This window comes from Saimiri boliviensis, chromosome 2 (assembly GCF_048565385.1).
Source record: "Saimiri boliviensis isolate mSaiBol1 chromosome 2, mSaiBol1.pri, whole genome shotgun sequence".
Lineage (NCBI taxonomy): Eukaryota > Metazoa > Chordata > Mammalia > Primates > Cebidae > Saimiri > Saimiri boliviensis.
This window is the reverse complement of record NC_133450.1, coordinates 86,428,584-86,558,656: the sequence shown is the minus strand read 5'-3', so window position 1 is coordinate 86,558,656 and position 130,073 is coordinate 86,428,584. Positions and strand designations below refer to the sequence as shown.

General features: G+C 41.5%; 1 protein-coding gene and 1 long non-coding RNA gene across 8 annotated transcripts; one reads left to right on the top strand and one right to left on the bottom strand.

Moving 5' to 3' along the window:
- Positions 1–34,329: 34,329 nt before the first annotated feature.
- LOC141583609 (uncharacterized) lies at positions 34,330–52,784 on the bottom strand. Its single transcript, XR_012516285.1, has 2 exons — positions 52,106–52,784; positions 34,330–35,340 (listed from the first exon to the last, which is right to left on the bottom strand). It is a non-coding gene; the product is annotated as an uncharacterized LOC141583609 (long non-coding RNA).
- Positions 52,785–52,882: 98 nt separating this feature from the next.
- SLTM (SAFB like transcription modulator) lies at positions 52,883–109,858 on the top strand. Of its 7 annotated transcripts, none has more exons than XM_003928982.4 (21): positions 52,884–53,170; positions 54,157–54,244; positions 72,263–72,327; positions 75,626–75,823; positions 76,723–76,770; positions 87,907–87,934; positions 89,313–89,727; positions 90,331–90,380; positions 92,195–92,313; positions 95,047–95,196; positions 95,424–95,527; positions 95,628–95,794; positions 96,245–96,330; positions 96,715–96,878; positions 99,322–99,502; positions 100,227–100,351; positions 101,399–101,569; positions 102,406–102,720; positions 102,825–102,969; positions 105,122–105,282; positions 108,807–109,858. In XM_003928982.4, exons 1-21 carry the CDS (start codon positions 53,009–53,011, stop codon positions 108,913–108,915), a joined length of 3,051 nt encoding a protein of 1,016 aa, XP_003929031.1. In that variant the 5' UTR covers positions 52,884–53,008; the 3' UTR covers positions 108,916–109,858. The 7 variants fall into 7 exon arrangements, with proteins under 7 accessions (XP_010337912.1, XP_074249936.1, XP_074249938.1 ...); XM_003928981.4 differs by having other exon boundaries at positions 89,259–89,727; XM_010339610.3 differs by lacking the exon at positions 75,626–75,823 and having other exon boundaries at positions 52,883–53,170; positions 89,259–89,727.
- Positions 109,859–130,073: the final 20,215 nt, after the last annotated feature.

Sequence of the window (130,073 nt, the reverse complement as noted above, 5' to 3'; positions counted from 1 at the left end):
CTGAGGCAGGAGAATTGCCTGAACCCAGGAGGCGGAGGTTGCGGTGAGCCGAGATCGTGCCATTGCACTCCAGCCTGGGTAACAAGAGCGAAACTCCGTCTCAAAAAAAAAAACAAAAACAAAACAAAAAAAAAAAAAAAAAAGAATTAAGAAGATATTAGGAAATTCTTGAAAGTATTTCATAAACTTTTTCTTTAGATATAAAGCTTTGGAAAGAATTGAAAGTAACTCAGAGATGAACTAGTCAGAATACTCAGTGATTCACAATATTTTACTTTCTTGTTGGCATATGAAGATACCAGTGGAACTTGACACTGAAAGAAAAATGCTACAGCCAGGTGCAATGGCTCACACCTGTAATCCCAGTAATTTGGGAGGCCAAGTTGGGCAGTTTACCCAGGAGTTTGAGACTAGCCTGGCCAACATGGTGAAACCCTGTCTCTACTATAAATACAAAATTAGCCAAGCATGGTGGCGAATACCTGTCATCCCAGCTACTCAGGTGGTTGAGGCAGGAGAACCGCTTGAACACGGGAGGCAGAGGTTGTAGCGAGCCAAGATCGCCACTGCACTCCAGCCTGGGCAACAAGAGCGAAACTCCGTCTCAAAAAAAAAAGAAAAGAAAAAGAAAAGAAAAATGCTTTAGACCACATAACTGCTGATTTAGTTAACGTAGTACAGCTCCTCATTAAAATTTTCTATATAGACTGGGTGTGGTGGCTTATGCCTGTGATCCCACCACTTTGGGAGGCTGAAAAGGGCAAATCACCTGAGAACAAGAGTTTGAGACCAGAATCGCCAACATAGTGAAACCCTGTCTTTAATAAAAATACAAAAATTAGCTGGGCATGGTGGTGAGCACCTGTAATCTCAGCTACTGAGAGTCTGAGGCTGAGGCAGACAAATCGCCTGAGCCCAGGAGATGGACTTTGCAGTGAGCTGAGATCGTGCCACTGCACTCCAGCCTGGGCAACAGAACAAGACTCCATTTAAAAAAATAGATATTTACATAAAAAATGTGAGTTCACGCTGCCCTGCAACCTGGCCGGGAGCCCCGCGCCCAGCTCCGCCCCCGCCGGCTTGTAGGGCGCTCGTCCAGCCCACTCTGACAGCCAGGATGCTTCTGCCGTTCAGGGGTGTGGTGACGACCGACGGGGAGCCCGGGCCCCTTCCAGGGAGGGGCAAACCCTGAAGACGCCCCTGCCCGCTCCAGAGAGCGAGCAGGGGGCCTGAGATTGGACCTGGGGCTGCCTGACTTCAGAAGTGGCCCTCAGGACGGGTGACAGGGGCTTGTATCTGTAAATAGCCATAATACTAACTTTCTTTTTTTGTTTGTTTTTTTTTTTTTGAGACGGAGTTTCGCTCTTGTTACCCAGGCTGGAGTGCAATAGCGCGATCTCGGCTCACCACAACCTCCGGCTCCTGGGTTCAAGCAATTCTCCTGCCTCAGCCTCCTGAGTAGCTGGGATTACAGGCACGCGCGACCATGCCCAGCTAATTTTTTGTATTTTCAGTAGAGACGGGGTTTCACCATGTTGACCAGGATGGTCTCGATCTCTCGACCTCGTGATCCACCCGCCTCGGCCTCCCAAAGTGCTGGGATTACAGGCGTGAGCCACCGCGCCCGGCAATACTAACTTTCTCCCCATCTGTGCAGCGGGGGCCCCCGGGGGCAGCTAGGAGGTCCTCCCCTGTCTTCAGCACCCCCCTGCTGCCCCCTCCCAGGGTGGGGTTTGGGGGTGGAGTGGGCTTCTGAGAGCTGGCCCAGGGAAGGCACCCCCTGCCCTGTACCTGCAGGTTGGGATGAAGTGTGCAGACAGCCATAGAGAAGCCCGGGGTTGACACGGCCCTTGCCTCTCCCCACCCCACCGCAAGCTACGGGAGTAGTTCAGGGAAACGGGTGCCGCCCGGCCGCCCCCGACTCGGGTACTCTATCTCAGGTGTCCACAAGTTCTCCCCACGGTAGGGGCTGCCCGGCCCCCCAGATCTCGAGGGTAGAGCTAGGATCGGGAAGCGTTAGGATGCCCGGAGGGGCTCCAGGTCTCGCTTCTGAGACCTGGGATGGGGAGGGGGCAACTCTGGATTCTTCCAAAGAACATTTGACTCACTGCGGTAGGGAGCGGGAGGTGGACATCGGGGCCCGAAGGGAATGCCAGCTTATTTTTTTCTCGCTCTCCTCGGGGGTGGGGCCCCAGCTCCCTCTGTCTGGGTGGGTGGGTGGGTGTTAGAGAGGCTGCAGGGGAGGCTGGCACCGGGCCTGGCCCTCCTGTGGCTGCCGCCGACCTTGGCCTTTGCGGCATCATGTGACAATCAACTATCCTTTTCCGAAGCCTGCAGCCGTTGGGCCGCACTGCCCTTCCTGGCCTGCAGGTGGGGCCGTAGAGCCCATACCCGCCGGGGTTGCCTGCTCTGGGCCTGTGCTGCAGCCGGCCGGCCCCGCTCCCGCGACGTCCCCTCCTTCTCCTGGGTGCCTGGAAGAGGTGGGCTCTGGTCGATGGTCGAGGTTTGCCTCGTGGACTGCAAGCAAAGGGCTGGCTATGCAGCCCCCTGGAGTAGCTGGGTTTTTTTTTGTTTTTTTTTGTTTTTTTTTTTGCACCAGGTAGAATATTTTTTCAGGCACGGATTTCTTTCTTCTGGGCCCCCGTGGGTGAGTGTTCCGGCATCCTCAGAGGGTGTGTGTGTGGGGGGGGGTCTCTGAGATGAACTTGGGTGTAGTGGGGACTTGTCTCTTGGGGGCCACCTTCATGTCCTTGCCAGGGGTTGTCCTGCTGTGGCCTGGGTTGTATTTCCTCTTGGCGGGTATTGAGGACTCCAGCCTGGAATCAGAAGGGTCCCAAGTTCCATGTGAGACCCAGAAAGGCGGATTCCCCCGCCACTGTTGGCTGCAGGAGGTTTTTGGTTCCCCACTTTGTTCCAGAACCTTCCTGCCTCTCGCTTGGGAGCAGGGGGCCTTCGGGTGGCATTGGTGTGCACCGGGACCCAGCTCCAGCCTGGCAAGATCCAGAGATGGGGGCCTGAGGGCGTGGGGGAGGGAGGCAGGGACTCTCTTCTGGAGCTCTCTATGTTCTCTGTCCCTGGCCTCAAACCCTCCTCCGGCAGCGTTAGTGAGACGCCTTAGTCTGTGGGGGTGGGTGGGGACCTGGGGCCCCATTTTCCTTTGTGTATCTTGGTTGGCCCAGCCCTGGCTGGGGCCTGTCTGCAGCAGGGGCGGGTAGGGCTGTGGGTTCCAAAACTCTGTTCCCGGGGCTCTCTCCAGTGTCCAGGGGCCTGGAGAGACCTGCGTCCACTCCTCCACTGGCCCAGGAGCCGCTGGTCACTGGGACCTGATTCCAGCATTTGCAGGGGAGGTGGCTCCAAGAGATGGGTGTTTTCTGTGGGTGGTGCTCCTCCTTTGCCCTGCCTAGGATTATCCTGGTATTTAATTAAACAAGCCCTTTTTTTCTTTTTTTATTTTTTTCTTTTTTTTCCTTTTTTTTTTTTTGAGACGGAGTTTCGCTCTAAACAAGCCCTTTAAAAAAAAAAAAATGTGAGTTCAGGTTATGTGATTGGAAATAAGAGACTTTTTTTGTTTGTTTGTTTGAGATGGAGTCTCGCTCTGCCGCCCAGGCTGGAGTGCAGTGGTGCCACCTCGGCTCCCTGCAACCTCTGCCTCCCAGGTTCAAGCGATTCTTTTGCCTCAGCCTCCTGAGTAACTGGGACTACAGGTGCGTGTCACCACACCCGGCTACTTTTTTGTATTTTTAATAGAGACAGGGTTTCACCATGTTGGCCAAGATAGTCTGAATCTCCTGACCTCATGATCCACCCACCTCAGCCTTGCAAAGTACTGGGATTACCAGCATGAACCACCGTGCCTGGCTTATTTTTAAAGATTATGTATGTAAGGATGGGAGGTGGTGGCTCACCCCTGTAATCCCAGTGCTTTGGGAGGGTGAGGTGGGCAGATTACCCAAGGTCAGGAGTTTGAGACCAGCCTGGCCAACATGGTGAAACCCCGTCTCTACTAAAAATACAAAAAATTAGCCCGGCGTGGTGGCAGACACCTGTAGTCCCAGCTACTTGGGAGTCTGAGGCAGGCTTAATTGCTTGAACCCAGAAGGTGAAGGTTGCAGTGAGCAGAGATCATGTCACTGCACTCCAGCCTAGGCAACAAGAGTGAGACTCTCTCTAAAAAAAAAAAAAAAAAAAAAAAAAAAAAAAATTACATTTGTAGCAGATACAACATATAGTAATATATACTATTTATTACACATACATAGAAACAGAGATAGAAAAGAGTATTTAGACACAGCCCTTTATCCGACTAAACTGTTTTGCAATAAATGCAATCATAAGATTCTGAAAAATTGAGGAGCTATTTAGTAGAATAACATCAAAAGACAATACACCTGTGACGAGTACTTAATTTCCAATTGTCTTTAGAATCCACCTTTCAAGATATAGTAGAAATATCAAGAGGCTGGATGCGGTGGCTCATGCCTGTAATCCCAGCACTTTGGGAGGCCAAGGTGGATGGATCACTTGAGACCAGGAGTTTGAGACCAGGCTGGCCAACATAGTGAAACCCTGTCTTTACTAATGATACAAAAAACTAGCTGGGCCTGGTGGCACATGTCTGTAATCCCAGCAATTTGAGAGGCTGAGGGAGGAGAATGGCTTGAACCTGAGAGGTTGCAGTCAGCCGAGATCAGGCCAAACAGAGCAGGGCTGTGTCAAACAAATAAACCAAGAAAATATCAACAATTAATACTGTCTCTGTGATTCTGTTTCTAAAAAACTGAGGTAACAAATAATGGACTAACAAGGGGACAGAGAATGCCTGGAATTTTGCAGGTGAGCAAAACTTCCAATATCCTAGTAGGTTTCTGGTTATCAGGCCAAATTCTGGGCATGTCTGAGGCTATCCCATTCTGTAAAAGTACACACACACACACACACACACACACACACACACACACACACACATTTTTTTTTTGTTTTTTGAGACAGAGTTTCGCTGTTGTTACACAGGCTGGAGTGCAATGGCACGATCTCGGCTCACCACAACCTCCGCCTCCCGAGTTCAGGCAATTCTCCTGCCTCAGCCTCTCGATTAGCTGGGATTACAGGCACGTGCCACCATGACCAGCTAATTTTTGTATTTTTAGTAGAGACGGGGTTCACTTTGTTGACCAGGATGGGCTCGATCTCTTGACCTCGTGATCCACCCTCCTCAGCCTCCCAAAGTGCTGGGATTATAGGCGTGAGCCACCATGCCCGGCCCTGTAAAAGTATATTTTTAAGATAAAAGTGTAGAAAAATTAAAGTGAAAGCTACCATCCACCATTGGCGATGTAAGCCTAGAATCACAAGTGAGGAGTTCCAACTGACTGATAATCATTCTCAGAAATAGTTTAGTTAGTCTGATAATTACCAGTTTTTTTTTTTTTTTTTTTTTTTTGAGACAGAGTTTCGCTCTTGTTACCCAGGCTGTAGTGCAATGGCGCGATCTCGGCTCACTGCAACCTCCGCCTCCTGGGTTCAGGCAATTCTGCCTCAGCCTCCTGAGTAGCTGGGATTATAGGCACGCGCCACCATGCCCAGCTAATTTTTTGTGTTTTTAGTAGAGACAGGGTTTCACCATGTTGACCAGGATGGTCTCGATCTCTTGACCTCGTGATCCAGCCGCCTCAGCCTCCCAAAGTGCTGGGATTACAGGCTTGAGTCACCACACCTGGCCTCACAATTTTCTGATCTTTGAAAAGTTAGACTGGATAACCTCCAAAGTCCCTTAAAGTTCTAACATTTCATGTTTTGCTCCAGACCCAATTAGATTTATGTGAACTCTATATTATAATTTCAAGTGTGAGCTACATACTCTTAGTCGAAAATTCAGAACAGGAAATAAAGACATTTTGATTTATTTACTTGTTATTATTTACAGATCATGCAAAGTTTTCCAAAAGCATGTAAGTTTCTCTAAAGTACATTAGTATTAATTTTAATTGCCCAAACTAATACTTGACTATGATTTTAAGTTACAGGATTGCAGAGACTGTGCTTTAATTAAAAGAGTATATAGTACATTGTTCTCAGGAGGCTGAGGCAGGAGGATCACTTGAGCCCAGGTGCTCAAGGCTGCAATGTGCTATGAACATGCCTTCGAATAGCCACTACACTCCAGCCAGGGCAACTCAGTGAGACGATGTTTCAAAAAAAAGAAACAAAGAAAACATTATAAAGTACATTTAAAACACTGATATATTGGGGGACTATTCCCAAATAAAGATATAAAAGAAGAAAGACAATAAAACGAAAGTGCTCATGTGCTAAAAAGGAATTTTTCAAATTTATTCAACAACTTGAATTCAAACATCTTAGTAGTCAGGGCTTCTGGTAAGATTTTAATTATTTTTGACTTTTGACAGCATACGTCACTATTATACAACGAAAATTTGTAAAGATTAGAGATTTTAGTTTAATATCTTAATTAAAAATTTGCTTAAGTATTTTTAAATTTTGAAAACATCAAGTGATTAAGGTTGACGATCACAAAACTCTGAAACCCAATCTATTTAAAGTATACAGATAAGTAAAATATTTCCATTTTGAACCCTTCAAACACTAGTTTAGAATTGAGTTAAACTAGGAAAGAGTGCCACCTACTGAATCAAAGTTGGTTAAGTTCATTTTATAAAACCTGTAAAGCTTTAGCATTTTTCTCAAATTTAAGAGAATCTTCATACAGCAAATACTATTTAATTAATTTTTTTGAGACATAGTCTCACTCTGTCACCAGGCTGGAGTGCAGCAGTGCAATCTTGGCTCACTCTAACCTTTGTCTCCCGGGGTTCAAGCGATTCTCCTGCCCCAGCCTCCTGAGTAGCTGGGACTACAGGTGTGTGCCACCACACCCAGCTAATTTTTATATTTTTAGTAGAGACGGTGTTTCGCCGTGTTGGCCAGGATGGACTCGTTTTCTTGATCTCACGGTCTTCCCACCTCGGCCTCCCAAAATGCTGGGATTACAGATGTAAGCCACCACATCCAGCCAGCAAATAGTATTTTATTTAATGAAATTTTCTTTTTCAGTAAAGGATAATGGCTAGGCTGGCCACAGGTGTTTATCATCCCAACATCACCCTGACAAATGAGAAAGGAATTAAAAAGGTACAAAACACAAATAAGAAAATGAAAGCAGGTCATCAACAACCAAGTTATTCCACCAAATATGTGGAGGTTAAATATCAGAGAACTAGTGATTGTTACAGCAAAGCAAAAAAGCTACACCTAGCTGAGTGCAGTGGCTCACGTCTGTAATCCCAGCACTTTGGGAGGCTGAGGTGGGTGGATCACCTGAGGTCAGGAGTTTGAGATCAGCCTGACCAACATGGAGAAACCTCATCTCTACTAAAAACACAAAATTAGTCGTGCGTGGTGGCGCATACCAGCTACTCGGGAGGCTGAGGCAGGAGAATTGCTTGAACCTGGGAGGTGGAGGTTGTGGTGAGCCGAGATTATGCCATCGCACTCCAGCCTAGTTAACAAGAACGAGACTCTATCTCAAAAAAAGGAAGGAAGGAAGGAGGGAGGGACGGAAGGAGAGAAGGGAAGGAAAGAAAGCTGTACCGTTAACTAGTGTCAAAGAAGGCTGCACAACAAGCAAGCTGCTATGATTTGCAGAATACAAGAAAGGCTAGGGACTCAAGCCAAAGGCAAGGGAGGCCACAAGTAAAACACAGAAATGAAACAGGAAGAGATTAATCGTAAGTTTCTCTGAGCACAGCCCAATCAAACCTTTTCACTTCTCTCTCATCACATAACGAAAATACGGCATCTAGGCCTTTAAGTCCTAGGCTAAAGACAGGGACAGGGAGTTCTGTAAAGAAACAGATTGAACTAGTTGAGGAGAACCAGAACAGCTGGTGAGACAAGCAGCGATAAATACTTCACATTCTATGATGTATAGGTTCCACCTGTCCATACTTGCCTGGCAGTAGGCAGCACTCCTCCACACAATCACACTTAGGGTTTTTTTGGTTTAGTTGTTTTTTTTTTTTTTTTTTTTTTTTCTTGAGACAAGGTCTTGCTCTGTCACCCAGGCTGGAGTACAGTGGCACCATCTCGGCTCACTGCAACCTCCATCCTCTGGCTTCAAGCAATTATCCTGCCTCAGCCTCTGGAGTAGCTGGGACTAGGGACATGAGCCGCCATGCCCAGTTAATTTTTGGTATTTTTAGTAGAGAAGAGGTTTTACCATTTTGGCCAGGATGGTCTCAATCTCTTGACCTCGTGATCCCCCCGCCTGAGCCTCTCAAAGTGCTGGGATTACAGGTGTGAACCACCTCAACCAGCCCATTTAGTTTTCATTTATATACTACATTTAAAAAAATATTTATTGACAACCAAGAAATGCCAGATAGGGCTGGGCACGGTGGCTCATACCTGTAATCCCAACACTGTGAGATCAAGGTGGGAGGATCCCTGGAGCCCAGGAGTTTAAGACTGTAAGACTGGCCTGGGTAACATAGTGAGACCCCATTTCTTTTTTTTTTTTTTTTTTGAGACAGAGTTTCGCTCTCGTTACCCAGGCTGGAGTGCAATGGCGTGATCTCGGCTTACCACAACCTCCGCCTCCTGGGTTCAGGCGATTCTCCTGCCTCAGCCTCCTGAGTAGCTGGGATTACAGGAACGCGCTACCATGCCCAGCTAATTTTTTGTATTTTTAGTAGAGACGGGGTTTCACTATGTTGAACAGAATGGTCTCGATCTCTTGACCTCATGATCCACCCGCCTCGGCCTCCCAAAGTGCTGGGATTACAGGCGTGAGCCACCACGCCCGGCTTGTGAGACCCTATTTCTAAAAAAATAATAACAATGATGATTTAAGAAATGCCAGTCTGCGTGCTGTGGCTCATGCCGGTAATACCAGCACTTTGAGACGGTGAGGTGGGCAAATCACTCAGGAGTTCTAGACCAGCCTGATAAACAGGGTAAAACCCCATCTCTACCAAAAATACAAAAAATTAGCCAGCGGTGGTGGTGTGTGCCTGTGGTCCCAGCTACTCAGGAAGCTGAGGCTCCAGATTGTTTGAGCCTGGGAGGTCGAGGTGTGGTGAGGTGAGATCATGCCACTGTACTCTAGCCTGGGGAACACAGTGGGACTCCATGTCAAACAGAAACAAACCAACCCAGAAATGCCAGATATTTGAAGAAAACCTATAACATGAAAGAGTCCAAGATAAACGTTTTTTGTTTTTGAGACAGCGTCTCACTCTGTCGCCCAGGCTGGAGTGCAGGGGCACCATCTGGACTCACTGCAGCTTCTGCCTCCGGGGTTCAAGCAGTTCTACTGCCTCAGCCTCCCGAATAGCTGGGACTACTGGCACGCCACCACCCCCAATTAATTTTTGTATTTTTACTAGAGACCAGGTTTCGCCATGTTGGCCCAGGCTGGTCTTGAACTCCTCACCTTAGATGATCCGCCCATCTTAGCCTCCCAAAGTGCTGGGATTATAGGCATGAGCCACCACCCCCAGCTGATGTTTTTAAATGACAATAGAGAATGGAGATAATTCAACATAAGAGGGAAACTATTTTAAACTCTAATATCCTCAGAAATTAAAAATGATACTGCCGGGGGTGGGGAGGGGGGCGCAGGGAAAAAAAAAATGATACTGCCTTCTTACCATAGGAAAAGGATGTTGTTTTTTAAAAGCAAGAAAGAATGTTTAGAAATTAAAATACAATTCCTGAAATTAAAATTCAAGAGAAGGGTTGAAAGATAAAAGAAAGAAAATATTCCAGTATGTAAGATCAAAAGAAAAATAAATATGAAGGAAAAGAGAAAAGATATAGAAGACCAATCCTAGAATTAAAATGTCTAATAGAAGCAAGGTATAGTGGCACACACCTAATAATCCCAGCTACTTGGAAGGCTAAGAAAGAAGGATTCCTTGAGCCCAGGAGTTTGAGGCCAGCCTGGGCAACAAAGAGAGAGAGCCTCATCTCATTTAAAAAAAAAAAAAAAAAAAAAAAAAAAATCTAATAAAAGTTCTTCAAAAGGAGAACAACAAAAAAAAAAAAATGGAGAAAAGTAATTATAAAAGAAATAAAAATTTCCCAAAACTGAAAAGAAATTCTAAAATTCTAAATTTATTTATTCATTCACCCATTGATGGACACTCAGGCTTCCATTTTTTATGATTATAAATAATGCTGCTACAATAATTTCTATAAGGAAGGTGATATTGGCCAGGTGCGGTGGCTCACGCCTGTAATCCCAACACTTTGGGAGGCTGAGGCGGGCGGATCATGAGGTCAGGAGATCAAGACCATTCTTGCTAACATGGCAAAACCCCGTCTCTACTAAAAATACAAAAAAATTACCTGGGTGTGGTGGCATATGCCTGTAGTCCCAGCTACCCAGGAGGCTGAAGTAGGAGAATTGCTTGAACCTGGGAGGCAGAGGTTGCAGTGAGCCAAGATTGTGCCACTGCACTCCAGCCTGGGTAACACAGAAAGACTCTGTCTCAAAAAGAAAAGAAAGGAAAAATTAGCTGGGCCTGATAGTGCACACCTGTAGTCCCAGCTATTTGGGAGGCTGAGGTGAAAGGAGCACTTGAGCCCGGGAGGTGAAGGTTGCAGTGATCAATGATCATGCCACTGCACTCCAGAGTAAGACCACTGTCTCATAAACAAAAACAAAAACAAAAATCTATATATACTCTCCCTCCACACACACACATACCATTTGTGATATTTTTGCCTTTTACTGAAATTCTATAACTTTTTTTTTTTTTTTTTTTGAGATGGAGTCTGCAACCTCTGCCTCCTGGGTTCAAGCGATTCTTCCACCTCAGTCTCCGGAGTAGCTGGGACCACAGGCACGTGCCACCACACCTGGCTAATTTTTGTATTTTTAGTAGAGACGGAGTTTCACCACGTTGACCAGGATGGTCTCGATATCTTGACCTCGTGATCCTCCTGCCTCGGCATCCCAAAGTGCTGGGATTACAGGCGTGAGCTACCTCCCCCAGCAATTTTTTATTTTTAATAGAGACAGGGTTTCACCATGTTGGCCAGGATGGTCTTGAACTCCTGACCTCATGATCTGCCCCCCTCGGCCTCCCAAAGTGCTGGGATTACAATTGTGAGCCACCGTGCCTGGCAGGACATTGTTACTGTTTTTCCCATCCCCTGTTTTTGCAGTAAATATTATTTAGATTTATCCTTATAATAATTTTTTTCTTTGGTCCTCATTGATTTCTGCCTCTCTGATTTTTCATGCAAGATTATTTTCTTTTTACATGAGGAATAATCTATAGAATATCCCTTAGTGCTTATCTGCTATTGACAATATCTGTTTTTCTTGGAAATGTATGAATTCACCTTCCTTAATGAAGTATTTCTGGAGAGATAGTTAATTCCTCACTGTACCCTGAAGATATCATTTCCCTGTCTTCTGAAGCCCTTGTGTAGCTTCTAAATTGACGTCTTTTTTTTTTTCTAGCTACTTTAAGATTTTCTGTATTTCTTGATTATTAAAGTTTCATATTGATGTATTTCATTGAGCATTTATTACTATTTTTATTCTGCTTGGGCTTTGTAGGGCTTTTTGACAATGGATTATCGGCCATCATTTCTTTAAAATATAACCTGTGATCCATTCTTTTTTCTTCTGAAACTTCAATTGCATATGTTAGATCTTCTCACTGTATTTAGTAAACTTTTACACTTCATAATGTATTGTTTAATTACTCCTTGCTTCATTCTGGATAGCTTCTTCCAAGCTTTATTCCAGTCACCTAATTTTCTCTTCCGTTATAACTAATCTACTAATTCAATTTTTAAGAATTTCTCATACTCTTTTGCTTCTGGAATTTTCCCCCCCAAATCTGCTATGTCAGTTTTTTATAGTTCACAGTTTCCTGCTGAAATTTTCTATCTTGATTTTGTCCCTTCAACATAGTAATCATAGTTGTTTACTAGTCCATGTCTATAATTTTCTGGAGTCCCTGTGATTCTTTTTCTGTTATTTGTTTTTCCTGCTGGTTGTGACTCATGGCTTCTTGTGTCTTTGTGTTCCTTTTTAATCTTTCAATGTGGTCGGGAAACTGTGCTTGAAATATTATTTATAGAAATTATCTGAGATTTGTTATGATGTTAACTTCCTCCACAAAGATCTTGGTTTGTATCTGTATCTACCAGGTGTTCAAGGTGGTCAGCAGTGCAGGACCAAAGTGTGTGGTTTGCTGCACTACCACATGGTGTGAAGGAAGGCTATAATTCTATCTGTCTATCTATCTATCCATCTATTTATCTATCTATATATAGTCATAGTCTTGCTCTATCGCCCAGGCTGGAGTGCAATGGCACAATCTAGGCTCACTGCTACCTCTGCCTACTGGGTTCAAGCCATCCACCTGCCTCAGCCTCCCGAGTAGCTTGGACTAACAGACGTGTGCCACCACACCTGTCTAATTTTTCTGTATTTTTAGTAGAGACAGGGTTTCACCATGTTGGCCAGGCTGGTCTGAAACTCCTGACCTCAGGTGATCCACTTGCCTCGGACTCCCAAAGTGCTGGGATTACAGGTGTGAACCACCGCACCTGGCCCATAATCCATATTCTTTCTCCTAGAGGATACACATTCCTGGCCCTGCCCAAAGATGCGATTGAGTCACCATCCTTGATGGGAACCATATATCTACCCTCATTCCTTCGATCCAGCATGACTTCTAAAACTATAGTTTAGTTTCTCATTTTCCTCCTCAGAGTGTCATATTCCAAGGATGACCATGCTCTCCCAGTCCCTTATCTTGCCTTGTAATTCCTCACTAAATGATTGTTTCATAATTTTTAGAAGACATATTTATAGGTAGTCTATATTTTTTAGTTATGTTCAATGGGAAGGTAGGTGCAAATGATCTCCCCCACTATAATTTAATTTTGGATGTCCTGCCCTCAAGGTTTAGTCTTAGGCTCTCCTTTATTTCTTTGCCCAGATCTTTCTTCTGAGCATGAGATATGTATATTCTACTGCCTATTCTACACCTCCACTTGAATGTCTAATAGGAATCCCAAACTGCCGGGCGCAGTGGCTCACGCCTGTAATCCTAGCACTTTGGGAGGCCGAGGCGGGTGGATCACCTGAGGTCAGGAGTTCAAAACCTAGTGAGATTGAATACTTTTCATTTGTTATCCAGATTTATGGAAAGAGAACCAGAGAGTATAAGCAATTTTCCCAAAGTCAAAATTTGTGTTTTAAAAATCCAGGTTTTGGTGAGGAACTGTGGCTCACACCTGTAATACCAGCACATTTGGAAGTCGAGGTGGGCGGATCATCTGAGGTCAGGAGTTCCAGAACATCCTGGCCAACATGGTGAAACCCCGTCTCTACTAAAAATACAAAACTTAGCTGGGCGTATTGGTACACGCCTGTAATCCCAGCTACTTGGGGAGCTTAGGCAGGAGAATTGCTTGAACCTGGGAGGTGGAGGTTGTAGTGAGCCGATATGGCGCCACTGCACTCCAGCCTGAGAGACGGAGCGAGACTCCGTCTAAAAAAAAAAAAAAAAAAAAAATTAAAATTAAATAAAAACTCAAGTCTCAATTTTTCTGCTTTCTGCCGTGATGGAATAATAGGAAATTATTGTTTTACCTTAAACAATGAGAAAATCAGACAAAATATTCTGAAACAATAGTTTTCAGAAACTAGACAACAGACAGGACAACGGGACAAATCAGTGATCCTGAGAGAATGGAAACAAACAGGAGGAGCTCTTTGACTGCCCAGAGTGAGCTTCTAGACTGTACCATAGAGAAGGAGAATCCAAACAGACCTCAAAGATTTAGTGAGTTGATAAGACAGAGATACAAAGATGCCCAGGCAGCTAGAATTTGTAAGGCAAGCAATCAGAAAAGAAGCAGCTGCACAGAGAAAGAGGGAAAGCTCGCAAGAACTAGAGAGGGGCTGCTTCAGGATTTGAATGGGGACTGATCTATACATACGTATGACTATGCTACTGAGGATGGGGAAAGAAATATCAGAAAACAGTAGGCAAAACATCTCCAGAACTCAAACAATGCTGTAAATAGTTAGTCCTCATCAGCTAGGAAGGAAACACCTCCAAACATGGGGCATGGAGTCAGGCTGTCAAAAAGGTATTGCCTCAGTAGTGAGGCCAAATTAGGTCCAAAATAAAGGCTTTCTGGACCCAGCTGCACAAAGCATAAAAGCAAGATTGTAAAAGATGACATTTATTCCAAGTACCTTAATGAGGTCTCAGAATAAAGTCCAAACAAAGCAATAAAAATAATCCGGCACCCAAGCATGTAACATTCACAATGCCTGGGGTCCAAGCAAGATTACCAGGCATGCAAAGAAGTAGGAAAAGAGAACACATAATCTGGCAGAGGGAAAATTAATCAAGAGAAACACTTCCAGAAATAAAACAGATGTTAGAATTTGTTGATGAGCACATTAAAACAGTTAGTATAAATGTACCCCTTTTGATCAAGAAGATGGAGAAAATCATGAGCATGATAGATAACAAAATGAAAGGGCAGGGCATGGTGGCTCATGCCCGTACTCCCAGCATTTTGGGAGATGTGGGTGGGCAGATTACTTGAGCCCAGGAGTTTAAGATCAGCCTGGGCAACATGATAGAACCCTGTCTCTACAAAAAAAAATACAAAAATTAGCCAGGCATGGTGGTGCATGTCTATAGTCCCAGCTATTCAGGAGGCTGACCCAGGAGGACCGATTGAGCCCAGGAGGTCAAGGCTGCAGTGAGCTGTGATCATGCCACAGTACCCCAGCCTGGACAACAAAACAAGATCTTGTCTTAAAATAAATAAAATAAAATAAAATAAAAGGCTAAAAGATCCACTCAAATTTCTGTAGATAAAAATATAATATCTGAAATTCAAGGTACCCTACATGGGATTATCAGCAGATTAGACACCACCAAATAAAAGATCAGGAAACTTGAAGACAAAACAGCCACAACTATCCAAAATAAGCACAGAGAAAAAAGAAATAAAAACAAAAACAGAACAGTCTATCAATGAGCAATGAGAAAATTTCACACAGCCTAGCAGACATACAATTGGAGTCCCAGATGAAGATAGGGGGAGGACGAAGTTGAAGAAATTAATGGCCCAGAGATTTTTCAAATTTGATGAAAAATAAAAACTCATAGGTCCAACAAGTTCAATGAACCCTCAGCGAAGAATATATGAAGAAAACCACACAAAGGCACATAATAATCAAATTGCTAAAAACCAATGAACAAATCTTTTTTTTATTTTTATTTTTTTGAGACGTAGTCTCACTCTGTTGTCGACTGAAGTGCTATGGCGTGATCTCGGCTTATTGCAACCTCTGTCTTCTGGGTTCAAGAGATTCTTCTACCTCAGCCTCCCAAATAGCTAGGACTACAGGCGCATGCCACCATTCTGGCTAACTTTCGTATTTTTAGTAGCGACAGGGTTTCTCCATATTGGCCAGGATAGTCTCAAACTTCTTGCCTCAAGGGATCCACCCACCTTAGCCTCCCTGAGTGCTAGGATTACAGGCCTGAGTCACTATACCTGGTCAAAAACAATGAAGAAATTTTTTTTTTTCTTTTTTGAGACAGAGTTTTGCTTTTGTTGCCCAGGGTGGAGTGCAATGGTGCAATTGGCTCACTGCAACCTCCACCTCCCAGGTTTAAGTGATTCTCTTGCCTCAGGCTTCCCAGAGTAGCTGGGATTACATGTGCCTGCCACCATGCCCAGCTAATTTTTTTGAATTTTTAATAGAGATGGGGTTTCATCATGTTGGCCAGGTTGATCTCGAACTCCTCACCTCAGATGATCCTCCCGCCTCGGACTCCCAAAGTGCTGGGATTACAGGCATGAGCCACTGTGCCTGGTCAACAGTGAACAAATCTTTAAAGCAGGAAGAGGGTTAAAAAAATGACATACAGAAGAAAAATATGTGAAAGGCAGCCCACAACTCATTAGAAACAATTTAAGGGCAGACACAGTGGCTCATGCCTATAATTCCAGCACTCTGGAAGGCTGAAGTGAGCAGAATGCTTCAGTTCAGGAGTTTGAGGCCAGCCTGAACAACATGGCAGAACCCCATCTCTACAAAAAATTTAAAATTAGCCAGGCTTGGTGGCTCATGTCTGTAGTCCCAGTGATTTGGGAAGCTGAGGTAGGACTATCACCTGAGCACGGGGAGGTTGCAGTGAGTTGCACTCCAGCCTGGGTCACAGGGTGAGACCACATCTCAAACAGAAAAAGAAAAAAAAGAAACAATTTAAGCAAGTAATAGTGGGGTGACAAAGTGCTGAAAGAAAAAAGGCTGTCAACCAATATTTCTATACCCAGCAGAAATGTCTCTCCAAAAATGAAGGAAATTTTTTTTTAAAAACTGACATGTGAAAGATGAGATAAGTCATCCCCTGTAAAGTGTCTGTATTAGAAACATTCAAATAATCTTTCAAGGAGAAAGAAAATGGTACTAGAAGGGAATCTGAGGGTACATAAACAGACGAATTACATCGTAAGTGGTAAACAGGATGATAAAAGATTGTTTTAATTTTCTTCTCTTTAAGAGATAATTTACTGGCCAAAGTAATGGTACGAAACATATTGTGTAATTAATTACATATTCAAGTTCAATGTATGAGAAAAAGGGTAGAGAGAAAGTAGTGGTATGCTGTTATATATAATTGTTAAACAGTATATACAATGTTTCAGTATTATTTAACTTAGTTAAATATTTGTACTGTAACCTCTACATCAATCAGTAAAAACACAAAAATAAGAATAGCTACTAAGCTAATAAAGAAGAGAAAATACAATCATTTAAAATTTCTCAATTAATCCAAAAACTCAGGAAAATAGGGAAAAAAGAACAAAAGATAGGTGCCCCAACTAGAAGATGGGAAAAACAGAAAACAAAACGATGGATTCAAACTCAATCATATAATACATCCAGTTAAAATGTTTTTATGTTTTGTTTCGTTTTGTTTTGTTTTTGAGATGGATTCTCCCTCTGTCACCAGGCTGTAGTGCAGTGCTATGATCCCAGCTCACTGCAACTTCTACCTCCCAGGGTCAATTGACTCTCCTGCCTCAGCCTCCTGAGTAGCTGGGACTACAGGTGCGCACCACCACACCCAGCTAATATTTGTATTGTTAGTAGAGATGGAGTTTTCACCATGTTGGCCAGGATAGTTTCAATCTCTTGACCTCGTGATCTGCTTCCCTTGGCCTCCCAAAGTGCTGGAATTACAGACATGAGCCATGGTGCCTGATCCAGTTAAAATGTTTACAGTCTACAGACTCTAATTAAAAGGCAGAAATTGTCACAATGGATAAAAAACAAGACTCAACCACACAGTGCCTATGAAAAACCTACTCTAAATTTAAAGATACGGATAAAAGTAAAGGGGGACCTGGTACAGTGGCTCATGCCTGTGATCCCAGCATTTTAATAAGCTGAGGTAGGACAATTGCTCAAGTTCACAAGTTCAAGACCAGCCTAGGCAACATGGCAAAACCCCATCTCTACAAATAATACAAAAATTAGCCTGGTGTTGTGGTGTGCGCCTATAGTCCCAGTTACTCAGGAGGCTAAGGAAGGAGGATGACTTGAGCCAAGGAAGTGGGGAAAAAAATGATAAAAGTAAAGGGATTGAAGATGATATACTATGCTAATACTAAAGAAAGAAAAGTTAAAACAGCTATATAAGATAAAGTACATTTCAGAGAAATGAATGTTACCATATAAAAAGGAGTTCATTTTATGATAAAGGAGTTAAATTCATCAACAGATAACAATCCTAAATGTGTATGCACCTAATAAGATACTTGAAGTAAGTTACCAAAAAAAAGATAGGACTTAAATGAAAAATGCACAAATAATTAGTGTTAGAAATTTTATTATTATTATTATTATTACTTTTGAGATAGAGTCTTACTCTGTCACCCAGGCTGGAGTGTAGTGGTGCAATCTTGGCTTACTACAACCTCTGCCTCCAAAGTTCAAGCAATTCTCCTGCCTCAGCCTCCTAAATAGCTGGGATTACAGGCATGCGCCACCATACCCGGCTAATTTTTGTCTTTTTAGTAGACACAGGGAGTCGCCATATTGGCCAGGCTGGTCTTAAACCCCTGACCTCAGGTGGTCTGCTCCCCACCTCAGCCTCTCAAAGTGCTAGGATTACAGGTGTGAGCCACTGCATGCCCAGCCTAAGAAATTTTTTAAATGACTGAGGACAGGAAAACCTGAAGCACAGTATCAACCAACTTGACCTTTCTCCAAGAACAACATAATACACGTTCTTTTTTTTTTTTTTTTTTGAGGCGGAATTTCGCTCGTTACCCAGGCTGGAGTGCAATGGCGCGACCTTGGCTCACCGCAGCCTCCGCCTCCTGGGTTCAAGCAATTCTCCTGCCTCAGCCTCCTGAGTAGCTGGGATTACAGGCACGCGCTGCCATGCCCAGCTAATTTTTAGTATTTTTAGTAGAGACGGGGTTTCACCATGTTGACCAGGATAGTCTCGATCTCTTGACCTCGTGATCCATCCGCCTCGGCCTCCCAAAGTGCTGGGATTACAGGCTTGAGCCACCGCACCCAGCCAATACACGTTCTTATAAAGTTTAGATGGTGCATTTACCAAGTTACGTGTTCTATATTCTGAGCCATAAAACAAGTCTTAATAAATTTAGAAGGATTGAATTAATACACAGTATTTTCTCACTATAAAATCATTAAAATTCCATGACAGAGATTTGGAAAAATCTCCCCTGAATAATTGGAAATTAAATATAACACTTATAGATAACTGATGGGTCAATGAAGAAGACCACAAAAGAAATTTAAATTACTATTATTTTCTTGTTTTTGAAAAGGAGTCTCGCTCTGTCATCCAGGCTGAAGTGTGGTAGTGCAATTTCAGCTCCCTGCAACCTCCGCCTCCCGAGTTCAAGTGATTCTCCCATCTCAGCCTCCTGAGTAGGTGGGATTACAGGTGCGTGCTACCACGCACAGCTAATTTTTGCATTTAGGTAGAGACTGGATTTCATCATGTTGGCCAGGCTGGTCTAGAACTCCTGACCTCAAGTGATCTGCCTGCCTCAGCCTCCCAAAGTGCTGGGATTATAGGCATGAGCCACCACGCCCAGCCAAAAAATATTCTTTTTTTTTTTTTTTTTTTTGAGACAGAGTGTCGCTCTTGTTACCCAGACTGGAGTGCAATGGCACGATCTCGGCTCACCGCAACCTCCGCCTCCTGGGTTCAAGCAATTCTCCTGCCTCAGCCTCCTGAGTAGCTGGGACTACAGGCACGCACCACCATGCCCAGCTAATTTTTTGTATTTTTAGTAGAGACGGGGTTTCACCACGTTGACCAGGATGGTCTCGATCTCTCGACCTCATGATCCACCCACCTCGGCCTCCCAAAGTGCTGGGATTACAGGCTTGAGCCACCAGCGCCCGGCCCCAAAAAATATTCTTAAGTGAATGAAAATAAAATCACAATTACTAAAAATTTGCGGAATACCACTAAAGTCGTGTTTTCAGGGAAACTTAAAGCATAAAATACTTATATTAGAAAAGGAGAAAGCTTTAAAATCAATCACCCAAGCTTCCATGTTAAGAAGTCAGAAGGGCCGGGCGCGGTGGCTCAAGCCTGTAATCCCAGCACTTTGGGAGGCCGAGGCGGGTGGATCACAAGGTCAAGAGATCGAGACCATCTTGGTCAACATGGTGAAACCCCGTCTCTACTAAAAATACAAAAAAAATAGCTGGGCATGGTGGTGTGTGCCTGTAATCCCAGCTACTCAGGAGGCTGAGGCAGGAGAATTGCCTGAACCCAGGAGGCGGAGGTTGCGGTGAGCCGAGATCGCGCCATTGCACTCCAGCCTGGGTAACAAGAGCGAAACTCCGTCTCAAAAAAAAAAAAAAAAAAAAAGAAGTCAGAAGACCAAATTAAACTGAAAGCAAGTAGAAGGAAGAAAATAACAAAAATAAGTCACCAACGGAGAGGCAGGGGGACTCCAACTGGTTCCTAGACAACTGCTCAGCAGCTAAGCCAGATGCCTCTCTGGCCATTCTGTTTCCTGTGGTAACAAGAACTTGCTCAAGAAGTTTGCCAAAAACCAAAATCCCATCCAAGATACTACATTATATTTCATTGTCATGAGACATTGTCTTGTCTCATTATAGACTCCTCATGACAGTAGTTTCTCAAACCTTCCTTGTTTTTAATGACCTTGACAGTTTGAGGAGTAGCAGTCAGAATAATGTTTTGGTATGAAGTTCTTTCTCTAGGATCTCACTTTACTAACCAACCATCTAAATTGGAACTCCTGATGAAGAATACCTTAAAGAATATTAAGGAGGACCACATATGTTTACGCTTAAGGACTCTGGATGGCCTTCTCTATAAAGCATTGACAGATTGCAGTGCACCTCTGGTGTGAAGCAAGATATGTATAATCTGAATATGCAGCTTTCCAAGGCATCTCTGACTTTAGATCTCTCAGCCTATATTGGAAGACAACTCTTTTTGCTGAGCAGAATGAACACATAGAAGCCATCTTACAGAAGAGCACTGTACAAATGAAGCATCTTTTCTGTCTCAGCAGACCTTGAGGAATGTGCTGCCAATACAGTTTATTCAAGACAAACAAAATGTAGGTCTAGCTGAGATTGATCAGTTACTGGCAATGGTTGAGTGTGGACCATCAGATGAAAAAGACTTTATGCAAAATGATTTCAGGGAACTTATGACTCTAATCAGTGCATTGTCATCTGATGCCATGGAATCTGCTGTGCACTCAGGGTCTATGTGGAATCAATCACGAGGCGCTCAACAAGCAAATCATGGGATACAACAGGAAGAGAAAGGATTTAGAAATATGAACCCAGTGTGGGCAAAACAAGAGCAAGAACAGTTGGCTGAGATGACAACGCAAATGAAAAAGAGAAAAAGGAAAGCAAAGCCCCTTGTGGTTGATGACAACTGTCCCAAGAATTACCCCAAGATGTAGAATGAGTGGTGATGATCTGGATGATGAGTACCTTCTTTGAGAAGCACACACTGAAATATGGATATGGATTACCAGAGAAGAGGAATTGGAGACCGGGAGAGAAGGTGATAGGAAGGAATAATGTTAACTTGTTACTTGTTAGTAGGTTAACCCCTCTCTTACAGAGAAAGTAAGTTTGTGAGGCATCAACCCTGCTGATGGATAAACTTGTTTTGAGTGGTTAAACTGACACAGACCAACAGCTGCTAAGTCTGTACTATATGTTTATGTCCTCTACATTATGTTTACACATAATATAAACTCTACTTTTGGAAACAAATATAACATTTTCATGTTTCAGATAGAAAAAAACAAGTAGCAATCAATGGAACAGAAAACAAGAACAGGCCACATGATGGCTCACCCCTGTAATCACAGCATTTTAGGAGGCTAAAATGGGAGAGTTGCTTGAGGTCAGGAGTTTAAGACGAGCCTTAGCAACATTGTGAGACCCCATCTCTACAAAAATAAATAAATAAATAAATTTCTGAGACTAGGTCTGGCACTGTCCCCCAGGCTAGGGTACAGGGGTGCAATCTTGGCTCACTGCAACCTCTGTCTCCCCTGGCTCAAGTGATCCTCCCACCTCAGCTCCACAAGTAGCTAGGACCACAGGTGCATCCCACTATGACTAGCTAATTTTTGTATTTTTGGCAGAGACATCGTTTCCTCATGTTGCCCAGGCTGGTCTCAAACTCCTGAGTTCAAGTGATCCGCCTGTCTCAGCCTCTCAAAATGCTGGATTGCAAGCGTGAGTCACCATGCCTAGTTTTATTTGTTTGTTTGTTTTAACCTTTAAGCTTTGCTGAACTTGTTGATACAGTATCTTAAGGTTCATCTAGGTCAATCATCCTATTTTCTACTAGAGAAAAGTAAGCCCCAGAAAGGTCTAGTAACTAATCCAATATCCCACAGCAAGTTAGTAGGCAATAATAATCAACCATACCTTTTCATCAAAGAGGTACTGTCTCGTTGAACTGACCATTAAATGAAATAGGCTTTATTCCCATTATAAATGAGAAAATTATATTTGAGACAGGTTAAATTACTTGAAAGATCAACATTAAGTGTTAAAGTGAGGGGCACACAAAGACAAAAAGGTTTACATTAAAAATATTTTCTCTGTGGAATGTTTAGGAGCATCCATGGTCTCTACCCACTAGTTACCAAGTGGCAGCCCCTTTTCTCTACTGACAATCAAAAATGGCTACGGACATTACCAAATGTGCTGTAGGGTGGGGGTGGGGAAAGATTGTCCCTGTCTGAATTTTTTTTTTTCAAAATATAAAAATAAAAATAATAAAAATAATAAAAAAATATATTTTCTCGAGACTCCATGTTTGGGAGTCTTTCTCTCTCCTGGATTTCCCCTCTGGAGTCCCCTTCCACACTCTGTGGTTGGCAGCCTGTCTTCCCCTCCTAAACTCCCATCTCTTTCTCTATTCCCTTCCACTCAGTGTGGTAGCTGCCTTCCTCTCCTGGATTCCATTTATCTGGATTCTCTCACTCAGTGTGAGTTCGCTGTTTCTTTCTCTCTTCTCCTCCTATTTCTCTCTCTCTAAATAAATAAATCACTTACAACAACAACAAAAATAAATAAATAATATATTTCTCTCATTTTGGGCCACAGTCTTTTTTTTTTTTTTTTTTTTTTTTTTTTTTTTTTAGAAAATAAAAAGATAATGTTTTCAGACTGGATGAAGTGGCTCACGCCTGTAATCCAAGCACTTTGGGAGGCTGAGTCTGGCAGACGACTTGAGCTCAGGAGTTGAAGACCAGCATCAGCAACATGGCAAAACCTCGTTTCTACAAAAATACAAAAATTAGCAGAGCATGGTGGTGTGTGCTTCTAGTTCCAGCTCATAGGGAGGCTGAAGTGGGAGAATCACCTGAATCCAGGGAGGTCGAGGCTGCAGTGAGCTGCGATGGCACCATTGCACTCCAGCCTGGGTGATAAAATGAGACTCTATCTCACACACACACACACACACACACATTTATTTATTGTATTTATATATTATATACATATTTACATATCATATATATTTATTTATTATATCTTATATACATACTTATATACCATATACATTTATATATGGTATATATGTATGTATGTATATATCTTTGCACAGTGTTTTGTTTTGCCTTGTGTTTTGTTTGTTCTTTCTTTTTTTTCTTTTTTTTTAGAGAGTTAACAGTCTTACTCTGTTGCCTGGGCTGGACTGCAGTGGCACCATCAGCTTCAGTCTCCTGGGCTCAACTGATCCTCCTGCTTCAGCCTCCCAAGCAGCTGGGTCTACAGCCGTGCACCATGACACATGGCTAATTTTATTTTATTTAAAAAAATTTTTTTTTGAGACAGAGTCTGGCTCTGTCACCCATGTTGGAGAGCAGTGGTGCAATCTCAGCTCACTGCAACCTCTGCATCCCAGGTTCAAGGGATTCTCCTGCCTCAGCCTCCCAGGTAGCTAGGACTACAGGCCCACACAACCATGCCCTGCTAATATTTGTATTTTAACACATTGTAAATTTACACGTGTTTTACCACATTGGCCAGGCTGGTCTCTAACTCCTGACCTTAAATGATCCAGCTGCCTTGGCCTACCAAAGTGCTGGTATTACAGGTGAATGAGCCACCATGCCTGGCCCTGGCTAATTTTTTCAAAGGATTTTTGGAAGAGGATGGGGGTCTCACTATGTTGCCCAGGCTTGTCTTGAACTTGTGAGCTCAAACAATCTTCCCACCCTAGCCTCCTAAAGTGTTGGAATCACAGGCATGAGCCACCTCACCTAGCCCTTTTCCCAGTGCTTTAAGTGGCCGAGGCAAGAAGATTGCTTGAGGCCAGGAGTTTGAGACCAGCCTGCACAACATAGACCCCATCTCTATAAAACAACAAACAAAAGAATCTTTCATCTTTGTACCAAGAATATTTTTCACAAATTCACTTCTGGTTTGTGCAACAAAAACCAAAGTTTTAAAAATGAAAAAATGAGTCAGGCACAGCGGCTCACACCTGTAACCCCAGCACTTTGTGAGGCTGAGGTGGTTGGATCACTTGAGGTCACAGCCAGGCCAACATGGTGAAACCCTGTCTCTACCAAAAAAAAAAAAACAACAAAAAAAACAACAAAAAAAATTAGCCTAGCTTGGTGGTGCGAGCCTGTAATCTCAGCTATTTGGGAGGGTGAGGCAAGAGAATCACTTGAACCCAGGAGGCAGAGGTTGCAGTGAGCCAAGATTGTGCCACTGCACTCCAGCCTGGGTGATGGAGTGAGACTCTGTCTCAAAAAAAAATTAAAATTGAAAATAAATAAAAATAAATTGTATTGAACAGGGTGAGTCGGTAAATTAAATAAATACATAAAAATAAATTGGCCGGGCATGGTGTCTCACACCTGCAATCCCAGCACTTTGGGAAGCCCAGGTGGGCAGATCACCTGAGGTCAGGAGTTTCAGAACAGCCTGGCCAACATGGCAAAACCCCATCTCTACTAAAAATACAAAAATTAGCTGGGTGTGATAGCTCATGCCTGTAATCCCAGCACTTTGGGAGGCTGAGGCAGGTGGATCACCTGAGGTCAGGAGTTCAAGACCGGCTTGACCAAAATGGAGAAATCCTGTCTGTACTAAAAATACAAAACTAAAAATACAAAAACTAGCCAGTTGTGGTAGTGGGCCACGTAATCCCAGCTACTCAGGCTGAGGCAGGAGAACTGCTTGAACCTGGGAGGCGGAGGTTGTGGTGAGAATGCACCACTGTTTCCCAGCCTGGGCAACAAGAGTGAAACTACGTCTCAAAAACAAAACAAAACAAAACAAAAATTAGCCAAGCATAGTGGTGCACATCTGTAATCCCAGCTACTCAGGAGGCTGACGCAGAAGAATCACTTGAACCCAGAAGGTGGAGGTTGCAGTGACCTGACATCACGAAACTGCACTCCAGCTTGGGTGACAGAGCAAGACTCCGTCTCAAAATAAATACATAAGAGAAAATGAGCCGGGCGCGGTGGCTCAAGCCTGTAATCCCAGCACTTTCGGAGGCCGAGGCAAGTGGATCACGAGGTCAAGAGATCGAGACCATCCTGGTCAACATGTTGAAACCCCGTCTCTACTCAAAAATATAAAAAATTAGCTGGGCATGGTGGTGCGTGCCTGTAATCCCAGCTACTCAGGAGGCTGAGGCAGGAGAATTGCTTGAACCCAGGAGGCGGAGGTTGCAGTGAGCCGAGATCGTGCCATTGCACTCCAGCCTGGGTAACAAGACCGAAACTCCGTCTCAAAAAAAAAAAAAAAAAAAAGAGAAAATGAGCTTAGGGATGCAATCTAAAGATCTAAAACTAAGCCTGTATTTCCAAATGTAAAATGCTAATTCCGTGCCACAAGTGCCACCTTAATTTATTTTTAATTTTCTTTTTATTTTTGATACAGGGCCTCACTCTGTCACCCAGGCTGGAGTCATCCTCCCATGTGAACCTCCCATGTAGCTGGGATTACAGGCAAATGCCAACACACCTTGCTAATTTTTTGTATTTTTGTTAGAGAAACAAGGTTTTTCCATGTTGCCCAGGCTGGTCTTGATCTCCTGGGCTCAGATTATCCATTGCCTTGGCCTCTAAAAATGCTGGGATTATAGGCATGAGCCACCAGGTCCAGCCCACAAGTGCCACTTTAAATGAATCATCTTTTATTATATTTACTTACTTATGCAAACATGCCCAGCCCTATTCTCTAACAGTATTTGTGATAGCTTACATGAATACATGTAATCATTAGGGTAGAAACCTAAATGAATTAAGACCCTCGGGGGCAAAATAAGAAAAAAAGGATGGTGAAAAAAACAGAGGTAACTATTAATGTGATGCAAAAATACATACCATAAAATTCTGGACAATTTCTAGGCATGGTTCACAAATTTAGCTTTAGATTCCTTTCAACCAAAGCCAACAGGGAAATGCAATCAATTAAAAGATTCATAGTGTCAGTAAAGGAATATGTCTCAGAAGAAGCATAATTTTTACTTACATCAAGACCTTAAAGAAATATCATCAGCCGGGCGTGGTGGGTTACGCCTGTAATCTCAACACTTTGGGAGGCCGAGGCAGGCGGATCACAAGTCAAGAGATCAAGATCATCTTGGCCAACATGGTGAAACCCTGTCTCTACTAAAAATACAAAAATTAGCTGGGCGTGGTGGTGAGCGCCTGTAGTCCCAGCTACTTGGGAGGCTGAGGCAGGAGAATTGCTTGAACCCAGGAGGCAGAGGTTGCAATGGGCCGAGATCACACCACTGCACTCTAGCCTGGTGCTTGGCAACGGAGTGTGACTCTGTCTCAAAAAAAAAAAAGATCATTATAGCAACACTGTGTGACTGCAAACAACATTCTCAACAACATCCCTGCAATAATTATCATCCAGAGTTTCATGAAAGGAAGAAAGCTGAGGAGATATATCACAGTAAGACCCTTCCACAACTCCTTCAGCAGGTCTGGTAACCAGACTCCCTCTCATATTAGGCTTATCTCCTTCCTTAAGGAGTTGCCTGGTAATAAACCCTCTCACAATCTCTTCATATGTAAACTTTCTAGAAGGTTTAGGGCCATTTACTTTCTCACTGAGTCAGGACAGGAGTTTTGCAAGAAGGGTTCTTCTGCAGGTATAATTTCCTGCACGCCACCTTCCTGTCCTGCTGGTACAGCTTGTCCCAAATCCAAAGGCTAGGTATGACACAAACCATGGATTTTAGAACACTCTACTCCTGGTCATAGAGAGACCAGTTGTTGCACGACATAAATAATCACTGCCATTCCAACAATACCATTCACATGGGGAAACTTGTAATATGTGAGCAAGATTTCAACACGTTTTTCCTGAGTAGCCTAGGATAAGGTTTTTTAGAGAATTAGCCTTAAGAGGTGGGAGATATATTAAGCTGAGTGATAAGTTCATTAGGGTCTACCATATTCTCTTTCCACTTGTGAATACATTTGAAATTTTCCACAATAAAAAAATGAGAGAAGCCAGGCATGATGGCTCACGCCTGTAATCCCAGCACTTTGGGAGGCCAAGGTGGGAGAACCACGAGGTCAGGAGTTTGAGACCAACCTGGCCAATACAGTGAAATCCCATCTCTACTAAAAATACAAAAATTAGCCCGGCGTGGTAGTGAATGCCTGTAGTCCCAGCTACTCGGGAGGCTGAGGCAGAAGAATTGCTTGAACCCAGGAGGCGGAGGTTGCAGTGAGCCGAGACTGCACCATTGCACTCCAGCCTGGGTGACACACCGAGACTCTGTTTAAAAAAAAATGAGAGCTGGGCATGGTGGCATGTACCTATAATCCCAGCTATTTGAGATGGTAAAGGAGGAGGATTGTTTGAGCCCAGGAGTTTTTGTGGTTTTTTTTTTCTTTCTCTGAGACAAGGTCTGACTCTGTCACCCTGGTTGCAATACAGTAAATGATCACGGCTTACTGCAGTCTCCACCTCTCAGAGGCCAGGAGTTTGAGACCAGCCTAAGCAACTTAGAGAGAACCAGTTTCAAAAACAAAACAAAAACCCTCAAAATAAAAAAATAATAATAATAATCATGTTGAAGATCTTTAGAGATAAACAAAGTAACATTTACCACAAATAACAATTATAAAAGGCAGACAAAGTACAAGAGTAGATGGATATAAAATGTGCCAATTAGAAATTTCAGAAATTGGCCGGGCGCGGTGGCTCAAGCCTGTAATCCCAGCACTTTGGGAGGCCGAGGCGGGTGGATCACGAGGTCAAGAGATCGAGACCATCCTGGTCAACATGGTGAAACCCCGTCTCTACTAAAAATACAAAAAATTAGCTGGGCATGGTGGCGTGTGCCTGTAATCCCAGCTACTCAGGAGGCTGAGGCAGGAGAATTGCCTGAAACCAGGAGGCAGAGGTTGTGGTGAGCCGAGATCACGCCATTGCACTCCAGCCTGGGTAACAAGAGCTAAACTCCGTCTCAAAAAAAAAAAAAAAAAAAGAAATTTCAGAAATTAAAAAGCAGCAGTAAAAATTTAATGGAAACTCAAAAGCAACCCAATTAAAAATAGACAAAATATTTAAACAGGCATTTTACCCAAAAAGATATATGAATGGCTGGAGTTGGCACACGGAAAGGTGCTTGACATCCTTGGTTATTAGGGAAATGCAAATTAAAGCCATGGTACGACACCATTTCACATCTACTAGTATGACTATAATAAAAAAGAAAAGAACAAGTGTTGGAAAGGACGTGAAGAAATAGAACTCTCAAACTTTGCTGAGGAGTATGCAAAATGGTACAGCTACTATGAAAAACTGGCAGTGTCTTGAAAAATAAACATAGGCCGCACGCGGTGGTTCACGCCTGTATGTAATCCCAGCACTTTGGGGGGCCCAGGTGGTTGAATCACTTGATGTCAGGAGTTCAAGACCAGACTGGCCAACATGGTGAAACCCTGTCTCTACTAAAAACACAAACATTAGCTGTGTATGATGGCGCATGCCTGTAGTCCCAGCTACTTGGGAGGTTGAGGTAGGAGAACTGCTTGAATCTGGGAGGCGGAGGTTGCAGTGAGCCAAGATCATGCCACTGCACTCCAACCTGGGTGACAGAGCGGGACTCTGTCTCAATAAATAAATAAATAAATAAATAAACTTAAATTTACAATCATACCAAGAAATTCCACTCCTAAATGTCTACCCAAGAAAATAAAATCCTATGTTCACACAAAGACTGGTACATGTTAATAGCAGTAACAACTGCCAAAAAGTGGAAACAATCCAAATGCCCATCAGCTAGTGAAGGGGTAAACACAATGTGGTACATCTATATGATGGAATACTTTCAGCAGTATTGGGAACAAAAAACTGATACAGGCTACAAAATGAATGAATCTCAAAGAAGCCAAGTGCATAACACATATTGTATAATTCTGTTTATATGAAACGTCCAGAAAAGGTAAATAAATATAAACAGTAATATAGAGAGAGGTGGGGACAAAGGTAGACTGCAAATGGGCATGAGGGATCATTTTGGTGTGAAATAAATCTAACACTGGATTATGATGCTGGTTGCACAACTTCATAAATACAGCAAAAATAATTGAATTGTATATTTAAAACTAAATGTAAAATGGTAAAGATGGTAAATTATATATGTATGTTTTACCTCAATAAAAAATAGAAATAAAATTACAAGTTATATAAATTACACCTCCGTGAAACTTTTCATTTTTTTTTGAAACAGAGTCTCACTCTGTTACCCAGGCTGGGGTGCCATGGCGCAATCTTGGCTCACTGCAACCTTTGCCTCCTGGGTTCAAGCAATTCTCCTGCCTCAGCTTCCTGAGTAGCTGGGATTACGGGCACCTACCACCATGCCTGGCTAATTTTTATTGATTGATTGATTGATTGATTGAGATGGAGTCTCGCTCTTGTTACCCAGGCTGGAGTGCAATGGCGCGATCTCGGCTCACCGCAACCTCCACCTCCTGGGTTCAGGCAATTCTCCTGCCTCAGCCTCCTGAGTAGCTGGGATTACAGGCACACGCCACCATGCCCAGCTAATTTTTTGTATTTTTAGTAGAGACAGGGTTTCACCACGTTGACCAGGTTGGTCTTGATCTCTTGACCTCGTGATCCACCCGCCTCGGCCTCCCAAAGTGCTGGGATTACAGGCTTGAGCCTCCGTGCCCAGCTTAATTTTTTGTATTTTTAGTAGAGACGGGGTTTCACCATGTTGACCAGGATGGTCTCGATCTCTTGACCTCATGATCCACCCGCCTCGGCCTCCCAAAGTGCTGGGATTACAGGCTTGAGCCACCACGCCCGGCAATTTTTATATTTTTAATAGAGACAGGGTTTCACCATTTTGGCCAGGTTGCTCTCAAACTCCTGACCTCAGGTGATCTGCCTGCCTCGGCCATCCAAAGTACTGGGATTACAGGCATAAGCCACCGTGCAACGCCCATTTATTTATTTTTTCTAGACAGAGTCTCACTCTCTTGCCCAGGCTGGACTGCAGTGGCAGGAATTTTTGGGCTCAAGCCATCCTCTCCCCGCAGCCTGCCAAGTAGATAGGACAACAGGTGCCTACCACCATGCTCAGCTAATTAAAAAAATTTTTTTTATAGAGACTGGTCTCAAACTCCTGGCCTCAAGTGATCCTCCTACTTCAGCCTCCTAGAGTGCTGGGATTACAGATATGAGCCACTATGCTCCATCTCTGTGAAGCTATTTTTTTTAAAAAAAGAATAATGACTGGGTGCAGTAGCTGACACCTGTAATCACAGCACTTTGGGAGGCCAAGGTGGCCGGATCACCTGTCAGGAGTTTGAGACCAGCGTGACCAACATGAAGAAATTCGTTCCGTACTAAAAATACAAAATTAGCTGAGTGTGGTGGTGCATGCCTGTAATCCAAGCTACTAGGGAGGCTGAGGCAGAAGAATTGCTTGAACCTGGGAGGTGGAGGTTGCCTTGAGCCGAGATTGCACTATTGCACTCCAGCCTGGGCAACAAGAGGGAAACTCTGTCTCAATAAATTAATAAATAAAATTGGGTAAACTTAAGACTAGACAAATCTGAGTAATTAGTGAACTTGCAAGATAATACTGAAGAATACATTAAAAACACATCACAGGCCTGGTGTGGTGGCTCATGCCTGTAATCCCAGCATTTTGGGAGGCCAAGGCAGGTGGATCAGCTAAGGTCAGGAGTTTGAGACCAGCCTGATGAATATGGTGAAACCCCATCTCTACTAAAAACACAAAAATGAGCCGGGTGTGGTGATGGGCACCTGTAATCCCAGCTCTCAGGAGGCCTGAGGCAGGAGAATCTCTTGAACCCGGGAGGTGGAGGTTGCAGTAAGCCAAGATTGTGCCACGGCACCCCAGGCTGGGCGACAGAGTGAGACTCTGTTACAAAAAAAAAAAAAAAAAAAAAAAAAAAAAAGGCAATAAATGGTTATATGGTTATTTCCCAAAAAAACTCTGACTTATTTTTTTCACTGGAAATTTTTAAAATTTTTATCTTAGAATTGGAGTAATGGACGGCCAGGCACAGTGGCTCAAGCCTGTAATCCCAGCACTTTGGGAGGCCGAGGCGGGTGGATCACAAGGTCAAGAGATCGAGACCATCCTGGTCAACATGGTGAAACCCCGTCTCTAATAAAAATACAAAAAAATTAGCTGGGCATGGTGGTGCGTGCCTGTAATCCCAGCTACTCAGGAGGCTGAGGCAGGAGAATTGCCTGAACCCAGGAAGTGGAGGTTGCGGTGAGCCGAGATTGTGCCATTGCACTCCAGCCTGGGTAACAAGAGTGAAACTCTGTCTAAAAAAAAAAAAAAAAAAAAAAAAAAAAGAATTGGAGTAATGGTTTAATGGGCAATAGAGCAAGACACTGCTTCTAAAAAAAGAAAAATCACAAAAAGAGATAAAAATATATATGAGACAGGACAGAAAAAATTACATATAATTAATTGAAGTTCCAGAAGAAGAGACTAAAAAAGAAGTATAAAGAAACAGCATTAAGGCGATGTGCTCACACCTATAATCTCAGCACTTTGGGAGGCTGAGACAGGCGAATCACCTGAGATCAGGAGTTTGAGACCAGCCTGGCCAAAATGATGAAACCCTGTATTAAAAATACAAAAATTAGCTGAGCGTGGTGGCGGGTGCCTGTAATCCCAGCTACTGAGAAGGCTGAGACAGGAGACTCGCCTGAACCCAGGAAGTGGAGGTTATAATGAGCTGATATCACACCATTGCACTCCAGTCTGGGAGACAGAGCAGTACTCCATCTCAAAAAATAGCATTGAAAGTGATAATTGCTGAGTAGATTAAAGAACTGAAGGAACATATAAATGTTCAGATTGAAAGTGCACTTCTGCAGGATAAAGAAAAATCCAACCTTTATATCCAAACAAGTAGGCTGGGCATGGAGGCTCCCGCCTGTTATCCCAACACTTTGGGAAACTGAGGCAGGTGGATTGCTTGAGCTCAGTAGTTATAGACCAGCCTGGGAAACATGGCAAAACCTCATCTCTGCAGAAACTACAAAATTTAGCCATGTATGGTGATGTCCACCTGTAGTCCCAGCTACTCGGGAGACTGAGATGTAAGGATAGCTTGAGACCAAGGAGGTCAAGGCTGCAGTGAGCTGAGATCATGCCACTGCACTCCAGCCTGGACCAAAAAAAAAAAAAAAAAAAAAAAAAGTAGCACTGAAAAACATCAAAGCTGCAGAGAAATTGCTAAAAGCCTCTTTAAGAAATTATCTATTAAAAAATCATTAGACTTATAGAAATAATTGCTGCAAATTGCTGAAAGTAAATACAGTCTTTTCTCAGTATACACAGGGGATTGGTTCCAAGATCCCCCAACACACACAGGGTGTATACCAAAATCCTTACATACCCAAGTCCCACAATCCACCCTGCAAACCTGCATATAGAAAGTTGGCCTTCCATATAAGTGGGTTTCACATCCCACTAATGCTCTATTTTCATCTGTGTTTGGTTGGGAAAAGTCCCTATAGTAGTGAACCCATGCAGTTCAAACCCATGTTGTACAAGGTCAACTGTAATTGTCAACCTAAAAATCTAACTACAGCTAAACTATCATTCAAGAGTGAGGATGGGCCAGGTGCAGTGGCTCACTTCTGTAATCCCAGCACTTTGGGAAGCCAAGGTGGGCAGATCACTTGAGGCCAGGAGTTCAAGATCAGCCTGGTCAATGTGGCGAAACCCTGTCTCTACAAAAATTAGCTGGGCATGATGGTGCACACCTGCAATGCCAGCTACTCAGGAGGTTGAGGCAGGAGAATCACCTGAAGCCAGGAGGCAGAGGATGGAGTGAACTGAGATGGTGCCACTATACTCCAGCCACTATACTCCAGCCATGGCAACAGAGTGAGACTCTATATCAAAAAGAAAAAAAAAAGTGAGGATGAAATAGCATATAAAGAATGGGAGACATAGGCCGGGCGCGGTGGCTCAAGCTTGTAATCCCAGCACTTTGGGAGGCCGAGGCGGGTGGATCACAAGGTCGAGAGATCGAGACCATCCTGGTCAACATGGTGAAACCCCGTCTCTACTAAAAAAATACAAAAAATTAGCTGGGCATGGTGGCACGTGCCTGTAATCCCAGCTACTCAGGAGGCTGAGGCAGGAGAATTGCCTGAGCCCAGGAGGCGGAGGTTGCGGTGAGCCGAGTTCGCGCCATTGCACTCCAGCCTGGGTAACAAGAGCGAAACTCCGTCTCAAAAAAAAAAAAAAAAAGAATGGGAGACAGTATTCTTTTCTGAGCCTCACTGAAAGAGCTACCAAAGGGTGTGAGTCAGAAAGAAAAATGAACTTTAAAGGAGTGGGATGTAAGACATGAGAGAACATAGAACGTGATAAAATATGTTGTTAAGTTTAATTAAATGTGAACTACAAAAATAATTTGTAGAAAAAAACTAAAACTAAACCCTGGACAAAAATAATAAAATAGGGGTAGCAAATGTTTGATGGATAATTACAGTATGCAAAGGTTCAGGAGAAGGATAGAGGTACTGAAAAGCTTTACCTTTTTGGAAATTTTTATATTTAAGTAGTGTGGTAGCCAGCCTCCTATGATGGCTCCCAATATCCTCACCTTCTGGTGTTGTCACTGAACTGTGGCTTTCCAGTGCGCCCAATAAAATACAGCAGAAGTAAGAAGGCTTTCACTCCTGAGGCTACTTCATCAAATATGCAGCGATTTCCACCTCGGTCTCTCTCTTGAAACATTTGCTCTATGACAATGATTCTCGGTTAGGGATGATTTTGTCCCCCATGCTCACCCCAAGAACCTGGGGACCACGTGGAGGTGTCTTAGAGATTGCCGCAACTGGGAGCACTACTGCCATCTAGTGGGTAGAGGTCAAGGATGCTGTTAAACGTCCTAAATAGAGTAGCACCTCTGGCCCCTACAACAGGGAATTATGAATTAAAAAAAAAAAAGTCAGTAGTACTGAGGTAGATAGTTCCTCTAGGGAAGCTGAGATGCCATATCATGGCATAACTATCCAACAGCCATATGGAGACGTTCACATGGTAAGGAACTAAAGCCTGCTGCTTGCCAGCTACATGGGTCCTTGAGAGTGGGGCCTCCAGGCCCAGGGAATCTTCAAATGACTGTAGGCCAGCTGACATCTTGACAAGTCATGAGAGATCCCAAGCCAGAGCACCCAATGAAGCCCCTCCTAAACTTATTACCCACAGAAACTGTGTGAGATAATAAATGTTTATTGTTTTGTTGTTAGTTTTTTTGAGATGGAATCTCTGTCTCCCAGGCCCACGTGCAAGTGGCATGATCTCAGCTCACTGCAACCTCTGCCTCCCAGATTCAAGAGATTCTTCTGCCTCAGCCTCCTGAGTAGCTGGAACTACAGGTGTATGACACCATGCCAAGTGAAGTTTTGTATTTTTAGTAGAGACTGGGTTTTACCATGTTGGCCAGTCTGGTCTCAAACATCTGACTTCGAGTGATCCACCTGCCTTGGCCTCCCAAAGTGTTGGGATTACAGGCATGAGCCGCCGTGCCCAGCCAAATGTTTATTGTTGTTTTAAGCCTCTAAGTATTGGGGTAATTCATTAGACAGCAATAGATAACTGATGCAAACAAGTAAAGATTTAAGGATATGATGAAAAGAAGAGAAACACAGTTTATAGTTCCCAAACTAGCAAAGGAAAGTCAAAGGAGAACTATAAAAAAATGTTAATAATCCAATATAAAGCAGAGAAAGAGAAAAAAGATGAAGAAACAAAACATAGTACCAGAATCACAAAATATATACATATAAAGTTGAAGATATTGGTAATCACAATAAATGCAAATGCATTAAACCCACGTACTAAAAAGGAAAAACCCAGACATTGGATTAAAAATATCAATCACATACTTCTTACAGAGACAATCCTAAAACAACATAGAAAGATTGAAGATAGGTCAGGCACAGTGGCTCACACCCGTAAACCCAGTACTTTAGGAGGATGAGGCCAGTGGGTCACTTGAGTCCAGGAGCTTGAGACTAGTCTGGACAACACGGTAAAATTCTGTCTCTACAAAATATACAAAAACTAACCAGGCATGGTGGTGCATGCCTGTAGTCTCAGCTACTGGGGAGGCTGAGATGAGACGATCATTCGAGGTGGGAGAATGACTTGATCTCAGGAGGCACAGTTTGCAGTTGGCCAAGACAACACCACTTCACTCCAGCCTGGACAGAGTAAGACCCTGTATCAAAAAAAAAAGAAGCAGCTTGAAAATAAAATGGAAGCAATAACAAATTACAGAAAATACATATAAACAGAAAGCTAATAGTAAGTAATATCAGACACAATACAATTTAAGGCAAAAACAGATATAAAGGGGGCACTACATAAAGATTAAAGGAACACAACACGTAAGTCATAAACGTATTTGTATTAAGTATAAAACTGCCTAGAAACACAAAACAATGAAGCAAAAACTGAACTACAGAAAGAAATAGAAATTACAAATGGCAGCTATTTGCAGTTGACATTTTTTGGAGAGAAGACATAAATATTTCTTTATGTATTTATTTTATGTATGTATGTATGTATTTTGAGACAGGGTTTTGCTCTGTCACACAGGCTGGAGTGCACTGGCATGATCATGGCTTACTGCAGCCTTGATTGAGCTCATGGGCTCCAATGATCCCCCCACTGGAGTGAAAGTACCAATTCTCTACCCACAGCTTAGTTTTTCCAGCGACTAGCCCTCATCCTGAAGCTACCTAGGGGTGGCCAGCCATCAGTCAACTTGTTAGCACACAAAAAGCCATTTATCACTTTAGAGAGTTCAAGGATTTTAGAAGTTGTATGCCAGAAAACAGGAAGGAAGACCAAATATTGCATATACTTCACAATCTCACAAGCCCAAATGTCCATTACAAACAAAATGAATAAACAAATGTGGTAAATTCAAACAATGTAATATTACATAGCAATGAAAATGAATAAATTACTGATATATGCAACAATATGGACAAATCTCATAGATGTTATTATAAACCAACAAGTATCTGAGACAGGTCTCAATGAATTTAGAAGTTTATTTTGCCAAAGCTAAGGACATTCCCAAAGACAAGAACACAGAATCGTAAAAAGTCTGTAGTCTGTGCCTTTCTCCAAAGAATTTTAGGGCTTCAACATTTAATGGGGAAAAGTGACCTGGAGGGAAAAGAAGGAAGTTATGGTAATTCACATGTTGCAAGAGAAAAGAAGCAAGCAGGGAAAGAGTCAATTAGGTACTGGTCTCATGCTCAGAAAATTGGCTCTTCACATAAGATAAGATGAGCATAGAGTAGCTACCCGTGGAGATATTTAACCTTTTATCTGTGGCTATCTGCTTACGAACAAAAGGAAAGGCAGCTTCTTGCATGACTCAGCTTTCGGCTTATTTTTTCTCCCTTTGGCATAGCAAATTGGGGCTCCGGAGTTTTTATTTTCCTTTCACACTATGTTGCATGTTACTGTATTTTTCACAGTAATCAACACTATCTGCCAAAACTGACAAACCTCCAAATTGTAGCGACTTAATATCACCAAAGTTTATTTCTCAGTCTTGTGACACTTCTTGTGGTTCAGCAAGACTTCCACCATGTTGTAGCTATACCATCTGAATCATGAGGCCTCTGAGGTAACAGTAGTAAAGATAAGACAGGAATGCCGGGCGCGGTGGCTCAAGCCTGTAATCCCAGCACTTTGGGAGGCCGAGGCGGATGGATCACGAGGTCGAGAGATCGAGACCATCCTGGTCAACGTGGTGAAACCCCGTCTCTACTAAAAATACAAAAAATTAGCTGGGCATGGTGGCTCGTGCCTGTAGTCCCAGCTACTCAGGAGGCTGAGGCAGGAGAATTGCTTGAACCCAGGAGGCGGAGGTTGCGGTGAGCCGAGATCGCGCCATTGCACTCCAGCCTGGGTAACAAGAGCGACACTCTGTCTCAAAAAAAAAAAAAAAAAAAAAAAAAGACAGGAAGATTGCTCAAGAAGTTTTTTTAGTTTTGTTTTTGTTTTGATTTTGAGACAAGGTCTCACTCTGTCACCTAGACTGGAGTGCAATGGCACAGTCACAGTCCACTGCAGTCTCGACCTCCCTGGCTCAAGCAATTCTCCTGCCTTGGCCTGCAAGTAGTTGGGACTACAGGCATGTACCTCAACACTAATTTTTATTTTTATTTTTTTTGTACAGCCAGGGTCTTGTTTTTGCCCGGGCTGGTCTCAAACTCCTGGGGTCAAGTAATCGTCCTGCCTCAACTTCCCAAAGTGCTGATTACAGGTGTGAGCCTCTGTCCCCCAGCCCACAAAGTTTTTAAGGGCTAGGGCCTGAAAATGGCTAACATCAGTTCCACCCACATCTCACCAGCCAAACTTCTAGAGAGGTTGCAACCTAACTGCCTAGGCACTCAGGAAGAGAGAAGCAAAGATACAGCATTATCTCTTCCATGGGTATCCACTTAAAGTTATTGATTGAGAATCCATAACAACTGAGGAACTTTTCCTTAAGGACATGGCAGCTATATAAAGTAATTACAAAAATATGAACAGATGGAGAGATCCTCCCAAACTCTCACGCAGAACAAATTCATATTGTTTACATGCCTGTATAGAGTAGAAATGTTCTTGACCCGTGTCCTTTCACCTAATGCACTGTAGTAAGCTGCATTCTCACCATTACCTTTGTAAAACAGGCTAAAGCCATGACACACCGAACGCTTTCAACTAGTAGGCTATTTTCTAGCAAAACCATGTACTTCTGCTGCCAGAAGTTGGGCTGTATCTTGCTTGCTATTAGTCATATGGATTTGCTCCACAACCTGTTTTTCCAGTTGTACATGTTATACATTACTCTAATGTAATTTAATTAAATATTCCTGAAGCCCCAGAAATATGAGTTCCAAAATTCAAAGAAAAGGCTTTTCTCCTTTGAAAAGCCATGGCCAGGTCTGATGCTCTGAAACTTCAAGTAAGCTTGTTGCAGCCATTTAAACTGTAATCCAGTGTATTAAATTATGGCACTGTAGGGAGGTAGGGATCTCCTTATATAATAATAGGGTAGACTCATAAGCAGGGCTGTGGTTGCCTCCCTTGCCTCACTCCGGCTTTAAATGATATAAAAGGCAGCTAGCCTACTGCTCAAGCATCCCTGACCTAGTAGATTTTTCATTTCCATGGGCATCTCAGACTGTTGACCTTTGGGTGTACCACCATGAAGAATAAAGGTAGGCTTTAGGGAACCACATTAATTCATCTCTTTATTGTGTAAATATTTTGTTCACTGCCTTTTTACAGGTTCAGTCGTGAATAAGGAATCACTTACGTGATTGTTCTCACCAATCTTTGAATCTAGTCTAGACAAGTCCTTCAGTCCAGACTACTTCAATCATACATCAAAAGATTGGTGAACACTTTTATGTTTTAAATTACTTAAAAATAATGTACTAATACTAAAATGGCAATAGAGTTGTGGCAGAGATAGACCAAAAAACCAGAAGGCAGCTGATTAAAAATCTCAGCTAAAATGTGTTGATTTAGAGTTGCCCATTCAGATAGCAATAATAAGAAAGGACAGTCTTCCTTTCTGGGAAGCAGGTAGAACCATCCTGGGAGCTTGGGTATTCAGGTTCCACATCCCAGTCTGAACCTGTGGCAGTAAGTAACAATTCTATAGCCACAGACTCTTCAACCCAGAAATCTCTGCTCCCTTGAGATGACAAATCTCCACATCCACTGTTGTGTGACTTTATAGACATCAAAAGGCTTAGAGTAAGTTTGAAGATAATTGATTAAAAATCTTAATATTTAAGATTTAGATATTAAATATTTAATGTTGTGTCTAGAAAATGGCCTCTGTATGCTTATTTAAAATGTTACAATTAAGAAAACAGATCAGCTGGATGCAGCAGCTCACTCCTATAATCCCAACATTTTGGGAAGCAGACGCAGAAAGATGGCTTGAGCTCAGAAGATTGAGACCTGCCTGGGCAACATGCCTCAGACATATGGCAACATGGTGAAACCCCATTTCTACCAAAAATACAAAAATTAGCCAGGTGTAGTGGCATGTGCCTGTAGTCCCAGCTACTGGTTGGGGGGTGGGGTGCTGAAGCAGGAGGATTGCTTGAGACCGGGAGGCAGACAGTGCAGTGAACTCTGATCATGCCTGCACTCCAGCTGGGCAACAGAGAAAAACTCTGTCTCAGGAAAAAAAAAAAAAAAAAAAGTAGGCACCATAGGGATATCTTTTGAAAAGCTTGACTGTAAAAGGAGAGACAGACAAGAATAAGAAAAGAAGTTCAGAATTAATTTCCCTCCTTGCCAATTATTTTCTTTTTTCTTTTCTTTCTTTCTTTTTCTTTTTTTTTTTTTTTGAGACAAGGTCTTGCTATGCTGCTTAGGCTAGTCTGAAACATCTGAGCCCAAGTGGTCCTCCTGCCTCAGAGAATCTGATTCTCACCACTGCATCCAGCTCTCTCCTTTGATAATCCTGAACTTTAAGATTCCTAACTTTAAACGCAACTCAATTCTTTCCCCACCATGAATCTCTTCCTTGGTTTGTATTTTGTACCTCAGGCCATGTCATGATTCCACATCCATTTGATAACTAAGTCCTATGGATTCACTTCTGCAATTCATTCCTTCCCACTCCACCTCTCTTAACACACTAGTAGCTTCTTACCTGGTCTCTCTGCCTCCTTTCTTACTTCAATGCATATGGGAAACTGCGGGCTACCTCTCCAGTCTCTTCCCTCCCACTACTCTCCCCTTGCAGCACACTTGCAATTTCTTCACTGCCGCATCCTCCAGCATGTCTCCTTGTTGTCCTATATGCTGATTCTTCTGCTGTCTCCTCCATTACCCCTTCTTCTGTTCATCTCATCTCGCAAAACTCACCTTAGATGTCACCTTCATTAGGAAGTATCCCAAATTTATTTTAGGGCCAACAGATCTTTTCTATTTTGGTCATTGTTCGGCAGTTTAGTATCTAGATTGTATTACAAATGTTAGTTTGCTTATTTCTCCACTAAACTGTCTATCCTTTGGGGCCTCCTATGGATTCATTTCTGTATCCTTACTGCTGGTCCATACCTGGCATGGAGTGGGCATTCCAATGATACACATTGAGAGCAAATGCTGAATAAAGCCTTGTTGGAGAATCCCACATAGACTCTTCTCATTACACAGCCCTTTCTTACCCTAGTACAACTCTGAGCAATCTCCTTTTCCTTCTCTGCTTCAGTACTTCAGCCTACTTTTTGCTCCCTTATTTATCTCTTGGAAATTCTCTCCCTCAAAGTCAACTTTCAGACTAAGTCACAGATTCTTCAGTTTTCTACCTTCCTGCTTCTCTGTACTGGTTATCTATTGCTGCACAACAAATTGCTTAGGAGTGTAACATAAAAATAAACATTTACTATTACGTACAATTTTTCTGACTCAGGATGTTAAAAGTAGCTTAAGTGTGTGGTTCTGGGCCAGACATGGTGACTTACACCTGTAATCCCAGCACTTTGTGAGGCCAAGGCAGGTGTATCACTTGAGTCCACGAGTTTGAGACCACCATGAGCAACATGGAGAAACCCCAACTCTACAAAAAATAGAAAAAATTATATGGGTGTGGTGCCATGCACCGGTAGTCCCAGCTACTCAGGAGGCTGGTGGGAGGGTGGCTTGAGCCTGGAAAGTGGAGGTTGCAATGACCAAGACTATACCACTGCACTCAAGCCTGGGCAACAGAGCAAGACCCTGTCTCAAAAAAGAAAAAGAAAACCAGGTGCAGTGGCTCACGCCTGTAATCCCAACACTTTGGGAGGCCAAGGTGGGTGGATCACGAGGTCAGGAGATCAAGGCCATCCTGGCCAACATGGTGAAATCCCGTCTCTACTAAAAAATACAAAAATTAGGCGGGCGTGGTGGCACACACCTGAAGTTCCAGCTACTCAGGAGGCTAAGGCAGGAGAATCGCGTGAACCTGGAAGACAGAGGTTGCAGTCAGCCAAGATTGCGCCACTACACTCCAGCCTGGGTGACAGAGAGAAACTCTGTCCCCCCAAAAAAAATAGAAAAAGAAAATGGAAAAAAAAGTGGGTGGTTCTGGCTCAGGGTCTTTATAGTCTACATCCAAGATATTAGTCGTGGCTGCAATCATTTAAGGCTTCCTGGGGCTGGAGGATCCCATTTCAAGATAGCTGACTCCAAGGGATGGTGAATTGATACAGGTTGTTGTAAAAAGCCCTCAGTTCCTTGCTGTGAGGACTTCTCCTTAGGGCTATTTAACTATTTTCACAACATGGCAGCTGGATTCTTCAAGACCAAATGACCCAAGAGAGGGAAATATAGAGGCCACAATCTCTTTTATGGCCTAACCTTGAACTTCAACTCTTTGATTTCCTCAACACCCTATTGGTTGGACAGGTCAGCCCTATTCAACATGGGGGAGTGCTACCTGAAGATGTCAATATTGGAAGACAGAATGATTGGGGGCCATCTTGAAGGCCATCATACCCTCCTTGAAGATTAGCATACAAGTATTTATTCTTTGATAGGTTTAATGAATACCAGAAGGAAATGGGGATTAACAATGCTAGACACTTTATTTTTTTTATTTTTATTTTTTTTTGAGACGGAGTTTCGCTCGTTACCCAGGCTGGAGTGCTATGGCGCGATCTCGGCTCACCGCAACCTCCGCCTCCTGGGTTCAGGCAATTCTCCTGCCTCAGCCTCCTGAGTAGCTGGGATTACAGGCATGCGCCACCATGTCCAGCTTATTTTTTGTATTTTTAGTAGAGATGGGGTTTCACCATGTTGACCAGGTTGGTCTCGATCTCTCGACCTTGTGATCCACCCGCCTCGGCCTCCCAAAGTGCTGGGATTACAGGTTTGAGCCACCGTGCCCGGCCTATGCTAGACACTTTATATACATTTTTTAAGTTTTAAAAATAAGTGTATCACCATCTGTTAACCTCAGAAGTAGAATTTAAATTCATGATTATATGGCTCCAAAGCCTATGCTTTCAATTTTAACCTTTTTTATTATGGATATAATATTCATAGAGAAATTTTAGAAAACATAAATAGGCCAGGCATGGTGGCTCAAGCCTATAATCCCAGCACTTTGGGAGGCCACAGCGAGTAAATCACCTGAGATCAGTAGTTCAATACCAGCCTGGCCAACATGGTGAAATCTCGTCTCTACTAAAAATACAACACTTGGCTAGGTGTGGTGGTGGGTGCCTGTAATCTCAGCTACTAGGGAGGCTGAGGCAGGAGAATTATTTGAACTCCGGAGGCAGAGGTTGCAGTGAGCCAAGATCGCGCCACTGCACTCCAGCCTGGGCGACAGAGTAAGACCTTGTCTCAAAAAAAAAAAAAAAAGAAAGAAAGAAAAGGAAACATAAATATACAGGTTGAGAAATTATTATAAAGTGAACATCCCTATAACCACCATCTGAATCAATAAAGTAAAAAAATTTTCAGGGTCATGCCTGTAATCCCAGCACTTTGGGAGGTCAAGGTGGGTGGATAACCTGAGGTCAGGAGTTGGAGAGCAGCCTGGCCAACATGGAGAAACCCAATCTCTCCTAAAAATACAAAAATTTGGGAGCCTCGGTGGTTCAGACCAGTTGTCCTGGCACTTAAGGAGGAGAGGCTATGCATTCGAGGCCAGGCTAGGCAATGTAAGAACTTCTCATTCATTAAAAAAAAAAAATTAGCCAGGCGTGGTAGCACATGCCTGTAGTTCCAGCTACTTGGGAGGTTGAGGCAGAAGAATCGCCTGAACCCGGGAGGCGGAGGTTGCACTGAGCTGAGATCACACCACTGCACTCCAGCCTGGGCAACAAAGCAAGATTTCATCTCTGAATAAATAAATAAAAATATTTTCAGCTTTCCAGAAGCCTTGCACGTGACTCTTCCCAGTCCCTACACTATACCTCCCCAACTATATTAAGCACTATCCTGACTTTTATGGCAATCACATCCTTGCTTTCCATTATAGATTTACTACTTCAGTATATATCCTTAAGTATTATCATTTGTTTTTTCTTGTATTTCAGTCATATAAATGATACGATACATTATGTATTATTTTACGTAATATAAAATAATTTACATCATTGTATTTACATAATGTAGTTTCTTTCAACATCATTATAATTGCTTCATATTAATTATTGTATAGTATTGCATTGTATGACTATAACACAATTATTTATCCATTCTGCTGTTAATTGATATATGGGTGGTTTCTAGGTTGTGACTATTACAAATGATGCTGCTATGCATATTTGTTTTCTTTTTTTTTGCCTACATGCAGATGTTTTTCTATAGAGTATATACTTAAAAGTGAATTTGGGGCTGGGCGTGGTGGCTCACACCTGTAATCCCAGCACTTTGAGAGGTCTAACTGCGAGGGAGGAATTAGATTAGAATTAGACTCAATTCCTTGAGTCTAAGAGGTCGAGGCTACAATGAGCCATCAGAGCATTACTGCACTGCACTCCAGCCTGGGTGACAGAGTGCGATCCGGTCCAAAAAAACCAAAAACCAAAAAACACGGAAGTGAATTTCTGACTCAAAGAATATAAAGAATATGTGGTTCTATAACTTTATAAGTCTAAACTATATGTTAAAGTGGTTGTGTCCAATTTTTTTCTCCTAGTATTAAAGCGTTCCAATTATTCCATGTGCTTGTCAAAACCTAGTCTTATTCTTCTCTCTGATTTGGCCATTATTCTGGGGTATAAAGATATATCATTGCAGTTTTGATTACTAATGTTTGATCACCTTTTCATGTATTTAAATTGTGTGTGTGTGTGTGTGTGTGTGTGTATACACGTAACATTGTATATATACACACACATAGCATTTGAATTGGATTTTCTCTTTGGTAAAGTGTCTTTTCAAGTAGTCACCATTTTTCTCTCTCTCTCTCTTTTTAAGACAGGGTGTCACTCTGTCACTAAGGTTGAAGTGAGTGGCCTGATCTCAGCTCACTGCAGCCTCTGCCTCCTGGGATGAAGCAACTCTCCTGTCTCTGTCTCCCAATTATCTGGGACTAGAGGCACGTGCCACCGTGCCAAACTGATTTTTATATTTTTTAAGTACAGACAGGTTTTCACCATGTTGGCAAGGCTGGTCTCAAACTCCTGGCTTTAAACAGTATACCGGCCTTGGCATCCCAAAGTACTGGGATCACAGGCATGAGCCACCACTCCTGGCCTTGACCACTTTTTTTTCTACTGGATTTTTTTTTTAATGTCTTCTTTGTATATGCTGATTATGAACCTATTGTTATCTGTATTTTGAATACCCTCTCCTTTTGCAGTTTGCCTTCTACTCTCTCAGTGGTACCTTTTAATGAGTAGACTCTTAATTTTAGTGTAGTTATTTACATCAATCTTTTCCTTTGTAGTTGGTGCTTTTTGTTTCCTCCTAAATAAATCTTTTCCTAATCCAAGGTCCTGATAATACTCTCCTAATGCTATCTTTAAGGACAAACAAATCTGAGGACTGATTTCCTCCTCTCTCTGGTAACTCGGCTCAGTATAAAAGCAAACTGGCTGGGTACGGTGGCTCACACCTGTAATCCCAACACTTTGTAGGGCCAAGATGGGTGGATCACCTGAGGTCAGGAGATCAAGACCAGCCTGGCTAACTTGGTGAAACACTGTGTCAACTAAAAATATAAAAATTAGCTGGATGTGGTGGCAGGCGCCTGTAATCCTAGCTACTTGGGAGGCTGAGGCAGGACAATCACTTGAACCACTTGAACCCGGGAGGCGGAGGTTGTAGTGAGCTGAGACTGCACCATTGTACTCCAGCCTGGGAGAAAGAGTAAGAATCCATCATAAAAAAAGAAAAAAAGCAAGCTGATAGCAAAAACTGAACTCCAAAAGATCCTTCTTTGCAAAAAAGACTATTTCCTTACCCAGGAACCTCCACTATTACACAGTAGACTGATTGCTGTCCCCACTTACTGTAGAATAACATAGAGCATTAAGGTGGTGATGCTCTTGCTAACTGGATTCCTTTCCATGCTTCACTGTGTGTACACTTCTTACTTCTTATCTTGTATGTTTTTCCACTTACATTTCCCATTTTATATTTATATACTGTGACACCAGTGGTATTATCGTTTTGCCTCATATTCATGTCTACAATCCACATGGAATTGACTTTTTTAAAAAATCTGGTATAAAGTAGTAATCCCAACGTAATTTGTTGAAAAAATTGTCTTTACAGTACTACTCTATAAAGCCGGTTTTGTCAAAAAGCAGGTCCATGGATCTGCTCGGGGTCCCTCTATTCCGTTCCATTGGTCTAGCTGTCAGTCTCTTTGCTAACACCACATTTTAAAATAATGCTTGATGTAACATAGAAAAAATGCTGACATCATTTTGCTTCCTCAGAAGTTTTTGCTTATTCTTGGTCATTTGCATCCCATGTAAAATTTGAATGAGTTTCTCAAATTCCACTCCAAAAAATGGTTAGCATTTTGACTGAGACTGCATTGATAAATATATCAATTTAGGATGAACTGACATCTTTACAATACTGAGTTTTCAAAATTCATAAACCTGATACCTCTCCATTTTTAAAGTCTTTAAAATTAATTTTCTACCAGGTATAATTACAGGATCTCACCTGTAATCCCAGAACTTTGGGAGGCTGAGGCTGGCAGATCACCTGAGGTCAGGAGTTCAAGACTAGCCTGGGCAACATGGTGAAACCCTGCCTCTACTAATAATACAAAAATCAGCCAAGCGTGGTGGCATGCACCTGTAATCCCAGCTACTGGGGAGGCTGAAGTAGGAGAATCGCTTGAATCTGGGAGGCGGAGGTCTCGGTGAGCCGACATCATGCCATGCCACTGCACTCCAGCCTGAGGTGGACAAGAGTGAAACTCCATCTCCATCTCAAAGAAAAAAAAAGAAAGAAAGAAAAATTTCCCACTGGGTACAGTGGCTCACGCCTGTAATCCCAACGCTCTGGGAGGCCAAAGCAGAGTGGATCACCTGAGGTCAAGAGTTCAAGATCAGCCTGGCCAACATAGGGTTCAAACAATTTCTCTTGCCTCAGCCTCCTGGGTAGCTAGAACTATAGGTGTGCCCACCACACCTGGCTAATTTCTGTATTTTTAGTAGAGAAGTGGTTTCGCCATGTTCTCGAACTCCTGACCTCAAGTGATCTGCCCGCCTCAGCCTCCCACAGTGCTGTGATTACAGGTGTGAGCCATCATGTCTGGCCAAGAGGCAGATATTTATGGACTAAATTAACTGGCTTCTTTACTCTTACCTCTGGCTTCCAGCTGAGTTTCACCAATAGGAGCATTGGTAGGAAATAAAAGAAGTGTGGAAAAAGGACTGAGGTTCCTGCATTTCTTGCTATCACCACCTCCCTGCCCCACGCCATGGTTTCCTTGCTGTGAAGTTACCATGGCTGTATTCCTCTGTTGAAGCCATAGGCCTGTTGTGCAGCCCTCTTTTTCTGTATTCTAGAAGCCATTCCTTTCTTGCCTATTGAGGCTGAGAGGCAGTAAGAAATTCCATTGATCCCAAATGCACCATGTTTTTCTGATTTCACTAAACCCTGCTCACGCCTTTGTAAATAATCCCTTTATTACACTTTTTAAAACTTACTCGATTTGAGTTTGCAATCTCTTTCTTGCCAAGACCCTAAGATACTTCTTCAATACTTGCCTTTTTTTTTTTTTTTTTTTTTTTTTTTTTTTTTTTTTTGCCTTTTCATGGTTCATTCTTAATAGTTTCTTTGGATCCATCTTCCAGCTCTCTAATTTTACCTTGAGTTCTATGTAACTTACTCAAAGATCAATTCAGCAATTTCTTAGTTTTTTAAATATCATTTTTTTACGTTTAGAATTTATAATGATTCTTCCTCAAATCTATAATAGCACTTTATATATTTTTTTAATTTTTTGGCTTTAGTTGCTTGCTTATGATCTCTGATATTTTTTAAAAAATAAATTTGAGGGCCGGGCACGGTGGCTCAAGCCTGTAATCCCAGCACTTTGGGAGGCCGAGGCGGGTGGATCACGAGGTCAAGAGATCGAGACCATCCTGGTCAACATGGTGAAACCCCGTCTCTACTAAAAATACAAAAAATTAGCTGGGCATGGTGGCGTGTGCCTGTAATCCCAGCTACTCAGGAGGCTGAGGCAGGAGAATTGCCTGAACCCAGGAGGCGGAGGTTGCGGTGAGCCGAGATCGTGCCATTGCACTCCAGCCTGGGTAACAAGAGCGAAACTCCGTCTCAAAAAAAACAAAAAACAAAAAACAAATTTGATTTATTTATTTTTATTTGAGACAAGGTCTTACTGTCAGCTAAGATGGAAAGCAGTGGCACAGTCTTGGCTCACTGCAACCTCTATCTCCCCTGCTCAAGTGATCCTCCCACCCCAGCCTCCTAAGTAGCTCTGGAGTAGGTAGTTTTTTAAATTTTAGCAGAGATGGGGTCTCACCATGTTGCCCAGGTTGGTCTCAAACTCTTATACTCAAGCAATCTCTCCGCCTTGGCCTCCAAAGTGCGGGATTAGAGGTGTGAGCCACCGCACTGGGTCTGTATCTGATTAGTCTACTATTCAGAGAACCTAGGGCCTATGTCTGTAGTCTGTTGTTTGTGCTAGTTGCCACTCAAGGGATCTTGTCCCCTTGTGAGTTTGAATGCTAGACACTGCAAATGTTGTGTGTGTGTGTGTGAGACACAGTCTCACTCTGTTGTCCAGGCTGGAGTGCAGTGGCATGATCTTGGCTCACTGCAACCTCCACTACCTGGTTCAAGTGATTCTTTTGCCTCAGCCTTCCAAGTAGCTGGGATTACAGGTGTGAGCCACTGTGCCTGGCCTAGACACTGTAATTTTAAAAATATTTGTAAAAGCAGCCAGGTGCAGTGGCTCACGCCTGTAATCCGGAACTTTGGGAAGCTGAGGCAGGCGGATCACAAGGTTACCAGTTTGAGATCAGCCTGACCAATATGGTCAAACCTTGTCTCTATTAAAAATACAAAAATTAGCTGGGCATGGTGGTGCATGCCTGTAATACTGGCTACTCAAGAGACTAAGGCAGGAGAATGGCTTGAACCCAGGAGGTGGAGGTTACAATGAGCGGAGATCGCTCCACTGCACTCCAGGCTGGTGACAGAACGAGACTCCATCTCAAAAAAAAAAAAAAAAACTGTAAAAGCAACTTATGAACATAGGTAATAGGTAATGTGTTGCATCTCCCTTCAAGGATAATTTACATTTGCTTCTGCTAGGGAGCGGTATTAGTATGCATTAATATGACATTAATGACACCGTCAGATCTTGGAACATGACTTTATGTCACAAATCAACATGGCTGCAGCCCAAGCAAGGTTTTCCTTACTCTAAGTTCATCTTTTCTTCTAGAGAGCAGTACTTTAGTGTCTCAAAAGTAAGTTTGTGGCCAGCCACAGTGGCTCATGTCTATCATCTCAGCACTTTGGGAGGCCAAGGAGGGCAGAGCACTTGAAGTCAGGAGCTGGAGACCAGCGAGGTCAGGAGCATGAGACCAGCCTGACCAATATGGTAAACCTTGTTTCTATTAAAAATACAAAAATTAGCCGGGACTGGTGGTACACACCTATAAACTTAGCTGCTCAGGATGCTGAGGAAGGAGAATCGCTTGAACCCAGGAGGCAGAGGTTGCAGTGAACCAAGATTGGGCCACTGCACTCCAGCCTGGGCAACAGAACAAGCCTCCATCGCAAAAACCCAAAACAAACAAAAATATCGAAAACAACAACAAAAACTAAGTTTAGGATAGCAAATCAGGCCCCTTCCTTTGGTAGACCCTGGGCTCCACCTTTTGTCCCTTAAATCACCCAAAAGCGGTGCTCAAATCTCACCTGCCTTTCAGCATTAGCAAAAACCTTCTTTTACTACAAATGGTGGGCTCCTCTCTCTAGATTTCAGCCTTCTCTCAAATTTTGGCCCAGTGATTTCTCATTATCTTGTTATATCTATCTTTGATGGTTTTGATGTTTTAAAAAGTTTTAAAATGTTTTGTCAAACGTCTTCACTATCTTCAGAGAGACAGCTATATGATTTATCTCCCTTGTCACTAAGCTATGCACTCTTCATTAAGACAAGTACACCATAATATAACTATTGCCAATAGGAAATAGTTGAGTCAAATGAAGATGTTTCAAGACATGAAAGATTTAAAAGTCTATTTGAGCTGGGTGTGATGGCTCACACCTGTAATCCAAGCATTTTGGGAGGCTGAGGCAGGAGGACAGCTTAAGCCCAGGAATTTGAGACCAGCCTGGGCAACATAGTAAGACCCTGTCTTTACAAAAAAAAAAAAAAAAAATTAGCTGGGTGTGCTGACACGGTACTTGAGAGGCTGAAGGGGAAGGATCACTTGAGCCCAGGAGTTTGAGACCAGTCTGGGCAACAACATGGTGAAACTCTGTCTCTACAAAAAATACAAAAATTAGCCAGGCATGGTGGTAGGTACCTATAGTTTAGTTATTCAGGAGGCTGAGGTGGGAGGATCACTTGAGCCCAGGAGGTTGAGGCTGCAGTAAGCCATGATTACGCCACTGCACTCCAATTTGGGTGACACACTGAGACACTGTCTCAAAAAAATAAACACAAAAACAAGCTTTTCGGCAGGAACCACCATCTTCCAGTAATTCACCAAAATGACAAACACAAAAGTAAAGAGGAAAGGCACTCGATGTATGTTCTTTAGGCCTTTTAGAAAACATGGAATTGTTCCTTTGGCCACCTATGTGCAAATCTACAAGAAAGGTCATATTGGCCAGGCACAGTGGCTCACACCTATAATCCCAGCACTTTGGAGGGCCGAGGTGGGCGGATCATGAGGTCAAGACTGAGACCATCCTGGCCAACATGGTGAAATACCATCTCTACTAAAAAAACAAAAATTAGCTGGGTGTGGTGGCACGCGCCTGTAGTTCCAGCTACTTGGAAGGCTGAAGCAGAACTGCTTGAACCCAGGAGGTGGAGATCGCAGTGAGCTGAGATTGCACCACTGTACTCCAGCTTGCCACCTAGTGACAGAGCAAGACTCTGCCTCAAAAAAAAAAAAAAGAAAAGAAAAGAAAAAAGAAAAAGACAGGTGATATTAAGCTGGGCGCGGTGGCTCAAGCCTGTAATCCCAGCACTTTGGGAGGCTGAGGCGGGTGGATCACGAGGTTGAGAGATCGAGACCATTCTGGTCAACATGGTGAAACCCTGTCTCTACTAAAAATACAAAAAACTAGCTGGGCGTGGTGGCGCGTGCCTGTAATCCCAGCTACTCAGGAGGCTGAGGCAGGAGAATTGCCTGAACCCGGGAGGCGGAGGTTGCGGTGAGCCGAGATCGCGCCATTGCACTCCAGCCTGGGTAACAAGAGCGAAACTCCGTCTCAAAAAAAAAAAAAAAAAAAAAAAAAAAAGAAAGGTGATATTGTAGACATCAAGGGAATGGGTACTGTTCAAAAAGACATGACCCACATGTGTTATCGTGGCAAAACTCGAAAAGTTTACAATGTTATCCATTGTAACACTGCCAACAGCAATGACTTTGCTGGTGGCATTGTTGTAAACAAACAAGTTAAGGGCAAGATTCTTGCCAAGAGAATAAATGTGCATATTGAGTACATTAAGCACTCTTAGAGCCGAGCTAGCTTCCTGAAACACATGAAGGAAAATGACCGGAAAAAGAAAGAAGCCAAAGAGAAAGGCACCTGGGTTCAGCTGAAGCAGCAGCCTGCTCCACACAGGGAAGCACACTTTGTGAGAACCAACAGGAAGGAGCCTGAGGTACTGGAACCTATTCCCTATGAATTAACAGCGTAACAGGTGTTAAAAAAAAATAAAAGAACTCTGGACTGTAAAAAAATAAAATAAAAACAAAAAGGAGAGAGAGAGTATAGCTGTACATCCCTAGGTATATCTCTTAAAATCTTCAGAACTAGGCCAGATGATTTTTTTCTTCCTTTTTTTTTTTGAGACAAACCCTAGCTCTGTTGCCCAGGCTGGAGTGCAATGGCACGATCTCGGCTCACTGCAACCTCTGCCTCCTGGGTTTAAGTGATTCTCTTGCCTCAGCCTCCCAAGTAGCTGGGACTACAGGTGCCTGCCACCACACCTGGCTAATTTTTTTTTTTTTTTCAATTTCTAGTAGAGATGGTGATGTTGGCCAGGCTGCTATCGAACTCCTGACCTCAAGTGATCCATCCACCTCAGCCTCCCAAAGTGCTGGGATTACAGGCGTGAGCCACCACATCAGACCTTTTTTTTTTTTCTTTTTTTGAGACAGGGTCTCCCTCTGTTGCCCAGGCTGGAGTGCTGTGGCCAGATCTCACTGCAACCTCTGCCTCCTCGGTTCAAGAGATTCTCTTACCCCTGTTTCCTGAGTAGCTGGGATTACAGGTGCCCATCACCACACCCGGCTAATTTTTGTATTTTTAGTAGAGAGGTTGTTCTCGAACTCCTGACCTCAAATGATGGGCCAGAAGACTTCTAAGGAGTCTCTGTATTTTAAAGTTCCATCACTGTGAATCCAATATTGTAGCAGAGACAGAGCTGAATTTGGAATCAGGAGGCTGGGATCTGAGCACAGCTCTGCTGTGTGAACATGGGCAAATCATTTAATCTAAGTCTCACGGAGAGTTACCTCTCAGAGTTGGGAAGGATTAAGGGGGTTACTGTATGTCAAAGTGCCTTATAAACTGTGAAGAACTACCCTAGTGTCAGGTATTCTTTTAAAATGTCCAGTCTTCCTCTTTTTGAGCAAGCCAGTCAGAAAAAGTAACCTAAAGTGAGTAAGATCTCAGGAATTTAAGCTGAAAAACCAGGAAATATGGTATAGTTAATTGTGCATCATACTTACCTTGTGGAATTTATAGAATCGTTTTTATTCTATCAATACTTATATTTTGATAATAAATAATACAAGGTAAAATTACAAATAGGTACTCACTTGTACAGGCCAATCATCCATAAGAAGATGCTCACGGTTCTTGGAATACCAAATTTTGGCGGACAAAATAGTGAACACAGTATATATGACAACGGCAACAAGTACTTATAAGGTAGTTTTCCCATTCAGTGAACAATTTCGTGTTGGGCCTTCAGGTCCACTGGGAGGATAGCAAACCCGACAGCAACACGAAAGAAGTTTTCCCGTTTTTCAAGCGAGCAGGGGCAGCACTAGAATAAACTCAGCTGCCATGGGCAGGGGCAACGATGTTTTCTCCCGAAACAGCTAATGAGGCATGTGTCAAAGGCCAGCCCTTCCTCTTCTTTGGACTAAGAGTCCCAGAATTGCTTTTAGGTCTTTTGAATGGAACTTGGGGAATCCAGTTCATTAGTGCACACCGGCGACAATTTTTCGATTATTCAGCAGAACTGATTAAGTATTTCCTTGAGAGGTTCAGCGCGCGCACGCGCCCCCCCGGTTTGTGTTGAGTAACGCGCGCACGATGTCATTCAGTGCCTGCACGTCGTTGTCGCTCAAGACTCAAGACGTTGCAAGAAAATGGCTAACGAAGCGACAGGGAACGGCGGCGCGGCGGACGTTGCTGCGGTTGGACGTGCCTGACCTCCCAGACCACACAAGGGATCGCACCGCCCCAGCGGCCGCCGCCCGCCCAGCAGAGCGCGCCGCGGCCGGTCCCTGCGCCAGTACGCACGCGCGGCCGTCATCCGGGTGCTGGCTGCGGCTGCAGGTTGCGCTAGGGTGGCGGACCGGGGGAGGGGCCAGCGGCTCATTGTGCGCAGCGCTGCGCCGCGCCGGCGGCCGCTGAGGCCTGGGTGGAAGTTGGCGCTGCTGCCGCCGCCCTGCAGCCCACTCGCTGCCTCGGCAGCGCGCTGCTCTTCTAAGATGGCTGCCGCTACCGCTGCGGTGGCAGCCTCGGCCGCCTCGGGTCAGGCGGAAGGTAAAAAGATCACCGATCTGCGGGTCATCGATCTGAAGTCTGAGCTGAAGCGGCGGAACTTAGACATCACCGGAGTCAAGACCGTGCTCATCTCCCGACTCAAGCAGGTGAGGCCCGGCGAGGACCGGGAAGGACCGGGAAGGGGAGCTTAGGCCGCGCCTCGGCACCCGGCTTCCGCCTCAGCCCTCGGCCGCCCGCAGCCGCCGGCACTCGCTGGGAGGCAGGTAGGGAGGCCCGGGGCGGCTCCCGCGCGCGCGTGGAGGACGGGGACCCATCCGCGGCGCCCCCGCCCCCGCGCTTCGGGCTGGGCCGGGCCTACCAGGGACCCTAGAGCCGCCCGGGACCGGCCACCGCAGCCCAGCGCGCCTCCGCCTCCCCGGGACGTCCCCGCCAGGCTGTGAGGGTTGCGGCCGGCCGGAGCGGCCTCCCAAGGGCGATCGTGGAGACCTGGGAGGCGCTCGGTCCCCAGCCTTTAGCCATGGTGAGCGCGTGCATTTCTTGGCCTCGGAGGGAATGGTTACTTTGGTGACTTCTGCGAAGTTACCGTTTAATTGTGCCCAACCGTTTCCTCCCCATCTGAGGGAGAATTGGTAGTGGGAGTCGATGGGTGGGTGACTGAGAGAGGTTTTGTTTTCCATTATAGGCTTTTAGTTTTTGCATCAGCGCAATAATCTACTTCATTCCTGATTAGCTTTCTGGTTTGAGTGAGCGTTGGAATTGTAGTAGAGGAGCAGTAAGTTTGCATTACAGGAACCAGGAAAACTCTTTTTAGTTATTTACTTTAGTAGCTGGCAACTTTTCTGCAATAGAACATATTTAGATTTTTGGCCAGTATAATGTGATATTTAATTATCTTGACACTGTAGAATTTAAAACTTAATGCGATTTTGATACCTAATGGTTTTTTCCCCCTGAAACTTTCTCTTACTCTCTCGTGTAGTTTAATTGCTCATTTTTGAAGTCGGTTTATGAAATGACTGGCAATTCTAATGTCTTGAGGCATGAGGTTTTTTTTTTTTTTTTTTTTTTTTTCGTTTTTATAAAATAAGTTTAGATAGACTGTGTAGCATATTAACTTCTCTTTCTAATGTAGGCTATTGAAGAGGAAGGAGGCGATCCAGATAATATTGAATTAACTGTTTCAACTGATACTCCAAACAAGAAACCAACTAAAGGCAAAGGTTGTTACGAGTTATGAACATATTTTAAAATATATTTTGGTTATATAACTTGCCTCTGCTCTTGTGCCACTTGCCCTGTTTATATAGTGCTACTCTTTGCTATTTCCCTCTGGCACTCTGCCTTCTTGGGTCAAGGAAGAAAAGTTACTGTTGCCAGGCTTTGGGTGACTTGTATCCCTTAAGATTCGGCTGAAGCTGATTAGAAAGTGAAAATAGTTCCTTATCGCTTCCGAAAAAATTACAAAGTCAAGTTGTGTAATGATCTTTCATAGTGTGAAGACCTGAAGAATAGAATACAGTTTTAACACATGTCTACCTTGCCCCACAATTGGCAGAGTATTGATGGAATTCCTACCAATCTTTCACCTTGCCTCCTTGCTGTTTTCTTTAGTATATTAAAATTCTGTTATCTTTATGTTTAGTACTTTGTTTGACTTGGTGGACTTAATTTGCATTTATGCCATTATATACATCCTAATTTTTAGTGAAATTCTAAAAGACTGACCAATCATACTAACAAGGTAGAGGGGAAAATCCATGCTTAATTAGCTTTAAAAGAGCTTTAAATTACAGGAATGTAAAGATTCTTATTTCGTAACTTTTAAACTAGAGCAGAATATATTTCCAGGATTTAATGATTTAGTGACTAGCTAAGTATTTTTGTTTGTTTGTTTGTTTTGTGTTTTTGTTTTGAGACGGAGTTTTGCTCTTGTTGCCCAGGCTGGAGTGCAATGGTGCGATCTCGGCTCACCAAAACCTCCGCCTCCCCGGTTCAAGGGATTCTTCTGTCTCAATCTCCCAAGTAGCTGGAATTACAGGCATGCTGTACCACACCCGGCTAATTTTATATTTTTGGTAGCGATGGGATTTCTCCTTGTAGGTCAGGCTGGTCTTGAACTCTCAACCTCAGGTGATTCTCCCACCTTGGCTTCCCAAAGTGCTGGCATTACAGGCATGAGTCACTGTGCCCAGCTAAAAGTGGTTTTAAATGAACATTTTGCAGTATGAAAGTAACTTAGGTTTTTAAATTATTATTATTATTACTTTTTGAGACAGATTTTCGCTCTTGTTGACCAGGCTGGAGTGCAATGGCACTGTCTCTCCTCACTGCAACCTTCACTCCAGGTTCAGTTCAGGAAGGCTCCTGCCTCAGCTTTCCAGGTAGCTGGGATTGCAGGCACCTGCTACCATGCCTGGCTAATTTTTGTATTTGTAGGAGAGGCGGAGTTTTGCCATGTTGGCCAGGCTAGTCTTGAACTCCTGACCTCAGGTGATCCACTCGCCTCGGCCTCCCAAAGTGCTGGGATTACAGGTGTGAGCTACTGTGCCCAGCCGGAATTTAAGTATGTTTTAAAGCTCCTGGCTAGTGAAACCTTTACTTGTATAACTGCACATTTCTCCCTCCTGTAAGGACAGTGGCAGAGGGTGGACATGATATATCTGGATTCTGGTGCTTACCTACAATTTTCATGCAGAATTTGGCATGGACAGTTGCTGCATGTTTTGTAAGCTAATTTTCTTTAGTGTTTTAAGTGATCCAAATGTTACTTCCAACCACTGGATGATTGCAAATAAAATAAAATGAATGGATTAATCTTGAAAAGAAGGGAATATTAAATGTTGATCTTAAGTACACCTGGGCATCACAGATGAGGACAGCTTGCTGTTTTGAGTCTTCCTAGGTTAGGAGAGCCCCCTGTTTGTGCCAAAGGAAACTGAAAAGGGCTAAGAAGCATTCCCTGGGAGAGGTGGAGATTTAGTTTAGAGGGATAAAAAAGTTCTCTTGAAGGTGACTTTTAATGTAACTCTGACTCATTGTATCCCTTTGAGAGATACATTTTTCTGTCTTAGAGAAGCTTGTCCTGAGAAGACTGCTGACAAACTTAAAGGCTTTTTCAAAATGGAAAAGCATAAAAATTCAGAAATAAGTTTATCAGGAATTAACCATGTGTCTTGTAGTGATTTTGATTCGTATCATTTACCTTGCACACTGTGCTAGTTTGACAGGTACTATGTATTAATCATAGTCCCAGGTTGTTTGACTTGACCATTATTTTAGCATTTAAAATAAACATGATTTATTCCATTCTTGTCAACTTTTAATTTCTCCGTATATCTGTTTTTCAGTTTTGATTAGGAATGTCATTTATCTTACCATTAGAAATAATTTCAGCAATATAAAATTTCAAGGAGTTTTTCAGTACATTTTATACATATATAGGCATATATATTGTTTGTTGGTTTGTTTTAATGGACGGGATATTGCTCTGTTGCCCAGGGTAGAGTACAGTGGTGCCATCATAGCTCTTTGCAGCCTTAAACTCCTGGACTCAAGTAAACCTTAGCCTCCTCAGTAGCTGGGACTACAGGCACATTCTACCACAACTGCCCAGTACATTTTTTTTTAATTCTTTTTTTAAAAAATTCTAATTCTTGGACCACTCCAATGCCGAATACATTTTAAAATAAGCCAACATTATTTATTTTTATCAATATTTCTTATTTTTTTCCTTTGTGTGGGTTATACGTGAACATTATTCCATAACTCTGATGTTAAGAGGTCTTAAGATCTTCAGTTAGAAGTTGTCACAGATAATGATTTGTAGCAGGCCTCATTCTAAGAGATGCGTAACAAAAAGCTGTAGTCTGCCTGAATTCCAGCTATCATTGTTATGAAAATCCTGTGACTTATGCTAAGAGATACGTGACAAAAAGCTGTAGTCTTCTCTGGCTATCATTGTTATGAAAATCCTGTGAATTATGAAGAATATAATGTAAATCTCCAACTCTTAAACAGTTTGAATTAATTTACAATAAAGATGCTTATTGATTTATTTTATTTTTATTATTTTTAGTATGAGAGATTTTGAACCCAGTTTACTTTTTAAAGAACACACTTACTTGTCTCAGATTCCAAGTGCTGCTGATCATCTTTAGATCTGGTTTTGCTTAAATTCATCATATCAACTCAGTTCTAGTTTTTGAGATGTTTTCTCTGCCAGTTTGCACAGTGATAAAATTATTTTAGGCCGGGTGCGGTGGCTCATGCCTGTAATCCCAGCACTTTGGGAGGCCAAGGTGGGAGGATCACTTTAGTACACGAGTTGAAGACCAGTCTGAACAACTTAGTGTTCTCTTTTTTTTTTAATTTTTTTTTTTTTTTTTTTTTTTTTTTTTTTTTGAGATGGAGTTTCGCTCTTGTTGCCCAGGCTGGAGTGCAATGGCGCGATCTCGGCTCACCGCAACCTCCGTCTCCTGGGTTCAGGCAGTTCTCCTGCCTCAGCCTCCTGAGTAGCTGGGATTACAGGCACGTGCCACCATGCCCAGCTAATTTTTTTGTATTTTTAGTAGAGACGGGGTTTCACTATGTTGACCAGAATAGTCTTGGTCTCTTGACCTCATGATCCACCCGCCTCAGCCTCTCAAAGTGCTGGGATTACAGGCTTGAGCCACCGCGCCCGGCCTTATTTTTTAAAAATTAAGATGTTTATATAATAGCTTTTAGAGACCAAATCTGTATAGGGAAACATTAAAATATCGATAATGAACAGATTTGAAAACCAAGGATGTATTACATACTGTTTTAATGTGATGTCAGTTTTTCTTTCTCTTTTTCTTTTTCTTTTTTTTTTTTTGAGACAGAGTTTTGCTCTTGTTGCCCAGGCTGAAATGCAGTGGTGCAATCTTGGCTCACCACAACCTTTGCCTCCTGGGTTCAAGCAATTCTCCTGCCTCAGCCTCCTGAGTAGCTGGGATTACAGACATGGGCCACCATGCTTGACTCATTTTGTATTTTTACTAAAGATGGGGTTTCTCCATGTTGGTCAGGCTGGTCTTAGACTCCTGTCCTCAGTTGATTCTCCTGCTTCTGCTTCCCAAAGTGCTGGGATTACCAGCATGAGCCACCACGCCTGGTCCATGTCAGTTTTTCAGTCAAGTTGCTGAATTACTACATTCAGTTCTTTTTGCCAGATCTTGTTTTACTTACTGGTATTTACCTTTGAAATAATTTCATCTTGGTCATGCCACTTTTCCTTCAGTGAACCTGTTTTCTCTTTTGTAAAACTGGTAATTTTACTAGTTTATCTATAAGGCTCTTTTAGTTTTGAAATTTAATAATTATATAGTCAAAAATCAAAAGAAAATGCTTTCTGTTTAACTAAAATGATATTTAAGGAAGGAACAGATAAGCTCATAAACAATATAGTTTTTCTTCAGCACAAATTATTAGGAAAAAGAAGGGGATTACTTAGAGGCAGTTAGGTAGATATCAGCAAGATATAACATATAATAGCTTGTCAGGAAAAGAAATCATTCTTATGACAATATTAAAATAGTGAATAAAAGTTAAAAGACGAGAGAAGCTTCACGGGTATGGAAAAATACTTAGGTGAAACATTGAGCTTATTCTCTCTCTTTTTTTTTTTAATCTATTTTTTTGAACTCTATTGTGTATCAGAAACCAGTAGAGCTTATTCTCTTATAAATATAGGGTAATTTTCTTTTAAAAATCTATGTTAAAATGATTGTATTTACAGAGGTTAGAGGGAAAGGAATCTAAATTTTTAAGTTTCTCCTGGAATATTTTTTAAATGCCGCTATTACAAGCACAAACAATGTTGATAATGTTATAGTGGGTTCTGACATTTATATCAACATATTTATAAAATCTGTTTACATGTAGTTAATATGTGGAACTTTGTATCTTAGAATGGTTTTCCTGAGTCTTTTCACACTTTCTTTGTTATGTACTTTTAAGTAAGTAACCTAGAAGAAAGCTTTCCCCATTGAGGTTTATGGTTGTATTTGGGTATGTGTTAAAAAAGTAGTAAAACAGGTAGAGCTAACTTCTCATTATGTTGTTTTAGAGATTATAGATTTAAAGACTTTTGGTTTACTTGACACTGGCAGGCATAGCCTTTTCTTTTAGATTTTCAACCTTTATAGTCACCAATTAACTTCAGTAAAAGTTATATGGTTAATCAGTACAGTATTTAGAACTGTATGTAATAGAGTACTTACAAACGTTAAAACTGATTTGCAATACCTGGCAACTTTAAAAACACTAAAACTGCTGTGTAAAATCTGATTTTTCTCCTATAGAAGCAAGTATATGCTGAGGTTACAGGTTTGACCAAACATTTAACGTCTAATTTTTTGTGGAAAATACCCCAGACTACATATTTATAATTAAGTTCATGTTTACTCTATAAAGCTTTCTGAAACTTGTATCAATGAAACATAGTAATCAGCCATATAAAGCATATTTCACATAACACAGTATCATAATGTATTTAATTAGTCTTTCCCCCCATAGTATATTCAGATGTTAAGGAATACTTTAATTAAAAGTGTGGCATTGAGGAAGACTTTGGGCATAGAATTGTTATAGGTGTTTCTTAGGCACTCAAAAGGCCAAAAGCTCAGTGAAGGCCAGGGCATAGTTTTTCATTTGCCTCTGTCTCTGTAATGCCTAGTATAGAGGATGGCACATAATAAGTGTTCAAAAAATATTTTTTGAATGAATGCTAAGGGCCTTTTGGGGGCTTTCTTAACTGCTTTTATAAATACCTCTTTTGGGCCAAGTACAGTGGCTCATGCCTGTAATCCCAGCACTTTGGGAGGCACAGGCAGATGGACTGCTTGAGGTCAGGAGTTTGAGACCAGCCTGGCCAATATGGTGAAACCCCATCTTTATTAAAAATACAAAAATTAGCTGGGGTGGTAGTGGGCATCTGTAATCCAAGCTACTGGGAAGGCTAAGGCAAGAGAATCATTTGAACCCGAGAGGCAGAGGTTGCAGTGGACCAAGATCTTGCCGTTGCACTCCAGCCTCGGCAACAGGGCAAGACTCTGTCTCAAAAACAAACAAAAAACCTACATTTGCCTTATGAAGTTGTATGTGGGGGGTTATGTTTAGCACCACAGCACTTTGCTACTTTTTTTGGCTGTTTTATCATATCAAATATGGTGTGTGGCCAGGATTCTGGAAGGGAAGTAAGTAAAATTTTCTAGTACTTGAAGACAATGTGCTTCTCCCAAATCAGTCATCTACATATTCTGAATTAGAGGCAGAGGAATAAAGATTTTTCATGGACCCATGTAAAACAAAGTGGTATTTGTACAGGAATTAGACAGAAAATCATTTTTATCAGTTGGTAGCATCAGAAAAGACTTTAATGTAGAAGTTGAACAATGGCTTAGGATTTAAGGATAGAATTTATTGAGTTATTTAATCAACTGTTCTCTCACATATTACAATAAAAGAATCTCAGTGTTGTTCCAGGAGTTCCAGTGCAGTTCCAGGAGTTCACTTGATGTCATAACTGGACAGCCTGATCTGAGTAGTTTTACATGGCAATCCTAGCTAGTACATTGGAATAGTAGTGTTTAAGTATGGCTTTATAGTATTTTTTTCCAGATTATAAAAGTGAAAAGTCGGCTGGGCGTGGTGGCTCATGCCTGTAATCCCAGCACTTTGGGAGGCCAAGGCAGGCAGTTCATGAGTTCAAGGGATTACAACTGTCCTGGCCAACATGGTTAAACCCCATCTCTACTAAAAAAAATACATTAATTAGATGGACGTGGTAGCATGCCTCTGTAGTCCCAGCTACTCGGGAGGCTGAGGCAGAAGAATTGCTTGAACCCAGGAGGTGGAGGTTGCAGTGAGCCAAGATTGCGCCACTGTACTCCAGTATGGCGCCTGGAGTCACAGACTCTGTCTGTAAAAAAAAAAAAAAAAAAAAAAAAAGTGTGAAAAGTTTTCATTTTAAAAATTAGGTAATCCAGGCTGGGTGCAGTGGTTCACACCTGTCATCCCAGCACTTTGGGAGGCCGAGGCAGGTAGATCACTTGAGGTCAGGAGTTCGAGACCAGCCTGACCAGCATTGTGAAACCTGGTCTCTACTGAAAGTATAAAAATCAACCAGGTGTGGTGGTATGCATCTGTAATCCCAGCTACTCAGGAGGCTGAGGCAGGAAAATCATTTGAACTTGGGAGGTGGAGGTTACAGTGAGTTGAGATGGCACCACTGCATTCCAGCTGGAGAGACAGAGTAAGATCCTGTCTCGGAAAAAAAAAAAAATAGGTAATTCAGAAAAGTACAAAAATGTGAAGATTACTCATAATCCCACCACCGTGAATTTAATATATGTAACATTTTATGTATAATATACATATGTAACATTTATAATTAAGTGTTTACTCTGAAGCTTTCTAAAATTTTTATCAATCTAATATAGTAATCATCCACATAAAGCACATTTCATATAACACGTGTTGATCTAAGGTATGTAGGTATGTATGCAAGTACTCACAGGAGGTTTATGTTTAAGGTTTTTTTTCCCCTTTCAACAATTAAAATAGATTCACACTGTACATGGTGTTTTGTTGAAGGTAGATAGAATTTAAATTTTCTGTTATCTGGAGAATCTAAAAACAATAACCTTTTTTCTATATTCTTTCTATATTCTTCTTAGCAACTTCTGTAGATAGATTCACTTATCTTAGTGGTTCATGATCTGCACTCTGCATTAGTCATTTGTGTTTTAAAAAATACAGATACCAGGCTTTCAGTCCCCATAGAGTTGGTTTGGGTTGTTACGTTGCAGGCATCAGTATGTATTTTCTAAAAACTCCTCAGATAATTCTTACATATACCTGGAATTAAGAACTATTGACTCGCCTAAAGCTTGAAATTGGCCATTATTTTCGTTCCTCTCTCGGCTGGTCAGTTTCTAGATTGTTTTATATACTTGACAGTTTTCAAAAAACTTCGACTTTGCTTTATTTGATTCTCTCAACAGTGCTGAGAGTTAAGCAGGACTATTTTCTTTTGACTGGTAGAACAGAAAGGTAACTCATTAAGAAGCCAGTTAAATTATCTTTTATAGTCTTGTGTTTGCAGGCAGACCTGGCTTGTGTGCCAGAAATGTTTATTCTGTTAATGTTTATTCTGATAATAAATATAAGACATTTGAAAAATATACTTTTGTTTGCATTTTCCAGGTGTATTATAATGAATGTGAATTATCTTTGTAGTAATTTTTCAAAGTGACCTATTGGCCTGGGTGGGGTGGCTCACGCTTGTAATCCCAGCACTTTGGGTGGCCGAGACGGGTAGATCACTTGAGGCCAGAAGTTCAAGACCAGCCTGGCCAACATGGTGAAACCCCATCTCTACTAAAAATACAAAATTAGCCAGACATGGTGATGGACATCTGTAACTTTAGCTACTCGGAAGGCTGAGGCAGGAGACTCTCTTGAACCCAGGAGGCAGAGGTTGCACTGAGACGAGATTGCACCACTGCACTCCAGCCTGGGCAATAGAGTTTTAAGACCCTGCCACAAAAACAAAACACACACACACAGAAAAACCCAAAGTGACCTATCCTATGACTGTTGTGTTTAAGATAATGTACAAGGCCTTTCAGAAAAATGATTTTATTAGTAAAATGTCAGTTTAATAGAAGCTAAAACACTCGCAAACAACACACGGTGTGGTCTTTGATTGTTTTAAGATACTGCATGCAATTGTGGAGAGGTGGCTGAAACATTTCAATTTGGCATTATCTTCTTAATCTTTCCCTTCCAACAGAAATTTTTAACTAAGCTTTTTTTCTTTTTGTTAACATTTTATGATAGCTTTTGTGAATGTTTAAGGGGAAAAGTTACTCAGCCACAAACTATTTTGGTGAAATGATTTTAAAATTTCCTTAGGCTGGGCGAAGTGGCTCACGCCTATAATCCCAATACTTTGAAAGGCCAAGGCAGGAAGATTGCTTGGGCCCAGGAGGTTGAGGCTGCAGTGAACTGTCACTGCCACTGCCCTCCAGCCTTGGCAGTAGAGCGAGACCCTGTCTCAAAGAAAAAAAAAAAAAAACCTCATTATTAAGTGGGATTTGTTTTTGTTTGGGAGGTATTTCTGAACTTGGAAAATTGCAAACATTTATAAGGACCAGTTTGCTTTTGGAGGAAAAGGAAAATTGCAAACCCTTATAGACCAATTTGCCTTTGAAGGAGAAGGCTAATTTATTTATTTATTTATTATTTTTTGTTTTTATTTATTTTAATTTTTTGCCTATTTTTTAGTCAGAGTTCTGCACTCTTACCCAGGCTGGAGTGCAATGGAGCAATCTCAGCTCATTGCAACCTCCACCTTTCAGGTTCAAATGGTTCTGTCTCAGCCTCCTGAGTAGCTGGGATTACAGCTGCACACCACCACACGCAGCTAATTTTTTGTATATTTAGTAGAGATGGGGCTTCACCATATTGGCCAGACTGGTCTCAAACGCCTGACCTTGTGATTCACCCACCTTGGCCTCCCAAAGTGCTGGGGTTACAGGCATGAGCCACTGCACCTGCCCAGGAGAAAGCCAATTTATGATCCAAGATCCTTTATTCAGAATTATCAAATACAAAAAGTTCTGAAAACTGAAAGTTTTTTTTTCAAGTTTGGTGGCAAAAATGAGGTTATAGTCTTGATTTATCCCATTTGATGTGAATCTTCATATATTTCATTGTACAAACTGTTTATGTGATTAACTGTGAAATACTATTCCAGAAGCCATGGGGAGGTTTAACATAGCGTATGCAACATTTTACTGTTCTTTTTTTTCTTTTTTCTGAGGCGTAGTCTTGCTCTGTCACCAGGCTGGAGTGCAGTGGTGCAATCTCGGCTTACTACAACTTTTGCCTCCTAGGTTCAAGCGATTCTTCTGCCTCAGCCTCCCAAGTAGCTGGGACCATAGGCACGTGCCACCACGCTCGGCTAATTTTTGTATTTTTAGTAGAGACAGGGTTTCATTATGTTGGCCAGGATGGTCTCACTCTCTTGACCTCGTGCTCCACCCACCTCGGCCTCCCAAAGTGCTGGGATTACAGGCGTGAGCCACTGTGCCCTGCTGAACATTCTACTCTTCTAAAATCGGAAAATTGTAAATTCTGAAACATATCTCATAGAGGGTTTCATTGAGAATTTTGGAGGTATACAAATTTATGTTGCATAAATATTTATAGTCTTGTCTTTCTCTAGTATATACATTTTTACTTTGCCATTTTACTTTACACCCTAAAATCATGCAAATAATATTTTAGTTTTTTTTGTAATTTCAAAATATCCATATTACTACTATGATAGTTTAGGATGTGATAGGTTAATCTTGCTTTTATTTTTTGTTATTCAGATTATGCTTACTGCCCAATGTATTTTATAGTTTTTTCCTCAAAGCATAAAAGGTTCGCTTCAGGCTGGGCGTGGTGGCTCACACCTCTAATACTAGCACCTTGGGAGGCTTAGGCGGGTGGATCACTTGAGGCCAGGAGTTCCAGACCAGCCTGGCCAACGTGATGAAACTTTGTCTCTATTAAAAGTACAAAAATTAGCTGGGTGTGGTGGTGTGCGTTTATAATCCCAGCTACTCAGGAGGCTGAGTCAGGAGAATTGCTTGAACCTAGAAGACGGAGGTTGTAGTGAGTCAAGATGGTGCCACTACACTGTGCTCCAGCCTGGGCAAGAACGAGACCCTGTCTCAAAAAAAAAAAAAAAAAAAAAATTTGGCTTCAATCTGCCTTACACTTTCAGTTAGCTCCTTTATCCTGGACATGCTACTTTCACAGTTCTGTGGCACTTGCTAGATTCCCTGTAGGAAAAAAGAGGTGAAACTGTTTAGTTGATTTGCTGCTGGAGCCTTGATAGCACAGGTTTAAATGGGACAGATATAAAGGGTTACTTGACTATACAAAAATGTGTTGAAGATAGTGTTGCTTGTTGGAATTTAAGAGTGACTTGGTCTTTACAATTATTTCTTATGTGTGATATTTTAAAAATTAGGGACCTGTAGATGTAGTTACAGGATGTGCGGACAGCATGGGGTTGCATACAAAGCTACTTGAACAGCCATGTCATCCAGTTGGGTCAAATAGAAATCTAGACCTTGTTTTCTTATTTTTAATTTTTAGAATTTTTTTTTTTATTTTAATTTTGAGGAGCCTTGCTCTGTCACCCAGATTGAAATGGAATGGCGCAAACTTGGCTCACTGCAGCCTTGACCTCCTGGGCTCAAGGGATCCTGCCACTTCAGCCCATGTAGTAGCTGGGATGGCAGATGCACATCACCATGCCTAGCCAATTTGTGTATTTTTTGTAGATACGGGGTTCCACCATGTTGTCCAGGCTAGTCTCAAAATTCTGACCTCAGGTGATCCTCCTGCCTTAGCCTCCCAAAGAGTTTGGGATTACAGGCTTAAGCTACCATGCCTGACCTGTTTTCCATTAGTGTCGTGCCTAGGACTTACTCCATTATCAGTCAGAAAATATATAATGTGGCTGGGTGTGACAGCTCACCCCTGTAATCCCAGCACTTTGGGAGGTTGAGGTGGGCACATCACCTGAGGTCTGGACCAGTCTGACCAACTTGGTGAAACCCCATCTCTAGTAAAATTATAAAAATTAGCTTGACGTCGTGGTAGTGCACACCTGTAATACCAGCTATCAGCCTGAGTGACAGAGCGAGACTTCATGTCAAAAATAAATATATAATGCTTGGATATCTGCTATATATGTTTTATATATATATATGTTTTATATATGTTATATATATATAAATTTTTGTATATAATAGGTTGTGGGCTGGGTGATAGACATAGCCTTTTTTTTTTTTTCTTGAGACAGTTTGTTCGTCGCCCGGCTACTTTTTTATATTTTTAGTAGAGATAGGGTTTCACCATGTTGGCCACACTAGTCTCGAACTTCTGACCTCAAGTGATCTGCCCACCTTGGCCTCCCAAAGTGCTGGGATTACATGCATGAGCCACTGTTCCCGGCAACATTGTAGCTTTTTTTTTTTTTTTTTTTTGAGACAGAGTTTCGCTCTTGTCGCCCAGGCTGGAGTGCAATGGCGTGATCTCGGCTCACCGCAACCTCCGCCTCCTGGGTTCAGGCAATTCTCCTGCCTCAGCCTCCTGAGTAGCTGGGATTACAGGCACGCGCCACCAGGTCCAGCTAATTTTTTTTGTATTTTAGTAGAGACGGGGTTTCACCATGTTGACCAGGATGGTCTCGATCTCTTGACCTCGTGATCCACCCGCCTCGGCCTCCCAAAGTGCTGGGATTACAGGCTTGAGCCACCGCGCCCGGCCAACATTGTAGCTTTTTAAAATAAGTTATATTTTATATGGAGGGGGAAAGTGTTTTTTCACAAAATAAGAAATTACAGTATAGTCAGCTGGAGTCAGGAGTTCAAGACCAGCCTGGTCAACATAGTAAAACCCCGTCTTTACTAAAAATAGAAAAATTAGCCTGGTGTGGTGACATGTACCTATAATCCCAGCTCCTCCTGAGGCTGAGACATGTGAATACTTGAACATGGGAGGTGGGGATTGCAGTGGAAAAAAAAAGAAATTGCAATATAGTTTCTAATTTGCGATGTGTAACAAGCCAAACATTACAAATTATGAAAGCATTCCAAAGCTAATGTGAGATTTCAGTTTTCTTAATGCTATGTATCTATCAGGTTGTTACTCCAGTTTCATTAGTATTTGACAATCTTGTCCTAATGGTTTTTAAGATTACAAGCTGAAACATTAAATGACCAGTGTGGTTGTATTTTAACAACTGTTGGAAGCAGTATGGGACAGCAAAGTTAGGCCATTTTTACCTACCCAGCGCTGCCTGTGTGTCACTGTCATCGGACAAATGAGTGTTACATTTTAAAATTTTATACATGTGGATTTTGGATCTTCTGTTAACACTAAAAGAGATAATATTTTAAACTGGTACATTGTAGCTCCTTAAATATCTAATAGTTTTCAGTAATGGAAATGGGCCTGTGTTTAAGCTGAAGCACTGCCATTTACTAGCTTTGTAATCTAATTTTTCAGACTTAGTTTCACTTTTGTAAAAGGGGCATAATTGTTTCAGAGTAGTTGGGAAGATAAAATTTAAAAACACAATTACATAAATGCATATGAAGAATTTATCCTGGCTGGGCGAGGTGCCTCACCGCTGTAATCCCAGCACTTTGGGAGGCTGAGGTGGGCGGATCACTTAAGGTTAAGAGTTCTAAACCAGCCTGGCTGACTTGGTGAAAACCTGTCTCTACTAAAAATACAAAGCAATTAGATGGGTGTGGTAGTATGTACCTGTAATCCCAGCTACTTGGGAGGCTGAGGCAGGAGAACTGCTGGAACTGGGAGTTGGAGGTTGCAGTGAACTGAGATCACACCACCACACTCCAGCCTGCCTGGGCAACAGAGCAACACTCCATCTCAAAAAAGAAAACAAAAAAGGCTAGGTGAGGTGGCTCATGCCTATAATCCTGGTACTGTGGGAGGCCAAGGCAGGTGGGTGACCTAAGATTGGGAGTTTCAGGCCAGCCTAACCAACATGGAGAAACCCTGTCTCTCCTAAAAATACAAAATTAGCCAGGCGTGGTGGCACATGCTTGGAATCCCAGCTACTCGGGAGGCTGAGGCAGTAGAACTGCTTGAACCTGGGAGGTGGAGGCTGTAGTGAGCTGAGATTGTGCTGTTGCAGTCTAGCCTGGGCAACAAGAGTGAAACCCCTTTAGAAAAAAAAAAAGAGGTCGGGCATGGTGGCTCATGCCTGTAATCCAAGCACTTTGGAGGCCAAGACGGGTGGATCACCTGAGGTCGGGAGTTCAAGACCAACATGGTGAAACCCGGTCTTAAAAAAAAAAAAAAAGAAAAGAAAAGAAAAAAATTTATGCTAGTACCTGGACCACAGATAGTTACTGCTGTTTTTGTGGCTGAAGTATAATTCTATTTTCTTGTTTTTCCTAAAAGAAGTGAAATTCAACAGTGTTCATAGTATGTAATTTGTCATTATGCCGAAGACTGCCATTTCAAAGATAATATCTTTATTTTAAAATTTTTATTATTTTTTGAGACTGAGTCTTACTCTGTCACCAAGGCTGGAGTGCAGTGGTGCAATCTTGGCTCACTGCAACCTCAGCCTCCGGAGTAGCTGGAATTACAGGTGCCCACCACTGCTCCTGGCTAATTTTTGTATTTTTAGTAGAGATGGGGTTTCACCATATTGGCCAGGCTGGTCTCGATCTCCTAACCTCACGTGATTTGCCCACCTCGGCCTCCCAAAGTGCTGGGATTACAGGTGTGACTCACAGGGCTTGGCCAAAAAAAATTATTTTTATTTGTTTATTTAGAGACGGAGTCTCATTCTATTGCCAAGGCTGGAGTACAGTGTTGCAGTTTTGGCTCACTGTAACTTCAACCTCGGGGGTTCAGGTGATTCTCCTGCCTCAGCCTCCCGGTTAGCTGGGATTACCATGCCTGGCTAATTTTTGTATTTTTAGTAGAGACGGGGTTTCACCATGTTGGCCAGGCTGGTCTTGAACTCCTGGCCTCAGGTGAGCCACCATGCCTGGCCTTATTTATTTATTTTACTTTCAAGACAAGTGTCCCTCTGTCTCCCAGGCATGATTACAATGGCATGATCCCAGCTTACTGCAATCTTTCCCTCCCGGGTTCAAGTGATTGAACCCAGTGCCTGAGCTTCCCCAGTAGCTGGGATTACAGGCATGCATCACCATGCCCAGCTACTTTTTTTTTTTTTAGTAGAGATGGGGTTTTGCTAGTGGGCCAGGCTGGTCTCAAACTTGGGGCTTCAAGTGATCTGCCCTCCCTGGCTTCCCAAAGTGTCGGGTTCACAGATGTGAGCCACTGTGTCTGGCCTGAAAGATAAATTGAATTATTTCACACCTTATTAGAATAATGTGTTTTACATTGGTCATACTAAGATGTAGTGGCAGGAATTCAAGATTGATCGGGAAAAGTCCTGGCTTTCAGTTCTGACAGCACCATTTTCAAGTTTTAGGCAAGCTATTTAATCTCTCAGGTTCATTTTGTCTTTTGTAAAATTGTGATAACGGATCCATGTACCATAATAGGGTGCTTGGACAAATCAACTGAAATTTTTTTAGGTGCTTTGCAAATTGTAAAGCAGTTTGTAATTATAAGGAATAAATAGCGTTTGTGAATGATCTAAAGGAGTTTCCCCAAAAGTTATGCCCAGTTGGCTATTCGGTGGTATGGGAAAGGATTGATGTTGTGATTTATTTCGCTTCTGAGACAGGGACCGACTCTGTTGCCTGGGCTGGATTGCAGTGGTTGGTATAATTACAGCTCACTGCAGCCTTGCCCTCCTGGGTTCGAGCAGTCCTTCCACCTCAGCCTCCTAAATAGCTGGGACTATCAGCATACACTACCACACCCAGCTATGTTTAAAGGATTTTGTTTGAAGAGATAGGGATCTCACTATGTTGCCTGGGCTGGTCTTAACTTATGGGCTCAAGCAATTCTCCTACCTTAGCCTCCCAAAGTGTTGGGATTATAGGCATTAGCCACTGCTTCCTGCTGGATTTGATATTTTTAAAACTTATTTCTCCCAGAAAGTAGCCTTTTGAAGGTTTTTGTGTTATGGAAGTTTCTCTGAATGTAATAGAATAATTTAATTAGCTCTTTCTTGTTCAGTAGTTTTCTTTTTCAGGAAAAGAACATCTTTTTTTCTTTCTTTCTTAAACAGATTAATACTTTCAGATGAACAGGCTTTCTTAGTGATTGCCCTTTTAATAATTCTAATATTGGACTTTAGGGCAATATAATCCGACAGGCTGGTTGTTGTATGAAATTCTCATATACAAATTAAGTTTGGTGATAAAGAGAATGATGTTAACAAAGGGAATAGTAAACCAAAAAGTTACGTTTTCTGAAAAATGCAGACATCAACATTGTAAATAGGAAGTTAGCATACCACGAAGCGCCACACTTCATTTCTTATTTGATTTTCAGAAGCCCTCAGCTACTACTTGAGCAAAAGAAAAATCCCCACTCCTAACCTTGTTTTTTGCATACTTGGAAGGACTAGCATATCATATCCCCTTTGATCACTCATTCGTGGAAATGACTTAGAATTGGGAGTAGATGACAGATCAGAGCTACTGAGGAGACTAGGGAAATGGAGGTATCCTAACTTGTTAAGTAATTATCAATAGCTGAACCTCTATTCTGATTACTGAAGCTTGAAATACGGAGTAGCACTGTCTGTGCTGGTTATAGGCTAAGGGAAAAGTTCATTCATTGGCCTTAGGAAAGAACATCCATTAAGGTTTCAAAAGAAATGAAAAAAAAAAAGATTTCACAGTAATGTTCCAGCAGATGTGTTTTTTACATTTCTAGTACATTACGGATTTCTAAGTAGGATTTTGTGGACTAGCCTGAAAACATAATAAACTTTTTGCATTGCCTCTGGAAAACTTTTTTTTTTTTTTTTTTAACATGGAAAACGTTTTTAAAGTTACCAATTACCAGCCAAGTGTGGTGGCTCAACGCCTGTAATTCTAGCACTTTGGGAGGCAGAGGTGGGCAGATAACTTAGGCCAGGAGTTTGAAACCAGCCTTGCCAACATGGTGAAACCCCATCTGTCTCTACTAAAAATACAAAAATTAGCCAGGCGTGGTGGCTCGTACCTGTGCTTCCAGCTACTCAGGAGGCTGAGGTAGAAGAGTCCCTTGAACCTGGGTCTGGGAGGTTACAGTGAGCCGGGATTGTGCCACTGCCCTCCAGCCTGGGCAAGAGTGTGACTCTGTCTCAAAAATAAATAAATAGGGCCGGACGCAGTGGCTCAAGCCTGTAATCGCAGCACTTCGGGAGGCCGAGGCGGATGGATCAAGAGGTCAACAGATCGAGACCATCCTGGTCAACATGGTGAAACCCCGTCTCTACTAAAAATACAAAAAATTAGCTGGGCATGGTGGCACGTGCCTGTAATCCCAGCTACTCAGGAGGCTGAGGCAGGAGAATTGCTTGAACCCAGGAGGCGGAGGTTGCAGTGAGCCGAGATTGCGCCATTGCACTCCAGCCTGGGTAACAAGAGTGAAACTCCGTCTAAATAAATAAATAGATATTCTTAAAAAGAAAATTCTAACTACAAGTTTGCAAAGTTTTGAAGATGAGGGTTGGGCAGAGAAGGTCTGTAGTTTGTCTGAAAGCTGTTAACAGTTTTCACTGCAGTAATTTCTTTCTTTCTTTCTTTTTTGGAGATGGAGTTTCGCTCTCGTTACCCAGGCTGGAGTGCAATGGCGCGATCTCAGCTCACCGCAACCTCCGCCTCTTGGGTTCAGGCAATTCTCCTGCCTCAGCCTACCGAGTAGCTGGGACTACAGGCGTGCGCCACCATGTCCAGCTAATTTTTTTGTATTTTTAGTAGAGACGGGGTTTCACCATGTTAACCAGGATGGTCTCGATCTCTTGACCTCGTGATCCACCCGCCTCAGCCTCCCAAAGTGCTGGGATTACAGGCGTGAGCCACCATTCCCGGCCTTCACTGCAGTAATTTCTACATGCCTTAAATCAGTTACTCTGTTAAGTGGCCAGCACTATTTATTTTTAGGCTTTTGGGTAAATAAATAATTAGCATAAAAGTAGTCGCCTTATTTAAGGAGTTTCTTCTCTATGAAGAGGCACGGTGTACTAGAGACAGTACAGAGCTGTATGTAATCAATCACCTGATGGATTGTAAGATGAAGATTAAAGTGTGAGAATTTTTATTTCAGAGAATGCTTGTCGAAGAGAAGAATATAGGAAAAGCTTTGTGGGAGTTACAGATCTCATACTTAGCTATCAAGTGTCTGACTGTATATATAGTTAGTTGAATGCCATTGAAAAGTACCACAACTTCTGAGATAAGTGAAGATAGAAAATTCAAGTGGTTAAAGAAAAATGCATCATATATGTCAAGTCAGTTAAGCTGATGGGTTCATATGTAGGATTATGTGCACAGTGTATTTAATTGAGACAGCATGACGTAGTAAAGCTTTTTATGTTTGGGACAGCCGTGACCAGGTGGTTTATAAGCAGCTGGCATTAGCTTTGTCAGATGGTTTGGAAGTGAAGAGTGCTATTGCAGGGTAAACACTGAATATTTTTGTTCTTAATGTACTAAAATACCAGTTGTTAGCCCATTTTCCTTCTTCTGCAGGTAAAAAACAAGAAGCAGATGAGTTGAGTGGAGATGCTTCTGTGGAAGATGATGCTTTTATCAAGGTAAAGTGTTAATTACTCAGGATAAGATGTTTCTTTTAAGCCTAGTATTTTACATTATGAATTTTGTGCATTTTATTGAACAGTGGTCACTGAAGTATGTAGGTTAAAGATAGAGACTTACATAATATTGACAATATGTAATATTGTCAATCTCATTAACTCTCATAATTGAAAAATAGAGTAAATAACTTTTTATTTAAATGAGATGTAAAACTAAAAATAATAATCTGTTTTACCAGGCCTTTAGGTAGAAAGCTAGCTGGTCAGGAATATATCTACAAGACAATAGATACATGTGTTAGTTCCTGGACAAAATACCACAGGGAAGGATATTAATAATTTTTTTTCTATCTGCTCATTGCATTTAGTTTTTGTGTGTAATATACAGAACTTAGATTAATGTAGACCTTAAAATACAGACAGAAAATTGCTGATGTGTTACCACTTGGTAAAGATCAAATTAAGGGTCTAGCGCTGTGGCTCATGCCTATAATCCCAGCAATTTGGGAGGCCTAGGTGGGCAGATCACTTGAGGTCAAGAGTTTGAGACCAACCTGGCCAGCATGGTGAAACCCCATCTCTACTAAAAATACCAAAATGAAAAAAAAAGCCAGGCATGGTGGCGCACGCCTGTAGTCCCAGCTACTTGGGAGGCTAAGACAGGAGAATCACTTGAACCCAGGAAGGTGGAGGTTGCAGTGACCTGAGACTGCACCAATCCACTCCAGCCTGGGTGATAGAGTGAGACTCCATCTCAAAAAAAGAGATCAAATTAAGAAATTTGTTTTGCCCTTTAGAGATAAATAAGCTAGGCCTTTTGGGGCCAAAAAGGAGGGTGCATTTCAAAACTGGCTGGCCAGAAAAATTAAGGATGTAATTTTAATTGGGGTTGGGGCAGTTCTATATACTACAGATAGAGAACAAGCTATTTTTAATTGTAATTGGGGTTTTAAAATTTGTTTTGTTTTTATTTTAATGAAAAGTGATCTGCTTATTAGGGCTTTAGTATTGTGGTATTTTCAGGAATTATTTAATGTAGTTTCTCTCGAATTATGTGTGCATTTATGCACCCATATATTCTGTTTTCTGTATAAAACTAGTCCATCTTTTCATCATGTCTCTTGATGTTTTTGTGTTTTACCATAGAATCAGCTCATGTTCATTTACACAGCCATCTCTCCTGCTTCCTAGCTGTCTTTACTCTTCACACTGCACGTGCACACACGCGTATACGCGTATACACACACACACACACACACACACACACACACACACACGATGTTTTGTTGAGGAGTTAACCTGAAATCAGATAATTTTGGGAACTGTTTGCCCAAGGATCCATTAAAATTGATGATTGCATGCCTGTAGTCAGCTTTTGTTTGAGCCTTAAAATTTTTTACTATTCTGTTATCCTTATGATATATGTTCCATTAGGTTTACTTTTTTTGTTCTTATTTTCTTCAGTTGTCTTCACCAGTAAGTGTATGATTAAGTTGAGATTTTCCATAAGCTGTAAAAGCATTATGACTCAGTAAAAAATCTTTTCCTTTTCAAAAGTGTTTGTTTTAGCTCTTCAGTTCATAAAAACGTTGCGGTTTGAAATGTCCTAAGAAGATATATACATCTATTCAGAAGACTAATAGTACTCTCTCTTATATGTGTTGCAAAGGATGCCTTTGTGTTATTATTAAATAAAAGTGTTCATAATGTCTAGAAGAACAGGGGAGCTTTTTGTTGTTTTTGTTTTTTGTGGTTTTTTTTTTGTTTTTTTTTTTTTTTTTTTTTTTGAGATGGAGTCTCACCCTGTACCCCAGGCTGGAGTGCAGTGGTGCAATCTTGCCTCACTGCAACCTTCACCTCCCAGGTTCGATTCTCCTGCCTCAGCCTCCTGTGTAGCTGGGATTACAGGCATATGCCACCAGGCCTGGCTAATTTTTGTATTTTTAGTAGAAATGGGGTTTCACCATGTTGGCCAGGCTGATCTCAAACTCCTGACCTCGTGATCCACTTGCCTCAGCCTCCCAAAGTGCTGGGATTACAGGCGTGAGCCACCACGCCTGGTTCTAGGAGCTTTTAAAAAAATTCTGTTTAAACATATCTTCAGTTTATTTTTGGAAGTATCAACATATATGTGATGTATTTGATAGAAATTAAGTGAATATATTTTTCTCATCTCCCATGGTTGATAATTTTGGAATTTATACAGTAATGGTGGGTAAATTTCACCTATTGCCTAAATACCAGAATAGTATACAAATTGCTTCTTTGAATAAGTGAGGAAATTAGTCATAGTTGGCACTTCAGAATAGGTGAGATCACCTTGGTAAGTTCCCTTGATCTTTCTTGTGCCTATTCTTCTGCCATAATACAGCTGTGTACTCCATTTTCAACCCCTACCGTTCCCCCACTCTCACTGTAATATGTTTGGTCAAACAAGATATCCTCTGCTCCCCAAGCACTCTACATTCCAAAATAATCATATTCCTTCTCTCTGCCCACCTCTAGATAGAAATTTCAGTTTCCTCACTGCAGTTTAGCTGTGAATGATTAGTAGTCATGCCTCTGCCTCTTTCACCTTTTAACCAAGAAACCTTTTCTTAAATCTGCTGGATTTACAGTAAGAACAGGAAAAAAAAAAAAAAAAAAGGAATGTTTATTGCTTTCACTCCTTTCTCTGCACTTAATCAGAGGAAATTAGGCAGATTGCTGATTTTGTTTTCACTGAAGTACTGTATATCCATAAACTTTGAAGGACAAACAGACCAATCACAACCTATGTTCCCCTTCCTAATTGGCATTTGGCACAGTGGTAAATTTCAAAGCAAATACATTTCAATTAGTGATTGGCATATTTTTCAACAACAGTCATTTATGCAGCAGTTAGGAGTTTCTTATTATTAGAAATAAATTTTGTTTTAATGTATAAGACTTCCAAGGTCTTTGAAGTTAACTCAACCTATGGCACATGGAGAAATCAAGCCATATTTTCTGGACAGCTTCTAGAGCTGGCTTGGTAAATATTAAATAACTGGAATTTAGGGCATCTCTAGTAGCAATTCAATTGTTGTGCATTTTAATATGAGAGATTTGAGAACTCAGATTCGTGTTTGATAATCTTGGTATTAGACCTCCTATTTTTAAAGGCACAGTTAATATATAAGATACAATGATTGAACTTTGGGAATATTAAAATATGATCAAATTTGACACATTTAAAGGTATAAATTACCAAAAACGTTTGGTGGATAGCCCACGCTACTTTGCCTCTAGTTGTACCAAATTTTCTTACCATTAAAAGGACTGTGAATTGGAGAATCAGGAGGCACAAGAGCAAGATGGAAATGATGAACTAAAGGACTCTGAAGAATTTGGTGAAAATGAAGAAGAAAATGTGCATTCCAAGGAGTTACTCTCTGCAGAAGAAAACAAGAGAGCTCATGAATTAATAGAGGCAGAAGCAATAGAAGATATAGAAAAAGAGGACATCGAAAGTCAGGTCTTTAGCCAGTTTTTTTTAAAACATGACACAGATACATTAAGTTTTAAATAATAAAAAGTATTTTTTTTCTTAGTTCAATTTGGAAGTCTTAGAATTTTTAAAAGATGTGTTATTAAAGCTACTTATAAGTCATCTAAAACCTTACCACCTTAGGCAATCTTTTAAATTTTTGCTCATTTCACATAATATATATTTTTACATAGTTGTTACAACGTAAGTTGCTATTTATTCTGTATTTTCATGTAACATAATTTCATAATTTTACCATAATTTATTAGACTGATTTCTACATATCTAAAAGATACTTCTTTAATTTGACACATTTTAAGTTTTAAGGCTTTTTTCCTATTCTTCGATGAATGAATATATCAGTTTCATTCTGGCATTGCCAACACTACTTGGTGATAAGCTTTTTTCCCCCTTCTGCTACCTTAGCAGGTATAAAAGATTGCTTTAATTTACATTTCTTTGGTTATATCAAGGGCGGGGAATTACTTATGAAAGTTTAATTTTAAAGCAGATAATATTTCATTTATTATTTGCTTTCATTTACAGACCATTTGTCCTGCTTTAAAGTATGTTATTATATTTTAAGGAAGTCAGTGGGTTAAGGAGTCACTGCTGTTAGTATTCATAGTTAAAACACTTCCCTTCTACCTACCCTAATAAACGAGAGGCTCAAGAGAAATGTTTCTAATTCTCTAGCGACATGACTAAATTTTGGTTTTTTTGGCATAAGAAGTATAATCTGAATCTTAAGCACTGATTTAGTACCCATAGTATCGTAGATATTATACAGAACCCAAGGCAAATGATAAGCAGGTATAAGCATAAAAGCATTCTTATGTTACCCAGATATTTTGTAAAGCAAAGTTATTGTATACCCTTTTACTTAGGAAATTGAAGCTCAAGAAGGTGAAGATGATACCTTTCTAACAGCCCAAGTAAGTTGACATTTAGTCCTATGAATTCAGTGTTGTGGGTGGAAGGGCTTGGAAAAGGAATCTTATTTTGACTTCATAATTCTTTAACTTGAACTGTGTTAAATTTAATAATGAGTTATTTACGTGACGTACACAAAGTGCTTAAAACTGTTGGCAGCTGAAATTTCTGTTGCCTGAAAGATAACTGGAGTTACTGTGAGTTTCCCATCATTCAGAATTTTAGAAAAAAGGCCATCCGTTCTGTAAAACCTAACTCTGGTTACTAGTCTTTTGAGAAGTCTACAGTCTTCTTGATTTTTTTCTTGTCACTTGGTATAAAATAAGTCATTTAAAAGTACTAATATCCTTTTCAAAGCTTTATTTAAAATTTTGTTAACACTCCTATAATAAGCGTAGTCTAAAAATGATTAAAAATTTCTAGAAATTTACTTGGGGGGTGTGTGTGTGCGTGCGTGTTGAAAATTACTGTACTTCAGTGTGTAATTACATTTGTTGACGCTATATATGAGACACATAGTGTATGTTTTAAAGTGACTTATATGCTATAAACAGACATCTATAATTTCTGCATTAAAAAATTATCCTTTTTTCCCCTCATATCTGTAACTAAAGAACTCTTGTTTTTGTGTCCTCTTTGTTTTTATTTTTAATCTTATAAAAACCAGAGACAGTTTGGTGGTTTTGATCCAAGTTGGTTTTAATCTGATAAATGTACGCATCACTCTTTGAAGGGAGTCAGCGCCTGTTGGCATGTATTAGCTCTAGAATTACCATAGTTATCCAAGTAGGAGAGGATTGTGTCCTCTTTAAATGGTGTACTTTCAAATAAACATATAGGTTCCTTTGTTTACTAGATTCAGGAAAAATTGTGATCATGTCAGTTATTTCCTCTGGGTAGTATTGCCTAGAAGAGTACCTGGGCTTGTGTTCATGGACTACTTAGTTGATTGCCTCTGCATGCTTTCTTTTCTGCAGCATTCTTCTTGCCTTTGAAATGCTGGTGAGCCACAAATGCTGCTGAGGCTATATATTGCCTCTCTGTGTGTTGCCGTGGAGGAGAAATTGCATTGTGGGGAGAAATGTTGCTAATCATTTGGAATATTCAAGAAGGAAATGTTAGGATGGTGAATGTCTGTGGGCCTACCCCTAAGTACACTGATTTCCTAGTGATAAAGAATGTATAAGGGGCCAGGTGTGTTTGCTAACACCTGTAATTCCAGCCCTTTGGGAGTCCAAGGCAGGCAGATCACAAGGTCTGGAGCTCGAGACTAGCCTGGCCAATATGGTGAAACCCATCTCTACTAAAAATATAAAAAATTAGCCCACCATGTTGGTAGTTGCCTGTAGTCCCAGCTAGTCGGGACTGAGGCAGGAGAATCACTTGAACCTGGAAGGCTGAGGTTGCACTGAGACAAGATCAAGCTACCACACTCTAGCCTAGGCAACAGAGCAAGACGCCCATCTCAAAAACAAAGAATCTTGAGGAAGATTAACTCTCAGATTGAGGGATTATCTTTTCTAGATTACTGATTTGCAAAAAGGGGAAGTTGAGGTGTTACTTGGCAGTTAGAAATTAGCTTACATCAAGGACCACTTCTAGTTGTGCATATTGTGATTTGTATGAAGGCATCATATCTAAGGATCACCACTTAAATAATAAACTTTATTAGGAACATTTATTTCATCTGTTTAAACAGATGAAAATAAAGTATCTAAAAGAAGACCAAATTATGTATTTCTTATCAGGGAGCAAGATTTTGCCAAATTGTGTCAAAAGATGAGGTTACATTTTTAGAGAACTTTTCTTTAAAATAACCTTTTTCTGTGTCTAAATAATGTCTAGTGGAACATCTGGAAACATAAATGTGTCTATGTTCCATTACTATCTAATGTTTCTAAACATGCTTACTGACTGTGTTACTTTGTGCATTCAGGGATACTGCATAATGTAACAATCACCTAGCTTCAGCTGCTTTCAGTTACAGTCAGTCTTACTGTCCTCTATGCCTCTATTTACTTTCTCCCTTCTTCATTATTTCGAGGCAAATCCAAACATATTTCCCTTGAAAATTTTCAGTTTGTATCTCTAAAAGAGAACTCTTATTTTTTACATTAGCACTCCTAAGATATAAATGTTAGTATTATGAAATAGGATTCAAATATTCTGTTTTCTATATGTTTTTTTCCCTTATTATGCCTTGTTTAAATCCAGATACCAGTAAGATCTGTATATTGTGATTGATGGAAATGTTTTAGGTCTCTTTTAATCTTTAAGTTTTCCCTTCCCTCTTTTTTCCTCTTACTGTATTATTTATGGAAAACATCGAGTTGTTTATCCTTAGAGCAGGGTTGGCAAAAACGGAATCTTTTGTAGTTTGCCAGTTGCTGCCGTAGAGCTTCCAAGGCCTAGATTTTGCTGATTGCATTCCTGTGGTGGTGTTCAACATATTCCTTTGTTTATTGTATTTTTTGTAAATTGGTTGTAGCATCTAGAGGCTTGGTGTCAGATTCAGCGTTAACACCCCACCCTGGCACACACACAGCCACCTCATAGGTGTAGTACTGTATTCTTCTATTTGGATGCACATAATATCTGGTTGTCTTTTTGTGATAGTACCAATCACTGATGATTCATATCCCATTAGGGGTTGCAAAGGGATGCTATTCTAATTCTGTCATTTCTTCCTTATTAGTTGGAATGTTTCTAGAAAGAGAAACTTTCCCTTATTTACTATTTGGTTACCCAGTGGTATCATTTACACAGGAAAGCCAGGATGTATGTTTGATTCTTTCCTTTTTATTTACCAATTTTCAGAATATTGAGCTGGTTCACTGGCTTCTCTGACAGTGGCTAGTTAGTTCTTAATTTTTCCTTTTTTCTCCTTTTAGATTCATTTTGAACTCATGGATTTAAATATATGTAATGTATTTTGGTCCATTGCAGTTATTATCCTTAATGCTTAAATTGTTCCATATAGTGAGAGCCTCTTAAAGTTGGCTCTTGAGTCCTTTCAGCATGATCTCAGTAGACTTTGATTGATTCCTTGCTTGCTAGTATGTAAAGATGTGCCATTTCCTGCTCTAGACCTATAATTAGACATTTTTTCCTTATAGTGGTAAGTGGTATTTCAAGACAACAATCTAGGTGGTGGAGGTATTCACTGCTACTGAGTTGTTCATTGTTTCTAGGTCTTTGTGGTGTACAGTGCTAGAGAAAATGTTGGAGTTTTCTTTGTTTTTGCTTTTTGCTTGTTTTTACTTTTAAGATCAAATAGACTTTCAATTCATATGGTACTTCCAAGATAATCATTTCCCTTATCTCACGGTACACATACAACAACTTTAGAATGATAATACACCACCAGTGTAGTTACTGAAAGTAATTTAAGATTTTTTTTTAAGACGTATTTTTCGCAAGGATGTTCCCCTCTGGGGATGAACAAATCACTGTGTTTTAAATTTCTTCTATTCTATATGGTTGTGTCACCCACTGATACATGTCTAGGTTGATTTGTTTCCTTTATTTTCAGTAGTTAGATATTGCTTTTCAAAGTTTAGTCTGGGCCAGATGTGGTCACTCATACCTGTAATCACAGCACTTTGGAAGGTTGAGGTAGAAGGATTGCTTAAGGCCAGGGGTTCAAGATCAGCCTGGGCACCATAGCAACACCCTGTCTATACAAAAAAACCTTTAAAAATAGCTGGGTGTGCTGGTCCATGCCTCTAGTCCCAGCTCCTTAGGAGGCTGAGCCAGGAAAATCGCTTGACCCCAGGAGGTCAAGGCTGCAGTGAGCCAAGATTGTGTCACTATACTCCAACCTGGACAATAGAGCAAGACCCTATCTCAGAAAAGTTAGAAAATTTAATCTGGCGGGATGCACTGGCTCATGCCTGTAATCCCAGTACTTGGGAAGCTGAGGCATTCAGATCAGTTGAGCTCAAGAGTTCGAGACCAGCCTGGGCAACAAGGCAAACCCCGGTCTCTACAAAAAATACGAAAGTTACCTAGGCGTGATGGTGCTCACCTGTGGTCCTAGCTACTCAGGAGGTAGCTTGAGGTGGGAGGATCGCTTCATCTCGGGAGGTTGAAGCTGCAGTGAGCTATGATTTTGCCACTGCACTCCATCATTGACAATAGAGCAAGACTCTGTCTCAAAAAAAAAAAAGTATGTGTGTGTATGTGTGTGTGTGTGTGTACACATATATGCAGCATATTTGTATAGGGATATGTCTATTTTAAGCCAGTCTCAGGCTTTGACTTGAAGCTTAAATCTTTAGGCATTAGCCGCTAGGCAGTTACACTAGGTAGACTTTGGTTCAGATTCTACTTCTATTACGTAATTACAATATTGTGATTGTGGCACAGGTTCTTTATTAGTCAACTTCTGTGTCTATAAATGAATATTATGTCTTAGTTAATGTAGGGATTAATCATAGATTCTGATGTAGTATATGTACAATTAGTGGTCATTTGTAGTGTTGTTTTACTAACTTGAACATACCGCTTACTTGAGAAATTTCTGGAGCTTTTTCTCTGAAATGTTCTTGTTTGCTCATGCTTTATTTTTATTTTTACTTTTTTGAGATAGGGTCTCACTCTGCTGCCCAGGCTGGAGTACAGTGATGTGATCTCCACTCATTGCTGCCTTGGCCTCCCAGGCTCAAGTGATCACTGCACCTCAGCCTCCCGGGTAGCTGAGACTACAGGTGTGCACCACAACACCCATCTAACTTTTGTATTTTTTGTAGACATGGGGGTTTGCCTTGTTGCCCAATCTGGTCTTGAATACCTGAGCTAAAGCTTTCCACCCAACTCGGCCTCCCAAGTGTTTGGATTACAGTCATGAGCCACCATGCTTGGACTTAACTTTAATTCTTTAAAATTTACTCTAGTCTCAAGAACCTCTTCTCTTTGGTAACATCATGTGTCTTCCTTTTTTCTCTTTCCCTTTACCCCTAATGTTTCACTAACCTCAAACATCTTACTTTTTTTTGGTCACATGAAATCTTTATATCTCTCACGGCCAGATGCACCTCTGTCTCCTCCGCGAAGCTTTCTTTCATATCTCTCTCTTATTAAGTGCTTTACTATTCACAGACAACTTTTTACATCCATTACCTTACTCAATTCTTGATAATATCTTACATAGTTCACATGTGAACTCCATTTTAATAGGTAAATTCATCTAGATAGATGACATACCACGGAGTAAAACTGTTTCAGTGATAAAGACAGGGTAAATACCTAGGTGGCATGATGCCTAGTGTGATATTCTTTTCACTAAATAACTCCATGCTAGCAAATGTTTTCTGAGAGTTCTGTTGTACTTAACATAATGCCAAAGTTAAGCCCTTCAGATAACATAAAAATCAAGCAGTTAGTTCAGTCTTTCCAGCTAAAAACAGCAGTCTTAAAGTACACCTATTTAGTAAATTCATTCAACACACAGTTTTTGAGTACTTAATGTGCCGATGTTTTGCATATTGCCAGATAGGTAAGTAGTGGTTTAAAGCTATTTTGAAGGTTTGTTTTAAATATCAGTCTGAATATTTACATTTCAAGTCAGGGGAAAGGAGGTCATTTTACTTAGCCTATGCATGTACATATATCATAATATAACCTGTGGGAAGCAGTAGAATTGCATATGCAGTAAATACTTGGTTAACTGAAAATAAATCTTAGGCTTGTCTTTGTCTCTTATTAGTTATTGCTGCTCCTAGGATGAAATGAAAATAAATAAAGGAGCTTTATGTAAGTCCTTTAGCATTTGACTAAGGATTGCAGATCCTACTATGAAGATAAACAAAATGAGTACTTAACCTTACAGACATTTGCTGCTGCTTCACATGTGAAGTATTCTTTTTCAGGACAAACTTGAATGGTTAATTTAAAAGGATGCTTTACATTTAATAAATAAATGCTTTACATTTACTTATTTGCTATATTCCTCATTTGGAAAAAAGAAACCTGTTTTCAATGGAGGATATTGTTTTCATATAGTCGCATATCATGTCTGTGCATATATATCTAAAGATGAGAAATTTCCCATTGTATTTCTTAGTTTGTTTCCTTATTGCAAATATTTTGGGCTTATTTCGGACTTACGGTTCGTGCTATGTTTGCTGCACATACTGCATAGTAAAATAAACAGGCATTTATATGGTTCATTTTTTCTACTTAACCCAAGTTGTTTCTGTACTTCACCCGTTTTGTAATTAGTTTTGTTTTCTAGAAGCTGGGTCAGGCCATTTCCCTAGCGACATTTAAGTGTATGTCATAAAGTTTCTCTTTAAATTATGAAACCCTTCAGAAGAAATGCTGAATTACTAAGATAAATACCTAAAAATTCTGCAGCAAGTAAGACAAACCTTACTAGTTACTTTAGCAACTAGAAATAACATTATAATTGACAGGAACTACATTAGAACAAACTGTGTGTTTTACATCATAGTATTTTTTAAATTTTACTTTTTAAAATAGCCTGTGATTTGGATATGTTTTTTTTTTTCTTGAAGCTTTCAGTATTGCATCTCTAAAATAATATCTTGGAAGTGGTGTGCTCTTGGGATTCAAGGTAGATAAGGAGAGTCAAATTGCATTTAAAAAAAAAATTCTTTTCTTTTTTCTTTTTTTTTTTTTTTTTTTGAGACGGAGTTTTGCTCTTGTTACCCAGGCTGGAGTGCAATGGCGCGATCTCGGCTCACCGCAACCTCCACCTCCTGGGTTCAGGCAATTCTCCTGCCTCAGCCTCCTGACTAGCTGGAACTACAGGCACGTGCCACCATGCCCAGCTAATTTTTTTTTTGTATTTTTAGTAGAGACGGGGTTTCACCATGTTGACCAGGATGGTCTCGATCTCTTGACCTCGTGATCCACCCGCCTCGGCCTCCCAAAGTGCTGGGATTACAGGCGTGAGCCACCGCGCCCAGCCTATTTTTTCTTAAAAAAATTTTTTTTTTTTTTTTCTAAAATAGAGACAGAGTTTTACTACTAGGTTGCGCAGGCTGGTTTTGAACTCTTGGACTCAAGCTACCTTCTGCCTCAGACTCCTAAAGTGCTAACATTACAGGCATGAGCTACCACGCCCAACCACTTGTTGCATTCTTTAAATTCATTTAGTCTGCTTTAAAAAGCTCAGGTGTCTCAGTTTATTTATTCCCTCAAGAAAAATTACTAAACTAAAAGAGAGTTTGAAAGAAAAAGATTTATCCATAATTCAAGCATAACTCATTCTTCCCTTGCTGTCTCTGTCTATCATTCCACCCATGTTAAAGTGTTTTCCCTTCCTTTCCAAATATTGCAGATTGGACACATAATGCTTAAAAATATATTGTAGTAAAACAATTTATTCAGACATTCTGGCCAGGCGCAGTGGCTCACGCCTATAATCCCAGCACTTTGGAAGGCCGAGGCGGGTGGATCACGAGGTCAAGAGATCAAGACCATCCTGGTCAACATGGTGAAACCCCGTCTCTACTAAATACAAAAAAAATTTAGCTGGGCATGGTGGCGTGTGCCTGTCATCCCAGCTGCTCAGGAGGCTGAGGCAGGAGAATTGCCTGAACCCAGGAGGCAGAGGTTGCGGTGAGCTGAGATCACACCATTGCACTCCAGCCTGGGTAACAAGAGCGAAACTCCATCTCAAAAAAAAAAAAAAAGACATTCTTAGACACCAGGCACAGTGGCTCACACCTGTAAACCCAGCACTTTGGGAGGCCAAGGCGAAAGGATCACTTGAGGCCAGGAGTTCAAGACTAGCCTGGCCAACATGAGGAAACTCCATCTCTACTAAAAATACAAAAATTAGCCGGGTGTGGTGGTACATGCCTGTAATCCTAGCTACTGGGAAGACTGAGACATGAGAATCACTTGAACCCGGGAGGTGGAAGTTGCAGTGAGCTGAGATCGCGCCACTGCGTTACAGCCTGGGTGATGGAGTAAGACTGTCTCAAAAACAAAAAGAAAAGAGAGAGAGAGAAAGATTCTTAGAGCATAGTATAATGGACTTATTTAGTGATAGAATTTACAGTGTTATCAATTGATGATTTACTAGTTTTGGACTATTTTACTTCTTATGGCCGAGTTTTTTAGTATTTTTAGTTTCTTTCATGTACTTTAGTTGTAAAATAATTGGTCATTCCCTAATTGGCACACTTTAAGTTAGTCCATATATCATTTATTAATAAAATAATTTCATAGAAATTATTATGGTTGGCTAGGCGTGGTGACTCATGCCTGCAATCCCAGCACTTTGGGAGGCAGGCCAAGGAAGGTGGATTGCCTGGGCTCAAGAGCTCGAGACCAGCCTGGGCAACATGGTGAAACCCTGTGTCTACCAAAAAATACCAAAACAATTAACCAGTTGTGGTGGCACACATCTGTGGTTCCAGCTACTCAGGAGGTCGAGGCGGGAGAATAAACCTGAGCCTGGGAGGTAGTGGTTGCAGTGAGCCGAGGTCACATCACTGAACTTCCAGCCTGGGTGACAGAGGGAGACCTGCTGTTTCTCTCACACACACATACACCAGGTAGAGAAAGCAAGAAAAAGAGAGAGTGGAAGAAAGAAAGAACTTAAAAAGAGAACACACTCAGGAAGGAAAGAAGGATGGGAAGAGAAGGGAAGGAAAAAAGAAAGGAAAGGAATTTAAATAGACAAATTATCCAAATGTACTTTTGAGCACATTGTAAAATATTTGACATTTTTAAGAGGTGCATGCTTTTATATGAATCTAAAATTGTGTTATAAATATGCCGTTTAAAGTTCTACTTACGTTTCAGTTTTTTGTTTTTTTTTTTTTTAACTGAGAAGTGGTCATTCTGTAAAAGCGGTAATTCTCAGCGTCCTCTCTACCAGCAGCATTACTATCACCTGGAACCTTGTTAGAGGTGCGCATTCTTAAGCCTCACTCTAGACCTTCTGAATCAGAAAATCTGTGTTTTATTTTAGCAAGCCCTCCAGGGGTTGTGATGCATGCTCAAGTTTGAGAACCACCGCTCTAAGGCTTTGTATGTGGTAATTTCACAGGTTTCACATCACCTGACTTTAAACAACATACTTCTGCTTAGTTTGTCTTTTAAACGTTATTAAAGGCCAGGCGAGGCAGCTCACGCCTGTAATCCCAACACTTCGGGAGACTGAGGTGGGTGGATCACCTGAGGTCAGGAGTTTGAGACCAGCCTGGCCAATATCCATCTCCACAAAAATACAGAAATTAGCCAGGCATGGTGGTGGGCACCTGTAATCCCAGTTCCTTGGGAGGCTGAGGCAGGAGAATTGCTTGAACTCAGGAGGCAGAAGTGGCAGGGAGACGAGATTGTGCCATTGCACTACAGCCTGGGTGACAGACCAAAACTCCATCTTAAAAAAAAAAAAGTTGCCAGGCACGGTGGCTCAAGCCTGTAATCCCAGCACTTTGGGAGGCCAAGGCGGGTGGATCACGAGGTCGAGAGATCGAGACCATCCTGGTCAACATGGTGAAACCCCGTCTCTACTAAAAATACAAAAAATTAGCTGGGCATGGTGGCACATGCCTGTAATCCCAGCTACTCAGGAGGCTGAGGCAGGAGAATTGCTTGAACCCAGGAGGCGGAGGTTGCGGTGAGCCGAGATCGCACCATTGCACTCCAGCCTGGGTAACAAGAGTGAAACTCTGTCTCAAAAAAAAAAAAAAAAAAAGTTATTAAAACACTTGGTAAGGCACAGTGGCTTGCCCTGTAATCGTAGAACTTTGGAAGGCTGAGGCAGGAGGAACACTTGAGCCCAGGAGTTCCAGACCAGCCAGGGCAACAATAGCAAGCCTTCACCTTCAATTAGAATTTTTAAAGAAATTAGCTGGACATGGTGGCACACATCTGTAGTCCCAGCTACTAATGAGGCTGAGGCAGGAGGGTCGAGGCTACAGTGAACTGTGATCATGCTGCTGCACTCTACCTGGATGACAGAGCAAGAACCTGTCTCAAAAACAAAACAAAAACAAAAACAAACTCTTAAGCCAATCTTAAGTGGTTTACACCTGTAATCCCAGCTACCTGGGAGGATAAGGTGAGATAATCAGGTTGAGGCCAGGAGTTCAAGAGCAGCCTGAGCATCAATAGCAAGACTCATCTCTAAAAAATAAAATGATCCTTTAATTTTTTTCACTTACTGAGATTTTAATGCATATTACTTTATTCTTTATACTCTTGTATTTGGGAAAATGTTGGTTCCATGTTGGATGTTATTACTTCAGTGATTTTTGCAGTATTTGCTTGGTAGAGTAATTAAGCCTCTCCTCTTTATGACACTTCTGTTTTTAAGCTAGCACATTCCTAATTTTAATTTTAGTTTTAGTGAAACTGTCAAATATTTTAAAATTAAAATCATTTTTTCTTTTTTTAATCCTACTGCATTCTTAATTTATATAAGCAAAAATCATTGTTTTTTAATGTGTGGGTTACTTGTTTTGATTATCTATAGTACAAAGCCATTTTAAAATTGGCTTGGCCATCAGTATATGTGTGACAACTATGAACTTTTTTTTTTTTTTTTGAGGCGGGGTTTCATTCTGTCACCCAGGCTGGAGTGCAGTGGTGTGATATGAACTCATTTTTAACACATTAAAAGAATGAATAATTTGAAACTGACCTAGTAACTATTCTTCTAATGTCCAATATACTTAAAGGGGAGTGTTGTCTGTTTGTTTTGTTTATTACTGTGTCTTCAAGAACTTGAAAGTTATGTCTACAGATTATACTCTCTGGTACTATTTTGAATAAAATATATCTTAGCTAAGAGTACCTGTGAACTGAGTGACATAAAATATGTCATCAGGTCAGTCTTCTTATTGACAGCTCTTTAATATGAGTAAGAATTGGGTTATATAAACTAGTTTTGAATACTGAAATGAATCTAGTTTTTTGTTGATCTACTCATTGATAGATATACCTCTTTTCTAAAATGTACCAAACTTGTACCACGTATATCTCTATGTAGACTCTGGTTTTGATCGGAATAGCCTATTTATTTATTAGTATTAGGTATCCCTAAATAATATTATTAAACTATCCACCACTTTTAACTTGGCTGGTTTTGTGCTATTACTAAAATACAGTTTTACGTGAATTCATTTTACATTTGATTATTCTTTGAATTTCAGGATGGTGAGGAAGAAGAAAATGAGAAAGGTATGTTTGATGCTAAATAGAGTTTTAAAATGCTAACATTTAAAAAATAGCAAATTATGTGAAAATAAAGCATTCCTTTTTTGAAATCTTATTTTTGAAATTAGTTTATTTTCAGATTTATCTATTTAGTGAATTAAGTTAGCATCTTGATTTTATTTTCCAATTGGTTTTAATTTTCTTTAGAAACTAAAGATATATTCCAACTTAATAGTACATATCAGTTACTGTAGTGAACAACGCTGTTTTTTATTTAACCAAATTTTAATTTTATTTTTAAAATTACTTCTGGTATACGGTAAGTTGATTAAATTCTTAAGACTGACGCTGCAGTAACTCATATGTGCTTATTGGAGTCTTAGTGCATAACTCACAGTGAATTTTACAACTAGTCCTAAAAATGATGAATGATCAGGAGACTGACTTTGTGTTTGCTGCTTAGAGAAACTCATACAGTCGTCTGACAATTTTAGTAGTTTAGACGAGCTATCTCATTCAATACAATTACAGGGGCAACAGTAGCAATATATGTGGTCAGTAGGAGGTTATGGAAGAGTCCTTGCACAGAAGTCAAAGGATCCTACATTGGACTAGAAAGGACATGAAGCAGGGTTAACCAAGGCAAATAAAAAGCCAAGAAGCAATGATGAAGTAAAGCTACTGACTGAAAATCTCACATGCCCGGAGCCTTTCTATTTTGGGGGAATGCAAGACATCTTTGAAAACAGTAATTGCAGATTGACTGGACAGGATGAAGACTGGAAATAACCAATTTCCTGAACGTTACGGAGCAGGAGCATCTTCGGAGCCTTCTGTACCGGTTTTCCATACGACTCTGGACTACTCAAGTGTTGAAGAGTGGAAAAGATGGAGCCCTGAAATACTTTGAAGACTGACTGATATCCTCAGACTGTGACCTTTCGAGAAGTCACCATGGGAGTTCTGCAGGTCACTAGGGTTCAATCCCAGGATAATTTGAACATTGAACAACAATCTGCACTTTTGTCACTGTCCCATGGAGGAACAAAATCTTCCATATGCCATTAACTTATAACCAGAAATGAAGAGCTGGTACCTTCAGGATGGAACCATTTTCTCACTATTGTTGTTTGGTGTTTGTATGTAGAAATCATTTTTTCCATGAAGAATAAGTGATCCTGGGTAAAGGATTGTTTATATTAGTTAATACCCTTGTGTTTTTTTTCCCCTAACCTTCCATCAGTGCTAATAACTGGCTTTATATTTTCTAGGTCCTATTCTAGCTTATGAATATGAAATTGTTTAAACTTCTTGTTTTGCCATATTTATTCCTGTTAAATCCTCTTAGATATAGCAGGTTCTGGTGATGGTACACAAGAAGTATCTAAACCTCTTCCTTCAGAAGGGAGCCTAGCTGAGGCTGATCACACAGCTCATGAAGAGATGGAAGCTCATACGACTGTGAAAGAAGCTGAGGATGACAACATCTCGGTCACAATCCAGGCTGAAGATGCCATCACTCTGGATTTTGATGGTGATGACCTCCTAGAAACAGGTAAAAATGTGAAAATTACAGATTCTGAAGCAAGTAAGCCAAAAGATGGGCAGGACGCCATTGCACAGAGCCCGGAGAAGGAAAGCAAGGATTATGAGATGAATGCGAACCATAAAGATGGTAAGAAGGAAGACTGCGTGAAGGGTGACCCTGTCGAGAAGGAAGCCAGAGAAAGTTCTAAGAAAGCAGAATCTGGAGACAAAGAAAAGGATACTTTGAAGAAAGGGCCCTCGTCTACTGGGGCCTCTGGTCAAGCAAAGAGGTTTGTTTTTCTATGTCAGTTCTTTACGATACTGAATTCCAGCATTCAATAAGATCACTCTACATTAAGGGGGTGGCTTCAAGAACATGTACAGTAATTAGTGTCTTATGATCCTGCCTATAATATTTTTGACCGTCATAAGTTACTTTAAAAAATTTTCAAGATCTTCATAATAATGCAGTGTGTTCTACTGATTGCATTGTCGAATGTCAGCATATATTTGTTTTTTTTTGTTTTTTGTTTTTTGTTTTTCAAATTGACAATTTTTTTGTGTTTTATTTTTTAAAATCCTTGTGATGATGGTTAATGAACAACTATCAGTTCTAAGAACACAAAATGAAGTCAAGTCCCAGTCCTGAAATCTGGAGAAGATGGCCATATTTCCACTGAATAGAATTGTCAGAAAATCTAGATCTTCAGGCATCTTGGGGAAAATCAGTGCAAGAATCCTCAGGGAGTCATTTGTTCAAATAATCTAATCTAGGCCTTTGGAATTGTTAATTTGTATGAATAGCACTAGTTCAAAATATAGTGAATATCAAGCTGTTCGATTTTGGGTTTTGTTTTTGTTTTCAATTTTCTTCTGGTGATTTGCCTCTTTAGCTCTTCAAAGGAATCTAAAGACAGCAAGACATCATCTAAAGATGACAAAGGTAAAGGATTTTTTTCCCCTATTTGTTTCAGTGTTGACTTTGCATATTTTCATTAAAAAGTAGTAGTTGTATAGTGTTTTGACATTTAGTCCTTAAAATTTTATTGACAAACTAGAAACTTGAGATGGTCATTATATAAACTATGGAATTACATAGATTACAGAAAAATGTGATGGATGCATTACTGTTTACTTTGCAAACTGGTATTGGGTATGTTAAAAACCGATTGGCTAAGGGTCTGTGTTGAATATTGATAGATATTTTCTTACATTATAATTTCAGAAGTATTTTATCTTTTGTTATTCATTTATAACTACTATATTTCATCACAACCTTTTCCTTGTTCTGTCTTTAAATAATACTTACATTTGTGAAGTCTAGTGTTTTCTTTCTTTCTTTCTTTTTTTTTTTTTAATTCTTCTAAGTTTCAAGATGCAATATTTAGTTGGTTTCTGGTATTGAGAAATCTTTGGTTACCTCATGCCCATGAGCTATAGTTTCATCTTGTACATGTGCTGTGTTTACTTGAAAAATACTTTCTACAAAAGCATTTTAAGGGAAAATAAAACATTCAGAGACTGCAAAGCTTTAAAATACCTTCTAAGTGTGTAAAGAATAATTATATGCATCCTCTATAGTTTATTTTAAATAGTTAGAAACTATAAGGATGTGATTTATGAATTGGCTGGTCTTGCTTAAAAAATAGCTTTTTTTCCTATTAGTAAAAAAAAAAAGTTTCTGTGTAATGAGTAAAGTATCTGGGCCCAGATGTTACTGGTAACAAAAATGATACACAAACATGAAGTTAACATTTCATAAGATCCTTGATGAATGCGTTTCTTAAGAAAAGTATCAACCATTAATATTTAAAATATTTGAGCCAGGTATGTGTTGTCTTCTCTCCCTCTAAGGCTACACTGACTGTAGTTTGACAACTGTTAACACATGTAATTTTTTAAAACATCTAAAATTTTTACTCTTTCATAATGTGAAGTATAGAAATTATTCCTTTTAATTGCTTGTATACTATTTAAAGTTAGTAAAAATTGTTTTCCAAATAAAGTCAAGTGAATGAAAATTTCCCGTTTATTACAGCACATTTAAAGAAAAGGGTGACTGGCTAGGCCTGTATCCTAAGATATGGCCTCTATACATATGAAGCCATAATTTGTGTGTGACATAGTACAGAAATAGTAATTTACCTATTCTAAAGGATTTTGAGATCTCTGATCTTAATCTTGTAGTTGTTTTATTTTATAAGATTGTTTCTTATTGAATCTAGAGTTATCCAGCTGCATGTAATTCCCATTTTGTTTTACCTATTCTCTAATAGGGAATGAAGATGTACCAGTTGGTTAGTTTTTGTTATTAACCATATAAGTTATTGAAAAATGTATACTTTGCTCTGACTTTTTTCTTCTTCCTCTTCAATTTCTCATGATCTAAAGCCCACAGCAGATGTGGCAATTAAGCAGTCTGATCATTCCTAAATGACTGATTCCTGGTTGCCTCTATTCAATACAGTGGTAGAGTATAAATTATTAAAACTGAGCAGCAAAAATTCGAGACATATATTTGATTTTTTACCCTCTTAAACTTAGAACTCATACAATAGGAAATGTACATATATTCAGATTTTTTTCATGACTGCTTATGTTATCTGTTGTTTGATTTCATTAATAGTAAACTCTCAGGATTTTGATACACTAATGCCATACTATCAGAACTATAGTTTTGAAAGAACATGGCCCTTACAATTTTGTATAAAAGTTCTGATTGTGGTATTTAAAAATCTGATATTAAATCTATTCTAGGAAGTACAAGTAGTACTAGTGGTAGCAGTGGAAGCTCAACTAAAAATATCTGGGTTAGTGGACTTTCATCCAATACCAAAGCTGCTGATTTGAAGAACCTCTTTGGCAAATATGGAAAGGTACATACTTTTACCTTTTTATCCGTCTTTCTAGTATCTGCATTTGAAATGAGAATTGTATTCTAAATAGTATTACATAAATATCTTCTAATTTATTCTATCTCTTAGGACTGTTAATAGACATAATTACTGAGTTCTGTGGGAATGGTAGATGAGAGTTAGGGAATAAATAGTGTGTCATCATTTAATCTCTCTCTCTCCCTGAACCTTCGGGATCTTTATATTCCAAACCTTAAACCTACTTAAGCCAAGAACCAAGTGTATTCGTCGTGATACTTTTTAGCAAGTAGCATGGGATCTAACATATTGCTGAGCCTGATTTGGACATCTTGAAAATATATTGATATTTAGACTATTATTAGGCAATAGGATATATAATTCCTTGGGGGTTAGGGGAAGCCAGATATGATCTTCGTTATAGACTTCCAGTCCAGGCCAGATGGGCGGATCACGAGGTCAGGAGTTCAAGACCAGCCTTTCCAACATGTTGAAACCCCATCTCTACTAAAAATACAAAAATTAGCTGGGCGTAGTGGCGCAGGCCTGTAATCTCACCTACTCTGGAGGCTGAGGCACGAGAATCACTTGAACCCAGGAGGTGGGGGTTGCAGTGAGCCAAGATCGTGCCACTGCACTCCAGCCTGGCGACACATGAGACACCATCGCAAAAAAAAAAAAGAAAAAGATTTAATGGAAAACTGGCTATAGATGGATAGATACTTTTAAACTATATATAAACATATATTAAATTTTATATATTAAAACTTAATAAAACATATTAACTATATATATGAACTTTTTTTTTTTCCTTTTGAGATGCAGTGTCACTGTGCCACCCAGGCTGGAATGTGGCAGTGCAATCTAGGCTCACTGCGGCCCCTGCCTCCCATGTTCAAGTGATCGTCATGCCTTAGCCTCCCTAGTAGCTGGGATTAAAGGCATAAGCAACCATACCTGGCTAATTTTTGTATTTTTAGTAGAGACGAGTTTTCACTATGTTGGCCAGGCTGGTTTCAAACTCCTGGCTTCAGGTAATCCACCCATGTCAGCCTCCCAAAGTGCTGGGATTCTAGGTGTGAGCCACCGTGCCAAACCTACACACACACATATATATATAAACTTAATCAGAAGTTGTAAGTGCTGTGAAGGAAAAGTATACAGGTGTTACAAAGGGGAGGCTTTACTGTGATTAGTTTATCAGGAAAAGTTTCTCTGGCAGTTAAGGGGAGACCTAAAGGAAGAGGAGGAGTAGTCAAAGAATACTCAGTTAATAACGAATGCTTTGAATTGTGAGCTGCATCCCTGAGGGCACTCAATACTGTCGACTTACATTGTACTTTTTCATATACATCGTAGTTAATGTACTCCATAGTTAATGTAGTCCAGCTCTGTAAGGTCAGGGACCTTATTTACTGTACTTCATGTGCACGTGATAGGCTTTCAAATATTGTAATTACTGAATTAATAACCATTGTTGGTCCAAAACCTGTTCTTATGATTTTAGGAGGGTTTTTTTTCTGGCTTTAATTAGTGAGTTGCCTGAGAGTAAAGGAAATTCTTGTAGGTGTCACATATAGAACAATGAGAATTGTAGTCCCATGATAGGCTGTGTTACATATTTTTGTTCTATTTTTAATAATGTATTGTTAGAAATGTGAAAGCAGTATTTTAATGCTGGTATTTATTAGTAGTAAAACTATATGAGGATATCATACACTTAGTAAGAAGACTTGTGGATTTTAAAATTAAATGGCTCTGGGGCAGATAAGCCCTTCCTAGGGTTGAGGTAAAAGTTGATTGGTTGTAGCCACCCACACCGTAAGACTCCTTATTTCCCTGTATATTTCTTCCCAGCTTTATTTCTTTACTTCTCTGTTTAGCACTGGATCGTTCTCTCTTGCTTTTCTTCTCACTCATCCGTCCCTGCCTTGTCTCTTTAACTGTCCATCTTACAGAATTGAAATTACTTGTCACTTTCATAGAATATACATTTTAAAAGCACATAGATGGAAAGTGTTGTCTTTCAAGCTTTAGGGTGTTTTTCAGAGGGTGCATTTTTAAGTCTGCTTTTTTTAAAATATGTGATTGATTCTTTACTCATAGATAAGTGAATAATACTCATCAATAAAATAGTAGAAACATTTTTTTCTCTAAAGATATTCAGGGTGGACCTATGATAGGGATATTTTGATTCAAATCCAATTTATTTGCTTTTATTAATTGTGCCATCAAGTCATTGATGAGATTGTGTTTTGGCTACATATTTGAGGGGAGAAAATAAACATAAAAAGAAGGTTAAATTGCTTTCTGGCACTTTAAATTGTTCCCCTGAATATTTATTAAGATAAGTAAGGTAGATGGTGATCATAGGAATATGAAACAAGCTGGGCATGGTGGTATATGTCTGCAATCCCAGCTGCTTGGGAGGCTGAGGGAGGGGAATTGCTTGAACCTGGAAGGCGGAGTTTGCAGTGAGCTGAGATAGCACCACTGCACTGTAGTCTGGGCGACAGCAGGACTCCATCTCAAAAAAAAAAAAAAAAAAATATATATATATATATATATATATGAAACAGAATAAGATACACCCTGAATTTTTCCTTGAGGTTGGCAATTTTAAATTTCAACTCAATCTAAGTAGTTTTATAGTTTTGGTTGTAAAGTTTTACATATTTAGAAGTGTTTGTAGTTATAACATTATAAAACTTTGTAAACTACAGTCTCATTTTATAGGTTCTGAGTGCAAAAGTAGTTACAAATGCTCGAAGTCCTGGGGCAAAATGCTATGGCATTGTAACTATGTCTTCAAGCACAGAGGTGTCCAGGTGTATTGCACATCTTCATCGCACTGAGCTGCATGGACAGCTGATTTCTGTTGAAAAAGTAAGCTTACCTATTTATCAAAGCAAGTTTAATTTGATGGCTAATTCTCAACTCAAGTTGTTAACACTAGCAGGGAATAGAATTAGGAATTATTTTTATTTATTTGTAGTTTTTTACTTTCCTTATAATTTTCTATGTTTTTCCAATTTTCTGCCATTAGCACACTTGTTATAATCATAAAAATGTAATCTTATGTGTAAATGGTTCTTCTGGTTCGAACCTTTCAGGTAAAAGGTGATCCCTCTAAGAAAGAAATGAAGAAAGAAAATGATGAAAAGAGTAGTTCCAGAAGTTCTGGAGATAAAAAAAATATGAGTGATAGAAGTAGCAAGTAAGGATTTATTATTTTTATTTATTTGATAAGCAGATAGACTTTTTTGTTACATTATGAAGTACTCATTGTGTTTTTTTGTCTGGGGTGGTATGGTCAGGACACAGGCCTCTATCAAAAAAGAAGAGAAAAGATCATCTGAGAAATGTGAAAAAAAAGAAAGCAAGGATACTAAGAAAATAGATGGTAAAGATGAGAAGAATGATAATGGAGCAAGTGGCCAAACATCAGAATCGATTAAAAAAAGTGAAGAAAAGAAGCGAATAAGTATGCTATCCATCTTTTCAATTCCTTTCTAATGCATTCTGCTGCTTAATTTTTACAGCGGAAGGGAAAACCTGAAATTACAATCCAGATACGTAAGCTTTGTTGTTAGATGTCATTGTGGTAGGAAAGGAAGTCTAGTAGGAGGAATGGTCTTCTTTTCTGTTCTGGGGAAACAGAGTGTGTTCTTCCATCTAAGCTCTTTTAATATTCTCAGCTGACTTAAAATGGTCATTGATCAGTAGTATTGAGTTAGGATCTTTTGCTATCACTGAAAGAATTTCTGTTAGCAGACTGAACTGTTTAAAAACTCTTTGCATTTAAGTTCTTGTAGAATGAGTAGGTTTTTTATTTCTTGTATTGGTTTTTGACTATCAGAATTTAGCATTTTTACCTGTTTTATTTTTCAATGAAAATTTTTAGGCACTTATTTTGTATAATTTTTTCCCTTAGGTTCAAAGAGTCCAGGACATATGGTAATATTAGACCAAACTAAAGGAGATCATTGTAGACCGTCAAGAAGAGGAAGATATGAGAAAGTAAGTCTCTGATCAGGATGGTTGTATACTACTTAAGCTGTTTACCAAATAAAATGATTGGTTTTTTTTCCCATAACCGTCTTTGTGTACTTGCATGCTAGCAAACCTAAGAAAATGTTACTAGTCATTTGAACTTTTTAAGTGACCTGCTAAACTTGGGGAAAAAAAAATTTTAAAAAGCCTCTGCCGGGCTTGGTGGCTCACGCCTGTAATCCTAGCACTTTGGGAGGCCAAGGTGGGTGGATCACCGGAGGTCAGGAGTTCAAAACCAGCCTGGCCATCATGGTGAAACCCCATCTTTAAAAAAAAAAAAAAGAAAAGAAAAGAAAAGAAAAAGCCTCACATTATTTTAATTTCTAGTGTTTTTATACTTTTTTTCTATAGGTTCATGGAAGAAGTAAAGAAAAGGAGAGAGCTAGTCTAGATAAAAAAAGAGATAAAGACTACAGAAGGAAAGAGATCTTAACTTTTGAAAAGATGAAGGAACAAAGATTGAAAGAACATGTGTTTCGTTTTGAAAGGCTGCGACGAGCAATGGAACTTCGAAGGTAGGAAAATAATCTATTTTATATCTGTCTTTAAATATAGGTAAATATTTAACACTAGTTGTAAGCCAGATTTCTGGAAATTGTAATCCCACAGAAAACTGTTTGCCACCTTAAAGAATTATGGTAGCTACTAATGATTTATTAAGTTTGCATAGCACTTTACAATTTACAAGGTGCTTTTTCATCTGTTATCTCCAACTCAATGGTTCTGTAAGGCTAGTTATGCCCATTATACAGTTGAAAAAAACAGAGGCCCAGAGAGGCTAAATGACTCTTCCAGTGCCACATGGCTAACAAGTGGCAGAGTCGGGACTCAGACCCAAGTCTTCTGACTCCAAGTCCAATGCTCTTTCCTCAACACCAAAGCTGCTGCCATAAAAAACATGACTTTAAAGGAAAAATTTGAGATAAGATCGTTTCAGAGTAGCTATAGTTTTCAAATTCTGTAATTTGAAATTTTAACAACAAATTTAGCAAAAATTTATTGTTTGCATTAGTGCCTAAGAGAAGGAAGATTTGCTCTATGAGCCTAATGGTATTTAGATTGTATGCCAAAGCAAGCATTCTCTTTAAAACAAATGGAAAATATAAACAAAGCAAGATGTTTCCATTTTTAGTGACCATATCTCAACAGTTCATTATGAGGGCCAGTTTACTTTTGTATATCAGTTTTTGGATGACACTTAAAATAGTCTTGTGAGTGTGTTTTATAGTATATTTTTTCAAATGTTACCTATCTTGTCCAGTGGTTACTTGTCATGGAATTTGATCTACTCATTCACAAGAGTGTTAGGAACTACCAGAGATACTTTTAGCAACTTAGATAATACTGTACAATAATTGCCACATAACTTTACTAAAAGTAAGTAATCCTTGTAGCACACAGAACCCATTTTCTCTTTCTAAAGATGAGGTTCAAATGTGCCTAGTTTCCTGTTTTATTTAGTTGACAACAGATTGAGAGGAGAGTGGGATTGAGGAGCAACTAGAGCAGTGATCCTCAAACCCTATGAGACCAAAGTCCTTTTTATATGAAAAAATGTTGCAATGCCTTTACTGTTCTGAAATGAAATTGATACATAACATACTTAACCTATACTAATAATTTCCCAAAAATTTAATGTAATGACTTCACTATAATATAAAGGAGAAATATAAGTTATAATAAAAATATATATTCCAGATATGAATGTTTAGGCATGACCTAATGAAGTAATCAGATGTTTGCACCCCTATTTAGACTCACTGAGAATGTGACAGCTCCAAATACAGACTGACATATGTCAGTTGATACACTGTATTGGTTAGTAAATACCAGAAGTAATGTTGACCTTATGACATGATTTCTGAAATCATGAGCAACTCTTAGTAAAGGTCTCAAGAATGTATAATTTTCCTTCTATTAATGTAGAGTTGCATTATTGGAAATTCTAGAATATATAAAACCATGTCAAAACAAACAAACTTAGCATTTATTAAAAATGGAGTTGAGTTCTAGACTCAGATGTTATTTTTGCTTAAGGTGTTTGGTTGATTTTAATGGTATGAATGTCCATTGTGACATCTGAAAGGTGTGAGAAGTGTTGGATGGTTCTTGTTGTGTATGACTATCCTCACTACTCCGTGCATCAGTGAGATACTTAGATTCCTTTATCCTCATATACTAAACACTAGTGTCTGCCCCATGATACTGTGATAATTAAAAATACCCCATCGATTTCTGTAGAAATAATACTGACTCTTTGAGAACCACTGGGTTACTAGAGGAAGACATGCTGATAATAGACAGAAAAGGATGCTGACTACCTTACAGTAAGAAAATAACAATTAAAAGTCTAATACAATAACAGTTCAGTTCAGTGAACAACTGAACTACGTCTGATTCAGAAAAACATGTTACCTGGAGGCATCTATTATAGGATAGTAAACATTCCAAAATAGCCCTTAAGGATGCCATTTTGTTATATGTAGTATATGCTATTATTGATGTTCATTGTTATGATCCCAAATCATCAAAATAGAGTATATATTGGGTTTAAGGAGATACAATAGAATATATAATAGGCATTAGAGCTTTTTCCATCAAAAACAAGTGTCGGAAGTTGTAGTTTCGTAAATTTGTATATGCAGATTACATCCTTCTAAAATGTCAATTGATTAATGGACTATTATAGTGATTTTTATTTAAACAGGAATCATCTAAGAGGCAACTACTCTATATAAAATTTAGCTGCTCAGTTGACAGTCTTATTTACAAATAAGTGAAAATACTGGGATCTGTTTAAAGTTTTACTTTGAATCATGTTTCCAATTACATTAAAACTACTTAGATTGAGTTGAAATTTAAAATTGCCAACCTCAAGGAAAAATTCAAATTCAAAGCTATTCTCTTTCACACAGTGCTAGCATAATTTAAGTATTTCTAAATACTGATTTTTGGTAGACGAAGAGAGATTGCAGAGAGAGAGCGTCGAGAGCGAGAACGCATTAGAATAATTCGTGAACGGGAAGAACGGGAACGCTTACAGAGAGAGAGAGAGCGCCTAGAAATTGAAAGGCAAAAACTAGAGAGAGAGAGAATGGAACGCGAACGCTTGGAAAGGGAACGCATTCGTATTGAACAGGTGCAGTCAGAAAATCTTTTCATCTTAAATAACTCACCTTTTTGAAACTCTGTGATTTTTGCCCTAAAATTTGCTTTACTCATTGTAAAGCGTCTATAGAATGAGTTTAGCTAATGAGCTCTTAAGTGTCCCTGAAATATAACAGTGAATTAGGTACTCATTAAAAATACAATTAGTAGTGACTTTGTTCTAGATAATTGGTAATAATTCTAGCTCTGCAATATCATGGCAGCCTAATAGTCTGAGCATAGGACTATGAGTCCAGAGTAGTTGTAATCCAGGCTCTGTCACTATCCCAGTCTTAGAAAATAATAACAATTTCCTTACATATTATAGTGGGAATGATTTTCCAAGGCTGGAAGGAAATAATGCCTCTCTTTGCAGAATTGCACCTCAAGGTTTTAAGGCACTTAGTCTCCATACATATTAAGAACGCTGTTTCTAATTCCCTTTAGGTGCTTTTGTTTTAGTCAAATAATAAAACTAAACTTGACCTTCCCAAATACTTGCCAACTTTCACCACCCAGTCCTTGTTATTTTTAATGTTACAGAACAATAGCTATAGCCTAGATTATTGAAATGAAATATATGTATCCCAGGTTTTTTTTGCCTGGTCTTTGCTTATGGCGGTTTCTTTGTGACAAGGTTAAAACAAGGTTGCATGTATACTTACCTTACGTTTCCATTTTGCCTTGGTTGGTTCTTCGTTCTTTGTTGTCTGAAGGAACGTCGTAAGGAAGCTGAACGGATTGCTCGAGAAAGAGAGGAACTCAGACGGCAACAACAGCAGCTTCGTTATGAACAAGAAAAAAGGAATTCCTTGAAACGCCCACGTGATGTAGATCACAGGTAGTTACTCACTTTCTTCCTTAACAGTTACGCTTGCTATTTTATTCCCTTTAGGCTAAGACTAGAGAATTGGAAAGTGCAGGCTCCCATCACTGGAATAAAAGTCATGATCAACAGGGATGGGAAGGATTACAGTACTAGGGTAGACCCAGTGCATTGGTCAGTGGGAACAGTCTGCATTTCTTGCCCTGTCTGCCTTTCTGATGCCAAATGTATTTCATTATGAATTTTCATTGTTGAAATATTTTGGAAGTGACAGAACCTGGATTATAACCGCTCTGGACTCATAGTCCTATGCTCAGACTATTAGGCTGCTGTGATATTGCAGAGCTAGAGTTATTACCAGTTATCTAGGACAAAGTCACTGCTAATTGTATTTTTAACTAGTACCTAATTCACTGTTACCTTTCAGGATCACTTAAAATATAAACACATGGAAAATACATTGTCATGCTAGGCTTCAGTAATAATTAAACAGATTTTGAATGTTTGTAAAAAGGTAGTGCAGATAGTATAGAAATGGAAGTCATAAACTTGAGATTGATAGATTCCATTGTGTGTTTGCACTCATACTTCATATAGATTTAAAAATATAAATATGCCCATTTAATTTTCTTAACATAAATTCTGTGAAATTAAGTTGATTTTAGAAATAGAGAAATAGGCGGAATGAATGAATTGTGCTTCTGACTTTCACTCTAACATTTCTAAAGTTAAGGATAACTGAAGAGGTTGTGAACTGCTGGTTAGAATTTTATTATAAAGTGGTTTCAAGTATTTTGTTTGTCTTTTCGTTTAATAATTTTAAGACAGGCAGTTTTTCAGCTATTTTTCTCTCCTATTTAAATTGTTCTCACACTATTGACTTTACATCATTCAACAATTAAGTCTTTGCTAGTTTGTACTCCTAACTGAGTGTGTTATATCTTGAGTTTACTAGCCCTGTTGTGTCCACAGTTCTAACATGTGGTATGTATGACTCCAAGTAAATGTTGTTTGACTACTGTGGAAGTAATTTATGTAAACGAGCAAATATTTCTCTTCAAGGCGAGATGATCCTTACTGGAGCGACAATAAAAAGTTGTCTCTAGATACAGATGCACGATTTGGCCATGGATCTGACTACTCTCGCCAACAGAACAGATTTAATGACTTTGATCACCGAGAGAGGGGCAGGTTTCCTGAGAGTTCAGCAGTACAGTCTTCATCTTTTGAAAGGTAGATAGATATGTTGAAAATTATTATATTTGTTTTATGAGACTTGCTAGTGATAACTGTTTCTCCTAAAATCTTAATTAACTATCAGGTCAGAACTGAATGTTCAGAACAAATTACATGATTTTTGTTTCTGTTAAAGTGAATGTGAGTCAGTATTCCAAATTAATTAAATAGAACACCACTAAATAGCTTGATTTATCTCCTTATATTTATTTATTTATTTTTTTTTTTGAGACAGAGTCTCACTCTGTCTCCCAGGCTAGAGTGCAGTGGTGCGATCTTGGCTCACTGCAACCTTTGCCTCCTGGGTTCAAGCGATTCTCATGCCTCAGTCTCCCAAGTAGCTGGGATTATAGACATGCACCATCACACCTGGCTAAGTTTTGTATTCTTAGTAGAGACAGGGTTTTGCCATGTTGGCCAGGCCGGTCTCACACTTCTGGGATCAAGTGATCCACCCACTTTGGCCTCCCAAAATGCTGAGATTATAAGCATGAACCACCACATCCAGCCTCTTCTTACCTTTAAAACTGTAGGAGCACTGATTGCTTTGGATGTGCCTCAACTGTTAATAGCAGTAAAGCATTATTTAGCTTGGTAGTGACTTTGAGTGTTTGGTATCATTTCTCCTGAATGCTAAAAAACCAACCTTTAGGCTAGACACTTAGTTCAGTTTAAAAGAAAATGAGTTGTAATAATAACTAGCTTTTTTCCATGGCTTTGCCTTAAGTTCATTTTTTGGTTTCATCATTATAGGTTATGCAGACAAAGTTAAGAAGAATTAAGCACTCAAGTAAGCACTTCTAGGACCTATATTCTTTGTTTCTAATCAATAGGCGGGATCGCTTTGTTGGTCAAAGTGAAGGGAAAAAAGCACGACCTACTGCACGAAGGGAAGATCCAAGCTTTGAAAGATATCCCAAAAATTTCAGTGACTCCAGAAGAAATGAGCCTCCACCACCAAGAAATGAACTTAGAGAATCAGACAGGCGAGAAGTACGAGGGGAGCGAGACGAAAGGAGAACAGTGATCATTCATGACAGGCCTGACATCACTCATCCTAGACATCCTCGAGAGGCAGGGCCTAATCCTTCCAGACCCACCAGCTGGAAAAGTGAAGGAAGCATGTCCACTGACAAACGGGAAACAAGGTAGCTGTATACTTTGTAATGCTCTCTTGATGGTCTAATCCATCAGGGTTAAAAAAGTTAAGATTAAAGTTTGGATCATGTATGTTTTTATGTTTGTTTAACAGAGTCGAAAGACCAGAAAGATCTGGGAGAGAAGTATCAGGGCACAGCGTGAGAGGTGCCCCCCCTGGGAATCGTAGCAGCACCTCGGGGTACGGGAGCAGAGATGGAGACAGAGGAGTCATCACAGATCGAGGAAGTGGAGCACAGGTAAATGCTGTGGGAGGTTTGCAGCCAGCCTGCACAAATACATTTAGAGGATTTATGAGCTACTCTGGATATACAGTAGCATTTTGATGTGGCCTAGATTAGTTAGATAGGAATGGTTGAGAGGCATTAATTGGTAAACTGAATCTATATTTTCCTCATACTTTACTGTCAGTAGTTGATCATCAGTAGTCTGGAGAGTTAAAGTACTAGCCTTGAAATACTCCTTTTTTTTTTTTAAACTTCCCAGAGAAATTTAAGAATTGTTCATTTGGTAAAGGAGCCTTTTTTTTTTTCTTTTTTTCTTTTTTATTTTGATACAAGGTCTTGCTCTGTTGCCTAGGCTGGAGTATAGTGGTGCGATCTTGGCTCACTGCAACCTCCACTTCCCGGATTCAAGTGATTCTCCTGCCTCAGCCTCCCGAGTATCTGGGACTACAGGCACGTGCCACCACACCCAGCTGATTTTTTTGTATTTTTCATACAGACAGGTTTTCACCGTGTTAGCCAGGATGGTCTCGATCTCATGATCTTATGATCTGCCTCGCTCAGCCTCCCAAGTGCTGGGATTACAGATGTGAGCCGACCCGCCCTGCCTAAGCCTTTCTTTGATTTTATTTCTTTTTGAGAAATTAAGGCTTTCAAACTGGATCCAGAATCTTTGGCCCCTACTTATGTTTCCTTCTCACTTTTTCTTTTTTAAAAAAATATTCTTGGTTGGGTGCAATGACCTAAATAGCTTTAAACAGAGTGTTCACTACTCTGTTTTCCATAGTTATGAATGTATCACCTTCTAAGTGCCATAATACTAACTAGTACGATGTAAAACAAGTTGATAACTCCTGTTTCTGTGTGCTGTCTGCATGTTGTCCTGATGGGCTGATTATCGGCCCCACCCTGACTTGTCTTAAGGTTTTGATCTCTGTCTGTGCCTTCTTAAAATAAATGTAAAATCCAAGCATTTGAAATAATGAAGGGTCAAAAAGCACTTGGATGCCAGGAAATAGAGATATATAAATTAATGGCCAGGCCTGGTGGCTCATGCCTGTAATCCCAGCACTTTGAAGGCCAAGGCAGGTGGATTACTTGACGCCAGGGGTTCAAGACCACCTTGGGCAATATAGTGAGACCTCATCTCTATAAGAAAATTAAAAAGTTAGCTGGGCATGGTGGTGCACACCCTGTAGTCCCAGCTAGGCAGGAGGCTGAAGCAGGAGGATTGCTTTAGCCCAGCAGTTAAGAGTTGGAGTAGTTATAGTCGCAATGCAGTAAGTACTCCAACCTGGGCAACAGTGTGATCGTGTCTCCAAAAAACATTAAAAATTTAAAAAAAGGAATTGGCCAGGCGTAGTGGCTCACACCTGTAATCCCAGCACTTTGGGAGGCCAAGACGGGTGGATCACGAAGTGTAGAGATCGAGACCATCCTGGCCAACATGGGGAAACCCCATTTCTACTAAGAATACAAAAATGAGCTGGGCGTGGTGGCATGCATCTGTACTACCAGCTACTCAGGAGGCTGAGGCAGGAGAATCGCTTGAACCTGGGAGGTAGATGTTACAGTGAGTCGAGACTGCGCCACTGCACTCCAGCCTGGTAGCAGAGCGAGACTCCATCTCAAAAAAGAAGGATAAAATTTGAATCATTTCCTCCGTATCCTTCCCTGAAGCCTAAGTAGCTTCTTGCTACAAAATAGATATAAACTCTTTTCATATGCTGTTGAATTACTCATCCTTTTATCTTATCTTGTCAGATGTCTTACTGATTTGCTTCTGACATTAAAAGGACACCAATATAAGTAAGTTGGTATGAAACTGAGGGTGTTGTTACTTTTTTTTTTTTTGAGACAGATTTTCACTCTTGCTGCCCAGGCTGGAGTGCAATGGAACCATCTTGGCTCACTGCAGCTTCCCCCTCCCAGGTTCAAGCGATTATCCTGCCTCAGCCATCCGAGTAGCTGGGATTACAGGCACATGGCACCACATCCAGCTAATTTTTTGTATTTTTGATAGAAACAGGGTTTCACCATGTTGGCCAGGCTGGTCTCAAACTCCTGACCTCAGGTGATCTGCCCACCTTGGCCTCCCAAAGTGCTGAGATTACAGGCAAGAGCCACTGTGCCCAGCCAAGTGACTTTTCATATACTATTCTTTTAGCACTATCCTGAGGAGCGACATGTGGTTGAACGCCATGGACGGGACACAAGTGGACCAAGGAAAGAGTGGCATGGTCCACCCTCTCAAGGGCCTAGCTATCATGATACAAGGCGAATGGGTGACGGCCGGGCAGGAGCAGGCATGATAACCCAACATTCAAGGTAAATAACTAACCAATTTAGACTTTTTCTGCCAGCACACAACCAACACTTTATCCTTTCCATAAAAGTCGTTATAGTTTCTTCTGACATTAATGAGAGACTGAATTGCAACTAGTGAAAACCCTAGGTCTGCCCGAACATTTCCCTTTATCCACTCAAAGTTTCCAAAAGAGTGTTTGCAGAACAGCTGATATTAATGTGTTAGTTTGTATTCTTTCTTGTAAATGAATTCAGTGACATTCTGGCAAGTTGATCTAGATATGGGTATGTATGTATGTATGGCAGGATCTAGTAGATAATGAATCCTTTTTTTTTTTTTTTTTTTTTTTTTGAGATGGAGTCTTTGTTGCCCAGGCTGGAGTGCAGTGGCACTATCTTGGCTGACTGCAACCTCTGCCTTCCGGGTTCAACCAATTCTCTCATCTCAGCCTTCTGAGTAGCTGGGATTACAAGGTGTGGGCCACCATGCGCGGCTAATTTGTGTATTTTTAGTAGAGACGGGGTTTCACCATGTTGGCTCAGGATAGTCTTGAACTCCTGTCTTCAGGTGATCCGCCTGCCTCAGCCTCCCAAAGTGCCGGGATTACAGGTGTGAGCCACTCCACCCAGCCTAGGTAATGAATCTTAACCTCACATTGGAACCATCATCTTTTCCCTACCTAGCATTCCTCAAATTCTTAGGAAGAAAAAACTGAAAGTATGTTCTGTTTCCTCCCTTTTAAAACTCTTGGCAAAGCTTTTAGACTTTTAACACAAAATCTGTTCATATGTTGAGAAGCGAGCTTTACTTTGTCTTCACACCAAGGTCGGATGTGGCCTTTCACCCAACACGTTTTCAGCTTCCCCGTCTCTTTCATGTCCTCCTTTCTTTCCCATTCCTCTTTCTTAGGAGATTCTGTTAACCAGGTCACTATCATTCCATGGTCACACTTCTAACATTAAACTTCAGTAAGCCTGCACAAGCTCAACATTCATTGTATTGGTTTGTAAAGGTCACAGATGACTTTTCTCTTGATAAATATAGATTCTTTTATTTTCATAGTTGTCAGGCTCCTTGGTGCTTAAACACTGTTTCACACGGTCGCTTTTCTTTATTTTGAGGGAGTCTGTTTTCTAAGGCACCATTATTTTCTTTCTGCCCTTGTGACTGCCTTTGCATGCTCCTTCGTATGGCTAAGCTTTAGACACTGCTGTTTCTCTTCAGTTTCATGTTACTATTGCCATGTAAGTGCTTTTCTGTTTCCATGAATTTGAGGTCACAGTCAAACTCATTTCTTTCCTATTTCAAACTTTTGTGTCCCTTTTGTTGCCTCCAGCTTCTTTTAATTTGATAGTGCCACCACCCCTTTCACTCATCCTGACTGGAAAAACAGGGGCCTCGTCTTTACTTTTCTTCATTTCTAGCATACATTTCTAAGTGTGGTTCTTTTTTTTTTGAGACGGAGTCTTGCTCTGTTGCCCAGGCTGAAGTGTAGTGGCTGATCTCAGCTTTCAAGAGATTCTCCTGCCTCATCCTCCCAAGTAGCTGGGATTACGTGCGTACACCACCACTCCTGGCTAATTTTTGTAGTTGGCCATGCTGGTTTTGAACTCCTGACCTCATGATCTGTCTGTCTCGGCCTTCCAAAGTGCTGGGATTACAGGCATGAGCCACCATGCCTGGCTGTTTCATTGTATTTATTTATTTATTTTTAATGTTTCTCAGGCAGTGGCTCACACCGGTAATCTCAGCACTTTGGGAAGCCAAGGTAGGTGGATCACTTGAACTGAGGAGTTAAAGACCAGCCTGGGCAACATGACAAAACCCCGTCTCTACAAAAAATGTTTCTCATACTTATTCCTTCTTCCTCATTTCAGCTTCTGTATGATCTTCCCAAATGATTCTTTTCATGCTCCATTACCCTATTTCTAAATTGTTAAAACCCCCATTTTGTTATACCATTTACTGCTCTAAAACCATAAAAAGCAGCTGCTGCAGGTCACAGGATCAAGCCGAAATTCCTTAGCTTGGTATTTAAGCTTTTTTATAATTTAGTTCTACTCTGCCTGAACCTTTTCACTGTAGTTCCCCCCACCCCCCTACCCCCAACAACAAAGGCTCTGTTGCCCAAGCTGGAGTGCAGTGGTGCAATCTCAGCTCACTGCAACTTCTGCCTCGTGGGTTCAAGTGATTCTCCTTCCTTGGCCTCCCAGGTAGCTACGACTACAGGCATGTGTCACCACATTCAGCTAATTTTTTGTATTTTTAGTAGACACAGGTTTTACCTTGTTAGACAGGCTGGTCTTGAACTCCTGTCCTCAGGTGATCCTCCGGCCTCGGACTCCCAAAGTACTGGGATTATAGGCATTTGCCACTGGCTTTCACTGTAGATTTTTATTGTGTGGTTTGTTAATGGTTTTTTCTGAGACAGAGTCTCACTTTGTCGCCTAAGCTGGAGTACAGTAGCATGATCTCAGCTCACTGTAACCTGTGCCTCACAACTTCAAGCAATTCTCCTTGGTCCTCCTGCCTCAGCCTCCCAAAGGGTTGGGATTACAGGCCTGAGCCACCACACCTGGCCTATTGATGGTTTTTTTGGGGTGGGGAGAGGGTCTGCCTTTTCTGTCTTACTACCATCTGCTCTGTTGTTACAGATAAATATTCCAGAAATATTTCTTACATTACTTCCTATGATTTAGTTCACAAGCTTTAGCAAACAACAGAATCATTTGGAGGGCTTGTTAAAACACAGGTTGCCTGGTCATGGTGGCTCATGCCTATAATTCCAGGACTTTGGGAGGCCATGGCCAGCAGATCTTTTGAGCCCAGGAGTTCGAGACCAGCCTGGCCAACATGATGCAACCCTGTATCTACTGAAAATAAAAAAATTAGCTGAGCATGGTGGTGCTTGCCTGTAGTCCCAGCTACTCTGGAGGCTGAGGTGGGAGAATCACCTGAGCCCAGGAAGTCAAGGGTTGCTGCAGTGAGCCATGATTGTGCCACTGCACTCCAGCCTGGGTGAAGGGAGTGAGTCCCTGTCTAAATATATATATATGTATTTTTTAAAACCCCCAAAAAAACACAGGTTGCTGGGGGTCCCTCCCCAAGAGTTCCTTCTCAGTTGTCTGAGATGGGGGTAAGAATTTGCATTTCTAACAGGCCTGTTGTAACTGTTGCTACTGCTGCTGGTTTGGCATCCACACTTAAGAGATCTACTGCTATAATCCGTCCATGTGCATATCAGCAAATGGCTTATGAAGTAGTGGCGCTTCAAAGTGAGATTGCCCAGGTTCAAATCTCTGCTCCACCATTTTATTTGCTTTGTGACCTTCGGAGTTACTCAACCTCCAGATCTGTTTCTTCATCAGTAAAGTGGGGTTAGTAATGATTCAGATCTCAAAGGACTGTTGAAAAGAGTAAATGATTTATTTTGGATAAAGTAGCAAGAACAGTGCCTGGCAAATGGTAAGTGCCGTGTAAGTATCTGCAGTGATGATTTGTTCTTTGTTCTCTTACATTTTTTTTTCATTTAAACCTTTTTCAGTAATGCATCCCCAATTAATAGAATTGTACAAATCAGTGGCAATTCCATGCCAAGAGGAAGTGGTTCCGGATTTAAGCCATTTAAGGGCGGACCTCCACGACGATTCTGAAAATGAGCTCTCTGCCCTGGTTTTAAGATAATTTATTGAAAACTCTTGTAAACTTTACTTGACTACTTATGAAGAGGACCTTTGACTTGCTTGAGAGTTCCGTCAGACTTTTTCTTTTTAAAAATTTAACATGATTGCTTTTCTCAATTTTGGAGAAGTTTAAATAGTTCTGTTGTAACTTTTAATAGTTTTGTGTATCATTCGACTTTTTTTCTTGCAGCACCAAGACACATTTGAAAAGATGAAATTGAATTCATTTTGTTTAACGCTGTGTGAATATAAAGAGTAGTTTGCAGCTGTGTGGTAGTGGTTTAATTTGCAGCCTTAGCTCTGTGGTGTCTGGCTCTAGAGTTACTTCTTTTCACCAAGCATTTTCAGCCTCCCTTTTGAAGGCTGTCTAAGCTTAAGAAGTCTTAGCTGTCTAATTTTTAGAGAATAAGATTGTTCTTGCATTTCTGAGTATTATGTAACCTATTTTTGCAGAAGGTACTGTTACATTAAGTGCATCTGTGTATCCTGGTTTAAAAAAATGTAAACTTTTTTGAAATAAACCTTCATATTCTGTATAGTTGCTAAAGTGTTGAGAACCTTTTTAATTGTAAAATGAGAACCGATTTTCGGTTTAGTGTAGCAGCACACTTGTTCAGGTTTGCATGGTATGAAACCAAATAGATTAATGAAACCTTGGCCATGAGGTTTGTTTCACAAGGTTCTTAGACTGAGTTGTGCAGGTAAGTGCACTTTTAGGTAATCTGCACTGTTTAATGGATAAATTCCATCTCTGGGAATTGTGTGGGTATTAATGTTTCCATGTTCCCAACTATGTTGAGAAGTGGAACGAAAACCCAGGTTCTAGATGGGTGAATCAGTTGGGTTTTGTAAATACTTGTATGTGGGAAGACATTGTTGTCTTTTTGTGAAAATAAAAATCCACACCTGGAAATGTGTGTGTCTTTGTGTCCAGCGTTCTAGGTGTTAGTCATCAAGTTCTTTCTGCAGTTCAGCCCAAGGTAACTGACGAGGTATAGTGCTATAAAGGCAGTCTTTTGGTCTTTGTTCCTTAGAAATAAATCTAGCTTAGACTCTTCATCTCATTAGCGGGCAGCATATGCTGTTCATATGTTAGAGACTTAACCACTGATCCTATGGCTTTTTTTAAAAAAAGGCATCTCTTTTAGGAAGGCCCTTCAAGGTAAATGCTTTTCTTTCAAAAAAGCTTCCCACATCCCTTTATCTAAATCAGTGACGAATAATCCAGATGGTCTAAATTCTTGGTAAATTCAGCAGTCTGTATGCTTGGTATGGTCATGCCCGTGAGATGGCTCAGACTTCAGAGTGCCGTGGGCAACCAAGGTACTGTGGTCTCTGGCCCTTTGGACAACTGGCACTTTGGGACTTCTCTGGATTTCTTAGCCTTTTCTGCCATTCCCAGTCATACAGCTGTGGGAAAAGGTTGAGTGTGTGCATCGGTGTTTGGGAGGTCTGCTTCATTTCTTGATCACAACATTATGTAGAGTGGCACAGAAGCCTCAGTATCCACTGGAGTGAATGTTGGTGACTTTGGGTTAGAATGTCACTTCTCATTGTTTCCTCGTTTGTAGAGAGGGACTATGCTTCTTAGAAGGGATTATCATACAGCTGCTAACATTGGCTAAGCGCTTTATGTGCTGGGCAATGTGCTAAATGTTTGACGTGTGTTCGCTTTCCTAATACTCAAAAGAATCCTCCTAGCCATAGGTAGAATTGCTGACCTGACCAGTTTTCAGATGGGAATCTGGATAGTAACCTGCATTTTAAACATTAGATCCTTGATTTGTTTCAGTCTTTTCTACACTTACACTGAAGGTACGAGCCTACAGACACTATAGGTAATTATTTTTTTACTCAGGTTGCCATGGAGATGGCTTTTTTAAGTTCAGAAAACCTGACAAAACCACCTGATATGCTGGCATTGAGGTTGAGTGACTGTCAATGATCCAGCACAGCAGCTAGCAGCGATCTGGCTGGCTCACGGTCAAGAGTGAAAATCTAATTTAGAGGGGGTTTGTTTTGTTTTTAAGACAGTCTCGCTCTGTCGCCCGGGCTGGAGTGCAATGGCGAGATCTCTCACTGCAGTGATCTTGGCTCATTGCTGCAGCCTCCACCTCTCGGGTTCAAGCGATTCTCTGGCTTTAGCCTCCCAAGTAGCTGGGATTACAGGCGCCAGCCACCAGGCTAAGTTTATTTTTCTATTTTTAGTATTTGTAATTTTGTATTATCACTGTGTTGGCCAGGCTGGTCTATAACTCCTGACCTCATGATCCACCCGCCTTGGCCTCCCAAAGTGCTAGGATTACAAGAGTGAGCCACTGCACCCAGTCTATTTAAAGGTTTTTATTAAGGAAGATAGACTCCTCAAAGCCAAGAGAATGGGGGAAAATGTGCCATTCCCCATGTGCTGGATACACAATCCATATATTTCGCCACAATGCAATGACATCAGTGAGTTAGAAGCTACAGACAGCATATATGATGCAGAAAAGATTGAAGAAAGACAGCAGCCAGTCTTTGTAAGTTGGGCAAGATGCTGATGTCAGAAACTACACATGCCAAAAATAATTGTAAAATAAAATTAAAAGCTTAAGAATTACGTAGAAAAAAATCTCGAGTTCTTAAATATATGCAGTAATTAAAACATTTAAAACCTTTCTGCCTGGATTGTCACTTAACTTAGTTCCTCCATACTTGACACATCTTAACAAACACTGAATCCTTATTGAAAAAACTGTCAGTTTTTTTTGCATTTATAAAGAACCTTATCCAGTCCATCTCTCTGCCTTAAAGATGAATCTCTTCTAGTACCTCCAATAATTGCTTAATTAGCATTTCTATCAAACACCTCAAATTTACCACGTGCAGTTACATACAAACTGATCCTCTCAAGTAATTTAATCACCATCTTCAACTCAGTAAGGGTGCCGAAGGTAAAATTAATAATATCCCTTAAAACACACCACTCGCCAGACACGGTGGATCACAAGGTCAGGAGTTCGAGGCCAGCCTGGCCAACAGGGTGAAACCCTGTCTCTACTAAAAATAGAAAACTTAGCTGGGCATGGTGCGGGCGCCTGTAATCCCAGCTACTTGGGAGGCCGAGGCAGGAGAATCGCTTGAACCCCGGAGGTGGAGGTTGCAGTGAGCCAAAACCACGCCATTGCACTCCAGCCTGGGTAAGAGAGCAAGACTCTGTCTCTTATTAAAAAACACACACACACATTCAACAAATACTGTTTATTTTTATCTGAAACCAAGTGTTTCCTGAAATCTTTTAAGTGCTTCCTACAGATAAGCTTCTTTCTTTCTCTTTCCTTTTGACTTAGCCATTCTAGCCAGGCCTTAGGAGCAGGTATCATGTAGTTAATGTTCACCTATATATTCTGTACCAAAATCACCAGTATTTATGTCTTCATGGCTACTGTCTTATGTTTTCTCTCTGAGAGGACCAACTTCCCCTCTAAGCCCTCTAGTGTCTTTCCATCTATGGAATGTATTCAGTGTTTCACCTCATTTCCCACTACTCTCCTCCTTGTTCACTTGGTTTCCACACTGGCTACTGTCTCATGTGTTGACAATAGTGTCCCATCTCAAGCCTTTTGCTTTTGCTCACTCCTTCATCTGCAGTTCTTTTCCTCAGATAGCCATGTGCCTTGCTTCCTCATTGCTTCAGTTCTTAGCTAAATTGTCATTTTCTCAACCATGCCTCCTCTGATTTTATTTAAAATTGCCACACTTAGGCCAGGTGTAGTGGCTTGCGCCTGTAATCCCAGAACTTTGGGAGATAGAGGTGGGTGGATCACCTGAAGTCAGGAGTTCGAGACTAGCCTGGCAGGTAATTTGGTAATTACCTGATGAAACCTTGTCTCTACTAAAATTACAAAAAAATTAGCTAGGCATGGTGGCAAACACCTCTGTAATCCCAACTGCTTGGGAGGCTGAGGCAGGATAATTGCTTGAACCCTGGAGGTGGGGGTTGCAGTGAGCTGAGATCGCATCACTGCACTCCAGCCCGGGTGACAAGAGGTTTCATCTCAAAATAAAATTGCCGCACTCCCTTTCTCGGCATTCCCCCTCCTTCCCATCTAATCTATAATCCATCTTTCCTACTTGAAGTAAGCTCCAGAAGGACAGCTGTTTTTGTCTGTTTTTTATTTTCATTGCTGTATCCCTGGCCCCTGGGATACAGCACTCAGTAAATGCTGGATGAATGAATAACCATGTAAAGGATTCAGAATTTTTACAACAGGGACATAGGGAGAGCAATCTGGTTAGGATGGGGGAGCCTGGGCTTTGTCTTGAAATTGCATTTGTGTAACACACTTTTTAAAGATCGAATACTTAAGCCACCCTTTGGTGCAGCCACCAGTAAGAAAGGGGATTGTTTAGGGACAGGCTGCCCAGACTAAGAGCTCTTAGCCTGGAATTCATGCTGTCTGAAGGTGAGATGCCTGCCCCAGGCATAAACATTACCCATGAAATCATCTTGGCTCCGTGCTCACCATGTATAGTTTCCCACCTGGATTTGCCAACAGGGTTAGGAAATGAGTATGAAATCTACTCAGCGGTTACATTTTCATCAGTTTATGAGACTGAGCCCATCAAAAGCTCAAACAGTAACCTTTAATTTGGACAGAGACAGTTGCCTTTTTTTTTTTTTTTTTTTTTTTTGAGATTGTATCTCACTGTCACTCAGGCTGGAGTACAATGGCACAATCTCAGTTGACTGCAACCTCCATCTCCCATATTCAAGCGATTCTCATGCCTCAGCCTACCAAGTAGCTGGGATTACAGGCGCCTGCCACCATGCCTGGCTAATTTTTGTATTTTTTTTTTTTTGAGACGGAGTTTCGCTCGTTACCCAGGCTGGAGTGCAATGGCGCGATCTCGGCTCACCGCAAACTCCGCCTCCTGGGTTCAGGCAATTCTCCTGCCTCAGCCTCCTAAGTAGCTGGGATTACAGGCATGCGCCACCACGCCCAGCTAGTTTTTTGTATTTTTAGTAGAGATGGGGTTTCACCATGTTGACCAGGATGGTCTCGATCTCTCGACCTCGTGATCCACCCGCCTCGGCCTCCCAAAGTGCTGGGATTACAGGCTTGAGCCACCGCGCCCGGCTTAATTTTTGTATTTTTAATAGAGATGGCATTTCACCATGTTGGCCAGACTGGTCTCAAACTGCTGACCTCAAGCAATCTGCCCTTCTTGGGCTCCCAAAGGGCTAGATTACAGGCATCAGCCACCATGCTGGGCCCCTTCTCTCTTTTTTTTTTTTTTGAGACTGTGTCTCTCTTTTGTCCCCCAGGCTGGAGTGCAGTGGCGTGATCTCAGCTCACTGCAACCTCTGCCTCTCAGGTTCATGCGATTCTACTGCGTCAGGCTCCTGAGTAGCTGGGATTACAGACACCTGCCACCATGCCCAGCCAATTTTTAAATTTTTAGTAGAGACATGGTTTCACCATGTTAGCCAGGCTGCACTCAAACACCTGACCTCAGGTGATGGCTGGCCTTGGCCTCCCAAAGTTGTGGGATTACAGGTGTGAGGCACTGACCTGGCCTGGCTCTTCCCTTAATAAGTCTAGTGATGTCCATCAAACTATAAATTCATTTCCTCATCACACCTCAGGCATTTGGGACGTGGACTGCGTGGGTCAGATACCATGGCAAGAAATGGTGCATCCTTCAAGGACATGGTAATATAAGACTAAAAATTCTAAGGAATGCTGATCCAAGAAACTAACACCCTAATTTTGTAAAATTACCAAATTACCAGTTAACTTCTCTAATGACTTTATTTCCCATGGATCTGCTATCCCAGACCTCTGAAGAGGTAGCCTGCTAGGATTTACTTCACCTGGTCGACAGCTCGCTCCCTCTGAACTACTCTAAGAACTGTCAAATATATTAGGTAAGACGGTAGTACAGGGAAGGCCCTTGCAGCTGGGACAGTATGCAGGGGCATCCAGTGTAGAAACTATAGGCTTCAGAATGTGGAGGAAAAGGGACTCAAACATCAGTTTGCCATTTACTTGGTGTGTTCAATTATGAGCAATTTGTTATGTCCAGAATACTACAGTCAACTTCGCTTGTAGGACAGTGTTCGCTTGTAATAAGGGTTTAAGTGGGAAAATATGTGCCAAATACAGAACAAATTATGCTGTTTTCCTGTTCTAGCAAACTCATCCTGTGTTCCCTGATTTAAGACCAAAATACTACTTAATTTGTAAAAGGTTGATGATTCAATAGAGAGTTATGCCAAGTATGGTGGCTCACACCTATAATCCCAGCACTTTGGGAGGCCAAGGTGGGTGGATCACCTGAGGTTGGGAATTTGAGACCGCCTGACCAACATGGAGAAACGCCGTCTCTACTAAAAATACAAAAATTGGAGGGGCATGGTAGCACATGCCTGTAATCCCAGCTACTCAGGAGACTGAGGCAGGGGAATCACTGGAACTCAGGAGGTGGAGGTTGCTGTGAGCCAAGACTGCACCATTGCACTCCAGCCTGGGCAACAAGAGTGAAACTCCATCTCAAAAAAAAAAAAAAAAAAAACCAGGTGTGATGGCTTACACCTATAATCATAGCACTTTGGGAGGCCAAGGTGGATGGATCACAAGGTCAGGAGTTCAAGACCAGCCTGGCCAACATGGTGAAACCCTGTCTCTACTAAAAATACAAAAATGAGCTGGGCATGGTGGTGCACACCCTGTAATCCCAGCTGCTCAGAAAGCTGAAGCAGGAGAATTGCTTGAACCAGGGAGGCAGAGGTTGCAATGAGCCTAGATCATGCCACTACACTCCAGCCTGGGCAACAGAGTAAGACTCCATCTCAAAAGAAAAAAAAAATAGATAATTAAAACTGGCATAGATGCTAACTGGGCAAAATCTGAGGTCTGATGGTTGATGAGTCTGGGCCACACCCCCAGAGGTTCATGGATGGGGTTCCAGCATGTTTTACCTCCAAAAGTTTCTCCACAGGATTCACATGTACAGCAAGGTTTGAGAATCATTCTAGAGATACAGCTCAGGGTAAGAAAGACTAAATGATTTTTACAAGGTTAACTCTGTGTTTTTGCCAGTGGGATGAGATTCTCTGATTAATTTTCTGGTTAAATGATGTTCAAATCCTCTGTAGAGCTGAATCACTCAGGGTGGGAGTTGGGGACTTGGCCATCAGGTTTAGGAACGTGGGTCCAGAGCTTTCAGAACTGTCCTGCTTGCCAGGCATGATAGCTCATGCCTCTAACCTTAGCACTTGGGAAGGCTGAGGTGGGAGGGTCACTTGAGGCTAGGAATTTAAGACCAGCCTGGGCCAAACAGTGAGACCCTGTCTCTTTAAAAACAAAAACGAAAATGAACTGCCTTGGTTAAGCTGTGAAGTATTATCTATTATTTAAATAAGTAATACTTTGTTTTCATTCTATTAAGTAGAGAATCACCTTTGAAAGGAGTCAAGAGGGCTACTGTAAGTACTAAAGTTAAGAGACTAGATTGAGAGTCTCATTTTGCATCAACTAAAATTTTCAGTCACTGAGCAAAAATATTACACTTTTCAGTTGACACACTGTTTAACTATTTTTTGCAAGTAGGTTTTATCTTGCCTGCTTCAGTATTTTTTTATTTTTTTTTTTGAGACGGAGTTTCGCTCTTGTTACCCAGGCTGGAGTGCAATGGCGCGATCTCGGCTCACCGCAACCTCCGCCTTCTGGGTTCAGGCAATTCTCCTGCCTCAGCCTCCTGAGTAGCTGGGATTACAGGCACACGCCACCATGCCCAGCTAATTTTTTGTATTTTTAGTAGAGACGGGGTTTCACCCTGGTCTCGATCTCCTGACCTCGTGATCCACCCACCTCGGCCTCCCAAAGTACTGGGATTACAGGCGTGAGCCACCGCGCCCGGCCCCTGCTTGAGTATTTTTAAAATTTAAACACAAAATCTCCCAAGTGGTCACACAGAATAACTAAAGTAAACTCAAATTCTAGTTTTCGGTGTATAGGTTTTGCACCTATCTTTAGTATTTTGTTTGATGGTATTATAAATGGACTTGTTGAATTTCAGTTTTCAGTTGTTCATTGCTAGCATATAGAGACAAGTATTTTAAAGTAAAATTTACAAATATGCACACATTTTAAGTGTACAATTTACTATGCATTAACGAATGTAGACAGCCAAGTCATTGCCACCATGATCAAGATGTAGAATATTTGCATCACTAAAAGTTTCCTTGTGCCCTTTCCTGGTTATCCAAAACTACATCTCCAGCCCCAGGCACCACTTATCTGCTTTTTACCACTGGAGACCTTATGTCTTGTAGAGTTTCATATAAACAGGATCATCATATAGTAATGTCTCATTTAATGTCTGGTTCCTTTCACTCAGCACAGTTTTTGCAATTCAGCCATGCTGCTGTTTGTATTAGTCATTCCATCTTTTTGTTGCTGTGTAGGTTTCCAGTGTACAGATATATCAGTTTTTTGTGCATTCACCTATTGATGGAAATTTGGGTTGTTGACCCTTTGGGGCTATTATGAATAAAACTGCTATAAATATTTGTGTACATGTTTTCCTTTCTCTTGGGTAAATAGGATTGGATATATGGGAGTGTATATTTAACATTACAGGAAACTGCCAGAGTTTTCTGAAGCAGTTCTACCTTTTTGCATCAGCAATGTAAAGGATTCAAATGGCTCCACAGATGCACCATCATTTGGTATTGTCAACATTTTCATTGCTAACCTTTTTTAGTGGGTGTGCTGTACTATTTCAATGAAGTTCAAATGTATTTTTTTGTGTGTTTTTGAGAGTTTTGCTCTTCTTGCCCAGACTGAAGTGCAATGGCACGATCTCAGCTCACTGCAACCTCTACCTCCTGGGTTCAAGCGATTCTCCTGCCTCCTGAGTAGCTGGGATTACAGGTGCCCACCACCATGCCAGCTAATTTTTTGTATTTTTACTAGAGGCAGGGTTTCACAATGTTGGCCAGGCTGGTCTTGGACTCCTTACCTCAGGTGATCCAACCGCCTCAGCTTCCCAAAGTGCTGGGATTATAGGGGTGAGCCACTGTGCCTGGCTCAAATGTAGTTTTACATGTTCTTCTGACATGATGTTGAGCATGTTTTTTTGGTTTTGCTTTTGTTGCTGTTTTTGAGACAGTTTTACTCTGTTGCCCAGGCTGGAGTGCAGTAGCATGATCTCTACTTACTGCAACCTCTGCCACCAGGGTTCAAACAGTTCTCTTGCCACAGCTTCCCGAGTAGCTGGGACTACAGGTGCACACCACCATGCTCGGCTAATTTTTGTATTTGTTAGTAGAGACAGAATTTCACCATATTGGACAGGCTGGTCTCAAACTCCTGACCTCACGTGATCCACCCACCTTGTCCTTCCAAAGTGCTGGGATTACAGGCGTGAGCCACCATGCTCAATTGATGTTGAATATGTTTTTATGTGCTTATTGGCTGTAAATATATCTTTCTTTGTATATTATTTATTTAAATCTTTACTCCCTTTTTTTTTTTTAAATAGAGACAGGGTTTTACCACGTTGGCCAGGCTAGTCTCAAACTCCTGACCTCAGGTAACCCACCTGCCTCGGCCTCCCAAAGTTCTGAGATTACAGGCGTGAGCCACCACACCCAGCCCACTCCATGTTTTAAAATTTTTGTAAATTATTTTATTTCTTCCATGATGATTTAGAGACTCTTTTCAAGCCAGTACAAGTATTTCATAACTAATATGTGTCCGTTTTCTAACAAATTGAGTAATTTATTTCACAATAAGCCACCTCACATCTTTCAGCAAGAAATACATTCAATTTGAATAGTAATGACATTACACACTGAATTAGAATAAAACTAAAATTTGCTTTAAATATTTCTTTGGGGGAGAGGACAGCACCCTCTACTCAACAAAGAGAAACATTTTAACAGTCCAGAGGTATTTTATTTTATTTTATTTATTTTATTTTTTTAATTTTTTTTTTTTTTTTTTTAGACGGAGTTTCGCTCGTTACCCAGGCTGGAGTGCAATGGCGCGATCTCGGCTCACCGCAACCTCCGCCTACTGGGTTCAGGCAATTCTCCTGCCTCAGCCTCCTGAGTAGCTGGGATTACAGGCAGATGCCACCATGCCCAGCTGATTTTTTGTATTTTTAGTAGAGACGGGGTTTCACCATGTCGACCAGGATGGTCTCGAACTCTCGACCTCGTGATCCACCCACCTCGGCCTCCCAAAGTGCTGGGATTACAGGCTTGAGCCACCGTGCCCGGCTTTATTTTATTTTTTTAAAGCACCTATTATACTGTTAATTCGTAGGGAAGAGGCTCCAACACCTCAGGCTCCTTCCTGTTGTTTCTCACAAAGTGTGCTTCCCTGGGTGGAGCATGCTGCTGAACCCAGGTGCCTTTCTCTTTGGCTTCTTTCTTTTTCTGATGATTTTCCTTCACATGTTTCAGGAAGCTATCTCCGCTCTAAGAGTGCTTAATGTGCTCAATATGCACATTAATTCTTTGGCAAGAATCTTGTCCTTAACTTGTCTGTTTACAACAGTGCCAACAGCATGGTGGGGAACATTGTAGACTCTTCCAGTTTTGCCATGGTAACACCTGTGGGCCATTCCTCTTAGAACAGTACCCATTCCCTTGATGTCTACATCACCTTACAGATTCGCACGCAGGTGACCAAAGGAACGACTCCATATATTCTAAAAGGTCTAGAGAACATATGTCCAGTGCCTCTCCTCTTTCCCTTTGTCATTTTGGTGAATTACTGGAAGATGGCGGTTCTGGCCGAAAGGTTTGCTCCATTTTTAACGGTGTTTAAAATTTTGAAGAAGTGGGCTGGGTGCAGTGCCTCCTGCCTGTAATCCCAGCACTTTGGGAGGCCAAAGTGGGTTGATCATCTGAGGTCAGGAGTTCGAGACCAGCCTGACCAAAGTAGTGAAACCCCATCTCTACTAAAATACAAAAATTAGCCAGGCTGGTGGCAGGCGCCTGTAATCCCAGCTACTAGGGAGGCTGAGGGCAGGAGAATCGCTTGAAACCATGAGGCAGAGGTTGCAATAAGCCAGGATTGTGCAGCCTGGGTGACAGACTGTTCATTTTTCAAAACGAAAATGAACAGACAAAAAAATTCAATTAAGTTAGACCGTATGCAGTAGCTCACACCTGTAATTCCAGCACTCTGGGAGGCCAAGGTGAGAGGATTGCTTGAGCTCAGAAGTTTGAGACCATCCTGAGGTACACAGAACCCCCGACTCTATTAAAGTGCTTTTTAAATGAAGTTCAGTTTATCCATTTTTTTTCTTTCAAGGTTCATGGATTTTTTTGTGGGAGTGGGGGGATCCTAGCTAGGAAATCTTCACCTACCTCAAGATCACATAGTTTTTTTCTCGTATGTTTCCTTGTAGAACTTTTAAAGTTTTGGTTTTTATATGTTTTTTTTTTTTTTTTTTTTTTAAAGACAGAGTCTCCCTATGTTGCCCAGACTGGTCTTGAACTCCTGGCCTTAAGTGATCCACCTCAGCCCCCTGAGTGCTGGGATTACAAGTATAAGCCACTGCACCTGGCCTTAAATTTAGATAAAATCCATTTCAGGCCAGGTGGAGTGGCTCAAATCTGTAATACCAGCACATTGGGAGGCTGAGGCTGGTGGCTCACCTGAGGTCAGGAGTTTGAGACCAGCCTATCCAACACGGTGAAACCCCATGTCTACTAGAAACACAAAAATTAGCCAGGTGTGGTGGTGCACGCCTGTAGTCCCAGCTACTCAGGAGGCTAAGGCAGGAGAATCACTTGAATCCAGAAGGCAGAGGCTGCAGTCAACCGAGATCTCACCACTGTACTCCACTGGGTGACAAACAGACTCCATCTCAAAAAAAGAAAAAAAATCCATTTCTAGTTAACTTATGTATGGCATAAGTTATGGATCTATATGTGTATTAGTCCGTTCTCACATTACTATAAAATAACAGACTGAGTCGTTTATAAAGAAAAGAGGTTTAATTGGCTCACAGTTCTGCAGGCTGTATGGGAAGCATAGAGGATTCTGCTGCTGAGGAGGCCTCAGAAAATTTACAATCATGGTGGAAGGAGAAGGGGAAGCAGGCACATACCACATGGCCAGAGCAAGAGCAAGAGCAAGACAGCGAGGTGAGGAGGTGCCACACACTTTTAAACAACCAGTATCACGAGAATAGCACCAAGAGAATGCCATACCATTTATGAAGGATCCATCCACTCCCATGATCCGGTCACCTCCCACAAGGCCCACCTCCAACACTGGTGATTACAGTTTGACATGAGATTTGGTGGGGACAGATCCAAACCATATTAATACGGATATCCAGTTTTTCCAGTATTACTTGTTGAAAATACTTATTTTCCTGGCTGGGCATGGCGGCTCATGCCTGTAATCCCAGCACTCTGGGAGGTGAAATCAGGTGGATCACTGGAGGTTAGGAGTTTGAAACCAGCCTGGTCAACGTGGTGAAACCTTATCTATAGTAAAAATACAAAAATTATAGCTGGGCATGGTGACACGCGCCTGTAATCCCAGCTACTCGGGAGGCAGAGTCAGAAGAATCACTTAAACCCAGGAGGCAAAGGTTGCAGTGAGCCAAGATCGCATCACTGTGCACTAGCCTGGGTGACAGAGCAAGACTGTCTCCAAAAAAAAAAAAAGACATTTTCCCATGGATTACTCTGACATCCTTGTAAAAAAAAAAAGTAAAAATTTACCCAATATGTGTGAATCTATTTCTGGACTCTGTTCTGTTGATCTATAGGTCTATATGGTTTTTTTGTTTGTTTTGTTTGTTTGTTTGTTTGTTTTGTTTTGTTTTGTTGAGTCTTGCTCTGTCCCCCAGGCTGGAGTATAGTGGCACGATTTCGGCTCCCTGCAACCTCCACCTTCCAGATTCAAGTGACTCTTCTGCTTCAGCCTCCTGAGTAGCTAGAATTACCGGCATGCGCCACCAGGCCCGGCTACTTTTTGTGTTTTTAGTAGAAACAGGGTTTCACCATGTTGGCCAGGCTGGTCTCCAACTCCCGACCTCATGATCTGCCTGGCTCGGCCTCCCAAAGTGCTGGGATTGCAGGTATAAGCCACCGCACCCAGCCTGTAGTTCTATACTTTCACCAATATCACAGTATCATACTACAGTTTTACAGTGTCTTGAAGTCAGGTAATGTAATACCTCAAATGTTGTTACTTATGTTTTTCAAAATTGTTCTGGGGCCAAGCAAGGTGGCTCAGATCTGTAATTTCAGCACTTTGGGAGGCAGAGGTGGGAGGATCACTTGAACCTAGGAGTTTGAAGACCAACCTGAGTAATATAGTGAGACCTCATCTCTACAAAAATAAGAAAATTAACCTGGCCTAGTGGTGCATGCCTACAGTCCCAGCTACTCAAGAGGTTGAGGCGGGAGGGTCCCTTGAGCATAGGAGTTGGAGGTTGCAGTGAGCCATGACTGTGCCACTGCACTCCAGCTTGGGCAACAGGGCAAGACCTTGTCTCTAAATAAATAAATAGCTTTGGCTAATCATTACTTTGCATTTGCATATATGTTTTTAAATTGCCGTATCAATTTCTATGACTAGGCCTGCTGAAATTTTAAAAGCGATTGTGTTGAATACACAGATGGAAGAACTGACATGTTAACAAAGACTACTGAGGCCGGGTGCAGTAGCTGATGCATGTAATCCCAGCTACTCGGGAGGCTGAGGCAGGGAGGACTGCTTGAACACAGGAGGCAGAGGTTGCACTCCAGCCGGGTGACAGAGTGAGACTCCATCTCAAAAAAATAAAACAGAAAAGAGTACTGAATCTGCCAATCCATAATTAGTGCCTCTCTTCATTTAGTAGACCTACATTCATATCTCTCAGCAATGTGTTATAATTTCATTGTATAGGTCTTACACATTTTTTTTTAACTCTCACTGCATCCCTGAGTGGAAGGAATTGTTTTTATTTTGCAAGATATATACATAAAAGCAATAATAACTACCAAGTGTACTTTTACCATCTTTTCCTAAAAGGACATTCTAATGCCAAAAACACAGATGGCATGAGCTCAGTGTAGTAACAGTGGCTGAAATCTACCTATATGGCACCCATGTGCCGGCTCCTGTTCTGAGGAGTCACGAAAACTGGAAAGGGAGTAACCAAGAGGCCAACCAATTCCATGTCAGTTCTCTTCCACCTCCAGTTCACCTAGCCTTTATGGCAGACAGAATAATGGCCCCAAAGATGTACATGGCCCGATCTCTAGAACCTGCCACATGCTGTCTCACAGGGCAACAGCAACTCTGGGAAACTGATCCTGAATTATCCTGACGGGCCGAATGCCATCACAGTCATCCTAACAAGTGAGGGTCAAGGTCAGAGGACTGATAGGGGAGACAGAAGCAGAGGTTGGAGCCCAGCACTCTGAGAACAGGTTCATGAGCCGAGGAATGCGGGCAACCTCTAAGAGCTGGAAAAGGCATGAAACAGATTCTCCCCTAGAGCCTTGGGAAGCAAGGTGGCTCTGCAGACACCTTGATTTTGGGCCATGAGACCCATTTTGGACTTCTGACCTCCAGAACTGTAACAGACTTGTGTTATTTTTAAGGTGCTGGGTTTGTGGGGATTTGTTACAGCCCATTTTGGGGAACGATGACCCAGAAGGAGGGTGAGGACAGAGAAGCTAGAGTCAGCACAGAGGTGCCCGGAAGTAGGAGCAGAGGAGGGGCGAGCTGTATCCCAGACATTAAGAGGAGTTGAGTGATTGGGGGCTGGTCAGGCTGCAAGAGAAGGGAGATGGTCGAGGCCACTAGGTTGGGTGGCGCAGAGGCGACTGGCAGCCTTGACAGGAGCTGCTCCCTCCGGAAGAAAGGAAGGACGCCCGGCTGCAGTGGACTGAAGGCTCTTGCTCCCTTTGCCTCACCTAGATGCCACACTTCTGCTGCTACATCCCAGCACCCAGCAGGCACAAGGTACGCAGTTGTGATGAACACCTGACCACTCTGACTCTTCACCCACCCACTACTCGCCGCTAACACGCCCTCACTCACGGGCTCTTCTGCTGCTCGAGGCGCCTCAGGGCCTTTGCACTGGCTGCTTCCATGGCCTAGACCACTGTTCTTAAAGCTCTCTGCGTGGGTGCCCCGCTGCTCATCACCCAGGGCCCACACAGCAGCCACGGGCCACTTGAGAGTGCCACGTATTAAAAAGACAATATTTTGAAGACATCAGAGTTAATGAAGGTTATCAAAACTAAATTTACCCTTTTCTTTTGACTGTTATTTATTTATTTATTTATTTATTTTTGAGGCAGAGTCTTGCTCTGTCACCCAGGCTGGAGTACGGTGGCGCGATCTCCTCTGACTGCAACCTCGCCTCCCAGGTTCAAGCAATTCTCTTGCCTCAGTCTCCCAAGTAGGTGGGACTACAAGGCGCACACCGCCACGCCCAGCTAATATTTTGTATTTTTTTTAAGTAGAGACGAGGTTTCACCGTGTTGCCTGGGCTGGTCTCGAACTCCTGAGCACAGGCAATCCACCCGCCTCGGCCTCCCAAAGTGCTGGGATTACAGGGGTGAGCCACCGCGCCCGGCCTTCTTTTCATCTTTTTTAACGTGGCAACTAGAACACGTAAGATGGCTTTTGCGGCTCACGTCACACGTCCCCCTGGACAGCGTACTTAAGCCAGGCTGCAAGCTTCCCCTACAGGGCCAGACAGTAAATGCTTCCAGCTTCTCAGGCACTCTGTCATAGTTCAAGTGGCAAGAGTCAGCCACAGATGACGTAAATGAATGAGTGTGTCTGTGCACCAAAGACTTCACAAAGAAAGGAGCTGGGAGGACCCCAGACAGTGAGTAGGCCCATGCCTGCTCTATGGTAAAGAATCCAAACCTGGTGCCGGGCGCAGTAGAAACCCCATTTCTACTAAAAATAAAAATAAAAAAATAGCCGGGCGTGGTGGCGGCCCGCCTGTAATCCCAGCTACTCGGGAGCCTAAAGCAGGAGAATTGCTTGAACCCGGGAGGCGGAGGTTGCATTCAGCCAAGATGGCGCCACTGCACTCCAGACTGGGCGACAAGAAGGAAACTCCATCTCAAACATATATAACTAAATAAAAACTAAAGAATAATCCAAACCTCCCCAGAGAGAGGCCTGGCTTTGGCCCTCAGCCCCTGGTAAGTCATCTCTAAGCCCTTGGTCCCTCACGTATGAGGAGGGCCAGCCTGCTTGGGGGCCTCAGCCCAGTCCCACAGCAATTTGGATTTGGAGTGGAGTTTGGCCCAGGTGGTATCCTTGACCCTCGGGGGACTGGAGGCTGAGGTCAACCACACAGAACGCGGAGGAGTCCCCACTAAGAACCCAGATACCAAGGTCTGAGGAGGGTCCCTGGCTGGCAAGACTCCCTGCGTGCCTGCCGGGAGGAGTGAGGAGAGAGGACAGCTGACAACCTCTCCTGGCCCTTTTCCCAGCTGGTTCCCGCGCGTCCTTCTCTATGATAAGCCGTGACCGTGAACATGGCTGAGTCCCGGAGAACTCGCCAAGTATGCCAGGGTCTTGGTGCCCTCCTGACTCGTAGGTGGTGTTGGGATGAAAGGCGCCCCGCGTGGACTGTCCCTCCCGCTGCGCCGTGGCCTCCCCACCATGGTCACGCTGGTTTTCGGGGGTTAAGCGGAGCTCTTCCCTCGGCTTCCTCGTGGCTTCCCCGCTCCCCTCCCGCCTCGCAGCCCCGCCAGGCTCACCCAGAGCTCCTCCAGCAGGGCCACCGCCTCTTTCCCGCGCTGCGGCTGCCGGCTGCACACCCAGGCCTGCGTGTCCGCGGGAAGCGCGCTCAGGAACTGCTCCAGCAGCCGCAGCTCCAGCGTCTGCTCCTCCGCGCGCACCTCGGGCCGCAGCCAGTCCCGGCGCAGGGCGTGGAGCAGCCCCGGCGCGTTGCCCGGGTGGAAGCGCCGGAAGCGCCGGAAGTGGTCCCATGGGCAGCCCGGCGCCAGGCCCTCGGCCTCCTGCTTCACGGATACCACCACCTCCGTGGGGCCTCCTGGATGGGAGGCCTGCCCCGCATGGCCGAGGGAGCGAAGAGTTCTCAGTGAGGGGCGCCACTCACTCGGGCGGTGAGGAAAGGGCGTCCCCCTCCTGGGGTCCCACGGTGTCAAGTCCCGGCTCTGCCCCTCCCTGGGCGCCCCCGCCCCCCGCGGCCGCTGTACCTCAGTCTTGCAGCTCCTCCCGCAGCTGCCCTGCAGCACTAAAGCTCTGGAGCAAGTTCCAGCTCTGCCTCCCACCAGCTCTGTGTCCTTGGACAAGGGACAAAGCACCTTTTGTAATACACTGTATCTCCATTTCCTAAGCTCACTCTCTCAGGCGAGGCCCCACGCACCTCCCGCACATGCGCACAAAGCTCGCCGGGACTCCTTACCACGTTTCATTAGTCGTTGCCGGTACATAGAAACACAACTAAATTTTGTGTATGGATCCTTTTATCCAGTGACTTTGCAGACTTATTAATTGTAGTAGCTTTACTTTAGATGACTTAGGGTTTTCCATGTATACAATCATGTCTTCTGGGAATAAAGGCAGCATTAGATCTTCCTTACCAATTTAAATGCCTTTTCTCCCCCTTGTCTTACTGCACTGGCTAGTTTCTACAATAGAGTGTCGAAAAGAAGTGGCAAGGACAGGCCGGGTGCAGTGGCTCACGCCTGTAATTCAAGCACTTTGGGAGGCCAAGGCGGGTGGATTACCAGAGGTCAGGAGTTCGAGACCAGCCTAGCCAACATATCGAAACTCCCACTTAAAATTCAAAATTTGCTTGGCGTAGTGGCACATACCTGTAATTCCCACTACTTGGGAGGCTGAGGCAGGAGAATCTCTTGAACTGGGGAGGTGGAGATTGTAGTCCGCTGAGATTGAGCCGTTGCACTCCAGCTTGGGCAAAAAGAGTGAAACTCCATCTCAAAAAAGAAGAAGAAGAAGTGGGGAGGGCAGACATTCTTGCATAGTTGCCAGTTTTAGGGAGAAATCATTCGGGCTTTCACTATCATCATTAGGTGTGGTGTCAACCTTGAGTCTGTCACATATCTTTTATGAGGCTGAGGAAATTCCCTTCTATTGCTAATATGCTCAGAGTTTTTATTACAAATGCATATTAAATTCTGTCAAATGCTTTCTCTGTACCTGTTGAGATTATATGATGATGTTGGCAGGGGTTTTCCTATTTGTTCTGTTAATATGGTGAATTACATTGATATTAAAATATTAAACCCATCTTACAAGCCAGGGAAAATTGACACTTGGTTATGGTTATGCATATATATCTTACTGGATTTGATTTGCTAAAATTAAAAACATTTTTTTCTTTAATAGAGATGGGGTGTCACCATGTTGGCCAGGCTGGTCTCGAACTCCTGACCTCAGGTGATCCACCCATCTCAGCCTCCCAAAGTGCTGGGATTACAGGCGTGAGCCACCACGCCTGGCCAAAACCTTTTTTTCCAAAACCATTTTATTGGCCTGGTGCAGTGGTGCATGTCTGTAATCACAGCATTTTGGGAGGCTCAGGTGGGCTCATCACTAGAGCCCAGGAGTCCGAGACCAACATGGGCAATGTGATGAAACTCTGTCTCCACTAAAAGTACAAAAATTAGGTGGTGCATGTCTGTAGTTCTAGCTACTCAGGAGGCTGAGGTGGAAGTCACTTGATGTGGGGAATGTTCCCGTGTGAGACCCCCCAAAAGGCGTGGGTCTCACTATATGGTGAGCTTGATCCCAAACACAGTTTCCTGCTGGAGGCAGTCGAGCTATGGGGAAGAAGGAACTGAAAGATGGATGATCAGTTTCTAATAGTAAACACGATGACTTTGGGCCTAAACTATGTGGTTCTGCTAGACTGAGTGACTCCATACCAGCAACCAGTTTCTGGTTTTAACTTCTTTGACTCTATCTTTAAGAAAAGCTTTAATCTTTTCTTTACTTGCATGACTGCCTTGTACCCTAGATAATGGTTTAACGACTTAGCTTGTGACTTTCTGATACTGTTATCTGAACAGAGACCCCTTCTGGAAAATAGATAAAGTACACCACCTGGCCACTTTCATGAGCTGTGATCATAAACCCCCTGCACAACAAAATGTACTTGTGACTTTTTGATTTTGTAACTTTCTGTTCCCTTTTATTGTTCTTCACATACTGTGAGGATGATGTCATTTACTTTGATCTTAAAATATATAATGAGACCCTGGACAAGAATAAACTTGCTGTTTAGTCACTGCCTATTCAGTCCTCCAGACCCCGCTTTCTGTCTCCCTTGTCTTCTGCGCACTCTCTCTTCCAGGTATTGGGACCCTCTTGCAGGTTGAGAGATCCGCGGCAACCGTACCGTCCCAACCGTTCCCGACAACTTGAGCCCAGGAAGTCAAAGCTGCAGTTGAGTCAAGATCACACCACTGTTCTCCAGCTTGGGAGACAGAGCAAGACTATCTCAAAACAAAACAACAACAACAATAACAGCCAGTGTGGTGGCTCATGTCTGCAATCTCAACACTTTGGGAGGCCAAGGCGGTGGATCATCTGAGGTCAGGAGTTCAAAACCAGCCTGGCCAACATTGAGAAATGAGGTTTCTCAATGTTGCTGAGGTTTATCTTAATCTGGGCTCAAGTGATCCTCCTGCCTTGGTGTCCCAAAATGCTGAGATTACAGGTGTGAGCCACTGTGCCACACTTACATGGTGAAACCTCATCTGTTCTAAAAATACAAAATTAGCCGGGTGTGGTGGCGTACTAATGTAGTTCCAGGTACTTGGGAGGCTGAGACAGGATAATCGCTTGAACCTGGGAGTTGGAGGCTGCAGTGAGCTGAGATCGCGCTTCTACACTCAAGCCTGGGCAGTACAGCACTCCATCTCAAAAACAAAACAAAACAAAAAAATCATTTTATCAAGCTAGGATTCACCTGCCATGCAATTCAATTTACCCACTGAAAGCATACAATTCAATTATTTTAGTATATTCTTGGATACACGTAATTATCACCACAGTGAATATTAGAACATTTTCATCACCTCATAAAGAAACTAGATCTCAAAAAAAAAGAGCTATACTCATTAGCTGTCACTGTTTACTCTCTTCCCCGCAGTCATAAGCAGCCACTAAACTACTTTCCCTATCTTAAGAATTTACTGTTGTAGATATTTTATTAAATATAAAATGTTATCTTTTGTGACTGGCTTTTTTGCCTTAGCATGATGTTTTCAGGGGTCATCCGTGTTGTGGTATATGGCAGTACTTCATTTCCTTCTAAATTTGAATAATGTTCCATTGCATGATCTACCGCATGGTGTTCATCTATTTATCAGGTGGTGGGCATTTAGACTTTCACCTTTTAGCTATTGTGAATAATGCCATTATGAACGTTCCAGTACAAGTTTTTGTGTGTACATGTGTTTTTATTACCTTGGGATAATAATATCTGGGAGTGAATTGCTGGGTCATATGGTAATGCTATATTTACTAAAATTAAAAACTTTTTTCAAAACCATTTTATTGGCCTGGCACAGTGGTGCATGTCTGTAATCACAGCACTTTGGGAGGCTGAGGTGGGCTCATCACTGAAGCCTAGGAGTTCAAACCCACATGGGCAACATGACGAAACTCTGTCTCCACTAAAAATACAAAAATTAGGTGTTGCACACTTGTAGTCCCAGCTACTCAAAAGGCTGAGGTGGAAGTCACTTGAGCCTTCCATATTTACTCATTGAGGGAACTGCAGGACTGTTTTCCAAAGTGACTGCACCAATTTATATTTCCATCATATGAGGGTCAGATTTTTGTCTTCTCACCGACACTTCCCTGACTTTTTTGTTTGTTTGTTTGTTTGTTTGAGCCAAGGTGTTACTCTGTTGCCCAGGCTGGAGTGCAGTGAGATGATCATGGCTCACTGCAGCCTCAACCTTTCTGGGCTCCGGTGATCCTCCCACCACAGCCTCTTGAGTAGCTGGAACTACAGGCATGTGCCACCACACCCAGCTGACTTTTGTATTATTATTATTTTTTTTGAAATATTTTGTCCCAAACTCATTTCCAGGAGTTTTATATTTCTTGATGAAATAGGGTTTCTCAATGTTGCTGAGG

Bases quoted from the DNA above. Each gene is read 5' to 3' on its own strand.
- SLTM (XM_003928981.4), top strand. From the start codon at position 53,009: ATGGCTGCCGCTACCGCTGCGGTGGCAGCCTCGGCCGCCTCGGGTCAG. The intron at 75,824-76,722 runs GTCTTTAGCCAG...CCTTTTACTTAG, and splicing joins AAGAGGACATCGAAAGTCAG to GAAATTGAAGCTCAAGAAGG. The intron at 92,314-95,046 runs GTACATACTTTT...CTCATTTTATAG, and splicing joins TCTTTGGCAAATATGGAAAG to GTTCTGAGTGCAAAAGTAGT.